This window comes from Panthera leo, chromosome A3 (genome assembly GCF_018350215.1).
Source record: "Panthera leo isolate Ple1 chromosome A3, P.leo_Ple1_pat1.1, whole genome shotgun sequence".
Classification (NCBI taxonomy): Eukaryota; Metazoa; Chordata; class Mammalia; order Carnivora; family Felidae; genus Panthera; species Panthera leo.
Window position 1 is genome coordinate 14,708,066 of NC_056681.1, and position 141,075 is coordinate 14,849,140.

The 141,075-nt window shown below is 54.8% G+C and overlaps 2 protein-coding genes across 3 annotated transcripts in view; one reads left to right on the plus strand and one right to left on the minus strand.

Annotated features, from left to right (window-relative positions):
* Positions 1-23,641: 23,641 nt before the first annotated feature.
* Positions 23,642-90,793, plus strand: CDH22 (cadherin 22). The gene is made up of 11 exons (XM_042930791.1): positions 23,642-23,896; positions 32,458-32,752; positions 44,957-45,076; positions 53,354-53,521; positions 57,190-57,383; positions 60,377-60,630; positions 69,290-69,426; positions 80,111-80,232; positions 80,350-80,467; positions 86,899-87,150; positions 89,954-90,793. Exons 1-11 carry the CDS (start codon positions 23,642-23,644, stop codon positions 90,523-90,525), a joined length of 2,487 nt encoding a protein of 828 aa, XP_042786725.1. The 3' UTR covers positions 90,526-90,793.
* A 40,223-nt stretch (positions 90,794-131,016) lies between these two features.
* Positions 131,017-141,075, minus strand: part of CD40 (CD40 molecule) — a 12,004-nt gene continuing 1,945 nt past the window's right edge. The window contains exons 2-10 of one of the 2 annotated variants that reach the window (XM_042930799.1): positions 138,844-138,922; positions 138,385-138,510; positions 137,984-138,130; positions 137,537-137,630; positions 134,891-134,952; positions 133,164-133,250; positions 133,011-133,039; positions 132,225-132,393; positions 131,017-132,000 (exon numbers count right to left, since the gene is read on the minus strand). In XM_042930799.1, the coding sequence (XP_042786733.1) occupies positions 132,229-132,393; positions 133,011-133,039; positions 133,164-133,250; positions 134,891-134,952; positions 137,537-137,630; positions 137,984-138,130; positions 138,385-138,510; positions 138,844-138,922 (789 nt within the window). In that variant the 3' untranslated portion in view covers positions 131,017-132,000; positions 132,225-132,228. Of the gene's footprint in view, positions 132,394-133,010; positions 133,040-133,163; positions 133,251-134,890; positions 134,953-137,536; positions 137,631-137,983; positions 138,131-138,384; positions 138,511-138,843; positions 138,923-141,075 lie in introns of both variants that reach the window. The other variant, XM_042930797.1, reaches the window with a different exon arrangement.

Genomic DNA, 141,075 nt, shown 5'->3' on the forward strand with positions numbered 1-141,075 from the left:
CCCTTGAGATCTTGGGGCTGACCTGGGCCGTTTCTCACTTCTCGGCCTGGTCTCTAGCCATCTCAGCCGCCATCGGGCGGTGTCTTTGTGGGCATAACACCCAAATCACTTGCTGCTACCTCTCGCTTCTTCTCTGGATCCCAGACCCACGTTTTCAGCTGTCTGGTTGGCACCTCCACTTGGGTGGTCCCCAGAACCTCACACCTTTTTTGTGGGTGTAGCATCTTCCCTCACAAACTGGCTCCTCTCTTTCTTCCCCCGGCCCCCCCACCCATCTCCCCCAATGCCTCTGCCTCGCACCCAAGCCAGCAACCTCAGGGGTCACCCCTGAAGGCCTAACGTCATCTGGAGAGTGTATCCAAATCCTGGATGCACCATGTGGGTCATCGAGGCTCCCTGTGGCTCAGAGTCCTCGTGTGTTGTGTGATTGAAGAGATAGTACCAGTCAGGCGCTCGGAGCCTCCCCTGGCACACGATATCTGCTCCGCAGATGCTGGCTGTGGCAATCATTATTATCCATGATCCTTCCCTTTCCCAACCACCTATCGTTCAATCAATCGCCCTCAACCGGCCATTCTCCCAGCAGGACTGGCATAAAGCCTCCCCCCGGGCCTCCCCGAATCAATGCCTGTTCCTCCCGTCTGTTCTGCCCTGGGTAGCTGGAGTACCCTTCCCCAAACTGTCGCTCCCCCCTGTTTAAACCCTCCAGCGACCACCAGCACGTCTGAACTCCAGGCTCTTGTGGGGTAATGCGAAACAGAGATTCAGCTCGCATGTCCCCACCGGTTATGGCCAGTGTCTTTCCTGATTGGTCGGTGCCCTGCGGAATTGACTGTTAAACGACACCAGCCCCAACTCTCCATGTTAAGGATTATGTTTCAACTGGAGCAAACTTCACACATATCTCCAAACAGGACACCCTTTCTCTCTGGCGTCCAGGCTTTCACACATGCTGTTCCCTGGGCCGGAAATCCTCTCTTCTCCTCCACCCCAACTGGCCAATTCCCTACTTATCCATCAGGTCACTGGCCCAGAAGACTCTCCCTCATCCTGCCCCCATAACAACAGCCTTTTGTAAAAGTTTATCAAGTTCATGATTTCTTGGTGATGGAGTTTAGGGGTTTCCCTCCACAACAGGTTTAAAATGTTTTCTTGCTTCTGGTCTTTGTGCCACTAAAATGCAAGCCACCTAAGGGAGAGAGATTTGTTCCTCCCGTTCACTGCTGTGTGCTCGGCTCCTGGCACAGAGAGGGCATTCAGAAATCACGTATTGATTCATCCACTTGATGAGTATTTATTGAGCACCATTCTGTTGTGGGATTTTTCTATGCCCTAGGATTAGTTACATCAGTGACTCAAACCAACAAAAATTCCTATCCCAGGGAAGCATATATGCTAGAGAAGAGAGAGAGAGACAGAGAGACAGAGAGAGAAGGAAGCAATAAGCATAATAAATCAATCAATCGCAGGTTAGAAGGTGACAAAGCTATCAAAAAAATGAGGAGAGAAAGGAGGCTTGGCAGAACCTTAGAGAGGGGCTACAGTTTTAGATGGAGTGGTCATGTTTCCACTGAAAAGATCATATTTGAGCAAAGATATTAAAGTGGCAAGGGAGGGAGCCCTGCAACTGTCTAGGGAGGGGAACATTCCAGCCAGAGGTAAGAGCCATTGCAAAGGCAGTCAGGTAGGAGCACATCCACTATGTTCAAGGACAACCCAGAAGGCCAGCAGCCTGTGGGAGCCAAGTTGTGGGGGGGGGGGGAGGGGGAAGGGAGGAGGGAGCTAGGTCAAAGAGGCCGCGGGTACAGATCACGTAAGGCCTTGTAGAAACTATGACTTTTATTCCGAGAGAAACGGGAGCCATTTTTGTTCGACAGCTTTATTGAGGTGTAATTTACATACTGTAACATTCGCTCGTTGTGAGCGTTCAATTCAATGATTTTTAGTAGATTATAGCAACCACTGCTGCTATCCAGTTTTACATTTCTTTTACCCCAAAAAGATCTTTCCGTGCCCATCTGCAGTCAATCCCCTTTCCCACCGCCAGCCCCAGGCAACCACTAATCTGTTTTCTGTCTCTATAGATTCGCCTCTTCTGGACATTTCATGTAAATGAAGCCGCACCATACGTGGGGTTTCTTTTTGCTTCTGGCTTCTTCCGCTGAGCATAATGTTTTTAAGATGCGTCCCTATGATAGAATATATCAGCAGTTTGTTCCTTTTTATTGCTTAATAGTATTCCTCTGTGTGGATATACCACACTTTGTTCATCCATTCATCAGTTGATAGATTTTTAAGTGTTTCCGCTTTCTGGCTATTTTGAATCATGCAGCTGTGAACATTTGCTTACCAGTCTTTGCGGGGACATATGTTTTCATTTCTCTTAGGTAGATACCTAGGAGTGAAATTGCTGGATCGTATGGTGATTTATGTTTAACTTTTTAAGAAACTCCCAAATTGTTCTCCAAATGGGCTGCTGGGTAGAGACGAGCCCCGAGTAAAAGCAAAGATGGAAGGCCAAGAGACCAGTTGTTTAATTGCCATAATTAATTAAATAAACCCACTGGGTTTCGAGGAGAAAGGATTTAGGACTGTCACCGACTTGGCACCAAAGACCCTCGTGTAGGACCCAGGCCAGGAAACCCCTGGCTGCAAACCCGGCCTGCCTGGCCGCAGAAAGTCACGAGGAGGCCTGTTCCCCCCCCCACCCCCACCCCTCCCTCCATGCTGCCCAATCCCCAGACAGCTTCCACGCAGCCAAAGCGTGGAAATCTCCAGTTTGGAGAAAGAATCGGCGTCAGGCATGACTGTTGGAAGCTACAGAGCCCTCTCCCCCCAGGGAGATGACAAATTTTCTTTGCAATTAAAATTCCTTTGAAACTGGGACCAAGGAAAATTCAGAGGAGAGAGCTTTTTTAAACTGGGGGAGATACTCTTCTCCGCAATTATCGTGTGTGCATTTTCACAAAGCTGTTTCTCCTCCCTCCTTCTGCCAGGGCTCTGCTTCTGCTTTCACAGCGGGCCCAGGGCCCCCACCCCCTTGGCCTTCCAACTTTTCCCTGGCTGGCCGTGCTTCTCTGCCCACTTTTGGTTGCTGGATCCCTTACACAGGCCTTTACTTAAAGTGCCACTTCCTGTGGGTTCTCCTTTCCTAAACCAATGGCTAATTTGCCGTCAAGTTCCATCTTTGTGCTCATCCTGATCCTATCCTCTACCCCTTGCCATTGTCCCTCCCCATCCCACAGAGATTTCCCACTCCCCGCTCCGCACTCACAGCCCTGCCTCTTTGCACAGCTCATTGAGCTCTGACCACAGTGCTCTGTCAGTATCTTGGCCTGGGAGTGTGATGGCTAGTGCATTAGCAGAAGCAGGGGTGTTGGAGACCTGGGTCCACTTCATGCATTCCATCAATACATATTCACTAAGCCATGACAATGTGCCATGCACAGTGCCAAGCCCTAGAGATGAGCAAGTTCTGTGTTTAGAAACAGGAGGCTAGGTTTTTTGGACCAACCCTTCAGCTGAAAAGAGCTAAGAATGCTGGATAAAATAGAAAAAGCATCTTATTAAAGCATCAAAGCGCTGACAAGTAAGCTCTTTGTAAGGAATTACCAGGCATTATTGGGTCAAAACTGAAGGGAAAACAGAAACCCAGAGAAGTTTGAGAGCATAGAATCTGCTTTTGTCCTGAGGGCATTTGCTGATCTCGGAAATTTTGAATTTATTTTTTGATGATCTCACAGCATAAAGGGAATTGAAATCCAAGTCCCTGGCCTGCATAAGGTGGGCAATCAAGAAGGAGATCCTTACGGAAACAAGTTGGGACTCCAGAGGGCTTCACCCTTGGGGCAAGGGTGAACTAAATGTAGTCCAGCCTTGAATCACGGATTGGCAGCCTCACCCACACTACTTGGGTATTCCAGGGAACCTCAGCCTTGGATTTTTGTTTAAAGCAATATCAGAATGGTAGCACCACAGCCAAATGCAAATCCTTTTTGGAAAAAAACACCTTCATGCTGAATTTGAAATTCTTCCTCCAAAAAAAAAAAAAAAATCCAATTACAATGGCCAACACACAGTCAAAGATAAACAGACATGCCAGAAAGCAATGCTAATGAGCTAAGCACTAGCGGTATGACATGAGCAAACAAATGATATTCCCTGCCTCGTGGGGCTTACAGTCCAGCAGAATAGACAGACATCAACACCTTATCAAGGCCACTAACACCCTCTGCATTGCCTAGTGGAGTCACTTCTCTGTCCTCAGTCTACCTTGCCTCTCAGCAGCTTTCAACGTGCTGATTTCTCATTCCACTCTGGGTTTCCATGACACCACGGTCTCTTGGATGGCCTCCAACCTCACTGGCAGGTCTTCTCAGTCTCTGTGCCTCCTTTCCCCTCTATCTCATTTCTGATATTGGAGTGCCCCAGGGCTCGCTTCTGGGCCTGCTTTCTGTCTCTCCCCAAGTGATCTCATTCATCTCCTCAGCATTAAATATCACTATAAACTGATGATCTCAGATTTATGTCCCCTCTCCTTGGAGTCCCAGACTGTTGCATGCAACTGCCTGCTACACATCTCCACTTGAATGTCTCGTGAAAGTCTCAAGCATGCCTAAAAAGGAATTCTTATTTCCTTCCTCAACCTTCCCTCCCCTCATTCACTCCATCAGGGTCAAGTGTTAAACCATCTGGTGCCGAGGCAAAAACCTAAGAGTCATCCTGAACCCGTCGTTTGAATTAGTGTTGGAGATGATGCAGGGTGGTCAACTTCAGGAGTTATTTCAGTTGTACCAGTGAACCAGACTTAACGATAGATTGCGCACTGGGGGCACAGGGGTGACAGTTGTCAAGCATGACTTCCAGCCTTCTGGCCTCGACCACCGGACAGAGATAGGTACCATTCATGAGGTGGAGCACCCAGGCAAAGGGCCAGTATTGAGGAATAGCATATATTTGGCTTTTGATATGTTGGGTCTGAGGTGTCTCCGAGGCATCTTGGACAAGTGGACGTGTTGAGAAGGCAACTGTATTTTTATCTACAGGCTTTCAGAAGGGAGGTTGAGCCTACGTTGGGAGTCACCATGGTATTGATGGTAATTGGAGGCACTGGCATGGCTGACATTGTGTAAGCAAAGAGTGAGGAGCCTGCAGGTGGAGTGCAGGGATGTGAGCTTGCAAGGCGTGGGAGGAGCGCAGGTGTAATTCGAGGGCTGGGAAGAAACCCAATTGTCAAATACTGCTGACAGGTCCAGTACCATGAAGGGTGGAGAACATCCATTGGATTTAGCAAGACAGAAGCCATTGGCGACCCCCGTGAGCCATCCTAACGCAGCACTGGGGATGACAGCTAGGTGGACAGTGGGCTGAGAAGTGAGGAGGGGGTGCGTGAAGGAGACAGTGAGTACGGCCAGCCTTCAGAGAAGTTTGGTTGGTACGGGAAGGGGCTGGGAGGTATTGGGAGGTGTGTGCTTCTTTGTGGTTGCTGCTGTTTTTAAGATGGAATGTACTTGAGCAGGTGTCATGCCAGGAGCCCATCAGAGAGGGGGAAGATAAGGCAGGAGAAGAGAGAATCCACAGTGTGAGGTTTCTCAGATGCAGGGGAGGTATGATTGGGCTCTAGAACCCGGATCAGGGGACCGTGCTCTGCCAGGAGAGAGATTTCCTCTGTTGCCAAAGGCAGTCATGATGGAGATAGCTATGTCCCCTCATCTCGAAGATGGGGATAATAACAGTGACGGTCTCAGGGAGTTGGGGTGGGGACTCTGAATGGATGTTTACAACAGGCCCAACCTGGGGAAGCAAAGGCAGGTGGTAAACGCTCTACAAACAGCCGCTATTATTATTATCTTTTTAAAAAAATTTTTGTTTTAATGTTTATTTTTGAGAGGAAGAGACAGAGACACAGACCACAAGCAGGGGAGGGCAGCGAGGGAGAAAGACACGGAATCCGAAGGAGGCTCTGAGCTGTTAGCACAGAGCCCGACGTGGGGCTCAAACTCACAAACCGTGAGATCATGACCTGAGCCGAAGTCAGACGCTCAACCAACTAAGCCACCCAGGCGCCCCGATTATGATGATCTTTTGCGACTCCGAGAGATTTATTATTACTCTTGCAAGTAGATGATAGTAATCAAGCCTCACCTGCACTTGACTCTTCCCAGAGGATTACTTTTATATCCAGCACCCATTCGAGCCTCCCAACAAACCTGGATAGATTTATGTTACCCATTTTACAGAGGAGAACACTGAGGCTCCGAGAGGCGAAGGGACTTGCCTGAGGTCACACGGCTGGTAGCAGCAGAGTCTGGAGTCCAGTCCAGATCCGACTCCTGTGTTCTCTGTAAAGGGGATGCAGATTCTGGGACCTCGCCGTCCCCTTTGCGGCCACTGCAGTGTAGCCTTCCGTGTAGGCTCCGTTTTCTTCTGTACTTGCCGTGTTCCCTGGAGGCGGGGCATCCGTGACTAGAACCTGTAGCTTTAAACTCAGGAAGGAGAGGATTAAGGTCTGAACAAGGTTCCAGGCCCCACTTGCTCTCTCCCCAGCCGGAGACGGGAGATTAGGGAAGAAGATGCTGTTTCTGCCGCCTCCATCGCTCTTCAGGAGAGAAAATGAAGTAAGATGCCCCTCAGCCCCGGCATCCGTGCTGCCCATCTGTCACCCCAGACGAGGTCCTGTGCCTAGTGTGGGGGGTGGTTTGGCAGCCCAGGCAGCCCCGGCCTGTGAATGTAGGACCCGTGAGGAATGTTCTGTCCCTATGACCTTTCCCCATCTGTCCCAGGCACAAGTCGTAATGGATGCTCCCACCCAAGTTGAGACCCGGCCCTTTACCAAGGTGCTCAGCCTGGCCGCCCCTTACTTTTCTATCCTCGTCCTCCTTCCTCCCAGCCCCCACTCCCACACTCTGAATGTTCCTTCCTCCAAGACTTTGCTCAAGCCCTCCGCCTCACACGTGGGAGTCCGCTTTCCCCCCTGTTCTATACGGCGACCCCCTACCTACCCCTCCAGGAGCAGTTCAAATGTCACCTGTTGCAGGAAGCCCTCCTTGCGTCTGTTAGATAAGAGCAAGCCTTTATTGAGCACCTACAATATGCCGGTCCCCGAGTTAGGCTCTGGGAGATAGAGATGCATCAGATCCTGGCCTGGACTCCGGGAGGAAGAAGTGACGATGCTGAAGGTCCCTGGGGACGTGGATGGGAAGCTGCAGAAGTGGAAAGTGACAAGCCCTAACGGGCGTTGGGGCAGGGGGAGTGTTGGCTTTAGGCCTCAGGCCCAAGAACACAAGTGACAGGCAGTGTCCCCTGGCTAATCATCCATCCTTACTTCTTGCTGGCATGTTGGCTCTTCTGGGCACCCGTGTCTGCTCTTGCCCTCACCAACAAGCCACGTGGTGCGGGGAGGGGCAGCCCGGAGCACAGGAAGCACGTGGTTAGGGGCGTAGCTCTGACGTCAGACAGGCTTTGTGACGTTAGGAAAGTCACTTGACTTCTCCATACTTCATCCCTCTGCAAAATGGCACTAGAATAGTATCTGCCTCATAGCGTTGTTAAGAATTAAGTGGATTATACACGTGAGATGCTCAGAACGGGGGGATCAAGCACGCAGTGGATGTTAGCTATTTCATTACGGGTTGTTATTTTCATGGGCAGAAGATCTGGGCCCACCGGCTCCCCCTGCACACTAGGAAAATTCATCCCCTCTCTGAGCCTGTCTCCATCGGGAAAATGAGGCAGCAGTGATTTCTAGCTCCGATATTCTGGGATAAGGATGAAGGGAGGTAGCGATTGTAAGGAGGAGGCGGGGGGGAGGGGAGTATAAGAAAAGACCCAGGAGCAGAGCTGAGCGCTGAGCAGGTAGGGGAGATCCCGAGGCAGCCTGCAGTGTTGGTGACCCACAAAAGAGAAGTTAGCAGGAGGGAGTTAGCAGCCGGATCACGAAGGACCTTAAATGCCAAAACAATGCTTCTGAGAGGTGACAGGGCTTGATCAATTATTTGGAGACAGTGTCTAGTCATTAGGGAGATAATGGGCCCTCCGGAGAGGCAGTGATCTCCCCATCCCTGGGGGCGGATATGGGCAGGGGCGGAGATCTAAGAGAGAATCAGACATCAGATGAGGGAGCCAAGGTCTTAGAGGGCCTGAAACCCCCTGAGAGACTCTATGTCCCTCCAAGAACAGCAGTTGGGGGAAAGGCAGTGGCCACAGCGCTTAAGTGCCCCAGCCCTGGCACTGCCTTGGCATGCTTCTTTGGAATGTGACCTTGGCATTTGACCTCACGCTCGTTGGCCCCAGTTTGCCCATCTATAAAATGGGGGTGATGACAGGGTCTGCATCACAGGCAGTGTGAGAGCAGTCGATGCGACAGCATCGATGTTGCTGTTATTGCTGGGGTTACTGTGATCTCTCTGCCTCGGCTTCCAGAAGCCCCTTCCGCCGTCTTGGCCTCTCTCTCCTCTCCCCTCCATCCTAGGAGGAAGCGGCCGCACTGGAGTCTGGGGCTGACGAGGCTCCAGCCTGAAGCCTCCCTAAGGAGCCTGCCATGGTTACCAGCTGCCTGCAAGGAGAGGCCATAAATCCTGCGCCCGGGGTGGCGGGAGGGAGGGACCTACGTGTGGGGCAGGAAGGGGGGCAGCTAAGTGGAATTGAATCTTGTTTAAGGAGGAGGCCCACGCCTCCCCGGGCCTGTAATTTACTGCGAGGTTGACAAGATGAAAGCGGAATTTTCAGTGGCATAATCGCTGGGACCTCGGGGAAGCACGGGAGATGAGCCGCAAGGCAGGTGGCAGCGGCCTGGCTTTAAGCGAGATCTAGGGCGCTGATCCCGCTGTGAACACAGCAGGCGGTGGAGCCGGGGCACCGGGGCTCAGAGCCGGGCCAGGGCCCGGCCGGCTAAGCCAAGGGCTCAGGCCACATCGTGTCTGCTGTCATCTCCAGAGCTGAGGCCCGGCCCCGGGTTTTTCAGCAGATTTTATGTAGCAGAACGGACCGCCCAGGACGGCTGTGACAGCAGCTACTGACTGCCCAAGCCAAAGGGAGCTGTCTCGCTCAAGGTCACGCCCTCTGGAGGGGTGGGCAACCTACTTCCGATGTCTGGCAGATGCACGGATTGGGAGGCTGGCCTCTTTCCTCAACTGGGAGCACTGCAGCTCCAGAGGGCCCGCGGATCGGCTGAGACCCCTTCTGGGACAGCATCCGGGTTCACCTTCTCCTCACCCCTTCCGCGGTGTTCCTCACCACTCTCCCCCCAGGAAACCTCTCCCCTGGAGCCTGTTTCCAGGGAGGCAGACCTGAGGCTTTCCATCACCGGGAGGCTTGTTTTAAAGCCGCGACTGTGTGTAGTGTTGGGATAGGGTCACAGAGACTTCGTTTCCAGATGGGGAGACCCAGAGAAGGAAGAAACCTACCTAAGAGCTATGGCGTTAGGGGCAGAAGCTGGGATGCCAGACTCCCAGCCCATGAGTCCAACACCTCCATTTTACAGCTGGGAAGACTGAGGCCCAGAAAGTTGGCTGGGGGGGGTGGGGGTGTGACTCAGCATCTGTTAGGTGCAGGGGAGAGGGGGTAACGGAAGCAGTGTCCTAGGGTAAAAGCCCACGAGACCCTTAGCCACGTGGTCTAGAGCACGCGACCTCTTCTAGGTGCCTCTGTTTTTGCATCAGTAACTGGAGAGGCGAAAGCCCATCTCGGGAGGCTGGTGTGGGGGTGGCCTAAGGTATTAACCATAAGAGCTCATGCTGGTTGGGGGTGTGGGCGGGGGCGGGGGCCTTCACACACATCTCGATGACTCACCGCCAAGATGTGTTGTTCACAGTAGGTGCACGGGGCTTGATCTCCGTTTCGCCGCTTCTGACCACCTGGTCCGGGGCTCCCGGGTCAGCCTCAGAGTCTGCTGGGGAGCTAGTCCAGACCGAGGACGGGCTCAGACTTTCCTCGTCCAGGCCCCGGCTTCCCCACACTTCCTGGCTGTAGCCCCAGAGCAAGTTCCTTCTCCTCTCTGCACCCAGCTTCTTCATCTGTAAAACAAGGTAACTCACGTAAAGTACTTAGCACACTGGCCAACAAGCGTGGCTTCTTTATTTTTAGCTCATCAAATATACAAGTCCTGGCACACAGAAAGCACCCTATAAATGTTGCCTCTTGGTATTATGATCATCGTTACTGAATCAGACGCTCTGGGGGCCCAAGGATGTGCATCTTGAACAAGTCCCCCTTGTAACCCTGCCAGCACGGCCCTGGCCCTCTGAGGGCTCCTGGAAATCACAGTTTGACCTTTCATTGTAAAGAAGCCCAGAGAGGGTGAGGACTTGCCCGAGGTCACCCAGCGTGGGGGGATCAAAGCCAAGCTCCAACCTAGTCCACTTGCCTTCCAGTCTAGAGAGCTTTCCCCCGTACTGCAAAGGGACAGATTCCTTAATGTCATCTGTTCGGGTTGCAATAAAAATTAACTACCCTGAATATGTCATCATCAGAGCAGCTTCAAGACAGAGAAGGGACTAAGGGAGACAAATGAAATGTGTCAGATACGCTCTTGGGGTGTGGAAGCGGGCTTTGTGGTGACTTTTTGGAAGGCTCCCCCACAGTCGGCTGGTCTCCTCTGCTGGTGGGGAGGTGAGATTCACCGCTAGACACGGGATGGGTGCTGCCTGAGACTTGCAGTGAGCAGAGCTGAGGGTGGGGCTTGGCCCTTGTCCGGCCCGGGTTCTTCCCCACCGCCACCCACCCCCCATCCTTTGTGCCTCCTACTGATGGCGGTGGGGCCCCTTGGGACTATCTCAGTTCTTTTTTTTTTTAATGTTTATTTATTTTTTAGAAAGGGACAGAGTATGAGCAGGGGAGGGGCAGAGAGAGAGGGAGACACAATCTGAAGCAGGCTCCGGGCTCTGAGCTGTCAGCACAGAGCCCGACGTGGGGCTCGAACTCATGACCCATGAGATTACGACCTGAGCTGAAGTTGGCCGCCTAACCGTCTGAGCCACCCAGGCGCCCGGGGACCACCTCAATTCTCAGCCTGGACAGAGCATCGTGTTTTACCATCTGGGTGGGAGCAAGATGGGAGTCCTCCTCTCCCAAGGTTGCCAGTATAGCAGCTGGAAACACAAGGGCAGGGGCCCTGCTGTGGACCCCAGTCACTGCCCCCGGCGATCCCCTGCAACCAATAAGCTGTCATAGGCTCAGGTCTGGGGGACCCTCCCTCTGGCTGGAGCCCATAGTCCTGGAACTGGGTGGGGGCATGGAGACACCCAGAGGGGGCACCGGGTGGGATGCCATCCCCTGCTGGGATGAGGTGTGTGTGATGTGAGCAGGTACGGCAGACAGACCATCAAGGAGGTGGAACAGGGGAGAAGGGGGTGGAAGGGGAGGAAGCTACTGACTGGAAGAAGAGCAGGAGAAAAGGGGAAAGAAGGGAAAGGGGAGCATGGCCAGAGCGGAGACGGAAATCGTGGTACATCCACGCGGGGGAGTACTACACGGCAGTGAAAAGGCACGCGCACAAGCACAAAGACAAATCTCAAAAACGAAGCGCTGAGAGAAAGGAGCAAAATGCAAAAAAAAAAAAAAAAAGGAGTATGATTCCATCCACATGAAGCTCAGACACAGGCAGAACTAAAATGAGATTTTGAGAGTGCGTAATCGGGTGATGGGCTATAAAGGGAGGCAAGGAGCTGGTTGTCGTAAAAGCCAGGATGGAGGGAAGCCGTGGGCTCCTGTCACAGCAGGGGGCTTCTAAGGAGGGGGCCACTTTCAGTGTTTGGATCGACGGGTGGATCCACGACGGGCGGTTCATTTTCCACGACTGACCACCGTGCTGAGCACTTCAACATGCGTCACTTTGTGTAATTACTCGTTCAACTCCGCATCTACGGCTTGAGCACTTTTTGGGTAGCAATGTTGAGTTTCACGATTCTGACGGCGCACGAAAAGCTGAGAAAGAGGAGGAGGGAGAGGGGAGGAGAGGATGGACGAGGCGGCTCCAGCGTGAGAGGGAGAAGGGGTTCCTGGGGCCATGCTTGGCTGGTACCACAGCGTGCCCTGTCCCCCATCCGGCCGCGTTTGTAAAATGGAATAAATATTGACACGGCCAGGATGCTATTCAATTTGTCCTGATCACTGGGCTGCGGTGAGTTCTGACAGGGCGCGGTGTAAACCAGCAGCTCGGGATGTAATTTCTACTGTCAACATGATGTACAGCGGACTTTGCCTGCGGCACCAGCAGGCGGGCAGGGTGGGGGCGGGGCAGACAGGCAGGTGCAGGCCGGGGGCATCTGGGGCGGAAGGTTCTGAGCAGCCACCCCCGCCCCGGGCAGGCGAGCAGGGGCAGCCAAGGGCTATGCGTGTGCGGGTGCATGCGTACACGTGCGTGTTCATAAGTTGCATGGGAGGCCAGGCCTTGAGAAGAGGCCCAGGCGTGGGGTGAGCAGGGTCAGGAGGAACTGGGGGGAAGGGACATGGTTCATGCTCAGAGCCAATCGCAGGCCTGTCCTTCCCGGCAGTCGCCGAACGCCCCCTGTGCCCATCCTCCTCTCCCTCCCCTACCACAGCCCGTTTGAATTCCAGATCCACCTTCCACAAGCTGTGTGACCTCGGACAAGTCCCTCAACCTCTCTGAGCCGCTGTCCCTTCCTCTGTAATGGAAATTTTAAAGGCAGCTGCTGCGACAATGCAATCAGACCACTGACATAAAGTGCTCTGCAGAGAACTGTTACCCCTCATTATTAGCTAATTGGATGGCCCCGTGCCTGGCACACAGCAAAAGCTCTATGAATGTTGTCTGTCATTATCCTCACTGACTCAGAATCAGCTCAGTATGTGCAACCCGCCTGCCCGTCTCCCTTCTCCATCCCTTAGATCCACCAAGGCTGTCCCCCAAAGGAGCCGGGTTTGGGACAAAGCCCAGGGGGTCCCACTGCCCCGGCATTCTTTCCAGAGAGAAGTGAGATTGCGAAGGGGTGATGATAACTCACCTGGGTTTCTTGGGAACCGTAAGTAAGGTGAGGCACAAAGTGCTAGAACAGTGCCTGGCTCTTAGGAGGTGATCAACAGCCATCCGCTGAAACACAACCAAATCATGGGTCGCTCTTGATCTAGCCCCCCTCCCCTGCCCCACCCCGTTGGCCTCGTCTGATCCGTCACCAAGTCTGGCCCATTTGCTTCCTAAATATTTCATATCTGTCACCTTATCTCCACCCCAGGATGGCCTCCCTGGTCTGAGGGAGGTCTCTGGCCACACTGCCACCCCCGTCTCACTGGTCCCCTGCTTCCTGTCCTGTGCTCAATGCCTTCTCGTTGCTCTGGAGCCAGAAACTGAACTCCTTAAATTCCATGGGCAGCTGCCTCGCCGTCCACACTGCACTCTGGCCCCTGAGCTCCCAGGCCCTCAAATGTGGCTTTGCTCGTTCTGTTACCTGCAGTGAGGTCATCTGTGCTTTCTTTACGTATCAGGTCAAAACCCCTGTCTCAGCGGACTGCCCCTCCCCGGCCCCACCCGGTCCTAATGAGATCGTATACCCTGTGAAATACGGTGGGGGGAGGGAGGGCTGTACTTTCTGGTTGTGGAGAATTGTGCGCTTACCTGAGAATATTGGCTTAATAAATATGTCCCCTTACACACACACACACACATGTGCGCACACACACACACTCCCCGGAAGGGCATGGCTATGAGACCCTGATTCACCCAATGCTACATCCTTAGCCTCCAACACCGTGCCCGGTATATAGTAGGTGCTCAACAAATATCTGATGACTCAGAAAACGGAATAAGCAGAGGGAGGTGTGCCACAGAAGGGCAGTCTGGTGGCGTGGCAGTAAACAGGCACCCCCGTCACCTGCCCTTCTGTCCAGCCAGCCATCCACACGCTCTTGTGCCCACTCCCTCACACATTCAGTAGTGGCCACTCTGAGCGGGGCACAGACGTATGAATCGGAGGGCGCAGAGCGGCAACGGGGGCGCCTGCAGTCAGCAGGCCAGGTGCTGAGGCCAGTCAAGGGCGAATTTGGCTCTGAGCCATGGCTCAGATAAGTGAGCTCACAGGGGGCTTGGGGGAGGAGACAGAGAGACTGTGCAGAGGGGAGGAACCGGGTCAGGGTCGGACGTGGGGCAACAAGGGAGAGAGGGCGTCCTGGCAGAGGGAACAGCAGAAGCAAAGGCCCTGAGGCACGACAGTAGGAAAGGGCGGGCAGTGCCCTCCGCACCTGCACGTGTCAGATACAGCGACGATAATGCAGAGGGGGCAGGTCCAGATCTCACAGGGCCTTGAGCCGCCGCGTGTGTGGTGGCTAACAGACAGGCCCTGAACCTAACAGCCTAGGGTCCAAACCCCAGCCCCACATCGTGCCACACGACCTCATCACGCCTCGGTTTCCTCATCTGGAAAATGAGCGCAAATAGGAGTGCTCACCTCCAAGGATCGTGTGCAGAGCCCCTGAGCGTGAAAGTCCCTTTGTTACTCTGAATGGTAACTAACTAGCTTTACCTTGAAGGTGAAAGAGAGCCAGGGAAGGTTTGGCCCGGGAGAAACTTTCAGACCGAGCTGGGCTTCGTGAGGGCAAATCTACGCTCAGCGTGGCCGGGGGGACAAGACTGGGGGCCCCTGGAGCAGCCTTTGCAGATGGGGTGACCGCGTGAATGGGGTGCGTATGGCCCCCGCTCCACTCGTCCCCTCTCCCCTGGCCCCCTACCTTTGCCTCCCTAGCTAATGGTCCGGCTACCAAGCCCAGAAGCTCTGGCACACCCTGACTCGACCCCCAAACACACTCAGAGATGTGGACCCCCACCCTACCCCAGCAGGACACTGCTGAGCTTGGCATCACACCCACGGCCCCAGAAATAGCCCGTGGGCTCAGCCCACAGGAGCAGACACCCATGTGGCCCCTCGCGCCACACTTGCTGAGCGCCCACACGTGCCGGGAGTCGCCCCTGGGGCCGGGTGCTGAGCACACATGGGCGCCCGGCACACAGGTGCCCCGAGGCACGCAAGGCAATAACTAGTCTGTTCTGTTGGCGACTTCGCGGGGCCCTCCGCCCGGGAGCCGCGGGAAGCAAGAGCGGCGAGCAGAGACGGGGTGGCCCCTCCAACAGCTCCTGCCTTACGCTAGGATCCCTTCTGGCCGGAAGGGAGAGCACTGAGCTGGTAGAAATAATTTTCCTTCTCCCCAGGGAGAAGACAGCAGCCAAGCACAGAGAGTGCAGACAGGAGCCAGGCTGCCAGGCACAGCTCCCGCTGGCAAACCTGGGAGCCAGGTGGGCAGGGAGAGAGGACGCATCCATGCCAAGCCAGGGGGCGGGGCGGGGGGAGTAAACGAATGCGCGAACAAATGAATGAGCTGCCTCTCCCTGCGTGGCCCTCGTCTCGGGCACCAGCCTGGCGCCCGTGCAGGAGGAACCCCCTTACCCTGCACACGCCTTCCCTCTTCCTGCAGCGAGGTGTGCCCGTGGGCCCCAGAGCAGTTGTTAAATAAACGCATGAGTGACTAAACGAATGAACAGAAAAATACCCCTGAGCCCCTTTCACCTGGTCAGGATACTATGTACAAATTAGGGGTCCAGGAGTAGTCAAGTTAGCAGGAATGGTGACCATAGTCCCTATTATCTCATCAGCTAACATTGACTGCCAAAGGCTGTAGACGCCCTCATGGGGTCATCCCACCGGCCCGAGGAGATGAGCACTATTAGCCCCTTTTTTCAGATGAGAAAACCGAGGCTCAGAGAAACGGGGCAAACTGCCAAGGTGAGCATACAGTAATGGAGCTAGGACTCAAACCCTGGTCTGACTTTGGACCCCATCCTCTTAGGCCCCCTGAGCGCTAAATTCTGCCCCAGAGAGAGGGGCTAAGAAGATGATCAGGAACCGTGGGGAGGAGGCAGAGGTCAGGAGGTCCGGGCTGCACCGTGACGTCTCCCCTGCTTTGTCCCGCCTGGGGGGTCACGGTGCCCAGCCCCTCTTCCTGGTCTTGGCACAGAGACAGGCTGGGAAACAAACGCAGGATGGGTAGGATGAGAAGCCCTTCCTCTGTCCCCAGGGAGACAGCCAGATGACAAAGGAGGGCCTGGAGCCACGGAGCTGGCAGTCGGACAGCCTTGGCAACAATGACACCAAGGCACGGAGAAATCAAGAGAGGACACGCTGGCCACCCAGCCTAGACTCTGGAAGGACACAGTGTGGGCAGTGGCAGTGATGCCTGGAGCATAGACAAGGCCACAGCAAATCAGCAAGACTGCCAGCCCCTCAGTGAGAGGGAAAGAATGTTGCCCAAGCAGCTCCCACAATCTGTCCGAGGCGACATTCTCGGGAGTCCTTCCCAGCACCCAGCTCTGTGCTTGGCTCTGGCAGGCGTGTGTGGGAAGGGGCAGGGAGGGACAGAAGAAGGAGTGGCCGTGCCTTCTGTCCTCCAGAAGCTTGCCATCACAGCTGACACCGAACCCCAGAGAAGATTCGGGCAGACAGGTCTGAGGGAGTTTGGAGGAGAGAGAATGAGAGTCTGGAGGAAGTAGGGGCTGGAAGTAGGGCACTGGATCCTCAAGGCCCACAGTGGGAAAAGTCAGTGGCTCAACAACATTATCAAAGCCACGGACTGTACCCTCTTTCTTACTTAGCCCCTTTAGCCTCTTGCGGAGGGGGGTGCAGGGTGGGGGGTGGGGGTCTTCCCTCATTGTCCCAAAATGGCTGCTGTAGCTCCAGCCATCACCTCTTCACACACGCAGAAAATGAAAAGTTTCTCCTCAAGGCATCTCTTTTTAAAGAGCAGCAAACAATTCCCAGAAGCTCTCTAGCAGTTATCCCTTCAGATCTCATTGGCCAGAATTGTGTCACATGATACTTTCTAAACCAATCACTGGTGGGGAGAGGAGAAAGGTTCTCGCTCCTTTAGATGAATCACTATTCATAGGGGAGGGGGTGAGCATATGGCCAAGCTCAATATTCTGTGAATATTGAGACAGAATCGCAGCAAGACAGGACTGGAAAAGGGACTGGCTATTAGCAGCTGGCCAAGGCTGTATTTCCCATCTGTCTCTTTAAAACATTTTGTTTTAATGTTTATTTTTGAGACAGACAGAGAACGTGAGCGGGGAAGGTCAGAGAGAGAGGGAGACACAGAATGTGAAGCAGGTTCCAGGCTCCGAGCCGTCAGCCCAGAGCCCGACGCGGGGCTCGAACTCACAGACCGTGAGATCATGACCTGAGCCGAAGTCGGAGGCTCAACCGACTGAGCCACCCAGGCGTCCCCACCATCTGTCTCTTTTACATACCGTAAAACCCAGCAGGCTGCTGAGGTAGGGGTGGGAGCTGGGGGAGCAGGCGAAAGTGACCTTAAAAAATCCCTAGAGGGGCTGTCACCCACCCCCACCTATGTCTCTGCCTCCCCGCCTCCCAGTCTCTCTTGAACCCACTCCATTCAAGCCTGCACACCCACCGCACCGCCAAACTCGCTTTCATCGAGGCCACCGCTGACCTCCGTGTGGCCAAGACCGACGGTCAACTCAATGAAGTCCACAGCGGACTTGGCCTGGCGGTAGGATGACCATATAGTTCATCATCTAAACTGGGAGTAAAAGGGGGCGGGACACTATAACAGGTTTGCCGGGACACCGGATGTAAAGCAGGACTGTCACGGGCAAAGCTGGACAGACGGTCGCTCGCCTGAGAGAGCCGTCCGCACGGTTGATGACCCCTTCCTCCTTACAGCACTGTCCCCAGTGGGCTTCCAGGACCCCCCCCTCCCCTGGGCTCCCCTCCCCTGCCCTCCTCTCTCCTCCTGTTCAGTCTCCTTCGTTCCGCCCTCTCCGTCTCCCAGATCTCCGTGGTTGAGGTGCTGGACCTCTTCTCCACCTGTGCTCAGTCCTTCGTGGCCTCACCCAGTCTCGGCTCTAAATACCGTCCAAGTTCCCAAATGCCCGCCTGCAGCCAGGACCCCGCTCCTGAGCTCCTGGCAGAAGGTGCCCTGGGCTGTTTGGTGTCACTATTGACGCCTAAGAGACATTTGAATGTAACACGTCAAGACGGAGTTCCTGATCCCCCCACCTCTGCTCTGCCCGCAGCTGTCCTCAGCTCAGGGAGCCGGAACCCCCCACTCTCGCCACTGAGGCTGCAGGGTGGTCGTGCTTGGTTCCTCTTCCCCTGGCGCCCCATTTCCGACCCACAGCATAGCCTGCCACACAGCTTCCCTTCTCGGCAGCCCCCCGCTGTCCCCGCCTTGGTCCCAGCCACCCTCACTTCCCCTCTGCATCATTGAAACGGCACCCCCAGCCCCTTCCAGCCCCGGCTTCCCTCTGTTTTGCACGCGATAGCTAGTCAGCATGATCTTTTACATTTGTTTTAATGTATTTATTTTTGAGAGAGAGAGAGACAGCATGCGTGCACGTGCAAGCGGGGGAAGGGCAGAGAGAGAGGGGGACAGAGGATCCAAAGCAGGCTCCGTGCTGACGGCAGGGAGCCCGATGTGGGGCCTGAACCCACGAACCGCGAGATCCGAGCGGGAGTCGGACGCTCGACCGACAGAGCCACCCAGGCCCCCCGCCAGTATGATCTTTTAAAACAGAAATTAGTGGGCGCCTGGGTGGCTCAGTCGGTTAAGCGTCCGACTTCGGCTCAGGTCACGATCTCGCGGTCCGTGAGTTCGAGCCCCGCGTCGGGCTCTGGGCTGATGGCCCAGAGCCTGGAGCTTGCTTCCGATTCTGTGTCTCCCTCTCTCTCTGCCCCTCCCCCGTTCATGCTGTGTCTCTCTCTGTCTCAAAAATAAACGTTAAAAAAAAAAAAAATTTTAAAAAAAAAAAAAAAAAAAAGAAATTAGATCACATCATTCTGTTCAAGCCCTCCCAGGGTAGGGGTCCCATCGGACAGTAAAAACCCAAAGAAGACGCAGCAGGCTCTGATGCCCACCTCCGTATTTTCTCTGAGCTCATCTGCTGCTCACACCCCGTCACTCCACTTCAGCAACAAGGGGTTCCTTGCTGTTCCTCCCGCACACCAAACACACACTGACCTCAGGGCCTTTGCACTTGCCGTTCCTGCCACCTGCAATGCTTTTCTCCCAGCTATGTGCCCAGCTCCCTCCCTCCCTCCCTCCCTTTGGAGGTCTGTTCAAATGTCACCTTAGCAGTGAGGCCTTCCGTGGCCACCTTGTATGAATTCTCATTTATACAGACGCTTGAGAGACAGAAAGAGCAAATCCCCCCACTCTGGCACCTACCCTGCTTTGTTTCCCTCGATAGCATTTACCATGATCTATCATGTTATTTATTGGTTTCTTTATTTATTTGTTTACCATCTGTCCCCCATGAGACTTGCAAGGGCGAGGACTCTACCCATTTCTTGTTGTGCCTAGAGCAGCACAGAGTGGAAATTCACGAATATTTCTGGAATGAGTGAATGTGCACCACATACACGCACACACGCTGACGTCCATGATTGCAGGCACAGGCCCACACACACAGGAACCACACACGCGCACACGGGCCCCAGAGCACATGGGTTATAGGAGCAGAGGCTGAAGAGTGGAGAGAGCACAGCCGACGTTTACTGAGCCAGCCTGGGGCTTGGCTTTTAATCCCACTTGGGATTAAACAACTGCGCGGCAGGTTGAGACCTGCAGCCTAGAGAAAGCCACCAGCATGCCTAAGATCTCCTGGGAAACGCTGGCAGATGGGAATGCAGGCCCGAGGCTCCACAGTGGCCCCCAGTGAAGGACCGAATGCCAGGACAGGGTCCTGTGGTCACACCCACTCAGGAAACGCAGCTGGAGCAGGAAAGGGAGGAAGGGAGGGAGAGAAGAGGCCGAAGTGGCTGCAGGAGTCCTGGCAGGTGGCTGGGGACCCTGGCCAGGCCAGCGCCTGAGAGAGGCCCAAGTGGACGGGATGAAGGCCCGGGGAGGAGACACAGGTGGGGGGCTCGGAGGGCCCCCCTCCAACCATAGTGCTGGGTGTGCCCTGCCCAAGGGGGCCCAGCCAGGGCGGCAGGTTGGGGCCGAGATGCGGCCACCCTTGTCCTGCCCAGCATGTCCCCCCACCGCCCGGCACGGGGCTGTTATCACTGAGAGGGGTGACTTTTCCTAGTCCTTCAAAGGTGCCCCACGCCAAGGGGAATCCAAGCCTGGGTTCGAGACCGCACTCCTCCACTCTTGAATTCTGCTTTCTCTAAAGTGAAATTTGACCTCTGGCCTTTGCCCCCACCATAGACCTTCCACAGAGCACTCCTTCTTCCCCAAGAGCCCGAATTCCATGGGTCCAAATCCTTCTTGCACTTGAACTTCAGGTGACACCTCCTCTACCCCACAGCCCACTGTGTTGTGCTTGGCCCTTCTGTGCTGAGGGCCTTCCATCATGAAACCCCCTTATGGCCATAGACCGTTTCGGTCTCCTGTGGTTTTTATTGTATAAAACTCCCCCAAGCCCTTCTCTGCACACACAGAATAAAACGGCTAACTCATCTGCAGCCACCCTCTTGCTCTGCACCAGCCACAGTGGCCTCCTTCCTGTTCCTCAGCTTATTCCAGCCTCTGGACCTTTGCACGTGCTGTTCCCTCTGCGTGGAACCATTTTGTGCCAGGCTTCTTCTCATCCTTCCAGATCAGCCAAATTATCACCTCCTCTGAGAGGCCCTCCCTGATATCACATCTAGAGTAAGACACCCACTCCAGCCCTTCCATCATTCTCTTCCTCCCCTTTTCCTGTTTTGTATTCCTTCGTAACGCTTCTCACCCCCAGAAATTATATGGTAGATTTCTTTCCTTTATTACTAGAAGGTCAGCTCCAGGAGGACCAGGACTATTTCGTTTATTGCTTTGTCTCCAGGGCCCAGCACAGGGGCCGGCATCAGGGAGGTGTGGTAAATAGTTGTTGAAAGAGTAAATGAATAACCAGAAGAAATGCATCTCTCTCCTGATATACAGCTGAGCAACTGATTGTATCTTGCGGTCTTCACAGAGAAACGATTTTGAAAGTATGTTGAATGAATGAATGAATGAATGCATGCATTTCTGTCTCCCCACTTGTAGTAGATGCTAGTGTTTGATGAACGAATGAATGATAGAATGTTTGAAAAGGTGGTGTAAAGAAAGGAAAGGAAGGAGGGAGAGCGGCGATGGGGTGCCTGCAAACACGGCGGCGGGGGGGGGGGGGGGAATCTCCCATTGTTCCCACCTCCTGCGCCTCCGCAGCTGTCCCCAGGGGTGGCCCCAGCGCCCCCCCCAACCCGCCCTCCAGCTGGCCCCTCCCCTCTGCGTCCCTGCAGGGCCCTGATGGGTCCTGGAACTGCCTGATGGAGTCAGGGGAACAGTTCCTGCCGAGCCCGCAGGGAAGTCATAAGCTCCAGGAAATGAAGGCTGCGGAGCGATGCCTCCTCTCCTCACCCATAACTCCAACCTCATTACGACCGGCCCAGGCTGTAACGTGGGGAATCAGAGCTGGCTCCCCAGAGGCCGGAGCACATCTCCGGGATCACAGAGCAGGGCCCCAAGGGGAGGGGGGTGTCTTCAGGCCTCAGCTCTGCCTTCACGCCCAGGCCCTACAGAGCCGGTGAGGAGGGGGTGGGACGGGGTGGGCCCTCCTGACCTCCCTTAGTTCAGGGTGGGGCCTGCAGGGAAAGAGGGACCAGCATGTCCGGGACTCCTCCCTCCTCTCCTCCCCAGGGGCCGTGAGGCTCTCAAATGCAGCGTCAACCTCCTGAGTCCCCCCTTCCAACAGACTCCCTACCCGGAACCCCTTTGGTAAGGAAATTCTGGTGCCCATGCCTGGCAAGAGCACTGGGGAATCAAGCATCTGCAAAACGGGTATAAGACACCAACCTTCACAGCTGCCGTGACTCACTCAAGTCAGTTAAAGGGATGAGAACTGGCCTCTTTGGTGCCGGCTCATAGGGGGTGGTCTACATTTCTTCTGCCCCCCGAGATTCCAGCCACCTGGGTCACCCGCAGGTGGACCTCTGCCCAGCCACACCCCTCATGCTTCCAACCTAACTCCCCCCACCAGCAGGACGCCTCCTAGACTGCCTGCCTCTGCTCCTCTGCCCTTTCTCCCTACCGGCTCAGATGCCCCCTTTTCCGAGAAACGGCCCTAATTCCCTCCCACCCACCTTCCCCTTGCAGACCCAGGTGCCCACTCCCTTCCCGGAGCCCCTCTTACAGCCCTGCTCACATTCCACCTGGCATTTAGGTTGTTATCGGGAGGTCTCGTCCCCACGCCTCTAAACTGTGAACTTATTTTTGTCCAGCCCAAACCTGGCCAAGCCGATGCCCCGTGGATTTGAGTTGTTGAACTGAGCTGAACTGGGCTTGGGGAGAGGGGTGGAGATTGAGCCCCTCACCTCCACTCACTCTTGTCGGTGCCTAAAATACCTCCATTAAAGCGGCATTGCTGTCCCCTGTAAACACCCACATTAAGCCATTATTCATCATTATGGCTTGAGTAGGAGTTAGTCCCTCAGATCCTTTTTTGCTGAAAGCAGGATCTGATGGAGGGGTGAGGGAGGGAGAGATGGATTGATCTGGGGACCGCGGTGCTGGTCCAGGGTGGGGGTGGGGGGGAGAAGTGTGTCTCAGACCCTGCAAAAGGAATGTTTTCTGGGGGAATGTGGAGACACCATGGTAAGCTCAGAGGGCTTGTGGCCCTGCCCAAAGTCACTCGACACCTCCAAGCAAGGCCGTTGGGGACTCATGTGCCCCATCTCTGAAAGGGGCTGTGCAGGGACGAGCAGGAGATCCGAGGGTCTTCCTTGGGCTCCTGGTTTGGATGAAGTGACCTCTCACCTGCTGTGAGAAGGCAGGAGTGTGGGTGGCAGGCTGGGTGCTGGATTCTGTGCACCCAGGAGGCCTGGGTCCTGGCAGCCCTTGAAGACCCCTTCTAGAAGGACCTGCTCCCTCTCTGGGGCGGGGGATTTCCAGGGGCTGGGCTGGGCTAGATAGATTGTGAGCCAGCGTCAGGGGGCACAGCTGGTAAGGGCCCTGCTCCGGTGGGCATGGGGGCTCCTGGAGGGAGGACCACGGGGAAGGAGCCGGACCGGGGCCGTGAGAAAGTGGGCGGAGGCTGAGAGAGGACAGGTGTGTGATGGGAGTTGAAAGGAAGGATCCAGGGCTGGGGACTGGGGGTGGGGGTGGGGAAAAGGGGCAGACCAGACCCTGGCCCAAGAAGGCCGGGATCACGATGGGTCACAGCAGGTGTCTAATTAGTACCTAAAAGAAGAGCCGTCGACTCAACCTGCCCTGCCACCACAAGGCGCCCCCTCTGACGTTTCTTTTGTTTCTCTCGCAGGCTCGGTCCGGTCGGGACGGCCCCTAGTCCTCCAGGGACCCGCCCGGCCGCAACCAGCACCCCTCCGCGCGGGGACCATGGCGCACGGCTGTCTCGGGAGCCGCGGGGGCGCCGCCTGGTGATCCGGCCGCGGCGGCGCGAGGGGGGCGCGGGCGGGGACCCCGGGGGCCAGTCCATGCCCCGGGAGCGGCCGCGCCCCCTCCCCCTGCAGCCGGGCGCCCCCGCCGCTGGGCGGCGCGCAGGGCCGCGGGCCTGTCCGGGTGCCCCGTCGGGGGCGGCGCCCCGGCGGCCGCGCTGAAGCCACCATGTGACGCGGCGCCGCTCCGTGCTGCCACCGAGCGGCGACGCCCCGGTGCCTCCCGTCCATGCTCCTGGGCCCCGGCCCGGCGCACGCCAAGCATGAGGCCGCGGCCCGACGGTCGGGGGCTCCGGGCGGGAGCCGCGCTGTCGCCCGCGCTGCTGCTGCTGCTGCTGCTGCCGCCGCCGCCGCCGCTGCCGGGACGCCTGTGGGCGGCGGGCACACCCGCGCCGGCGACGCCCGGGGCTCGGCAAGACGGCGCGCCCGGCGCGGGCCGCGTCAAGCGCGGCTGGGTGTGGAACCAGTTCTTCGTGGTGGAGGAGTACACGGGCACCGAGCCCCTGTACGTGGGCAAGGTAAAGTGGGCCCCCGCACCCGCTGCCCCGCGCCCTGGACCCCGGAGACACCCACTGGGAGGCGCGAGGGACCCCAGCTCCCCTAACCCCCGTCCCAGTCCCTGGTGCCTCCGCCCAGCCGCGCCCCGCCTGGGGCAGACGACGGGGTCTTGCCCGCCGCTTCCCTCCCCTGCCCCACGCACGCCCTCCTCCGGTCCCTCTCCCCGGTGCGTCTCGGAAGAGTGCTAGTAGGTAAACCCAGGCCCCCCGTCTTGTAGCCCCGTGCATCTAGAATGTAGGAGCAAGTTTGCGGATCTGCTCGTGTCACACACATATTCTCTCCACTCTGCTTAAAATTCTTCAATAGCTTCCCACGCGCTTGGGGTCAAGTCCAAATTTCGTCCCGTTGCCCACAGAGATCTGGCTCCCCCTGCAGCCCCATCTGCCACACTCCTCTGAGTTTCAGTCCCAGGGCTCTCCCGCTGGCCCTTACAGTGCCCCGCCCAGTCCTGCCCCCGCCTCTTTGCCTGGGTTATTTCCTCCCCGGTAACAGGTCGTCCTGCTCTTTCTGCTGATTACACTATATTGATACTCAGGTCTCCACTCAAATGCCACGTCCCCAAAGAAGCCATCCTGACCACACCAGGCGTGGACAGATCCCCTGTGTGTGGCCATCCCTCCCTGTCATGTGCCCTCCAAGGTCTCCATAGCTTTCCTTCATAGCACTTAATTAGGCATGTGTTTGTTTGATTGTGCAGTTCATGTTTATTTTTCCAATTAGACCCTGTTTGTTTTGCTTACTGTTAAGTCCAGCACAGACATTGCTCTCAAACTGTTCATTGAATGAATGAATGAATGAAGAATGAATGAAAGTGACTTTCTCAAACTCCCTGCCTAAATGCTCATGAATGTGGCTAAAGATCTGTGCCTTCAGAGTGTATGAAGCTGGGAAGGACTTTTTTTTTTTTTTTTTTTTTTTTTTTTTTTTTTTCAACGTTTTTTTTTTTATTTATTTTTGGGACAGAGAGAGACAGAGCATGAACGGGGGAGGGGCAGAGAGAGAGGGAGACACAGAATCAGAAGCAGGCTCCAGGCTCTGAGCCATCAGCCCAGAGCCCGACGCGGGGCTCGAACTCACGGACCGCGAGATCGTGACCTGGCTGAAGTCGGACGCTTAACCGACTGCGCCACCCAGGCGCCCCAGGGGAAGGACTTTTGTTCAGGCCTTCCAATCCCTAGCCCCTCATGGGTGTGATGCTGGAGAGGCAGAGGCTAGTAAGATCCAGCCTCTGCCATTTGGAGGCTCCCCAGAGTAGCAGAAATGCTCTGGTTACAGGGTAGCACCTTGCACTGAGCAGACGGTCAACAAACGGTATCTGTTGGCTGGCTTCATGGAGGAGAAAAACACCTGAGCTGGGTTTTGGTGTATGAGTAGGAGTTCATCAGGCTGATGAAGAAGAGGGCATAGCCTCTGCAAAGACTTGGAGGCCTGAAGGAGGCTGGCTTATTCAGAGGCTTGTCAGCAGTTGAGATATGGAGGCAGAAGCTGCTTCTAGGGTACAGTTCTCTGGTTTCTGCTGAGGCCGGTCAGCCTTCCAGGAAGTTTTGGTCAGCAGACACGGGGAAGAGACCAACTCTGGAGTTGCCTGTGTGCTTAACGAGTCTGAGAATTGGGAGACTGACCAACGTGCTCATTTTGGAGGCTCAGGGATCAGGGAGCGGAGGAAAGCCTTGATGTAAATCTCTAGGTTTGTCTTGCAAGAAACCTAGATTTTCTTTGGGTCTAGACACAGTAATCCCTGGTCCTTGGCTACTTTCCCTCCAGACGTGGCCTCAAGGTCACCCAGCCAACTAGTGGCAGAGCCGAGGACTCCTGACTCCCAGCCAGGGCAGTGAGATGGCGGGGCTGGCAGAATGGAGTCAGGGGGGTGGGGAAGAAGGAACCAGTACCGTCTGGGCCGTAGCTGATGGTGAGGAAAGCTAAGAAGGCAGGCTCGGGGGCCAGACGCACCTGAGTTTCGGGCCTGGTTTTGCCAACCCGTGAACCATATTACTTTGACCGAGTTGCCTCACCCCTCTGAACCTGTGTCTTCGTCTGTAAGAGGGCGGCTACAAGAGCCCGCGTCCTAGCGTTGTTGAAAGGATTAAGGAAGAAAACAGCCTATTCGGTGTTCAGCCTGCCACATGTTCGTTGTTGTCTCCTCCTCATTCTCCTCTGAAACACTCTCCCAGACATTCTCCAAACCTCTCCCAGACATCCAGGCCTGGGAGACGGACTTGGGTCCAGGAAAACCCCAGAGAGACAGAGAAGGGCTCGGACACATCCGCCTAAACGTCAGCTTGATGATCTCGGGTACCTGGGCTCTGTTGTCTGCCTGGCCACTGGGGCTCTGAGGCCTCCCCAGCCACCCAGGTCCTGCAAGGATGAAGGAAACCCGCCCCTGATTCAGCACTTTGCACTGCATCCGGCCAGGCGAGCCATTAGCACGCGTGGAACCCTACCTCTGTCTCCAGAAAACACAGTCTGTCGCCTTACTAAGTCCCTTCATTATAAGGCTGGGAAACTGAGGCCTGAGGCAGAGAACATCACACCAAGGTCACCTAGCAACGTGGTGACCAAACCAACCCAAGGGACCCGATATCCCGACACCAGCTGCGGGCCCAGTGCAGTGTAACTGCCCTTGGCTGTGAGCCAAGCACCGTGCCCCGCCCCGGTGTCCTTCTTCTCCTTGAGGCAGCCTCTCCCAACATCCCCACTGCTGTCACGACGACGGTGTTATCCTCCCCTCTGGCATGTTCACCCCGAGCCCCCCTCTCTTATTCCCAGAACCCACCTCTGTGCGGGGAGGAGAGAGAAGTTTCCACCCCTTTGCAAACATTTGCCCAGAGCACGCTTTCTTCGGAAAAGCAGCATACAGCGTGTGGCTCAAGGGGGCCGCCTGGAGCCAGGCAGCCGGGCTCGGATCTCAGCTCTGCCCCTTACTGTCTCTCTGATCTTGGGCACGTTATTTAACCTCTCTGAACCCTGGGTTCCTTATCTGCTGAGACAGGCTGTCACTATCCCCTCCTCAAAGGGTTGCGGTGAGGGTTCCCCGAGTCATATGTCAAGGACCTAGTATAGCTCGTACCTGCACCTGGCATGTGCTCCGTATTAGCTTTTATTATTAGAGGTCTCGCCTGGTATTCCCACCACCTCGAGCCTCCCAGCTACACAGACGCTACAAACCTCTGCCCCAAACCCCGAAAGCCTTCTTGGCAACCCGATGTCCTGCTTTCTCACCACGAAGCGGTGCGGGAGGGGTGAGGGGGGTGGGCAGGGGGCAGATGGTCTCTGAATATTCCGTATTCGATAGGAATATGAAGAACATGAGCTTGGACTTTTAAAAACCACCTGTCTCCTTTCCAGCCGAGCCCCACCTTCGTGTGGGCGGTCGTATGTGCACACACGCATACACACACACACACACACACACACACACACACACACTCATACCACACTCTCTGGCTCTTTGGGAAGCAAGGACTTCTCGTTTCCGTGAATTCACTGCTTCCCGGTCCCCCGCCCCAGGGAGCCGCTGGGAGCATCCGTCCTTGTCGAATTCCAAAGGTAGCTTAGCAACAGCACCATCCGCCGAGTAACCCCGGGCGCCCAACGGTAACCTATTTTACAAGCGCCTTCTTCATCACTCACCGCCAGACTCCTGTCGGCACCCGGCACCCGCAGGAACCGCCGGGGCCCCCGTAGCGGGTAGTGGTCGCCACCCAGGCCCCGGCCCCGCACCGGTGACTCCCTCCGTGGTCCTGCCCCCTCAGCAGCCCGGCCCACCTCTTCCAGGAACCTTCCCGCAGCACCCACCCTCAAATCAACCTCCCAGATTTCCATACAATCTGGGTACTTTGACTAATCCCTTTTCGGAACTGTAATTTCCCCCGGGGCTTCTGTCAGCTGGATGTGGATTTTGTAGGATTTTTTAATTTTTTTTTTAAAAAAAGATAGAATTATGGGGTCAGCACTTATGACCAACTCCTGTGGGCGGTGAGATCTATTTTAGATATACAGCAGGATTAAAGTGGGGAGGAGAGCAGATTTAATTAAGTTGCTAATATTTAAAGAAAATTGATGAACTCCTGGTTTACGAGAAGCACAGGCGTGAACAGACCCCCTCATTCTGGGGGGGGGGAGGCTTTTTATTTGATTTGCTTTCCGTTTAAATCCTGGACTCGTTTTATTTGCGTAGCTGCGCTGTCCGTTTAATTGTCTTTAATAAGGAAAACGTACCTCTGCTCGCATTTAATTTTGATTTAATTAGGAGGAAGTAATTAATGGCCTCATAAATCCCATTTTTCAGTTCCCCCCGGGATGAGAAGCCATCACTCTTGTGTTTTCCACATTGTTTATGATCAAGGGCTGGGGCTTGAGGAGGGGGAATTTCCTCTGGGCCAGTCCACACTCGAGGAGGAGGCCGTGGAGGAAAGAACCCAGGATGCAGAGTGAGGCCTCAGGGTTGCCTCTTGTTAGCTGTGTGACTTTAGGTAGAATATAGGCCCTCTCTGAGCCTCGGCTTGCCAATCTGTGCAGTAGGGAGAGAAAAACCTCTGATTCACAAGATCATAATGAGACATCAGTGAGGATACGGTAAAGGGTCTAGACGTGTGTCTGGTGGCTCTTCTCCACCTGGGCTTTAACAGTGATCGGATCCTCCAGAAATCCCAGAAGGCAGCTGGGGAGTCTTACTGGCAGCTGTATGTTTCGTGTTCATTTATTCAATACGTTTTGGTGCCAAGCTGTGTGCTGGGTCCTGGGTAGATGGAAACGAACAGCCACATGCTTGGTCCTCAAGGCGCTCACGTCTCACACTCACACGTGCATATACTCTTACACACATGCACACGCACACACTCGTTATCTCACTTCCCCCGTACTTTCTCTGCAGGCCCAGGCATGGGGAGTTCAGCGGCCATGAATCAAAGTTAGTCCACACCCCTGAGGCTCAGGACAGCTGGGGAGACAGATGTGCGACACTGAGGTGTTTGGCGGAGTGTGGAGGGGGGGGGGAGCGTGCGCAGGACGAAGTGGGGGTGGGGGGCACCTCAGAGGGTTGCCTGAAGGAGAAAACAAGCTAGGTTTAAAAGACAAGAAGGTAGGGGCGCCTGGGTGGCTCTGTCGGTTGAGCATCTGACTTCGGCTCAGGTCATGATCTCGCGGCTCGAGAGTTCAAGTGCCGCGTTGGGCTCGCTGTCGTCAGCACAGAGCCCGCTTCGGATCCTCTGTCCCCTCTCTCTCTGCCCCCTCCCCCACTCATGCTCTCTCTGTCTCTCTCAAAAACGAACATTGAAAGCAGACGACGGTACTAGAAGGTACTAGATGATGCCCCTGTCTCTCCGTCAGGTCAGGATTTCAGCCTGTGGTCTTGTGTCAGGAGACAGGGACGAAGGGTGACCCTTACTCCCTCCTGAGACCGGGGTGGGAAAAGGAGACTAATTTGCATCAAACACCTACCATGTGCCAGAAGCTTCCACACATTGTCTCATGGATCTTTGGAGCACAGGGGAGCAACAGCGTGTCCTTTACAGATGAGAAAACTGAGGCTAGGAGAAGGGCAGCTTCTGGCTCAGGGCCACGCAGCAGGGCAGTGGAGAGGCTACTCCGGTGGCTGGTCCTGAAGCCAAAGCCCGTCACCTCTCCTGATCTGTGACGTGCAGTCCTCTCCCAAATGATGGAAGAGAGGCTCAGGTAGAAGAGGCCGCCTGTGACTGGGGCCGGGACGAGGCAAAAGGTGTGTGTGTCCAAGCCCCCTCCTCCAGCCAGACTGACAGATTCGCAGGGGCCACAGACGGACAAACTGCACTTTGGAGTCAAACAGATGTAGGCCCAGCTCAGTCTCCTCACCTGGGAAAAGGGGATACATTGATGTCCATCTAATTCCATCGTGGAATTAGATTTCTACAGAGGCCCCACAGCACATCTGGCACATAGTAGGCGCTCTGTACATAAGAGCACTGTCCCCCAGCCTCCACTCACAACCGAGAGTCTTGAGAAGTGTCCTTCTGGGATAGAGACCCAGGTGCACTTTCTGACTCCGGAGCTGGGACCCAGGCAGGCTGGGCAGGCAGCCCCAGCCAGGCCCAAACCCGCAGCTCTGAGCTCTTGGTTCTGGCCCACGTCGCTCAGCCCGGTCTGACTCTGCAGTCCCCGGAGGGTAGCCACTGGGCCACCGCGTAAGCCCCAGGTCGTTCTTCACAGAAGAACATCGGTGACATCACCACTGGGTTCCGCTCCCTCCTCCCCACCCGTCACTTGTGAGTGATCCCTGCCCGGAGTCTGAGTTCACATGTAAGCAAGTAAGGTCTGCAGGGACAGGATAGAGAGCCAGGGGACAGAAAGGGAAGGCGGCGATGATCTACAGAGGGTTCGGGTCATTATGAAGTGCTCTCCTTTAAACCTCACTGCACCTGTGCCAGAAGGGTTTGATCTAGTTTTTCAGGTGGGCGAATGGACTCAGAGAGGAAAAATGAACAAGCCCACGATCCCAGCGTGGGTGAGTGATGGGATCAGGAGATCGGCTTCCCGAACTTAGCTGTGTGACACAGTGAATGACTTCCCCTCTCTGCGCTTTAGTGTTCTCATCTGAGAAATGGGGAGAATAATATATTTCCGAGGGCAGAGCTGAAAACTACTTAGATTATAAGCTGTTAAGAATCACCCCCCAGGCTGTCTGTTCCACCACACGGCTCAGAAACGTTCACTGACACAACAAGCAGACGACACGTCTGATTGGAAAGTGCGTGGAGGCACTCGCAGACGGAACGAGCTGACCCTCTCCTCTCCCCATCTCCCCTGGGCAAAGGTGGAGGGAAGACATAAACAGCAAACAGGAGAGACGGGTCTCCTCATCCCCGGCACTGCCGATGATTCAGGGCTGACGTCCTGAGATAATTTTATTGGGGGCATTAAACTGAGTTATGAGGTTTTTACAATCCAGCCACTTATGAGAAATCTATTAACAGTAACTGGACAGGAAGAAGGCTTCTCAGTGGAGCCCAGAACGGGCATTAATTGGGGCAATCTATAACAGGATGGGGACCCGGAAAGGTTCCACCAGACGCCTCCATTTACTCCCCGCAATTTCTGCTGAGAATCAGCAGACTCGCCAAAAAGAGAGAGATGCCCATTAATCGGCTAATGAAATATGAAAATGTTTATGGGCCATTCAATCTTCCAAATGGCACTTCTATAATCCACCTTTCAGACACAGAGTTCCACCAGCAGAATTTATACCCGGGTTCCTCCCGCGTGGCAAGGGGTGGGCTTTCGTCCCTCTCCGTGACGACTTCATTGGCACCTGTTATCCTGCTGAGTGGGCTGGGGTACATGGCATCCTGGCCCGAAAGGGGCCTTAAGGATTCTGTCATTCGCATTCAATCTCTGTGGAAGCTTAGAGCGGGGCAGGGACCCCCCCAAGGTCACCAGCTTCATTGGATGATTTTCCCTGTGCTTAGAGCTGCCTCAGAAATTAGGGCATTGGAGGATCAGGACCTAGGTGTTTCCGTTTCGGAGAATAGCCTTCCTCCTGGTCCCTTGCCTAAGAAATCTGAGTTCAGTGAAAACAGCCTGGGCTTTGGAGCCTCACAGTGCCTGGATTAAATCCCAGTTATATATAGCTAACATTTAGTAAATAATATAATAATAACGATAGCTACCGTTTATTGGACACTTATTATGTCTCTGGCAGGGCTGATTTTCAGCTGGTACACACCAGTACAGTTGAGCCGGTCGTTAAGATAGTGGAAAGGTAAATAATCTCTCTCCTCTCCCTTGGCCCCAGTTGCCTCAGCATCTTGGACCTCTCCCTGATCCCGTAGCCACAGGGTCCTGCCTGGCCCAGCAAGGGCCCTGCTGCGATGCCAGGGCAGTGCCCCCGCCATGTTGGCTGGTAAATATCACGTGCCCCGTGGTGCCAGGCAAGTCCCCCAGCACCTCGAGGAGGGAGGTGTCCGTGTGATCCACGTGTTACAGAGGAGGTGACCGGGGAGGCCCAGAGAGGTGCAGTGACTTGTGCGGGGACACCCAGGGGGATGATGCTCTAGCCAGGGCCACGTCGCACTGCCTCCTCCTCCCCGAGGGCTGCTCCCAGAAGGCTCGACGACGGAGTGAGAAAGCCCAAGCCGGAGGCCAGATCAGTTCCTCTAGCTGTCTGACCTTGAGCAGACCATCCCACTACTCTAGTCCTGAGGAGGAAAAGGAAAAAGAAAACCAGCTGTAAAATAAGGATAGAAAACCTACTCTAGCAGGTCGTTTTTTGGTTTTTTTTTTTTTAAAGAAGTACGTGAATTGCTTAGCACAGCTCCTGGCACGGAGGAGGTGCCCCTTCAGTGTGCATTCCCTTTCCTCCCCCCTCCCTTTCTCTGCTCCCTGTCCCCACCACATGCCAGGCTCAGAGTCTGGCGGGGGTTGGACCTAGAACTCGGGATGAGGTCAGAGACAGCCATTTGGAAGCTTGTTCGAAACGCGAGCGCCGAGGCCCCCCCTCCCAGACCCACTGACCTGCCGCCCCCCCCCCCGCCCCCCGCTGCCTCCCCAGATCCACTCGGACTCGGACGAGGGTGACGGGGCCATCAAGTATACCATCTCAGGCGAGGGCGCTGGGACCATCTTCCTGATTGATGAGCTGACGGGAGACATCCATGCCATGGAGCGCCTGGACCGGGAGCAGAAAACGTTCTACACGCTGCGGGCTCAGGCCCGGGATCGCGCCACCGACCGCCTGCTGGAGCCTGAGTCGGAGTTCATCATCAAGGTCCAGGACATCAACGACAGCGAGCCCCGCTTCCTGCACGGCCCCTACATTGGCAGCGTGGCTGAGCTCTCACCCACAGGTGGGCGGCGGGCTCCAGAGGCGCGGGGCTGAGCCAGGGCGTGGGGGGAAAGGGAGCTACGGGGCTCTGAGTGGGAGCCTGCTGTGGGGACTGGCTGACACCCTAGAGGGGCAGGAGAGACAGGAACCGCTGCTCCAGGCAGGCAGGGGGTACGGGCATGAGCCCAGGTGCCCGCAGGGGCTCAGGCATAGTTATGACCCGGTCACAGCTGCGCCCCTGAACAAAGGCACACACATGACCTCGGGCACATAATCACGGACACAGACCCCACACGGACACAGCCCTACGTATGGACGCAGCGACACCCTGGGACACGGACACGCCCCACGTGCAGTCACGCACACGGGCCCAACCCCACTTACAAGTTCGGCTGACCTGCACACGGCCCTTCCCCGGAGCTCAGCCCCACGCAGACCTCGAACGGCCCTTGGCCACAGCCCCTACACAGGCGCGGGTGCACCTGCCCGCAGGCACACCTGTACCTGGAAACCGCCAGAGCCGAACACAGCTGAAACGAGGCCCAGCCACACAACCAGACATGACCTCACCCCCAGCACAGCCACATACGACCCCACTCAGGAAACAGCCCCTCACACACATGGAGCTGATGCACAGACACAGCCACCCCTACAGAGACACGGGCAAGAGCCACAGACAGACGTTACCCTCCACGGGCCAGGCTCCACCAGAGTGTAGCTCCAGGAGGCCATGAATGTGGGTGCAGGCTGCTGTAAATACACACACACACACACACACACACGCAGGTCTGCACGTATGCCTGGTGTGCATGTGCATTCACACGTGAGTGTGCAGTGACCAGATGTGGCTGGTCAAACGGCACTTTAAGGCCTGTGCGTGCACAGGACGTGCTATATGTGTCTGTTTGAGTGCATTCATTCATTCATTCACTTAACAAGCATGTACAAGGACCTACTATGTGCCAGGCACTGAGAACATGGCATTGAAAAGACAGACAAGTCTCCCCATCATGGAGGATACTTTCTGGCTGAGGAAGACAGGCGGGAAGCAAGTGAACACACACGTCATTGGTCTGGGAAGGCTTATCTGAGGAGATGACATTAAATGGAGGCCTGAAGGTTGTGAAGGATGGGCCCTGGGGGAAGAGCATTCCAGGCAGAGGGAACCGTAGCTGCAAAGGCCCGGAGGAGAAGTGGAGAGGCGATCGGGTCGTGCAGCCCTGTGGACCATAGTCAGGGCTTTGCCTTTTATGCTGAGCGAGCCGGGAAGTCAGTGGAGAGGCTTGTTCAGAGGACGGATACAATCTGACTTAGTTTTAACAGGATCCCGTGCTGTTCTGTGAAAAATCGATGGTGGTGGGGCTGGCAGTGGGGCAGGGACAGAAGCAGATCGCCCGTTGAGAAGGATATTGCAATTACCTGGGCAGGAAATGATGGTGGCTTGGAACGAGGTGGGACCAGTAAGGGTATAGAGAAGAGGTCGACTGTGAGGTGTATTTTGAAAGTAGAGCTGAAAGCATTTGCTAATGGATGGGATGCGGGGTGCGAGAGAGAGACAATTCGGGGATGATTCCCGAGATTCTGACCTGGGCGATTAAACTGATGGGATTTCCATTTACTGAGACGGGAGGAGCAGCTGGAGGAATAGGTCTGGAGGACGGAGGGACATCAGGAGTTGGTTTCCATCGTGCTGAGTTGGAAGTCCTGATGAGACAGCCAAGCAGAGACCTTGCGAAAGGCACTTCAATATATAGGCTTGGTGGAGAGATAAATCGGAAGTTGTCAGAAGCAAAGACCCGTGGACTTGCAGAGCCCAGTGATTACCTAGAAATCAATTTTGAAAATGGGGGAAACTGAGGCTCAGAGGGGCAGTGATGTGTCCGTGGTCACACGGCAAGTCAGGGGCAGCTCAAGCCCCTGACTTCCTTGGTCCTGCAGCCCCTACTCACCGACTCAGACTCTGGCCCTGTCTCGCTTCATCCCAAACGGACCAGAAAGACCAGAAAAGACCAGAAAGGTGGTAAGAGATGAGGCTGGAGAAGGAAGCAAGAACCATACCCGAAGGACTTGAGGGAGGCACCGAACCTGGGAAAGACTTAAGCAAGGGAGCGATGGGCATTTAGAAAGCTCCCTCTACTACAGTTCGGAGAACGGGTGGGGACAGGGGACTCAGAGGGAGGCGTCCACCAGGCATCCACCACTTCACTCCCACTTCAACTCTGAGAGATGGCAGGACTGATGGTAGCATCCCCATTGGACAGATGGGAACGCTGAGGCTCAGAGAGGAGAAAATGTGCCCACCGTCACACAGCAAGTCGGTGACTGAGGAAGTCAGGGCTTGGGTCCCAGACTGTTGGAGTGGCAGTGTCTCTGTGTCAGACTTGGGGGAACCAAGGCCGAGAGAAGGGCAAGGGCACCTTCAAGGTCACCCAGATTGTTGGAGGCAGAACCACCCCCCCGCACCCACCACTACCGGGTTCATGAGTATCAGCCTCAGGCGCCCCTGTGCTGCCTCACCTCCCTCTCCCAGCCTACTGACTCTGACATTCAGCTCAGGGAAGAGTCAGGCATTGGGACTCAACTCGGACAAGCCAAGGAACCCAGGAGGGGGAGGGAGGAAGCAGAAATTAAATTAGTTTATTTCATTTGAGCAACTTTTTGAAGGGGAAGCAAATCTGACACCGGGGTGCTTGCGGAGACTGCAGGCAGCTTTGAAAATCAGTCACAATTACTGAGCCTCCTGATCTGGGCTGAGGAGGGCGGGCCCGACAGGCGGCACCAGGATCTGGGCAGCTTCAGAGATCAGAGGGAGCAGGGACGCAGCTTGGGACATGAAAGGCGGCGGCACTCGCAAATTAAACCGCTCACAGCTTAAAAAGGAAGGGAAGTGTGCCGGGGGCCTCCGATGAGCCACGCTTCTGAGGAGGGGCAGCCAGGCAGGCTGAGCCTAATGCGGTGAAGCAGGTCCTGCAGCCGACAGTCAGGAGGCCTGGCTCCCTACGTGACCTTGGGCAAGTCCCTGCCTCTCTCTGGACACAAAGTGTTCTTCTAAGCACCGAAGGGGTTCGTTCACGCAACAGACATTTACTGAGTGCCTACTCTGTGCCAGGCGTTGGGGATGCTTAGGAAACCTACATACATATACAGCAAGGAGACAGACAAGAAAGAAATAAACAAGCCACTATAGCATCAGCCCTGTGGTCCAAGTGCTGTGAAGCTAAGGGAACTGGGCATTATATTGGGGGAGTGCTATTCTAGAAAGAGGAGTCAGGGTGGCCTTTTTTTTTTTTTTAATAAAAGAGGAGATTTGAAGGAACCAAGGAGCTATGTGAAACAGTGGCTTAATCCTTTGTTGTGCACCCACATTTCAGTGTATTGTTAAAATACAGACTGATGCCCCTATTCCCCCCAGGGTTTTTGATTCAGCAGGTCTGGGCTTTTAGAAATGTTTGCATTTTTAATAAATTCTGAGGCGATGCTGCTATTGCTGGCTCAGGAACCACACTTGGAGAATCACTAAGCTGGAGGGAGACTGTTCAGGCAGCGAAAACAGCAAGTGCAAAGGCCCTGAGGCATAGTGTGTTTGTCACGTTTGAGGAGTAGCAAGGGGTCACTGTGGGTGAAGAGAGGAGTAAGAGAGGAGGGGAGGCTGTCCAATGAGATCAGAAGAGGTTCCGGAAGCCGGATCATGTAGGACGTTGTAGCCATTGAAAGGATTTTGGTTGTGCCGTGATCGAACTTATACTTTTAAAGGCCGACTTGTTGGCCACCATGTTGAGAATAGACTTTCGGGGACACGCTTGGAAGTAGGGAGATCAGTGCGGAGGCAGCTGCGATCGTGCGGACGAGAGGTGAAGCTGATTCGTAGGCGAGTGTAGGGTTTAAGAAGGAATGGGATTCCGGACGCCTGTTGAAGGTAGAATCAATGGGGTTTGGGAGGGATTGGATATTGGGGGGTGAAAGAGAGACAAGGCAAGGATGATGCTGAGATGGGGAATGCTCCAGAAAGAGCAAGATTACAGCACAAAATTAAGACTCCACTCTCAGACATGTTAACATTAAGACGTCTACCAGAAATGCCAGTAGAGTCGTCAAGGGGACAGTTGGATCTCTGAGTCTGGAGGTCAGGAGCTCGATCAGGGTCAGAGATTCAACTGTGGAAGTCATCAGCAGAGAGGAGGAACTTAAAGGTCGAGGCTGGATGAAACCAACAAGAGAGTGAGTTTCGAGAGAAAAGACTTGCACTGGACAATCGCTTCATGTTGGGGGCACCAGACCCCTACCCACGAGTGTCACAACCTGGCCAGGGGACAGCAAGTCTCCGCAGGGCTTTCATGCACGATCCAACTGCACCTACTTATTAATGCCAACTACGTATAAGACAGTATGCTTGGCACTGTTGAGGATGCAGAAATGAGAAGTTCAAGCCAACACACATCTATTAGCCACTGCTTTATTCTGGGCACTGCAGGGGATGTAAAGATAAGTAATTGAATTAAATCCACAAATGTTTATTAGCACCCATTATGTACAAGGCCTCCAGTATACTTGGCTCTGTCGGGGTTGCAGAGATGAGTCACCTAACTTAGCAAACATTTATTAGCACCTACTTTATATATATAGCCCCAAGGGGGTAGAAAAATAAGCAATTGCTTTCAATTCAATAAACACGTGTTAGTGCCTACTGGGTACATGGCAACTTTGCTAGGTATGTGGGGATGGAGAGATGAGCAAGACACTCCCCCTGACCTCAAAGTGGTGTCAGATCAGTTTCGTCTCTGGGGCCAACTCCGGTCGATTGGCAGTGACTGTAGGGTTGTGTTGAGAAGGAGTCTGAGGCCTCGTTCAAACTCTGGAGAAAACGCCGCAATCGATTAGTGATGTCTGCTGCGAGCAAAGGCAAGAGAACGGGGTGGCTCATTTGAAATTTTTTTTTTTAACGTTTATTTATTTTTGAGACAGGGAGAGACAGAGCACGAACAGGGGAGGGGCAGAGAGAGAGGGAGACACAGAATCCGAAGCGGGCTCCAGGCTCGGAGCTGTCAGCACAGAGCCCGACACGGGGCTCGAACTCACGGACCGCAAGATCGTGACCTGAGCCAAAGTCGGACGCTTAACCGACTGAGCCACCCAGGCGCCCCCGGGGTGGCTCATTTGGCAGAGGATTGGCATTGTTGGGCCCTGGGACTGGGGCTCAGTGGGCTGTGGAAATGGGCAGGGGCTCTGCCATGGCTGGTTTTTCCACGTATCCCAATTCCTCTGTGAGCAGCATCTTTAATAGATGGAAAAGAGGCCGTTTTGCAGTACAGTCCACGCTTCTTGGGACATTTACTAAATAACAGCTGTCAGCCAACACTGCTTTCGCAGAGCTATTTCCCTTTATCCTCACAATCCTGGGGAATAAGCAGGGCAGGTATTACTGTCCTCATTTAACCAATGAGGAAATAAATGCCGAGAGCGATAAAGTAACTTGCCTGAGTTTCCAGAGTAAGAGCTGGGGCCAGAACCGGACCCAGAACCCGGAAACGGAACCCAAGCCACTGGCCTCAGCCTGTGTGGGAAACAGCCAGGCACAGGGCCTTGACGGCTTGCAAAAAGCGCTTTCACGTCCCTGATCTCCTTTCACTCCCCCGGGCGCTCTCGGGTCAAGTGCTGACATGCCCATTTCAAAGCTGAAGAAACTGAGGCTCATGAGGGGAAGGAGATAAAAATTGGAAGAACGTACTCTCTGACTGCTGAATCCTGTGCTAGGGGGAGGGGGACGGTGGCAGGGAGGAAAGGAGGAGGGCAGGAGGCAGTGTATTCCCCAAGGGTCTCATTTGGGGAGGGCAGCAGCAAGCTGGGAGCCTCCGATTGTCCTGTCTGCAGCCAGAGAGAGTGTGGCTCAGCAGCCCTCGGGCCCAAGCCAGGAATCAATCGCTGGCCTCTGCAGAGACAACTTCTAAAGATGTTTTTAATTAAAGTCCAGGAAGATCTATATGTGCAATATCTCCTTGCCTAGCAACGGCACTGGCTCTCACCACCCAGGATCGGCGGGGGCGGGGGTGGGGGGCAGAGGACAGGAGAGTTTTTGGTGGGGAGAGGTGGCAGAGAGGAGCAGAGGCCCTGGCCCTCAGGAGTCGTCCCCATGGCCCAGGGAACCCGGACAGTGAAGACGGCATCCCTGCCTTTCTTTGTCGTTTCCATCAACAAATTATTCAACAAACACGAGCACCGTCTCTAGGCCAGGCCCCGTGCAAAAGGGTATGGCACACAGTGGGTGCTCTGTAGATGTCGGATGACTGAATGGAACTGAACTGTAAGAAAAAAAAAAAATGTTTGCTTTCTGCAACAGGCAGAGGGATCCTATCGCAGACACTTGCAATGTTTCTGTCCCAAACAAACAAGGTGACCAGACTACTTACTAGAGGGTCCCCTTTAAACGTGGAAAGGACAGAGAGCACAAGGGTCTCACACTGGAATGGAGGAGAGTCCTTTCTCTCAGGGGGACAGATTAGGCTTCCACAAATATTCAAGGGTTGCCTGCACGGGTGAGTCCGTGGCTGGGACCTATGAGGAGAAAGGGAGGGGACAGTGTCACAGAGGTCACTGGAGCCCCTGGAGAAGTGTGTTGGCAACATAGGGCAGCCTCGTCCAACGGAGCCAGAATTGTTTCTTCTTTTTGTCCCCCCTCCCACTCTCTCCCACTCTCCTCTTGCTTAATATGTATCTCTGCCTGTCTCTGTTTCTATATAAGTCTACTTTCTGACTTTATCTCTGCATTTCTACTTCTTTCTGTCACATTCCGTGTTCCACTTTCTCCCTGTCTCTATGTATCTCTGCCTCTCTGCTGCTCATCTCTCTGTCTCTGTCCTAATTTCTCCCCATATGTCGGAGTATCTGTTTTCCCACTTTTCTTGCTGCCCGTCTCTCTGAATCTCTGCCCCTGTAATCCCTTGTCTCTCTGTCTCTGACCCATTTTCGAGCCCCTTCTCTCAGTGCCACCCTCTCTGTCACTTGTCTCTGGGCCTGCATCCTCCCCCTCTATCCCTCTATCCCCCTCCCCTGCAGCCACACTCCTGCATTCTCCAGCAAGTCATTAGGCTGCCCTGGCTGGGCGGGCGAAAGCTGTGGAGGCCAGCCCAGTGAGCCGGCGTTATAAGTGATGATCAAAGAGGGAGCTGGGAGGGAGAGTTTGAGAAGGGGTTTGTTTCCCGTGTAATCTGAACGTTCCCAGGGACTCGACAAGTGGTTTTTAATTTTTAATAGAAAGCATTCCGCGCCGTTCTGGCAGCAGCAGGGGGTGGGACTCATTTTTTATAAATGTTTGAGAAGCTAAATGTGAGCTGAGGGTTTCCCCAGGCCCAGCAGGGCAGCAAAGGGAGGTAGGGAAGAGGCAGGATGGTAATAATTACAAACATCTTCGTAATAATGACACTTGGTCACCTCGTTTGAGGACTCTGTTCTTTTCCAAAGTGCTTCTTCTCTTTCATCTCATTAAAGGGCCTCCCTCACCCAGGGAGGCAGGAAGGAGGAGGTGTTATCTCCATTTCACAGAAGGGAAACTGAGGCCCAGTCAGGTTACTTTTCCCACAGCCACGCAGCTGAGGAGTCGGCGGGGATGACTTCCTTAAAGTCCCCTCCATACAGCGCCACCTCCTTCCTGAGCTAACTGGGACTCCTCCTGGGAGTCCCAGAGCACAGATAGTCAAGTTGAGGGGACAAGAAAAGAAAGAATTCTGGCCTGGGAACCAGGCCCTGGGTTCCAATTCTGACTCCATGACAAACCATGTCAGAGCCACCCAGATAAACCAGAGATGAGGGGTGACCATGTCCCCCCCCCCAATAATGGTGCCCAGACATCTCCTACTCCAGGCCGAGGACGCAGCCCCAGAGATCTTCTGACCATGCAGAGAGAGGAGAGAGGAATAAACGACTGAGCGCTGCTACATGGTCAGCTTTAGCAGCCGGGTAAACCCATTATCTCTAGTCCTCGGAGCATCCCTGAGAGGCAGAGGGGCGTCCTCTAGATTAAAGGTGAGGAAAGAGGTCAAACAGGGAGAAAGATCTGACCAAGGGCACAGAGTGAGGAAGTGGTGGGATTTGAACCCAAGACTCACTGGTGCCAAAGCCCACCCAGGGTCATCTCCTCGCAGGAGGGTCTGCTGTCTCATGCTGGTTTTGCCTGGGAGGAGCACTGCTGACTTGGTGGCGTGTGTCACCCTTACTTCTTCCTTCCAGGTTCCGGTCTCAGTACAGGTGCAGTGAGTCCAGGAGGGTGACCTGGTGGCTCCAACAGACCTGGGTTTGAGTCCTTCCCTACCACTTACTAATGGTAGAACCTTGGGAGGGTCATGGAGCAAAGGCTCGATGACTCAGTTTCCTCATCAGTTCAATCAGGGGTTTGGTTTAGGACGTCTGTTCTTAGCCTGGGATGCACTTTAGAATCACTGCGGGAGCTTTTAAAAATACCCTTGCCTGTGTTCCACCCCAGGAGAGCGCTGTTGAATTGGTCTGAGGTGGGGCTCAGCATCAGTTTTATTTTAAAGCTCCTAAGAGATTCTAATGTGCAGCCACGTTGAGAAACACTGGTTTCTGTGCTCCCCAAGGACCAGCCTTTCCATAGCTAACATTCCACATGGAACCCTGGGCCCTGAGATCCTGTTTTACCCAAGAATCACTTGGGCAACCCTTCCTATGCCAGCCTATAGGCCCTTGACCCCATGTAGCTCAACAGCTGGCTGGCATAAGCACCACGACGGTGACCAGCTCATCCTAGCCAATCCCAGTCCTGCCTCTGGAAGTCTGAGCTTGAACCAGCTGTTGGGCAGGAAGAATCCTGAATGCAGCTCCTTGCCATTCCCCTCCTCTACCCTCCCTCTCCTTTCTCTGACTCTTCCCTCTCTCACTTGCCTGTCCACTTCGACTCTTATTGACCTCCTACTTTATAAGGCCAGACACATGTGAGTTTTGATATCAGATCGGCCTGGGTTTGAATCCTGCCTCTTGCCAGGTGAACTTGGCCAGGCGCTGTCCTCAGTTCTGAACATGGGAAATCTATTTGTGTTCTCACAATGATCCTGAGAGTTTGGGAGTAATACTACCCTAATTTCACAAATGAGGAAATTGAGGCACAAACGGCTTCATTACCTCACTCAGCCTCATTTCTCTGTCTGTAAAGGGGAAATCTTAATAGAGCTTACTTCAAGCTTATTTTGCAAATTCCATGAGATAATATACGTAAATGGCTTATTGTAGTATCTAGCACAACGTAGTTATTCAATAAATGTAATCTATCATTATCGTCGGATAATGATATATAATAGTGGGTTTTGTTATCACTTATTATTAATTCACATTTTCACCCTTCCCTGTGCATAGCAGTTTCCTCATCTGTAAAATGGGACTGATGTAGGATTGTACTATGCTTGTTCCTATCAGCTCACAAGAGAGAAATATTGATTTTCTGTTTTGTGAGCCAGTTGATCCACATTGGTAGCTTGAAATTGGCCCTGGTGAGAGTATTTGGAAATCAACATGGAAATCAACAAACACTACAAAGCAGGGCCTTCCTCCCCACCCATCTACGCCTTGGAGACGATGGTTAAACATTTACCAGCACAACAGTGCATCCACATCATACAGTTGACCTGAGGACTAAAGGAGGGATTGGACATGATGGTCATTATAAAATACAAACTGCTGAATGTAGGGGGTATGACCCCGAGGTGGCCTCATAGCAGCCATAGGCCTGGCACCCTTTTCTCTGCTCATTCTGGGCTACGGCTGACTTGTGAAGAAAGTAGGAGGGGGTCTGGAGCTAGGGGAGCCAGTGGTGAATCACTGACCCTTCACCATCCCCACGTGTCGGCATTAACTGTAATGGCTGCAATAAAGAATCCTGGATTGGGGAAATGATTCCATCATCCCCGCAGGAGTCCCTGGGATGCAGCCAGGGAGACAGAGAGAGAGAGGGAGAGAGGAAGAGAGAGAGAGAGAGAGAGAGAGATCAACCATGTCCCTGGGGAGTCACTCAGCCTGACATTGTGCCTTGTCCAAGGGTGGGGGGAACAGGCAGAGGGGAATGACAGGGAGACCCTCTCTCATAACAGTTACAACAGCTACTGTTTATTGAGCACCCACCATGAGCCTGATGCTTTATGTATCTTCTCCCTTTGCAGCATGTCTGTGAGGGAGGCATGATTGTACTATTGTATACTGGCGTGCCTCTGCCTCCGAGACAACAACAACCTGCATTTACGGAGTTCTTAGCAAGGGCCAGGCACTGTCCTCGGTGCTGAACATGGAAATCTATTTGAATTCTCAAAACCAATCCCAGCAGTTCGGTAGTGCTATCATCCTCAGTTCACAAAGGAGGAATTTGAGGCACAAAGGGATTTGTGACGTGTTCAAGGTCAAACTGCTAATAAGTGGTGGAGTCATCACTGATCATGATTAAGTACCCTGGGCCACCGTCCCCGGAGCCACTCTGCCTGTGCTGACTCTGCCACCCAGGAGGGCTTTGGTCTCAGAGAGTCCTGGGCTCAAATCCCACCACTTCCTCTCTGTGTGCTCTTGGTCGAGTCTTTTTACCTGTTTGGCCTGTTTCTTCACCTGTACCCTGAAGGGGCCCACTCTGCCTCTCAAAAATACTATGAGGATTAGAGATGATGGATTTAAGTGGCGGGTGAAGCTGGACATTCGCTTCTCTGGGCAGCCCTGACGTGGTTGACATGGAACCACAGCCGCCAAAGAGAGGCGCATTGCAGGGCCGGTTTAAGAGGCTCAGGCTGGGAGGGGGGACACGGAGAGGGAAATGAGAAATGCAAAAGAGTGAAAAATAAATACATGTGTCTGTCTGGAATGATCGAGGGCCCCAGGCTGGAGGCGGGAGAGGCGGGCGGCAGGCTGGGCTTAGCAGAATTGCTGCAGTAGCATTTCCAAAGCCTCACTCATTAGCCAAGCAGTGAATGGGCCTCCCCTCCCAGCGTGCCACCCTGCTGGCCCAGAGAGTCCAACTTCAGCCACAGGAGGGCCCCACCCAGAACCTCATTGGGTCTGGGCGCCATCCCCTCCCTAGCAGGGCACTCAGAAGGCAGCATCTGCTGGAAGGGAGGTCTGAGTCTCATCCCCTTGGGTGAAACTTGAGGTCTCAAGTCTCATCCCCTTGAGGTCCTGAGCCCCCCCCCCCCCGAGATTCCTCTTGGGTCTTCTACCTCACCCCCTGCTTTCTGGAAAGGTTCAGATGGCCCAGAAGGCTTTGCCTGTGTCTCCATCCAGCCCCTCCCCCACCCCTCCCCTCACCCCCATCCTGTCCAACCTCACGTCCCAAGCCCTGATTTCGTCAAATTGAACATGATGTCAAATTAGAGCCATCTCTGGGACAGGCCGAGAGAAGCTCCCAGTTTAATGAGGCAGCGTCGAAAATCAATAACTTAATTGCCGCTGTTTGATGGACTTTTATCCAATTTATACTCTCCCCAGCAGCCTACGTGCAGAGCGTGCGGAGCATGTGGAGAAGTGTGTGTGTGTGTGTGTGTTTCTGGGGGCAGGGACAGTCTGGGCTCCTAGGGGGAGGGGCGAGGAGGGCAGGAGGGCCCATAGCCAACTACTTTCCAAAGGGAAAGCTGGGCCCTGCCATCCTCCTGCCCCAGATCCAAATGACACTGGCCTCTGAGCCCCAGGGAACTTGGTTATCCTCTGGGCTGCCCCAACTCTCATCGGGTTGGAGGGGGAGGAAGGGAGGAGAAAGAGAATTCCCTTGAGAAATCAGGAGGGGCTGGGGTGGGTAGGGAGACCCCTGCTTTGTGAGTCAGGTGCCTGGTTTCCAGTCCTGGCTCTAACCCTGGACCTAATGGCCTTAACTGATGAAGATGACCATTGCCACCACCCACTGAGAGACGGGGCCTAGTCTGCCCTGAGAGTTTAAAATGCATTCCCTCGACGTTAAGAGCCAAGGACTACCCCCATTTGCTGACGAGGAAACAGATTCAGAGAGGCTGCCTTCCTACAGCTGGGAGCCACCAAAGGGAGATTTGAATCCTGCTCTGATTCCATGGTCATGCTTGAGCCACAGGAAGGCCCCAGATCAGGAAGCGGGTTGGGAGTCGGTGTGGGGATGGGGACTGTGAGGGGACTGGCCATGACCTCCAGCCCGCATCTCCTCCCCCAGCTTCCCTGGGGTGGGGAGGACAGGCACAGCGGCCCCCGGGTGACCCCCCCGTCTCTCTTGGTCCCCCGGGCCCAGGCACATCGGTGATGCAGGTGATGGCCTCGGATGCGGATGACCCCACGTACGGCAGCAGCGCTCGGCTGGTGTACAGCGTGCTGGACGGCGAGCACCACTTCACCGTGGACCCCAAGACCGGTGAGGGGCGGGGCCAGGCCAGAGGGGCGGGGCCTGGGCGCACTCGGAGGAGGGGCGTGAGAGGGCGGGGCCAGAGGGCGGGCCAAGGTCTGCGATGGCCGGAGCGGGAGGCGTGTTGCCTGTTCCAGGGTTGCAGAGAGGGAAGGGCGGCCAGACAGAAAGAGCGAAGGGCTGAGGGACAGAAGAGAATAGGCCTGGGGGCGCCGGCAAGACTGGCAGAGAAACAAAGAAGCAGGATGCGGCCACATGGGGCGCCCTGAAAGGACTTCGGAGGTCCGAACTGAGCGGCCCTCGTGTCCTTGGTGCCAAACTGAGGCTAGTGTGGTCTGCAGCCCTTAGGGGGCCGGTCGTACGTGTATTCGGGGGAGTCAGCTGGTGGAGGGCATCTTTGCAGCAGTTGTGAGCGCTCTGTTCAAAGGGCAGTTGTTACGGATCTGTTGGGAGGACCCCGTTGGAGAAGAATGACTTCCTGGCTTTTTCTCCCTCCCCCAGCACCACCAAACACAACCCCCCCTTACTTGGTCTGAGGTTAGAACCCGATGACGTCTCTGAGGTGCCTTGCCAGAGTGGCAGGGAGGGCAGAGGAGGAGAGGCCCAGACCAGAGAAGCCCTGCGCCGAGGTCACACAGCGGGGCGGGGCTGCGGGCGCCCAGCAGGGTGTTCTCCCTGCGCCCGCGGGGGGAGGGGCAGCGCAGGGGCGACGGCGGGAGACGAGACGCGGCAGCCCCGAATGTTTACCTGGTGCCGTCTTGGGACTCACAGTCCGGCGGGGGCTGGGGCACACGCACGAGCAGTTGGGATGCAAAGTTGTGGAAGGTGGTGGCAGCTGATCCCCCAAAGGCTCAGAAAGTGCGGTCCTGACCGCGATTCAGAGAGGGGCATTCTAGGCAGCGGGCATGGTGCGGGCAAAAAACTAGGAAGGGAAAGAACAGCCTGAGGCATGAGGGGAATTGTAAGCAACTCAGGACTGGGGAAGCAGGCAGGCTGAGATGTGACGTGGGCTGGCTGGCAGGGGCCCGACTGGGCCCAGTCAGTATAAGCCAGGCTCAAGACCTTGGATTTTATTCTAAGGGTAGTGGGGGAGGGTGTATGTGCGTGATGGATCTGGGTTTTGGGTTTTTGTTTGTGTGTTTGTTTTCTTGGGGTCGGGGGTTAAGGATTCCAGGCTATGAGCACAGTTATAATTGTATTATCTCACACATAGTATCTTTGTCATTTTTTTTCTCCTTGCAAAAGTAATACATTTTAGGAAACATTCCTACATTTAAAAATGTTAAAAAAAAAGAAAGAAAGAAGAAAAGGAAAAAGAAAACAAAATTCCTACCCTTGTCTCCAGTAATTGCGGCCCAAAGGTAGCCACTTGGTGTATATATCCTAGGAGATTTTGGACTCACTCACTTGAAAAATATTAAGTTTTTTAAATAGGTAACACATTTCAAGGTTCAAAACTCAAAAAGTAGTCCAAACAGATATTTAGTGGAAATTCCTCACCCCTTCCAGTCCCCCAGCCGCCCAGTCTGTGTCCCCAAGGCAACCAATGTAATTTTCTTGGATATCTTTCCAGAGCTATTCTATGCATGTACAAGAAAATAGGTACATGTATTTGTTTTATTTTTCTATACAAACGGTAGCTATAAACACACACTATACACACTGCTTGCCTTTTTCACTTAACAATACATCTTGAAGATTATTCTATATCAGTACATAAAGAGCTTCCTCATTCTTTTATTTAACAGCTGTTGTGGATACACTAAAATTTATTTCACCAGTCCCCTATTGATGGACACTTACGCTGTTTCCAATCTTTTGCTACAACAAACAATGCTACAGTGAATAACCTCATACATATATCATTTTGTGCTTGTGTGAGTATATCTGCAGGATAATTTCGGGGAAGTGGAGAAGCTGGGTCAAAGAGCACATGCATTTGGAGTCTGGATAGATAATGCCGAAATGTACCAGATTACACTCCCGAGAGCCACGTAGGAAGGCACCTGTTTCCCCTCCTCCTCCCCAACACTCTGGGTTCATTGATGACTTTTAGGCAGGGAAGTGACATGCTCAGGTTTTCATTTTAACAAGATCCCTCGGGCTGCTCTCGGTAGCATGGCTCAGAGGCAGGAATTGAATTCAGGGAGACTCAGTAGCCTGGGGTGCCCAGCAGAGAGCCCCAAAGGACAAACACCAAGGTCTGTGCCTTTTCTCAGCCCCTACCCAGGCTCCTTAACCTGCTCCATCCAGTTAGGGAGCCAGAGATGACACAGGATTGGTGGTGAGGTTTAGTTGAGATGCGGAGGAGGGAGAATGAGGGATGACAGTGAGATCCTGCCCAGGGCAAACCTTGGAGACCTGGATGAATGTAGGGGACTAGATTGAGGGGTTCCCACCTTTGGGTCTTGGGATGGGAAGGGGCCCCATCTACAGCAACAGAAGGAGGAATGTGGATTAAGAAAACTAGGAGCAGAAGAATGAGTGAATGTGCCCTGGGATCTGGTGCAGAGCTAATTAATTCCATTTTAACCATAGTGGCTTTAAGATGAGCGAAGGGAGGAAAGAAACATTTAGAACATCTAGGAGGCCGTCCGAAATATGGGCCCAGAGCTCTCTGAATAGCCGGGGCTCTTTAAGCTTTGGTCTCCCATGCACACAAGAGGAATAATAAATTCTCATCTCACATGATTACTGTGAGGGTCCAACGGGAGAGTTCCTTCACTCACTCAACAGCTCTTTGTTGAGTGCCTACTAAGTGCCTGGCTCTAAGCATATGGCAGGAGGCAAATCTAAGACCCTACCCTCCAGGAGCTTTCATCCAAGGAGGGAATACAGACAGTAAGCATATCAATGTGTAACAGAACGTCAGGTAGCAACAAGACACAGAAAGCAGGGTAAGGGGATTGACTTAGCTGAAGAAATCAGGACAGGCCTTTCTGGGGAGGTGACCTCGGGCAGAGACGCGAGTGAAGTGAGGGTATGAGTGTCTAGGAGGGAGCGTGCAGGCCAAGGGAGCAGCAAGCATACGAGGTGCTCGGCGCAGTATCTGCTACCTGCCCATACACCGAGGGGCTGCTGCCGCTGCTGAAGCCTTCATTCATTCAGCCCGACGAGGGGGCCTTAGAGTTGATCCCCTTTCAGAAAGAGAGGAAGAGACGGGAGATGGAAAGAAGGGAGGGGCCGGGATTGAGTCTGGGAGGTGGCAGGGGTGAGCAGTTGGAAGACCAGACTCCAAGACGGTGAGGACGGCCAGGTTGTAAGCCAGAGCATGGAGGAGGGTGGCAAGTGGGAGGCGGTGGGGCCCAGGGGGCGGGGCAGGAAGGGCTCCCAAGAGGCCAGCAAGCGGGCACCAGGCTGGGAAGGTGAGGCAGCGCACACGAGCTCCCCTCCTAGGGTCCTCAACTTGCTCAGTCGGAGAAGGTCTTTGCTGACATTTCCCAGGAAGGACCAGACTCCCCTCCCCCGCCCCCCACCTACCCTTGCCTTCAGCCCCACTGCAGGAGCCGCCCTGGTGCCATTCCCAGCCCGAGCTCCATTTCCCCAGCCAGGAATATTCCGCTGATGCGGGTCTATATTTAGCAGCTGCTGCGAGGTACAGTCTGTTCTCGCTGTGCAGATAGCAGGGAGCAGAGCCGGAACGGGCCCTGAGAGGAAGGTGTGAGGGAAAGGAGGAGGCGGGGTGCCATGAGGCCGAGTGCCAGAGGAGGAATTAACTTGTGTGTTTTAAAGGCCAGGCCTGCCAGCAAGCCCCCCACAGGGGCTACGGGGATGGCATTTGTGGGCTAATGAGGCATCGCTTGGGCTCCAGGGCCCCTTCTGCAGAATTTGGAGGGGACAGCAGGGGTGGCGAGGACGACAGCTGGAACTGGGGGCGATGGGTGAGGACAAGGCTGCAGGGAGCCGTGGCCAGGTTCTAATTCCCAGCCCCCTCCACTACCACCGCCCCCGCAGGAATAGCAAGGCTCTCTCAGAGACTTCAAGATACCTGCTGAAAAGTCTCAGCTGGGGCCAGACATGTCTGTTTTCCTGGGATGAATGAAACAAACCTTTGCTGAGCACCTTCTAAGTGCCAGATCCTTGGGTCAGGATGATAAACTAAATCTGGTTTCTGCCCCCACGGGGCTTTTGTTCCAACAGAGAAGCCAGAGACCAACAGACAATGCCACCCAGACAGTGAGAGGGGGGACAGAGGGTCCGTGGCCGTAGGTCAGGCAGTCCAGATGTTTACTGAACACCTACTATGTGCCAGACCCGATAGGTAAGATGATGAACAAGGCCAGTATGAACCTCTGCCCTCATGGAACTTATTGATCGGGTACCCAAATCCAGGACTTGAGGAGTGGGGGGATCATCAAGGCATCCCTGGAATGTGAGACCTGTCACTGGCAACTTTGTCTCATTGAACTGTAGCCCCATTTTATAGAATAGGAAGCTGAGGCTCAGGGGGACTCAAGAACTTGCTCAAGGTCAGATAGCATGTAAATGGTGGAAAGAAGACTCAAACCAGTCTGTCTGACTCCAAAGTCCCTCCTTTTTGTACTGCCTCATATGTGACTGTGTGGCCCTTATGCATAGTAGGTCCTCAATAAGTAGTAAGTAGCATAGTAGGTCCTCAGTAAGTAGATCTAATGAATGAGTGAACGAAGGGACTTACCGAGCCAGAAGGTCTCAAGAACGACTGTAGGGGCGCCTGGGTGGCTCAGTCAGTTAAGCGTCCGACTCTGGGTTTCAGCTCAGGTCATGATCTCACAGCTTTGTGGGTTCGAGCCCCACATCAGGCTCAGTGCCGGCAGTACAGAGCCTGCTTGGGATTCTCTCTCTCCCTCTCTAGCTGCCCTTCCCCCACTGGTGCTGTCTCTGTCTCTCTCAAAATAAATAAATAAAAATAAAAATAAAAGAACGACTGCATGGGCTGATTTGGGACTTTTCCCCCAGAGCCGGGGGAAAAGGCACCAGCCTCCAGGGTGCTCCTCCCAGCATCAGAAGGTGGAAAGTGGGGAGCGGAACATAGCAGGTAACAAAATATGCCGTCAATTCCTCCCACCCCTCTAGATAAAGTGACTTTGCCACTGCTCCTATCGAGAGGGGAAGTCTTGAGGGGTGCCTGGCTGGCTGAGTCTGTACAGCTTGAGACTCTTGATCTCAGAGTCATGAGTTTGAGCCCCTCGTTGGGCTTACTTAAAAAAAAAAAAACAAAAGAAAAAAAGAGGTAGAGTCTTGAATCTGGGAGCAGAGACTGTGTTCTGCCAAGTTCCAGATTAGACCTTAGGAGACCTTGTGGCCTTCACTCTTCCTCTTCGAAGACCACCATCTAAGGAAGCTAGCCGGGCTGCTAGAGACAGGGGAAGCCCCAGCTGACAGCCAGGACCAGCTGCCACATGTATGAGCCATGAGGCCACATTAGGCCTTTCAGGCAGCTGATGAGCCAGTGAAACGCGGCTGCACGAGTGAGCCCAGGAGAGGAACAGGCCCGGGAACATGATTTCTCCATCAGCTCTCTACGGCTGTATGACAAACTGCCCCCAAACATAGTGACTTCAAGCAGCAACAGTTTATTATTGGTCATAATTCTGTGCGTTGGCTGGGCAGTTCTTTTGCTGGGGTCACTCGTGTGGCAACAGTCAGCGGGCCAGTCAGCTGGGACAGCTGGCGTGGCTGGGCCCCTCCCTCCGTGTGGCCTTTCCTCCTGGGCTTTTTTCCAGCACAGTGGTCTGGGGGTTCCAAGAGGACAGGCCCCCAGCACACAAGGGCTGGTCGAGCCTCCGCTTTTGTCACACTCGCTGATGTCGCGTTGGCCAAAGCAGGCTGCGTGGCCAAGAGTCCGTGTGCGAGGCGGTGACCCAAGGGTGTGCGTGGCAGCTGGTGTGCTTTAGGGGGAGCACTGCAACCTACCGCTGGTGTGATCCCAGGGCTGGGTCTAGAGGCAGCAGAGCCGCTGGGTACCCACCTCCTAGTCTCCCAGAGATGACAGCTGATCATCTACGTGCCTTCGTGACCAGTTTCCAAGTGAAAAGAGTTTAGTGTCCCCACGTCCTCTGGAGCTAGAAGTGGCAGGGGCAGCAAGGAGTCCACCCACGGGGGTGGACCTCGGCCAGAGCCTAGCCCTCAGCCCCACTCACGAGCTTTTGGAGCACGAGCTCACAGATGCTCGGCGGCCCCGAACCCGTTCAACACCCCTCTACATTCAGTGAGGTCCTGGATGCAAAGCGAATGCACACAGCTTAGCAGGCGGTAAGGGCTCCACTGCTCAGCTCCCCTCCGGGCCCCTCTGACTGGTGCACTCAGGGAGCGCCTGTCTCTGGTCCGGTGGCCATGCCACCATCGGTCTATCTGTTGTCCCCTTTCCTCCCTCCCACCACCTTTCTTCACCCCTTCCCAGCGCTGTGACTCCGTTGCCTGTCTCGGTTGTTCTCTGCCTTTCTTTCCCCGTTCCGTTCTTTCTCTCCCTGCTCCTCTCTCTCCAGGCCTTTGGCTTCCCGTTCTCTCTCCATGTGTCCTCCTGAGTGTGCATTTCTCTCTGCTTGACCACTCCCCTCTTTTCCTCTCTCTTTCTGGGCTCCTTAGGTCTCCCTGTCTGTTCCCTGGTCACAAAGGCACTGTCCCCAGTGCCTGTCTCTCTCGTCTCTTCCCTCCTGCCTCTCACTAGGTTCCTCTCCATCTCTCTTCCCCAGGCCCCCGTGTCTTTTCTGTCTCTTCTCTCTCGTCTTCTGCTCTTTCCCTCCTTCCAGCCCCCCGGGGCAGACAGCACTGGTGGGCCCACCTTCCCCGTTCAGTCCCTGCCATCTGGGGCTGCAGAGCCTCAGCGGACAGACCAGGAGAGGCCCCGGGCCCTCCCCTCATCACCAGAAGGGTGCCCTGTTCCCAGTCCCAGTGTCCGGGCGCAGCACCTGGGGCGGGTCAAGGAGGGCCTGCTCTGACCAGAATTGGGGCTGGTGGGGCGGGTGCTGCTACTGACATCTAGTGGGTAGCGTTATGCCACCCAAAGCGGCCATCGCGCCAAGTTGAGAATGCCCGTTCTTCGGGGAGGTATTGTATCTGTCCCATTTTACAGATAAGGAGGTTCAGAGGAAGGGATTTGCCCAAGATCACATGGCCAACAAAGGGCAGATCTGGGATTTATCCCAAGTTCAGCTGCTTCTAAGACCCCTCTGACCTGGGGAAGAACCATTCTCAGAGGGGTCATCAGCAGGGAGCCTATTGAGGGGACTGGGAGGCCGCCGATGGAGGGTCTGCACGGCTCTTGATCAGACAGACGACACATTTTCCGTATCTCCGTGCGATCCCATAAACGCAGGGCCACCTCCTAGATGCCCTCCCCCTGCCTCCCCCAGCCATACGTACAAATGCACACATACGCTGCAACCTCTCCCCTCGTTCCGTTGCCTGTATTGGAGTCTGGGGGCTGTCTGGGGACATCAGGAGCCGGAGATTGGGTTTTATGGGGCGCATCGCGGGGCCGCTGGTGCATGACTCCACCTGGCGCTCAGGCCCCGGGCACCACCTGTCACCACCTGGTCCTCGGCAGGTTGGAGTGAGTGGCGGGGGAGGCTCTGAATGCCTCATCGACTCTCCCCTCCACCTTGGGCTCCCACTGGCAGGGAGACAAGAAGCCCGGCCTTCCGCTCGGCAGAATTAATCCTGCGGTCACCCCCATTCCTGCGGCCCCTGCCCCTCTTGCCCTGACAGCTTGAAGGATCACCTGATCAGTGATCAGCTAGTGCCTGGACAGAGCATCTAGGGCCGGGCCAGGGCACAGGGACCCCAGGGCTGACTCCGGGGTGGAGAGGGGTGTGTGAAAATAAGAGTGCGCACTTGTAGCTGTGAGGGTGCACGTGCGTGGGCGTGTATGCGATCTCACGTAGGTTCTTGCGTGCACTCTTATGTAAGTGTCTGGGACGTACCCGGTGTGTGAATCTGGGTGAGTCGGTTCCCTGTAACACTCCGCGAGCCGCTGCTCCTTGCCTGGCTCTGGTGAGCGCCACCGACAGATGAAGAGCACATCTGTTTGAGCAGGTGTGAGTGCGAGTTATCTGTACGAGCACATCTGCGCGAGCGCGTGGGGGAGCGTGTGCCCTCGTGCGCGCCGGCCGCTGGGCCTGCTTCTGGACATTGCCACCTCCGTGTCTGCCGCGCTCCCCTCCTGAACTTGCCCGAGCCCGGCCGCTGCCCGTGGCGGGGTCTCCGTGTCAGCCGCCAGCTCGTGGGGCGGGGGGGGGGGGGGGGGGGGGGGGGGGGGGGGGGGGGGGGGTGCGCATCTGTGACCTCACTCTCACTCACCCACAGGCGTGATCCGGACGGCCGTGCCCGACCTCGACCGCGAGAGGCAGGAGCGCTACGAGGTGGTGATCCAGGCCACAGACATGGCGGGCCAGCTGGGCGGCCTCTCGGGCTCCACCACCGTCACCATTGTGGTCACCGACGTCAACGACAACCCACCCCGCTTCCCACAGAGTGAGTGAGGCCTTCCCAGGGGGACACGGTCACATCTGCATCTGCCCGGTAGACGCCCAGCACCTCTCCCGTCCGGCTGCCGTGGCGGGGGTCCTGGGGGTCTCCGTTCTTCCTTCCAGGCCACCAAGCGACCACATGACCTCATGCTTCCCCTTCGGCTTCGGCCAAAGGAAGGACTGGAATCTGTCTGTCCACCCAAGTCACCCACTTACCCCCAGGCCCCCGCCCATCGTGCTTCTTGCAGAGGAAGCCCTCAGAGTTGTCTGATTTCCCACGCGGCCACATAACGTGGTTACCCTCCCACCCCTCACCTTGCTTCCTGCCGAGGCTGAGCCCCATCCGTCCACCTGCTCCAGCCCCTCGCTGGCCCGACCGCACACCCCACTCTGCTTATTCCATGTGATGTGCCGCAGACCCAAGTTTGCAAAGGGTAGGACTGGTGGGGGGCACGGGGGTACAGACAGCAACTGCAGCCAGACCCAGGCCGAGGTCCACCCACACTGCATGGAGAAGCTGAGGTCCGGGGTGACAGGCCCGTCCCCACAGTGAGCCCAGAGGACAGGACCCTGTTCTGAATTCTTTCCGCTCTCCGCCTCTCCTGGCACAACCGGGGATGGGAGGGTGGCTCTCTGGCCGAGTCCCTCACCCCCCCCCCCCCCCCCCATCAGCCCAGCCAGCCCCTCTGTCCAGGCCTCGGCTGGGAGCCGCACTGGGGAAGCTGCCGAAGCTGGCAGAGACTAAATGCCGCGGGGAGCCGGGCTGATCCCTATCGGAGAGTCATTACTTGAGGTCTGCTGCTCTCACATTAGGCCCGCCACAGGGGACTGACCCCCGCGAGATAAGGGAATCCAATCCCTTAGCTGAGAGCGCACCATCATCAGGGCCTAGCGCCTCGGCCCAGACTCAGAGTGGGGTGGGCAGAGCCGGGAGCCAGCTCTGTGTCGCCCGGGGGGCCAGGGAGCCCCGTGCGGAAACTGGCCCGCCCACTCCCCCGGCCCAGCCGCACTGCTGATGGGGGCGCTTGGAGGCAGCGTGGGGACGGGTGGGGACCTCCCAGTCTCATGCCCAGTTGTGCGGGGCTCTGTGCCAGCTCTGAGCTGCAAGCAGTGGGGCAGAGCAGAGGAGAGGGACCCCAGACCCCCGGAAGACTCTTGTCTACTCATTCGCTTATTCATTCTTTCTCTCTTTTGAACATTTCTCTATTGTGAGCCATGCACCCAAACGGGAGGGTGTAAAATATAAATGGCCCGTTTGGCAAATAATTCTAAAGCGGACACTTCCCGCAACCACCCTTGAAGACCACCCCCCCCCTCCGAAGCCTCCATGTGCCTTTCCTGATCATAACTCACCCCCACAACCCCTCCTCCAGAGTTAACCACCATCTGCTTTTGTGATTTGCCACCTCTTTGCTTTGGAGTCACTTGACCTATACACGCATCACCTGACATCCCTCCTTAAGTTCACCTGTTTTTTTTAACCTTATATAAACAGAATCCTACCATATAACCTAGTTGTGTCTTGCTTCCCCACCCCCCCCCCCCCCTCTTAAAATTCGTTTGTCATGCTTGTGGCTATAATGTATTCATTTTCATTGCTGGATCGTGTTCCACCATGTACCCATTCTATGTCGAAGGACATTTGGTTTGTTTCCAGTTTGAGGCCATTATGAAGGATACTGCTGCATACATTGCTGTACCTCGCTGAACATCTCCACGTCGCGTGTTGCGCGCATTTCCCCAGTGTATGTACAGAGGAAGAGGGGAATAGCTGCCTCGTGGGATGTACTCATCTTCAGCTTTACTAAATGAAGCCAGACTGTTCCCCCCCACGAAAAAATGCACGCATCCGCTGTAGGACATCCTCACCACCACTTGCTATTGTCAGACTCTTGAATCCGGGTTAACCCGGCGAGCATAGACGAGTAACTCCTGCTCCTTTCCGTTCATTCACTCCCTAGTCACTCACACATTTCATTTATGTGACAGTTTGGTGTTCTGCCAGGCTTCGAGGACGCCTGATGAATAAGAGATACGGTTCCTGCCTCCCAGGAGCTCACACCCCAGACAGAGGAGAGAGGAGAGGGTGGGGAGAGAACAGGCAGAAAGGGAGAGGGAAATGAGGGAAGCCTTACACGAAGTGGGATGAGCTTGGTGGCCCTGGGGCACAGGAGCAGAGCCTGGAGGTTAGTCTGAGAAGGCTCCCTGGAGGAGGGAACGTTCAGGAAGACTGAAGGAAGGGTAGGAATTGGGGAGGGCGCAAGAGAAGGGAAAAGAGAGGGAGATAAGGCATTACAAGTACCTCCGGGAGGTCTGGGCTCGGGGAGAGGGAGGCTGAGGCTGCAGACTTGGGCAGGGGCCAGGCAGCAAGCGTCCTGTGGGGCAGGCCGAAGGTCTCGGACAGCCTCACCTCAGGGCAGCGGGAGCTATGGAAGGGATTCAAGCAGGGGAGTGGCACCATCAGCCTGTTTTAGACAGAGCCCCGCGCCGGCTGTTGTGTGAGAATGAATCAGAGGCCGCCGTTTCACACAAGTCATCCAGGCTTGGGGACTCCAAGAGGCACATCCCCAGCTGCACGGCCCCTGCGTCACCTGCACTGGCCCATCATTTAGCAAATGACCCTCATCTCGGCCTCAACTCTGGGACGAGAGCAGGGTACTGCTTGTGTCCCATCTGACCTCATTTCTTCTTGTTTCTGCTCTGCTTCTCCCCTCCAGCCACAACGGCCATCTTGCCATTCTTCAAACACGCCAGGCATTTACACCCACCTCAGGGCCTTTGCACCTGCCATTCCCTCTGTCTGGAATGCTCTTTCCCAAATATCTGCTTGGCTTACTCCCTCACCTCCCTCAGACTTTTGCAAAAATGTCATCTTCCCCGGGAGCCTTTCTTGATTCCCTTATTTAAAACTCCACACACACCCTCATCGGTATTCTCCGTTCCCCTTCCCCTACTTTATTTTTCTCCAAAGCACCTATCACCATTTGATATACTGCCTGTTTTACTGATGTGATTGTTTGTGTCTTTCTCTTCCTGTTTAAGAGGAAGGCACTGAGAGCTGGGATTTGGGTCTGTTTTGCTTGTTGCCATAAGCCCGGTGCCTAGAACTGCATCTGAGATGTCACAGGTGCTTAACAAATCTGTGGAAATGAAGGAATCAATGTCATGAACACCAACGGCAACAGAAAAATCAGCATGAAGCCCCACTACTGTAATATAGTTTGTTCCCGTTATCGAGCAGCCACCATGGGCCAGGCTCTGTACTAAGCACTTTTCATGCCCCATCATCTCAGTTAATCGGGATAATGGCAGTGCTGTTAGGAAGACACTATTATTATTTCCATTCTACAGATGAGGACACCAAGGCTGAGGATTACACAGCCAGGGCTGACTCCAGAGCCTGGGCCTTGACCGCTGTGCTCCTCTGTGCCCCTCGTGGGCAGATGGGGAAACCGAAGCCCTCCAATCTGCAGGCACTTTCCCTAACCAAACAGCAAATAAACCCAGGGTCAGAATGAGGACCCTCCTCTTTGCACTGCCCGCTTGGGAGCCCCTTGCAGACACTGTCTTCCCTGGAGCCCATCTGGATCCCCCCTCTCCTGTCCCCTAAAGCTGGTGGAAGTCAGGGTAGGGGCTGCTCCCCATCCCTGTTCACAGCTGTGTCCCCTACAGAGATGTACCAGTTCAGCATTCAGGAGTCGGCCCCCATCGGCACGGCTGTGGGACGAGTGAAGGCCGAGGACTCAGACGTGGGCGAGAACACAGACATGACTTACCACCTCAAGGAGGAGAGCGGCAGCGGCGGCCACGTGTTCAAGGTCACCACGGACAGCGACACTCAGGAGGCCATCATTGTAGTGCAGAAGGTGTGCCCCCCCCACCCCCCCCCACCCCCCCCCACCCCCCCCCCCCCGCCGCCTGCCGCCTCGAGGGACAGGGGAGGCAGACCCAGGGTGGCCAGGTCTGGGAGGCCTCCGAGCAGCCAGACAGCCCCACCCCACTCGGCTCCAGAGATGAGGTCGCTCCAGAGACCGAGGACCAGCCTGGGGAAACAGTGATGGTACCGGTCCCATTTTACAAATGAGAAAACGAGGCCCAGAGAGGATACGCGGCCTGTGCAGGTTGCACAGCTAGTTACGCGAGCCAGGATTCAAACCAGATTTGGCTGTGTGCTCATGTAATCACTGCCACGGGCTCCTTTGAGTCCACACCCTTCACTCTCATCATTTCCTTTAATTCTCGTGTTTCCCTCTGAAGAGACTTCAGTCCTTCGGCCCATTTTTGCCAGTGAGAAAACAGAGGCTCAGAGAGGTAAAAGGGCTGGCCCAGGGTCACACCAGGAGGGGGCAGAGTCCGGATTTGAACCCCCGGTTGGTCTGGTCACTCCAGGATGGGATGCTCACTCCCTGCCCTTGTCCAGAAGCTAGCTCTCCCCCCCCCCCCCCAGCCAGATTGTGTCGCCCTAAATCTGCTGCTGTCAGCCTGGGTCCTGCCTTCTGGGACCCACAGCAACACCTGCCCCGAGGGCCCTTCTTTCACTCAATGAGCATCTAATGACCTGCTCCCTACCTGGCCTCCAGGGTGTGAAAAGAGAAGACCCCCAGTTTCTCCAGCTATTTCCCATAAGATTAAAATATAATAGCTATTACTACTAATAATAAAGTGTAGACTGTGTGCTAGGCACTTTTCAACTGCTTTTCATGTATTAACTTATTCGATCCCTAGGGTACTATTATTGCCCGTTTTATAGATGAGAAACTGAGGCCATGAAAATTCAATAATCTGCATCCAAGGTCACGTACCTTGCAGAGCAGAGTAGGGCTATGAGCCCAGGCAGTCTGGCTCCAGAATCCGCCCTTTTTTTTAAAATAATTTTTAAAGATGTTTTTATCTATTTGGGGCGGGGGGAGGGACAGAGAGGGAGACAGAGAATCCAAAATAGGACCCACGCTGTCAGCGTGAAGTCCGACATGGGGCTGGAGTCCACAAGCCATAAGATCATGACTGAGCCATCCAGGCACCCCACACTTTTTTTTAATGTTTATTTATGTATTTGGGGGGCAGGTGCAGAGAGAGAGGGGAGGGGAGAGAGAGAACCCAAGTAGGCTCTGTGCTGCCAGCACAGAGCCCGATGTGGGGCTCAGTCTCACGAACCCGGTAAGATCAAGACCTGAGCCGCAATCAGGAGTGGGATGCTTAGCCAACTGAGCCACCCAGGCGCCCCCAGAATCTACCCTTTTTTTTTTTTTTAACTTTTTTTTAACTTTTTATTTTATTTTTGAGACAGAGAGAGACAGCATGAACGGGGGAGGGCCAGAGAGAGAGGGAGACACAGAATCCGAAACAGGCTCCAGGCTCTGAACGGTCAGCACAGAGCCTGACGCGGGGCTCGAACTCACGGACTGTGAGATCATGACCTGAGCCGAAGTCGGACGCTTAACCGACTGAGCCACCCAGGCGCCCCCAGAATCTACCCTTTTAAGCTTACATGGCTTTCAGTCTTCTGAGCTCCATTTGTCCTCACTGGAAGATGAGCCCATTTCACAGATGGGGACCAGCATCACAGAGCAGCAGAGTCAGGTCCCAAGTCCCGCCTCTGCATTTGCTCTCATCCCCAGGCTGCTCCTAATCCCCTCCCCCCATCCCGGGCCCCTCCCACCTGCTCCAGCCCTGGCGCCTGAGGCGTCTCTGTGGAGTCACGCCGGCTCGGGGAGCGGAGCCCATGCCTGATTGATGGCCTGGCTCCAAAGCCCATCGCTCACTCACAGGCTCGGCTACCGCCAGCCTCCCTGCGTCCTGATTTCCCAGGCAACAGGACAGAGGACGGAGGTGGTCCTTTTGCTGCTGGAAAAGGTGCGGGGGCGGGGGGGGGGGGGGGGGATGTTCTGAGAGAAACGGAGGGTCTCTACGCCCGGGGCAGGTCCCCAGGAAGGTTACCCTTGCCACTCAGATAGCTCCCCCCACACTACTGAGGTGGCTCAGCTGCACCACTGTGATTTCTCTTTGCTGTAAGGCGTTGTCTTTAGAAGGCCGGAGCGGACACACAGCCCTGGAGCTCATTCATCAGAAGGTCACCCATTAGTACTCCCTGATGAGAAGCAAGGCTCAGCATGGGTTTAGCCAGATTTCCAAGGAAAGCTCTAAGGCAGCCTGGCTTATCAGGCTCAACTCACATTAGTTGCTGCCGCCTACACAGCACACCGGGGGAATGTCTCTTTAACTCTCACAACTGAGGCCCAGAGAGGCTAAACAGATTGCCCACAGACACACAGCTAGTCAGCCGCAGAACCAGTGCGCTGTCCTCTCCCGTGAGGAGGGGCCAGGACTGGAGAGCTGCGCTGGCCCCGGGTTTGAGTCCTGCCTCTGCCGGTGACTAAGTGACCTTGGGCGAAGTTACAGAGCCTTCTGGGCCTCCACGTGCTCCTGTGTAAAATGAGAGAATCACAACCCAAGCCTCTTAGGGATGCTGTAAAATTAGATGAGTTAATGTGTTTAAAGCGCCTGGTGCCTAGTAAGTGCTTCGTGAATTAATAAAATGAATCAAATGCCCCAACATTCTGTGCTGGGAGGCGGGAAGTGGCGGGGTGGGGGGGGGGGGCAGTTGCCTTTAGCCCTGATGGGCTGTGTGTCCCTAGGCAAGACTGTCCCCTGCCGTCTCACTTTGCCCACCTGCGACCAGGGAAGGTTGGTCTGGGTCTCCAACCGCCGGTTCCTTGGTGCAGTCCATCACTCGGGCTCCCCGGCAGGGTCGACATGACCTTGGGCCAGCCCCGCCCCCTCTGGGCCCGCCCCCCTCACCTCCTCTCCAGACGCGGACCCCACCCGGCCCCCTCACCCGCCCTCTGCTCCCTCCCCGCAGCGCCTGGACTTCGAGTCCCAGCCCGTGCACACCGTGGTCCTGGAGGCCCTCAACAAGTTCGTGGATCCCCGCTTCGCTGACTTGGGCACGTTCCGCGACCAGGCGATCGTGCGCGTGGCCGTGACCGACGTGGACGAGCCCCCCGAGTTCCGGCCGCCCTCCGGCCTCCTGGAGGTGCAGGAGGACGCGCAGGTGGGCTCCCTGGTCGGCGTGGTGACGGCGCGGGACCCCGACGCCGCCAACCGGCCCGTCCGGTGAGACCCCCGCCCGGGGCCACGCCTGCTGCCTGCTATCGCGCCACCGCCCCTCGGACGGACTGCGGGCACAGGGGGAGGGGCGGGGGGGGCGGGGAGAGAAGGAGGGTGGACACAGAGACCAAGGAAACGGGTGTGAGAACGGTCACCGAGAGGCAAGGGACTCAGGACAAGGAGGGAGACCCAGGAGCGACAGACGCCGCAGAGTGAACCGGGCTCAGCCCCTCTCCTCTGTCTATACTGGCTCCCTCGGTGCCCTCAGCCTATCCGTCCACATGCCTATGACCCCCGATTCCACACTCTTGCTCACCTGGCCATCTGGCTCCCCAGGTCTCTCCACCCAAAGAAAACAAAAACATAAACACCCTAACGGTTGTTCACATCAAAAATGTTGGAGACCCCCTGACTCCCGCCTCTCTCTCACACCTCCCTCCGAACCACCGGCACGTCCCCGCCATCCCCACTTTAGCAGACTATCCAGAATCTGACCGCCTCTCTCCACGTCTGCTGCTACCCCCATTCCTGCACTTCCCCCTACCCCGCGCAGGTCTCCCTGCTCCTGCCCCGCCCCCTCTTTAATCCGGAACTGGCCCGGGAGGCTCACGATCCTGCCCAAACAGAAATCAGAGCATCGCCCTCCTCTGCTCAGAGCGTCCCCACCCCCCAACCACCACCCAGAGGCGCCCATCTGGCTCAGAATAAAAGACCAAGCTCTCACAATGACCCCCAGAGCCATGAGCTCTGTACCCTCTCTGACCCTTGCTCCCATGGCCCTGCTTCCTAGTTCTCTGCTCAGCCACACTGGCCCCCTCACAGCCCCACAGATGTACCAAGCTCACTCTCGGCCTCCGGGCCCTTTGTGACTGTTGATTCCTCTGCCTAGAACGTTCCCCTCCTTAGTACCCCCGCAATCTGTCGTCTTACTTCCCCCGGGTCTTTGCTCGACCCCCACCCCAACCCCCAGCCCCACCGCATCACGATCTAACATGCCACCTATTTTCCTGACTACTTTGCGTGTCTCCCTTCCACTATAAGATAAGCTCCGTGAGGGTAGGGGATTCTGTTTACCCTCAGGGCCTAGCCTGACGCCCAGCACTCAGTGGACACTCACTGCCTGCATGGTGAGTGACTGGAATAGAAAAGCAGAGAAAGACTGAGAAAAGAGACAGAGAGAGACTCAAGGGGATGGGGAGAGACCCCCAATGGGAGGAGGAGGCCAGAGAGAGGGGGGAGCCAGTGGAAAGAGGAGGAGTACCTAAAAGAGGCAGAGGGCCTACCTGACAATGTAGAATCAGCGGAGATTTGCTGAGAAAGCCAGAAAGGGGAAGAGAGAGAAACAGACACAGGGAGAGAGAGGGGCGAGCAGGGAGGGAGGCAGGAGGGTGGAGGGGAGGGGATGCTGCAGCTCTGTCGGTGTCCCTGGGAGGGTTGGGGAGTCCCTGACTGTGACCCAAGCTGGAAGAAGGTCGGACAGAAGAGAAGGGAAGAAAGGCTGCAGCAGAAACTGATCCAGAGGACGTCAGGGGGTAGGGGCAATGGCCATTGTTGGACAGACAGGAAGGAGATTCCTGAGCTCCCTGCTTCCTCCCCGAAACCCCTGTACATAATCAGTAAGTAGTCCCTGAACCAACTATATGGCTGAGCAGTGAAGAGAGGGAGAAAGGAGGTTAGTTTGAGGATCTCTGCATTACACAATTCCGGATGGGTAACATTCCCATCACCATCCATGGGAATGGTTCCCTGAGTTGTACAGTGCACAGCCTGTGCAATCTTACATGGCGGCCCTGGGTGAGGACGCAGAGAGGCCATCCTGCCACTGTCTGTGGGCTCCCAGACTGGGAAATGCCCTCAGGGGTCTTAAAAGACCTCCTTGGAGGAGGCAGGAAACTAACCGAGCTGGTCCCTGTGTATGGTCAGGTGTAAATACGAGGTGAAGGGCATTCCAGGCAGAGGAACAGCATGTGCAGACAGATGGAGGCAGAGGAGTGGTAGATGTGCCTGGAGAAGAGCAGCTGTGATGGCTACAGTGGACTGAGGGAGACGAGGCAGCAAAAGCCAAGTGTGACAGGCCTCGAGGGCCTCTGTCCAGAGGGCCTGGGCCGCCCCTGCCCTCCTCACTGCCAGAGCCGTCCTGCCGCCTCTGATGCCCTTCCGCCCAGGCATCTGGCGGCATCTCCCTAGCCTCTGGCTGGACCGCAGACCTCTCCCAGGAGGGAATCGACACCCACTTTTGGGAGGAAACTGAGGGCCAGGCCGGGGAGGAGGTGCCCCCGGAACCTTCCCAGGGAGTTGAGAGCCAGCAGTAGGAGCTGAGTCCTTGCCTCCCAGGTTAGTGCTCCTGTCTGCCTGCTCCCCTCCCCTGCAGTGTGGCTCTCACACCCCCTCTTAGTCTCCCCCCTCCTCCCTCCCTTGGCTTCCCTTTCCTCCGGCTTTTATCTGCTCGGAAAGGGCCAACTTTGAAACCAGCTTCTCACCTTCTTTCATCTCTCTTTGCTGGCCCCTTCCCTGGGGCTCCTCAGCGAGGAGCTCGAGACAGGTCCAATTTAACACCACAAACATTTACCCAGCTCCTCCTCATGCCTGCCCGGCCCTGAGCCAGGCCCGGGGAAGCTGACTCAGCCAAGGGCAGAGCTGGGGAGGAGCACCCCCGTCTACAGAGGACAGACATGGAAACAAGAGGCCGGTGAGGTGCCACTGAGAGACAGAAGGGCTCCTCATGGGACCCAGGTACTGCCCAGAGCCCAGCTTGTATCCCAGCTCCTGATCTCTAAGGGTCAGGGACTCAAGTCACCACCTACAAAGGTAAAAAAAACCTCTTCCCCGGACGTGTAGAGTCTGCCTTCTCCCGGGGCGGGGACACAGTCAACAAGTAGTAAAGCATTCGTTGACACAGTCTTGAAATAATTGCAGAGAAGAGCTATGAAGGGAGTAAACGGGGTAATGGGATAAGGAGGGTTGGGGCAGCAGGGGCTACTATGGAATGAGTAGCTGAGGAGTTGACAGATGAGCTGAGATCAGATAAAGAGAGAGGCCGACCTGTGAAGCTGTGAGGAAGAGCGGTCAGGTTCAGGTGGAGGGAACAGCGAGTGCAAAGGTCCTGAGGCAGGGGCGGCTTGGTATGTTCCTAGAGATGAAGACATTAAGTGGTGTCCTGGGAGATTTTGCTTACCACATTAGACACCTGGGGGATGCAGAGGTGCAGATACACAGAGTGATGTCTTTCTGAGTTCTGCACTGGGAAGAGGGGACGGTGCCTCGCATTGTGGCATTTCCCCCTCAGGAGGAATCATACTCGTTTTACAGAGGGAGCTGAAGCACAGAGAGGAGAAGTGACTCTCCCAGTGTCATTCCGCTTGAAAGAGGAAGGAATGGTTTCACCCATTATTGTCAGCTTCTTGAGTCCAGCCTCCGGTTCGTTTCCACCCCGGCTTCTAACTCTCTGTGTGGTTAGGTGTCCTCCCCGGTGCGGAAGACACAGAGGTGAATCAGACACGGGCCGACAGGAGGGCTAGGCCCCCACGTGAAGGCATCTAGTGACAGATCTAAGTCCCGGTGGTCTTGGCCTGAGGCAGGGGCTGGGGGAGTACAGAACTCCACGGAAGGGCAAGTAATCGGTGCGCGCCACGGAGGGGAGTGAGCCCAGGCTTCCCCAGACGGCCCCAGAGCAAGGCTGAAGAGGCGAGGTTAGACCAGGGAGAGGGCGCTCCAGGTTGGGGTGACGGGGAGCGCCGGGCGATAGGAACAGAGCCATGGAGCCAGGAGGTTAAGTCCAGCCGCAGGATGATTAGCTGGACGAGCTCGTGTCAGGGTGTGCGGGCGATGAGGACAGAGGGGCACTTGGGACAGGCTGGGAAGGACCCTGAACGTCAGGCGAAGCAGTGGGACTCTGCTTAGGCGATGGGAAGCCTTGGAAGCTTTGGAGGGAGGAAGGACGGTGCTCGGATGGGCTCCTCTCTGAGGGGCAGAGAGGCCCTTGATCAGCCCAGCATAGCCCTACAGCCCGCCAGGTCTCCCTTGAACACTGAAAACAGCCAAGCCCACACCGGACCAGAGGGAGCAAATATCTCATTTCCTCCCAGCTCTCCACAGTGGGGTGCGGCAGAAAGTACGTAGGCTCTGGAATCAAAGAGGGCCTGGCTCGGAATCCCAGCTCAGTTATAGAACCGTGGGAAAATCATGGACCCACAGCGAACCCCAGTTTTCCCATCTCTAAAATGGGCATCACGATAGTACCTGCCTCATGCTTTTACTCAAAAAAAAAAAAAAAAAAAAATAGGTATTAAATGTCTCCTGTGTCCTACTAGGTTCTGTGCTTGGCACTCCCAGGGTTGGAGGGAGGCTTGTTTGGCACATAGTAGGCCCTCAGGAAATGGACATTACTATTTTTCTTCGTGGCCTGGCCACCCGTTTCTACCCTTCATTCCGCAGCCAGTAGTAACCACATTCGAATTCCCAGGCATCATGTTTGGGCTTTAAGTGGGTGTCTTAAGCCGGGGCTGGGGGTGGCGGGGTGTGGGCGGGTAGGAGAGAAAGAGTCACAGACAGGGTGGAGGGGGCAGAGGGGACTCCCTGCTGGCGGGTGGGGGAGCCCCTTTTTGCATCTGAAGAGATTCTCCCTCCAGTAGCCTCCTACCGAGCCCACAGGGGAGCGCTGGGCAGGCCATACACGCGGGAGCCTCAGCCTGTTTATCGTGCCTGTGTGCGCTGTCTATGCAGACAGTTACGTGGAGAAAAGCCACACGCACACCCGGGGCCAGGAAGCAGTACCCTCCCCACTCCTCCCACCCTTAACCTTGACGACAGTGGCATTTGGGGCTGTTAGAGTGTGTGGGAGTGCCCGCAGGTGTACCCGGCTGGCCCTGAGGGGCGTGTTCTTAAGACCTGAGGCCCTGGACCCGTGTGGGCTGGGAACCTGGCTCTGCCACTAAGCAGCCCTTTCGACCCCAGGGTAAGGCATCCGGCTTCTGAGAGCCCAGTTTCCTCATCTGCGACATGGGGGTGATAAGAGTACCCGGGAAGATCTGAGGAGCTCACGCGTGTAAAGCCCGCCCGCAGGCCTGGCAAAAAGCATCAGAGCTGACCCACCGGGCACGCGGCAGGTGCCCAGTGCTCTCACGAGTGTTGCGCCGCTAGTCGCTTGTCTAATCCTCGCCGCCACCGCGGGGTCAGCAGTAAGGCAGGTATTGACAGTATCTCCATTCTTAAGAGGAGGAAACTGAAGAACAGAGAGATTAAGTGATTTACCCAAGGCCACACAGCTAGATTTCAAACGTAGGCCGCTGGGCTCCAGATCGGCACTCCAGACCTCCATCCCGGAGCCTCCCCTGCACGCGTGCACAAGCATGCACACGCACGCACACACACACTAGCTGACACCTACCCACACTCTCGCTGCACTTCTCCACCCACACCTGTGCTGCTTCCCCTTCCTGCCCTCCAGGCCCTGGCGGACTGAACCAGGAGCAGGACCTTCCAGACTCACAGCTGCCTCCTGCCCTTCTCAGCCCGCTGGCAATACTCTGGGCCGTCCATACAGGGTGCCTCCCACAACCCCCCCCCCCCCCCACAACCCAGAGCACACGGACCACATTCTGGGTGGGAGGGGCTCCTGCGTACCCCTTACCAGACGGTTCTGAATAATAATTAGAATAACAATAGTTCCCTCTCACCGAGTAATTTTCCTAGAGCTCAGCTAGGCACCTTATCCCCCAGCTAGGCATTTAATCCTCCCAGCAACTCGCAAGGTAGGATTATCATTTCCATTTTGCTCAAAATTAAGGTTCAAAGATGGAAGTGACTTGTCAGGGGCATCGTAGAGTTGGACCCACACCCAGGGCTAAGCGGCTGCCTCTCTCGAGCGTTTCCTTTTCCAACAGCACAGCAGTATCTCTCTATCTCTCTCTCTCTCTCTCTCTCTCTCTCTCACACACACACACACACACACACGGTTTCCACCCACAACACAGACCAGCCGCACAACTCATGCACCTACACGTGAGGTCCACAAGCCTCCCCTCTCCCGCCCCCCCCCCCCCATGTTTGCCAGGTCGTGCTCCCTGCCTCCTGCCGCGCCCCTCCACCCCTCCCTCCCACTCACTGGCTGGCTTCTTGAGCTGGAACAAAACCACCTGGGCTCAGCCAGCCACGCTGACCTGCAGACCCAAGTCTTTTGCTGGTTAATGGCAGGTCCCTGCGGCCCGCCCCACGGCCTTGGGAACAGCTGCCTCCACTTAGATTCCAGCCGCCCCCTTCCCCTCCAGGAGGGAACAAAAGAGAGAAGCTGGAGGAGAGAGAACAGGAGGGAGGTCTGAGCAGGAAGGGGAGAAGCAAGAAGGTGGTAGGCATCCTTCCACAAGCTCTCACACCCGGCTCCCCCCCAGTGATCAGGAGCCCCAGGCTGTGCAGGCCTTGGCCTTCTCCTGGACTCTGTTCTCCCACCGGTAAAACCAAGAGGAGGTTCCTTCCAGCCGAGCTGACACTCAGAGGTTGGTTCTTCCTCCTCTGGACCCCAACATCTGTCAGGGCCAGGCTGGGGGCAGAGGGGATCTGAGGCACCGTGCTTTGTAGTTTCGGGTGGTTCAACGAGCTAAAAAGAACTCTGGGTATAGAGTCCCCAGTTTGGGTACAAATTCCAATTCTGTGACAGTCCCTGTGCAATTTTAGGCAGGGTCATCACTAGCCCACATGGCATCTTTGCATAAATAAGGAAAAAAATCCCTCTCCGAGAAGATACTCCCTCAGCTAGGACACGTGGCTTGGCAAGCTGAACACTGACTGGTTAGACTTTCACTCCGCTTCACCCCTTCAGCCTGGTACCTTTGTGCAGGACACAGCCTGCACAACCGTACGTGGCAGTCCTAAGCTTGGCAAGTTTCCTCTCTGAGCCCCAGTGTCTTCCTCTGTAAGACGGGGGAGATCCCAGCAGCATCACAGGATGCTAGGTGGTCACCTCATCTATCTCGTTTTGCCCTTTTATCCCCGGGACGTAGCACAGAGGAGGCACTCAATGTCTGGGCGTAAAGGAACGCACAGAGAGCTGGCTGCAGGAAAAGCAGGCTACAAACTATTAAGTGCTGTCTAGTGGAAGGAAGTGTCATCTTAGGTCACTTTCACCTGGGTCAGGAGGGCCCAGGTTGGTCAGGGGCAAGGAGGATGTGGGTTTAGCAGCTGAGGGACAGGAGAGTTAGTGGGGGCTGGGGAGCCTGGCTGTAGTGCCCACTATCCCCACAGGCATAGCCTTTTATACTTGGTCACACAGTTTGCCTTCGCTGCCTTTGCCCCCATCCTAGTAACTATGCAAAGAATAAGGGCTGTCACCTATGCCCAGTCCCATGAATTAGCTCCTCTAACCCACACCGGTGTGAGGTGAGTATAAATCACCCGCTTTTCCAGATAAACAGAGGCCAAGGAGGTCAGTGGCTTGTCCAAGGTCACACCGGTAGAGGAAGTAGGCCAGGATTCAAACCCAGCTCTGTCTCAGACCCGTCAGTTCCACTGGGTGTCATCATTCCCATTTAACAGATGCAGAAACGGAGGCCCCCGAAAGTGTGGTAATGCAGCTAAGCCCCACTGAAGGCTCACCTCGGGACTTTGTGCCTCCAGCAGGGGGCGTTTCTCGTGTCCTCACCTTCCTGGGCCTCAGTTTCCCTTCTGGGAGACGGGGAAAGGGCCCCTCTCCGCCCTGTGGGAGGGGCCTGGCGGCTCAGGCTGAGCCCCGCCCTGCTGAGCTTCTTTGTCCTCGTCGCACAATGCGCCCTTGCTTGGCATTCGAGGCCTTTGTGGGCCGCACGGCCCTGCGGCGCCCCCCGCCCGCGTTATCAGCGCCGGGAAGCGGCGGCCGGAGCTGGCGGGGCCTCTCTGGGCCGCCGCCCGAGACATGTGTTGGACACGGGCCTTTCAGGCCTGGAGCCGCCGCACAAAGGCCCGGGAAGAAGGCGGAACAAAGGGCTTTTTCACGCGGCAACTGAAAAGCCGCAGATTAGCTCGCGCGTGCTGCGCAGGCGGGGAGGGGCCACCCCACCCCCACCCCCACCCCCACCCTCACCGCCGCCCAGACCCCTCGCCACCGCACTCGCTCAGCCCGGGTCCCTGGGCTGGGGCCTCCACGCCGACCCCCTCTTTCCAGCTCCGAATTCCCCTCCCCCCCGGGACACGTCCAAGCCCTGAATTCTGCGCCCGGGGTGGGGGGGGGCCGGGGCCACGCTCTGCCTGCTTCCCCGTTCTGCGCGTTTGGCACCGTTTGCCACTCTCTGAACAATCCCTGCCCGCCATTCTCGGAAGGATTCTTTGCACCTCTGTTCCCTCCCCGCCCGGACTGCCTGCCCCGCCCCCGCGCAGCGGGTGCTATAGCGCTGTGCCAGGGGCTTTGCCCGCTTCCAGCCCTCACAGCTGTGGGGTGCAAATTATTAGCCCCATTACCCAGCTGAGGAAACTGAGGCTCAGAAAGGTTGAGGGTGCCCGCGGTCACACAGCAGGTACCGGTGCAGCAGAGATCCAAACCCAGATCCCTTTCCACCGCTCCTCTGTTGGAAAGAGTGTCTCTGCTCCCGGGGTCTCCCTGGCAGGTGGTCCCTCTTTTAGGGTGGGTTGGAGGGGACATGGGCATGGGCTCCACCTGATGCCAGGACACCTCCAATCAGCCCCTCCCTGCCTCCCTCAGGTACGCCATTGACCGTGACTCGGATTTGGATCAGATCTTTGATATCGATGCGGACACGGGCGCCATCGTGACGGGCAAGGGGCTGGACCGCGAGACCGCGGGCTGGCACAACATCACGGTGCTGGCCATGGAGGCTGGTGAGCCGGGAGGGGCGGGGCGGATATGGGGTGGGGGAGGGACGAGGGCAGAGTGAGGGGCGGGGCTGAGGCGGGGCAAAGAGAAAGAAACCCAGCGCTGATGGCTGAGTTGCAGGAGGCAAAAGCTGATGGGCAGGAGCAAAGACCTGGGAAGGATCCCAAGCTGAAAGGCGAAGAGCCGGTCTTGAAGCTGGCTTCCTTCTTTGAGCATTTATTGAGCACCCATTACATACGAAGTCCTGTTTTAGAGGCTGGGGATACAGCCCTGAACAAGACAGAAAAGCTCCTGTCTTTGTGGGGGAGCGCTAGACTGTCAGCAAACTGATGGGAAGGGTGTGCATATGTCAGATGTGTGAAGGGCTAGTAAGAAACCGGGAAGGAAGGCCAGGGAAAGGGACTGGGAAGAAGAGGGTGTTGGTGCTCTTAGAAGAAGGCCTCTCTGAGAAGGAGACATCTCAACAGAGACCTCACTGAAGTGAAGGAGTCAGTCCCATGTCTAAGGGAAGAGTGTTCTAAGGACAGAGAACAGCCAGTGCAAAGGCCCTGAGGTAGTAGTTGGCCCAGCACGTTGGAGGAACAGCAAGGAAACCAGCATGGTTGGTGAGGGGCAGAGTGATCAGCCATTGTAAGGTCTTTGGACTCGACTCTAAATGAGGTGGGAATCACGGGATGGTGTCGCCATTTGAGCCAAGGAGGGGTCATTGCCTGACGGGATACCTCTGGTGGCTGCTCGAGAATAGACTGAGGGCTGAGGGGGAAAGCAGGGGCTCAACTGGAAGTTAAATGTGATAGTGGCCTGGGCCAGGGCGATCAGCCACGGAGGGTGCGAGCTGTGATCAGCTTTGGGAGACAGGCTGAAAATGGCACCACAGAATGACCGACGTGGAGGTAAGAGATGGAGAGGGGTCCAGGACTACTCTGAGGTGCTTGGCCTGGGTTTCTGGAAGAGGGCGTGTGTGCGTGGGCAACCGGGGAGGAGTGTGGGCTGGGAGGGAAAAGGGGGGGTGTCTGTGCATGGGGTCCAGATAAGTAAGGCCATGGAAGTGAGGAGCTAAGAGCGCAGGGGTTGACAGAGCCCCAGGAGAGGGGAGAGTGCCGGGCCCTGGTCCCCAAGCCCCAAGCCTCCCCCCTCCCCGCCCCCCATCAGCTCTCAGGCTACAGGAGCCAGCAGAGCTGTCTGTCAGCAGCCCTGACACAGCAGAGAGACTCTGAGCCTCTGAGCCTCGGGTGGGTGGGCGACATTCAGGCTTGCCTCTGCACACTTCGGCCCCAAGCCCCTCCGGGCCGTGTGAGCCCCCCTGCCAGCCTTCCTCCTCCTCCGCCTGCTGGCCCCCTCCCACTTTGCGGGCCCCACTGGCCCGTGGGCCAAGGAAGTCCCTCGGCTGAAGTTCCCTTGGTCTCTTTCAACTTCAGTTTAAAAGAAAATACAAAGCTGGCTCAAACCTCCGTGCCTGCTGCTCCGGAGCCTTTGAATCCACTCCTCCGCCGCATGAAAGGGAGATAAGAAAGGTGGCTGGAGAGGAAGTGGCGGCTGGACTAGGGGGGAGGAGAGCTCCCCCCCCTTACCTCCCTGAACCTGCTCCCTGGGCGGCTGGGGGGACTGGCCTGGCTGCTGGGCCGAGATGCCTCCTCTCCCTGCCCACAAACACGTGTCCCCCGCTAGCCTGTCACACTGCCTGATACCCCACTCTTGGGTGAAGCCAGTGGGTCTCTTTTCAGAAAGCAGCTAGAGTGGCACACAAAGTCGGTAACGCTGCCATCGCACAGGAGAGTGTGGAGGGGCCCCTCCCACAAACATTTTACAACGTTAACCTAATACACGTTCTGGGCTAGATGCTTTCTAGGGGGGACTTTTATTGAATCAGGATCCGTAACCTATCAGCACCCATTTTACCGACGGGAAGATGGAGGCCCAGAGAGGAAACTGGCCCAAGGAAGGGCAGCAAGCCTGCCTGGTTCCCTCTACGCCATTGCCACGTGGGCTCCCTTTTCCTGGTACTCTCTGCAGCCAGCCCCACCCCTCTCCCCCACCCACCCGTCCCTAGCAGCTGAGCATGGGGTAGATGAGGCTCGGAAGGGAGAAGACTGATTACTGGGCTAGACATCCTCCCCCTCTGAGCTGCAATCAACAACCCCTGCCCAACCTTCACCAGGTATTAATCAATGGGAAAATGAATGGCTCCCACTTCACAGAGCTGGGGGGAAGATTCGGTAGGATCACGCATGGAAAGAACTTAGCCTAGTACTTAATAAGTGCTCGATTAGTGGTATGTATTGATCCTGACTCTGTGCACTTGACTTAAGCACCAACCCGGCGCAAGGCATTTTACAGTGTTGCCTTCGCTGAATGTTCCCACCTGAGAGGTGTCGGCTCTGCCCTTATCCCCAACGTGTGGATGGGAGGTGAGGTCGTTCGTCCACATTCCCAGCCCCAGCCTGTCTGACCCCAAAGCCCGGCTCGCCCCCAGATGCCCCTCGAGTCGCGTTTCTTTGGTGCCAGGCACACATCCGAGAGTGTCACAAATAACCCACCCACTCCAGCTTCTCACCATGGGTGTGAGACAAGGGCAAAATGATTATCCCCACTTTACAGATGAGGAAATAAAGGCTCAGGGAGGAACAGCGATGGCACCATGGTCACAGAGCAAATCCGTGCGGCGCCAGGGCTCCACCCCAGCCCTCCTGCCTCCCAGCAGCCAGCCAAGTGCAATGCCAGTGGGTCTGCCCGCCCATGCCCCCCTGCGGAAGCATCCATTCGACTTGCTCAGAAACCGAGGATGCTGGCAGGGTCACAGTGGCCCCACTTGCTCGGGCGTGACAAACACGAGGCGACAAGAATCGGAGGGGAAATATTTATACACAGTGGCGGAGCTTGGTGAGCCCCCTTGGAGAACGTTGCACTCGGTCAGGAGCCACTGCCACTGTCATACTGGATTACCTCAAAGACTCCCAAGCCACTTAGTATGCCGGCTCCCCTCTCCCCGAACTTCTGAGTCATCCATTCTGCCCATGCAGACGCTGCTTCCACTGACATTATCTTTAACGTTTTGTAATCATGAAATATTAATGACCAATATTGAATTTAAAGTACAATTTGTGTCTGAATCCTTCGGTGGAAAGGGCAGTTGTAAAGGGACAGTCTTCAAAGAGACGGGGGTGTGGACTTGGAAAGCCAGTGCCAGGGATGGGGGTGCCAGGGGCTGCATCCGGCCCCCTCCCCCAGCATCGTCTGGCCCTACGCTGGTCTGGAGGGGGTGGTCACTAGCTGCCAGGAACAGCAAAGAGTTAACCAGATTAGCAAGAAGCTTCCCCATCTGGGTCACCCCAGGCCGAGTACGTCTTACAGCACCCTGGTTTTTCCGTCACACCACGGAGCTCGCGTTATGATTTACATCTGCATTTACGTGTGCAGCTAATCTCTTTTCCCCAGGAAGCGGTACCCTCCATGAGGGCAGGGTCTCATCTGCATCTGCCCCGTTCATGCAGGGCTGGCACTTAGTAGGCGTGTGTAAATATTTACCAAATGGACGGATGAATGGGCTGACCCGCCCAGTTAGGAAAGCAGGGGGCGTGGCAGGCAAGAACTCTGTGCCAGTTGCTGGGTGAGTTTGGACAGGTCAGTCCCCCCCGCTCATTGCCTTAGTTTTCTCATCTGTAAAGTGGCACTGTTGTTAGATGGCTGCAAACATAACTTTACGATGGCTTTACGATAATAGCCGCTTCCACTTATTTGACGCTTAACGGTATGCCAGACATCATGTCGAACATGTCGTGTACATTTTAATCTGTGCATGCAAAGTGCCTAGCATGGTTCCCAACGCACAGTACGTGCTATTTGTAGCCAGAGAAAGAATCGGAGGGCAGAAGGAATGTCAGAGATGATGGACTGCAGTCGCCACCCGCCCCCGCTTCATAGCTGGGGAGACTGAACCCAAGGAAGGGAAGCAACTTATTCAAGTCCACCAGTAAGGCCTTATGACTCCCAGTCCAGTGCTCCTTAGGAGGACAACAGAAGGGGGATCTGAGGAGGCTGGAGGAAGGAGCAGGGATGGGGGTGAGGGCTTGCAGAGGAGTGAGACGGTGCCACAAGGACACGCCCCTCCCCCACGTCTACCCTGGGCCAGTGTTTTCTGAGGGCCTCTGGCCACCACCCATCCTGGGCTGGGTGCTGGGACCTGGTGGTAAACAAGGCTTGGCCACTGCCTTCCGAGCTCACGGAGGGGGGGTGGGGCAGGGGCTAGACATGCCAACAGTCAGCTAGAACACAAAGTGGAAGTAAGGGGACAGTGGACACTCAGGAGGAACATGAAGGGACTTGCCCACCCGGAGGGGAAGAAGGCAAAAAGCCTTTCCTAGAAGAGGGCACATGTGAGTTGGGTCTAAAGGGCTGAGGAAAGAGGGTTTGGAGGCTCCAGGCAGAAAGACCTAGAAGCTGGGCAGTCCACTGGCCATTCTGAGAACAGGGAGACGGAGCGTGGCCAGGGGCCGGGGCTGGGGGCCGGCTGCAGCAGGCCGATGAGGCGAGCATGCAGAAACTCACTGGTCCTCTACAGGAAGGGCCTTGGATGTCCTGTGCGGAGCCAGACATCTCCTGGAGACAATGGGGAACCAATGCAGGTCTTTGAGCAGAAGACTGATATGGTCAGATGAGCGGTCCCAACGTTCGCTTGGGCTCATGGCTGAACAGGAGGGGGCTGGCCTGGAGCAGGAAAACAGAGGGGAGGCCGTTGTGAAGACTCAGGCTTAGACACGAACCGGGGGTGTGAGGGCAGGGCTAGGACGGTCAGGAAGAGGCGCCAGGGGAGCAGAGTCTGGGCGAGAGGCTTGGCACAACCCTGCATGGAAGGGGCTGCTTTGAAAGGCACTGAACTCCCCGTCACCAGAGGTATGTAAACCAGGCCTGGGTTCCTCGCGCCATGGGTGCCTCCCAGAATCCTGTGCCATCTGAGTACCTAACAGATGACGCCTGGAATAAAGGGTTCGTGATGTCCGTGGAGTCTCCAGGACCCGTTCAGCCCTAGGAAGGAAAACTCTCTCCCACCCAGCCCATTCCAGGGTTCCTGTTTCACCCCGAAGTCCCCCCTCACCCTTTGAAGGACTACACATCCCTCCCCCCAACAAAGTCAAAGCCTCCAGAGGAGGAAGCCAAAGAGATCTCAAAGTCCCGAGAGAGACGAGAGAGACGGGGAAGGGTGCCTAAACCTGGTGGTCCCACTACAGGGGAGTTGGGACAGGGCAGGGGTGTAAGGACTCCGCTTTCGACAGCCCTGACTCCCCTCCCCTGGAGCGCCCCCACTTGCTCACCCAGCCCCCTCACCGGTCTGCACGCTTGTCTTGGCCAGCGGGTAATTGGGATGATAAATCTTCCTGCCCAGCTGGCCAGCTCTAATCAGAGCCTGGTGTTTGGATGCAATTTAATTCTCTCGGGAGAGGGAGGGGCTGGGGGGGGGACTGGAGAAAAGGGTCCGGCTCTGCTGCCCACCCCCCACCGCAAGTGAGTGGGAAGGAGGTGCCTTTGAGCTGCCCCCCAACGTCTCTCCCTCCCCTCCCCCGCCCCTCCCCCCACCCTCTCCCCGCCAGTCCCTCCCTCCTCGCCCTGACTTCTCACTCTCTCTGTGGCAGCCAAGAACTTCAGAGTGCAGCTCCTATTTGTTTTACTGATGAGAAAACCTTAGTCCAAAGAGAGAGGCAGGAACAGGGTCACACGGGCTGACTGGTTCCCAGACGGAGAGACCTTGGAGGGGGTGCAGCCCCCACAGGGTCAGTCCATCCGAAGAGGGCTTGGTCTCTCCCTGTGGCCTCCCCAGCATCCCAGCATAGTCAGGGATGCCATAGACAGTGAAATCCATTCCTTCGACAATCTTTACTAAGCACCTACTATGTGCCATGCACATCACGGTAAACAAAACAGAAATTCTGCTTACTTTCCGGTGCGGGAGATCGGTGATGAGCAAGTTCGAGTAAGGCAAAACAGAGGGGGTGTTGGGTAAGCGTTATGGAGAGAAAGCAGGGAAGGGAGTGTCTGGTGGGGTGGCAAGGGGCGTATTTAAATACGGTCATCGGGAGAGGTCTCTCTGAAAAGGCATCTGGGCAAAGAACTGAGGGATCGAAGTTGGGGCAGAGCCAAAGAGGGGTGGGTGAGGGACAAAGCCAGGGAGATGATGGCGGCAAGATTGCGTGCGGCCTGCGAGCATGTAGGACTTGGGTGTATATTCTGATGGCCCAGGACTGAGGCAGTCAGGGAGAGCTTCCAGGAGGAGGCAGAGACATTCGTTCAGGACTTTGAGGCGAGTAGGACTCTGACAGCTAAAGATGGCAAGAAAGGCAGTACCGCCTGGTGACTGGAGGCTCCCCCTTTGGAGCCAGACCCAGGTTCGATCCCAGATTGATCGGTTTTTCCCTAGGAGACCTCTCTGAATGGGTTCCTCATCAGTAAAACGCCAATAATGCTAGTCTCTACCTCCCACAACGGTTGACAGGATGAAATGGGGCAGCACAGACCCTGGCCCACAGCGCATGCTCCGTAGGTGTTTGCTGATGTCTTTCCGGGCAAGCTCACGTTCCTAGGGGTGCCCCTAACAGTTACCAGGCCAGCTCCCAGCTCCTCTTCCCTTCCCAGTGGCCCCCAGCCCTCCAAGCCCAGTTTGGTTCAGATACCAGGTAAGTACCTGCCAGGGGCTGGGGTCTTCCTTGGAGGGGATCCAGGACCTCGTTATCTGCAGCCCGCCCTTCCCCTCGGGGAGATGCCGTTCCCTTTCCCTCCCATCCCCCTCACCTGATTACTTCCTCGCTGGATCTCAGCCCAAAGGTCACTTACTTCAGGGAAAACGTCCCTGCACCCACCCCGCTCCCGAACCTTTCTCTCTTAGCTCTTATCGGAGTCTGGAGTGATGTCTATCCCCGCCACCAGACTGACAGACCGTGTTGGTCTCGTTCACCGTTAAGTCCTTGGCGCAAAGGAGGCACTCAATTCATAATTGTCAGCAAAACCCAGAAGTCTCAGCTCCAAACCGCTCAGTCCAATCCCCTGTCCATTATACGTCAGGGGCTCTGAGGCCCAGAGAAGGAAGGAGACCTGCCCACGTGGTACAGCAGTTCTCCTGCCCCGAGTCCAGTCTCTTCCTGAGGCACCCACTGAACTGTCCAGCCTCCTCGGCCGCGCAGGCCCCCAGGGCTTCACCTGCCACCTTCTCGGATTCTTAGTGAGCTAGCTCGGAGAGGAAGCACCAGGCCGAAGCACGTTTAATTTTCATTTAGGAATCTGTTAAGGCTGCAGGCCTGCTCAGCTCCGGGCTGTCAATCAGCCTTCCTCAAGGCTGCATCAATTAGTTTAAAAATATTGAATGCAATTTTGCCTGACACAACATATTGCAGCTACTGCAAAATATAATTTATTTTAGAAGAAGAAATAATTAAACTAATTTGCATGTCAGTCAGCTGAACATAGATGCCAAGAGGGGGGTTGAGGCCCATGGGGCACCCAGGGCACCTGCTGCTGGGTGTTGGGGAAGGTCGGCTTGGGCCTGGGTCCGAGCAGTAGCTGTCGCCGGAGGGCCACACATCCAGGCTGCAGGAGAGTCTGCCGGCCTTGTGTCTAGACCAAGCACTGGCCTGAGAGGCAGGAGACCCAGGTCCCAACCCAGCTCTGCACGGACTCGCCTGGGGCTCTGGGCAAAGTCCTGGCCCTCAGTTTTCTCCTCTACAAAATGGGTTTAGCCAGACCTCTTTTACAGGTTGTTTTGAGGTCAAATGAGGTCACAGATACGAAAGTTTGTTATAAACTGGAACGTCCCGCACAGCGGTGAAGGTCCATTAACTGATGGAGTCTTTGTTTTTTTCCCAGAAACATTTACATGGGTAACATTACGAATTCATTATTAGCAATTATCACAAACGATGTTGATCAGGAGGGGTTTGGAGGAAGCCCACCAGAAGTAAGACGTCAGGTGGGACTCCCCCCACCCGCCAGTCACCCGGGGCCGTGGCTGGCAACCCTTGGCACACATTAGACTCCTGGAGCTGTTAAAAAACCTTAAGCCTTGGGCATAAGTGCTTTCTCAAGGCTTTCCCAGGCGATTCTAAATGTGCAGCCAGGCTGGAGGCCGCCGTGATGTCATGGGCACCGGAGACCGACGGAGGGCTGGCCCACAAGCTCTGGGGGTGCCAGGCCAGCCCCAAACTCAGGGGGCCCCGGGATAAGCTCTGCAGGTGGCAAATTTGGCAACCTAGAGGCACCCCCTTCCCCGCTCACTCAGCTGCCCCGCCTCTGAGATCCCGGACCCTCAGCTATGCCAAAGGGTTCAGGCCTTCCCCAAGTGGTGACCTGTGACATTTTAAGGTAGGACAACAACAAAAAGGTAATTATGTGAGGTGAGGGATGGGTTAACTAACCTGGTTATGGGACACGTTTCACGAGATACACGTGTCTCAAATCGTCACATCTTAAACTTACACAAGGCCATATGTCAATTCTGTCTCAATAAAGCTAGAGATGGGGGAAAAAAAGGGGGGGGGAGAGCCAGAAGAGGCCCAGCAGATCCCAAAGGAATGGTGCAACAATGCGGGTCTCGCCAGCAGTGGACCCAGCCCCCCCCACCCCACCCCCACACTCCACAGCGGGTCTGCCGCGGAGAAGCTCGCCCCGCTCTGGGGTCCCCCTTCTGCATGGCGCATAGGCTCCATCACCCCTTCCCTCTGCCTCAGCGGGGAGAGAGGTGCCTGGTCCTGGCAGCGGGCCTCACCCTCCCCACCTCCTCTCCTCCCAAATGCACCCACCTTCTGTCTGTTTAAGTTCTCCGGCAGCACGCTCTTAAAAATAACGGCTTGCCGGGCATTCCCAGTCACGACTCCAATCTCCCGCCCCCAGAAAAGCCCCCTCTAATCACTGAAGCAGCAGGTCTGGGTGAGCTGAGAAGATAAGGTGCCCCTGGCTACGGGGAGCTCCAGAGAGGGGTCGGGGTCTGAGTTAATTAAGGCCTCGCCCCCCTCCTTTCCCTGACCCCCGGGAGATGGCTGCAACTGCCTCCCAATCCCATTTCTCTTTGTGTGCGGTGGCCCCTGAGTTCAGTGAAAAGAGGCAGCTGATCAGCCTCACTCCCCGCCAGAACTCATGGGGTTCCTGGCTGCCTGGCAGCTTCCAGGCTCCCCCCCAAAATAGCTCCCGGCCAGAGACCCAGCCATCAGGTCACTGCTTGAAAGGGGTGGCTTCCTCTCCTAGTCCTCGAGGTCGCTGGCTGGTAAAGCTTGTCAGTAACGAACTCATGACTAAGAGAGCTGAGAGCAGGGCTCCAACGAGCACCCAAGAGGTTTGAGGGGCAAGGGGCAGAAAAAGCCAACACGCAGGGTGCTGCTCAGAGAGGACAGGCTGGGACGAGGTATCCTTGAATCACTTGATGTCGTTGCTGAAAGGACCCTTGAAGGATGTCTGTTTATTTAACAAACCCTCATATAGCACTTGCTATGTGTTACATACGCACTTTTAAGTGCTTTGCAGATACTAACTCAATCTGTCCTCTTAACCAACCCATTACTAGGAGCCCCTTTTTGCTGGTGAGAAAGTGGAGGCACAGAGAGGTCGAGCGACCTGCCACAAATCACACAGCTACTAAGTGGCAGAGTTGAGATCGGAACACCTTGTCTCGGAGACCTTGCTCTGAATCACTATGCTCTCCGTTCATTGTCCACGTGTGGAAAGTGATGTCGGGGAGGGAAAGGTCTTACCCAAGATCAGACACTGGGTCAAAGACAGAGCCACGCCAGGAATTCAAGCCTCTTTCCGTGAAAGTCCTCCCAGACTTCATTCATTCGTCCAACAGATATATTGGAACCTACTCCGGGCCGTATCCCACAATGCCGGGGGCCCAGGGATTAATACAACAGGGACCTTGACCTCAAAGACATCACAGGTAGAAGCGTGGGGAGGTCATGGTTTTGCTGAGGGCCCCGGCCAAGACTCACACCCAGTGGCCTTGTCTTGCCCTTTCAGGATCAGCTCTCGAAAGGGCAGAGGTTTGGGAGTCCAGGTGCCAGAGGCCCATTTCTTTCATGTTTCTCGTGCTTTAGTTTCTCTTCTGCCAAGCGGGGATCGACATTGAACCAAAGCCCAGGATTTCCGCCAGGGTACCTGAAATAATGGATGTGGATACTCCAGGCGCATTCTGTGCGCTCGATGGTGATGGGATGTTGAACGTAGGATGTTGGCTGATGGCAACGGCGGTGACAGTTTTGCCGGGGGTGGGAGTAGGGGTGGTGATATGACGGTGATATGGGTCTTTACGGTGGGAGTAATGGCAGTAACAATGGCGCTGGTAATGGGTGACAGCGATGGTGTTGACGACGGTGATGGGGCGGCACTGGGGGTTATGGTGGCGGAGGTTGCCATGATACATGATATGATACCAGGGGTGCCAATGCCAAAGGCAATGGTGGTGACGGTGACAGTGACAGTGACTGTGACAGTGATGATTACACCGATGACCTAGTGGGTGGTGATGGATGGTGACGGCAACAGTGCTGGTGACACACTCATGCCAGACGTCCTCAGTCCTGATCCTCCTGCCTGCTTGATCAACCCACAGATCTCTCAGCATGACCCCACTGCCTAGTCTGGTCCTAGCAGCAGATGGGGGCTTGTCTAGATCTCGCACTGGATGCCTCTCACCCTGCTCCTGTGATCTCGCTGCAGACAATCATGCCCAGCTCTCCCGGGCATCCCTAAGGATCCGAATCCTGGATGTGAACGACAATCCCCCGGAGCTGGCCACCCCCTACGAGGCAGCGGTGTGCGAGGATGCCAAGCCAGGACAGGTACACTGAGGGGCTGGGGCCGGGGGCCTGTTGCCAGGACTGGCCGGGACACCCTCTATCCAGGTCCAGAGTGGGCTCAGCCTCGCCTCAGCTCCCTGCCCTGTCCTCACCCTTCAGCTTATCCAGACCATCAGCGTGGTGGACAGAGACGAGCCTCAGGGCGGGCATCGCTTCTATTTCCGCCTGGTGCCTGAAGCACCCAGCAACCCTCACTTCTCCCTGCTTGACATCCAAGGTGAGTCACCTCTGAACCACCAAATCCTAGGAGGCGTGGAGGGAGGGGCCTAGCCTCCCCTTCCCATATTACAGGGGGAGAGGCTGGGGCACGCACAGGACCAGCGTCGGGTCCAACATCACCCAGAAAATCTGGGCCAGGCCGGAGCTGTTAGCCAACCCACTGGCCAAACCCTGGAGCACAAGCTGGGGGTGAGTTGGCAGAGTGGAGAGGGGGCACCCCAAGAGAAGAGAATGGAAAGATACAGAAAAGGAACAGATGAGGAGTGGGTTGGCCAGAGTCCTGGATGGAAAGAGCCCCGGGTCTGAGTGAGGATTGAAATAGCCCACGTGCACACACTCCCACCCTTCAGTTTAAAAAGCTCTGTGTCCCACTCATGTTTCTCTTTGCCTCCTCACGGCCGTCCTGGGAAGTGGGAGGTGGTTTTCTTACCCCTCCTCCTATTTTGCCCCCTGTGATAAAACGGAGACTCCAAGAGGAAAGGGGCCGGGGTGGCTCAGTCGGTTAAGCATCCGGCTTGGGCTCCGGTCGTGACCTAGTCGTTCGTGAGTTCTAGCCCCACGATGGGCTCTGCTGTCACCATGGAGCCCGCTTCAGATCTGCTCCCTCTCTCTCGGCCCTTCCCCCGCTTACGCATCCGTCCGTGCTCTCTCTCTCTCTGTCTCTAATAAACATTTAACAGAAGGGGACCCACCCAAGGCCATGCAGGGAGTCAGTCAGTGGTGGGCTGGGATTCCAAGCCACCCCTGTCTCAGTTCCAACGCGCTTCCTGCTTTAGCTCACTCACCACCTTGCAAGTGATGGCCCAGCCTGAGCTGATCGCGCTGTGAGACATCCCTCAAGAAGCCTCAGTCTGAAACTTTGGGGAATGAGCTACGGGAGGGGGACTGTCAGTGCGCTGGGAGTGAGGTCCCTGGCCCAGGCTCAGCCAGGGGCTCTCGGTGCAACCCCAGCAAGGTCTGCACCTCCCTAAGTCTCTGTTGTGTCATCTGCAAAATGGGGCTGAAAATGCCTGTCCTCGCCCTTTAGCTCGGCTGAAGGTGGCTAGGTGGTCCCAACGAGATGAGGGCTACCAAGGTATATTGTCAGTACCCAGAACGTGTCATTTCCTGCTTTCAGCAATTATTTACTGAGTGCTTATTGAAACACGGTGCCTATATATCAGGCACTATTCTAGGGCCTGAGAATACAGTGGCAAACAAGACGAAACCCCTGCCCTCATGGAGTTGACCTTCTGGTGAGGGGAGGTAGAAAGTAAACAAATAAATAATATGTCGGGCATGCTAAGTGGCTGGAACGTGGATCATGCAATCTCCCCAAGAGTCTGGACCTTGTTTTGTTCAGTGCTGGGCCCCGAGTGCCTAGAGCAGTGCCTGGCACATAGTGGGTGTTCACTCAAACGTATTAAACAAAACGGGGGAAAGTAAAGCCTAGTAAGAGTAGCAGATATCTTACTTTTTTCTTTTTTTAACGTTTATTTATTTTTGAGACAGAGAGAGACAGAGCATGAACAGGGGAGGGTCAGAGAGAGGGAGACACAGAATCCGAAACAGGCTCCAGGCTCTGAGCTGTCAGCACAGAGCCCGACGCGGGGCTCGAACTCACGGACCGTGAGATCATGACCTGAGCCGAAGTCGGCTGCTTAACCGACTGAGCCACCCAGGCACCCCAAGTAGGGGCTATCTTAAATAAAGGGGTCTAGGAAGCCCTCTCTGAGGGAATCAAGAGTGGTGGAGATCTAAAGGAAATTAGGGAGTAAGTCATGCTGATAACTGGACAAAGAATGATCCAGGTAGACAGAACAGTAAGTGCAAAGGCCCTGAGGAGGCAGCAGGCCTGGGATGTTCAAGGGACAGGAGGCCTTCGTGGTTGGAATGAGGGGGTTCCAGGACTAGGAGACCAGGCCATGTTGATTCTTTCTGACCCTGGAACATCTCTGGGATCACCCCTGAGACCTTTACAATGCTTCCCTCCAAAAGAAGGGACCTCAGTGGTCTCAGAAGCCAGACCTTCTGTATTTCCGAGAGTCATATTAAAAATATCTCACAACCAATCAAAAGGGACACTGACCATAAATAACCTGGCACGGGACCCTAGAACCCCTGCTGGGCCCGGCTTCACCCCCTCAATGGCTTGACTGTGCCAAAGTTGGGGGTGAGCATGGGGAAAAGGCTAAGGCAGCAGGGAGGGACGTGGGACACTCAGAGTCATAGCTATTTAAACCTTTCTAGAAGTATTTCAATATTTTAACAACTGGTACTGCCTTGCCTGCTCATTATTCCAGTGGTATCCTGAGTTGGCCCCGGGAGACACAAATAGGCCTGGCTTAACCTCATCAAGTTCACAAGTCTTTCCAACCCAAGGGGCCTAAAGTTCTGTCCCAACTGCCTCTCTTTGATGGGGAGCCGCCAGGAGCTCCCATCCGGCGCAACCACCTGGTGTGAGCTCCAGGAGAAGGGTGGCGGGCCATGTGTTGAGCTCAGCACAGCCGCTGAAGGGCTCCTCCGCCAGCCCCCTAGCCCCTTCCCACGGCCTGCCAAGCCCCCTCCTCCTCACCGTATAAATATCCTGGGTGACAAACAGCTACCCCAACCCATCTGTTTCTTTGTACACATTTGTAGCCAGTTTGGAAACGTGATTTATAAATATTGCTTTCCCAGCCAGGGATTGACACTGATGTATGTCAGGCCAGATGGATGGATACGGTGCTGGGCGCAGATCCTGCCTGGAAGGGTGGGGTAAGGGTCTGGGGTGGCCAGCGACTTCCCCAGGTGAAATCAGCCACTGCCCAGGAGGGCAGCTCAGGAGGTTCAGGGATGATGCCCAGGGATTCCCCTTTGTCGAGGAGTGGCAGGGACCAGAGCTCTCAGACCATATGGCTTCGTGGCCAAAGACAGCAACCCTGAGAAACAAACATCTCTCCCCTCCTCTGTTCTTGCTTGGGAATTTGAGGCTGAGCCAGAGCCAGGCACTCATTTTTCAAATCTGTCTACTTCTCTGTCCCTCTACAACCACTATCCTCTCACACCTAAAACACACAGTGTCTTCCTGACTGATCTTCCACATCCACTCTTGTTTTAGATTAGAAACTCCCTTGCCCCACACATAGGCTCAGCAAGGGCAGGGACCATGTCTATCTTGTTCAATGCTGTATCCTCAAGGGCTAGACTAATCCTGGCATACAGAGGGTGCTCAATTAGTATTTGCTGTGGGATTAGTCTCTTCTTTGCTTAAAACCCACCAATCAGTGACCTCCTGCTGCTTTTAAGAAAATAACCCCAATTCCTTACAACTGGCCTCTAAGACTTCCCATGAGGAGCCCTGCCCACCCCGACTCCCAGACTCACTTTGATTCACTCTAGCCACTCCTTCATCCCTCCAGTCACAAAGCACTGCTTTAGTTCCTTGAACATCTTGTGTTTCTTCCGACCTCAGGGCCTTTGCATGGGCTGTTCCCTCTCCTTGAACTCATCATTCAGGGCTCAACAATAATATCACTTCTTCCAAGAAGATCTCTCTGACCTCTGAGACCAAGTCAGGTCCTCCGTTAGGTGCTCTTCCTGTACTTTTTCCTTCTTAGCACTCACCATGGTTTGTAATTGTAGACTAAATTGTGAGTTTATTTAATTAACATCTGTTTCTCACAGTAGGGTCTGAGCTCAGATCCAGGACTATGACTCGTTCAGCTCTCCATTGTTTTCTTCCAGCGACTAGTAGGGTACTAGGACATAGTACTTACTCAGTAAAGATTTATTGGATGGATGGGTGGATGCAGGATGGATGGGTGGAGAGATGGAGGATGGAAGATGGATGGATGGAGGATGGATGGATGGATGGGTGGGTGGATGGAGGATGGATGGATGGATGGATGGGTGGATGGAGGATGGATGGATGGGTGGATGGAAGATGGATGGATGGATGGAGGATAGATCGATGGATGGATGAAGATGGATGGATGGATAGATGGATGGATGGAGGAAGGATGGATGGAGGAAGGATGGATGGATGGGTGGGTGTATGGAGGATGGAGGATAGAAGATGGATGGATGGAAGATAGATGGATGGATGGGTGGATGGAGGATGGATGGATAGATGGATGGATGGGTGGGTATATGGAGGATGGATGGATGGATGAATGGAGGATGGATGGATGGATGAATGGAAGATGGACGGATGGATGGATGAAGGATGGATGGATGGAAGATAGATGGGTGGGTGGATGGAGGATGGATGGATGGATGGAGGATGGATGGATGGATAGATGGATGGATGATTTAATGGAAAATATAGCTATGCCACCAATTCACGGACTAAATTCAGACAAGTCACTTCTCTCTGAGCCTCAACTCCCACGTGTATAAAATGGGAATAATGTCACAACACTTGGTGGCTGTGATGATTAAACATCACTATATATTTCATGCATCTACACAATCCTTGATGCATAAAAAGCATGCAGTCAGCACAAAGGAGTCCCACATCATTTTCTCTTCCTCGTCTTGCTCTCGAGCCTCCTTTCCTCCCCTGGGGAAGGCAGATATTTTCACAGCCGGGGGTGATTCTCCCTCTGACGAGGAGGCTGGAGTCGCGGCAGAGCTTGAGGAGCTGACCCGGGACCACCAGTGACCTTAAACGTGCAGGTCATGCAAGTGTCATTCTTCGAGTCTGGCTCGGTGCCAGGGGAGAGTCAGGCACACGCGAACCTAACGCCACGTGACAAGTCCTGTAACAGAAGTGTGCGTGGCACCTGCATAGTCAGAGCAAGGAGGGACAAGCCATAAATCCTTCCTTTCCAGGGAGGCAGAGAAAGGAGGCCACGGAAAGGAGGTGACATTTAGCTGGAGCATGACAGATGAGGAATTTGCACAGGCAAGAAGGTGGAATGGGCCCACCCAGAGAGTGGGCACGTGGGCCGCGTAGGGAACAGGGGGTGGGGCACCAACGACTTAGCGGCCGGCAGCTACTGAGAATTTCTCTGTGCCGGGACCCATTCTAAGGGTTATTCGTGAATGTCACCATTTACCCTTCACACCTCTGTGTTACCATTTTCCTCGGTTACAGATGAGGAACCCGAGGCCCAGGGTAGCTTAGTGAGCTCCTGAGCTGGCAAACGATCGACTTGGCATTATTTTTTAACATTTTAGTGGAAACTTGAAAATATGTATAAAAGTAGATAGAATCTCCTGAAATCTCCTGATACTCATCCCATGAAATCTCCTCATCCCATGAAATCTCCTCATCCCATGAGCTTCGACCCATGATCCATCTTGTGAGAGCTGAATCTGTAGTTCATAGGTGTGCTCAAGGTCACAAGCCAGCTCTTTTCTCCTGTATCGTGCCCACGATCAGGGGAGGCCAGGACTAGGGGACTGAATTGGGCTAACTGGGGCCACCAAGCCAGGGAAGGCACCCAGACTGCTGAAGTCTGAGGTCAGAGGGGTTAGCGGGAAGACTGTGGGGGCAGGGAGAAGGACGCAGGAGTGAAGCCTGGGCCCTGGGCGGGAAGGCAGGGCCCCCTTGTGTGGGGCTGGCTGCAAAGGGCGGGGGCAGCAGCCAGCCCGGCTCTGAGTGCTTCTGTGTCACTGCACTGACGGCCATCAAGGTGATGGAGGCTCAGGGATGGCCTGGCCCGTACAGGAGAGGGACGGAGGAGGCAGGAAGGGCAGGAGAAGTGGGCGCCACCTACCGCGTGAGCCTGCGCTCGGAGGCTCGAGCGCCACCGCCGTCCTGCCTGGCATCCCCGGGAACCGGCTGGCGTGGTGCAATGACCACAGCTGGTGTTAGTTCACTGTCCTCTGTGGTAGAAAGGAGACCTTGGTGCACTAGGGTCCCCTCATCAGGCCCCAGGGGCCAGGTGCCAGCCTCCAGGCTCAGCCACTTAGACTCCAGCCAGAAAGAGCCCTCAGCCAAAGCCCGTGCTGGAGAAGACTAGTCTTCTCTGTGACCCGGGACTTGTCAGGGCCCAGCAAGCCACAACCCAAGGACCGCGGGGCCCCAGGGTCAGGGTGCCTGGGTGTCCGGGGTGGAACAAAAACAGGCTGTTGAGATGAATGAGGGGGAAAAAAAAATGACATAGCCAGGGACAGGACCTTGGCCCAGCTGGGGACAGAATCTTGGAAAAGCTGGGGACAGGACCTTGGCACAGCTGGGGACAAAACCTTGGAATAGCTGAAAACAGAATCTTCAGACAGCTGGGAATAGAATCTCGTGACAGCCAAGGACAGAAGTGGGGGCTATGTGGCTGGGAACAGGATCTTCGGGCGGAATTGGGGGAGCTGGAGTGGGGGGAAGGATCCGCGGGCCACCTGGGAGGCAGGAGCTTGGGGACACAGGGAGGCAAATCCCGCGGTGGCATCAGGAGGTGGCCGGGACGGGGGGGGGGGGCTGACCCCGGACCCCGAGTCGCACGCCCCTCCCTTCTTCCGGAGCAGACAACACAGCAGCGGTGCACACACAGCACATGGGCTTCAACCGGCAGGAGCAGGATGTGTTCTTCCTGCCCATCCTGGTGGTGGACAGCGGGCCGCCCACCCTGAGCAGCACGGGCACGCTCACCATCCGCATCTGTGGCTGCGACAGCTCTGGCACCATCCAGTCCTGCAACACCACAGCCTTCGTCATGGCCGCCTCCCTCAGCCCAGGCGCCCTCATTGCCCTCTTGGTCTGTGTCCTCATCCTGGTCGGTGAGTCCACCCACAGCCCCCCCCCCCGCCCCCTCCCCCCGCCCCACTGGCCTTCACCCTGAGGCCCTGGGTTTCCTTCCTAGTCGCCCCCACGGGGCCTCAGCTGCCCCTCCCACAAGGAAGGGTGGCCCGAATGACAGGCTCCCATGACAAGTCTTCTAAGTACGCGGCAGGCCCCCCACCAGCTCCAGAAAATGTCGACCCCCACCCGTGACCACTTTCATGTTGGCCGCCCTCTACACAGCCCAAATTCTCCCTAAAATGTTTAAAAAACCAAGCATCTTATAAAAATATGTCCATTGCCCTAGGACTTTAGAAAAAAGGGCTCTTGTGAAACTCACAACCACTTAGCCGGCTATCGTCCCCGTTTTTCAGATGAGGAAACTGAGGCCCCTAGAGGTTAAGTGGCTTACATAAGGGTACGTGGTCTTCTGACTTGAAATCAGGCCTGCTCACCTCGTGTGCCTTGCTCCTTTAACGACACCACCTGCTACGAATCGCAGTTGGGACAAACTCTTGGGGCAGCTGGGGCAAAATCCGAAAGACATTTAGTGGAAGCAAACTCTCCTCCTGTAGCAATCCTATGGGCAGCCAGGGGAACCCACCTGGTGTCACCAGTGAAGAGGCCAAGTTCCGGGAGCTAAGGGGGATCCCAGTGGCCATAATGCCACCGCTTTACTGTCGCAGCACAAAGGCCTCCCCTCAGCTCTGGCCGCTGGACTTCGCCGACCAGCCAGAGCTCCAGGAACTCGAGCGCGGTCCAGATCGCAGACACCAGCTTGGCCCAGTTCCCCGGGAGATGTCAGCTACCCACCCACTGCCACTGGCGTGGCCCTGCCCACCCCCTGAGAACCTGCCTGCGGCCACGCTGCTCCTCCCCAGCCCCCACCCCTCCCTGCAGAGGCCACCCCTCCTAGCTGGGAGGCCGCCCCCCCCTTGTCTCCCCTCCCCAGCCCATGGCTCAGAAACCCTTTTTCCAGAGGGTGCACTTTACAGCGGTTTCATTTTCCGAGGCAGTGCAAACAAATTTCTGCCTAATTGCCCACAAACGAAGAAAGTGCACATCAGTGCTCTAAAGGTGACGGGCGGAATCGCTGATCAGGCCTGGCACATCTGTTGCCCGCTGCCCGCGCTCCCCACCATCTGCTCTCTCGGGCATCCCCCTCCGCCGCTCCCAGCCTCCGCTCCGAAAGCCGTCCATCCATCTTTCCCACTTCTCTCCTGACACCTTCCCTCCCTCCGGAGCTGTTCCCAGGCCCTACCCCCTTCCCTGTCGCGCGCCACCTTGTTAGGTCGTGTGCGGGAACCCGGCCCCATGGCCCTAGCAGCTGGCCCGGCGGGAGATGTTACGCACAGCAAGAAGAATCCGGAGCCTGGCGTGGTACCCAGCGTGGGTGTCTCCATCCACCTCCTCACCTACCCATTTAATTCTCTCATTGGTTCATCGGCTCCTTATTTATCCATCCAGTGAGTCCCCCCGTGTGCTAAACTATTGTGGGCACTGGAATCCATCCGTGAACAAAAGAAACAAAAAGCCTGAAGTAACTGCAAAGTTACAGTAGCCATCAAGGAGATGGGGGGAGACTGAAGAAGGGGAAAGATTATTTCAAGTTTGGACGTGTTAAGTTTGAAATTCTCCGGGTCGACCCAGAGGACTTGCTCAGTAGGAAATTGGGCATACAATCTAGATTTCGGGGGAGAAGTAAGTCCGAGCCCGGGGCCTGAGATGGGGGGCAGTTATCAGCCTCCACGTGGAATGCAAAGCCAGCAGATCGTACAAAAGCACCCAGACAGGGGTGTGGATAACGGGTCAAGGACTGAATCCTGGGACATACGATGTTAAGGGGTCAGACAGGCGAGGAGAAACCTGCTTAGAAGACCCAGAATGAGTGCTGGGTGAGGTGATGGGGGCGGGGGAGAGAATGTGGAATCCTGGAAGTCAAGGGCACAAAGCAGAGTCATTGTCTCAGCCTTATTACACGCACCACGTCTCCATCCGCCTCTTTGTTCAGTCATTCAGCCAACAAGCACACTTCAAGGGGCTGACCGCCTGCCTGGAACCAGGCTAGGGGAACGCTCCCCAGGTCCCGGAGGGGAGTTTAGAGTGTGTATGTTGAGGTGGCTCTAACTGCCAGTAGATCTAGGACAGGACCCGACAAGCCACATTTCCAGCAAGGTCGAAGGAGCTACTGATGCTGCTGGACCAGCAAGTGGGCTTTGAGAACCCCTGCGACAGAGGGAGGAACGGCTCACCAGGGGAGCTTGGGGGTGAAAGCTCTCAACCTGGCTGGCCTGGAGCTCTTGGGGAAGGGCTCCTGCTGGAGACCATCTTGACCTGAGACCCAAAGGGCTAAGCAGGTGCTCCCCCTTCTGGAGGGCCAGGGTGAAAAAGAGCTCAGGTTCAACACATCTTTCATTCCCCCAGTCCCATCTGCCCCGTCAGCTGCCCCCTTTGTACACCCCACCCCCAGAGCCTAGAGACGTCTCAGGTTGTATCTCCCTAGAGTTGAGGATGGAGACTTCAGAGGTTGGGTCCAGCCCCCAACACCCATGAAATCCCTTAACACCGCGGCACGGTGGTCTCGCCTCTATTTGCACGCCTCTCAAGATGGGTAGCTCGCTACCTGTCCACCTAGCCAGCACAGTTCTGACCGTAAGAAACGTCTTTGTGCACAGAAATCTAGGAAATGTGCACCAGTGTCTAGGCTGGGCCAGCTCCACTGGGATGTGAGGGGTGGGGGGTCTCCCGGAATGCCCCGGGCGGGCCTCGGCCCTCACTCGCCCCCTTCTGTCTCCCTCGCAGTGCTGGTGCTGCTGATCCTCACCCTCAGGCGCCACCACAAGAGCCACCTGAGCTCGGACGAGGACGAGGACATGCGGGACAACGTCATCAAATACAACGACGAGGGCGGCGGCGAGCAGGACACCGAGGCCTACGACATGTCGGCGCTGCGGAGCCTCTACGACTTCGGCGGCGAGCTCAAGGGCGGCGACGGGGTCGGGGGCCCGGCGGGCGGGGGCCCGGGCGGCGGCGGGGGCGCGGGCAGCCCCCCGCAGGCCCGCCTGCCCTCGGAGCACCACTCGCTCCCGCAGGGGCCGCCGAGCCCCGAGCCGGACTTCTCGGTGTTCAGGGACTTCATCAGCCGCAAGGTGGCGCTGGCGGACGGGGACCTGTCGGTGCCGCCCTACGACGCCTTCCAGACCTACGCCTTCGAGGGCGCGGACTCGCCGGCCGCCTCGCTCAGCTCGCTGCACAGCGGCTCGTCGGGCTCCGAGCAGGACTTCGCCTATCTCAGCAGCTGGGGCCCGCGCTTCCGGCCCCTGGCCGCGCTCTACGCCGGCCACCGCGCGGACGACGAGGCCCAGGCCTCCTAGCGCCCCCGTCCTGCCGTCGGGGCGCGCCTCCAGGCCCACTGAGGGCCCGACGGGGCCCCGGGACCCAGCATTTCCCCTGCTCACCCCCTTCCCCAGCTCTCCCAGCCTCCCAGGGCGGCCGGACGGGAGGGAGGACTCGTTGGGGGCGGACACCCCGACGCCCCCGCTGGCCCCCCACCTCCCCTCCCAGGGGGTGGGGTGGGGCAGCTTTTGCCCAGACATACGGGAATTACCACCAACGTCATTAAAACTGCAGCGAGACCCGGCACTGCGTGGCTCTGGGGTGAGAAGGGGGGATAGGGCCGCGTTGCTGGGTGGAGAAGGGGGTGGGGGCTACTCACTCCTGGCAGGTGAGGGAGGAGGGAGGATGCTGCCGAGGTGTCCCCCCTCCCGGGTCTCCCCCATCGGAGTTAAGAGAGAAGGAAGGCTGTTCATTTACTAAGCGCCTACTGTGTGCTGGGACACTGCAGAGACCATCTGTTTTCACAGAAACCATGAGGTGGGGCCCTGCAGGTAACAGAGGGAGAAGGCCACCCAGAGAAGTGGCTGTGACCTGTCCAAGGACACCTAGCCAAAACGGTGGAGCCTCTGGCACTTAACTTACCAAGCTGCCTGGCCTTGGGCAAGTGACCTCACTTCTCTGGGCCTCAGGTTCCTCCTGTGTCACATGAGGCTAATAACAGAACCTACCTCGAAGAGTCCTGAGGATTAAAAAAAGGGTTCGTATGTGTCACGTGGTTAGGACAGTGCCTGGCACATAGTAGGTGTTCAATAAATGTTAGCCTTTGACGCTACTGTTATCTTTGTCGTTATTAGAAGCCCACCGCGTCTGCCTCCCCTTATGGCTCTCTCTGTGACCAGTCACCCTCCCCCTTTCCCCAACATCTCCAAGGGAGAAGAAAATGGTCCCAGCTGTTGGCTCTGCCCCTGCCCTGAGTAGGGAATAGGGACATTCTCAGGGACAGTGGAGCCTTCCAGAGTCTCAGGTGGGACTGGGAGAGAGAGGACCCCTGGTAGGGGTGCCGAGAGGAGAAGCTGGGCAGCTCTAGGACTTGGGTGAGGTGAGAGGGCTGGCAGGGGGTGGAGGGGCCAGAAGCCACTGGGTGTAATGGGGACCTTATTTGTTCGGTCCAGGAGCCCATTAGTCTCCCCATTCATGGACCCCAAGTTAAGAACTTCAGGGCTAAGTCGTCTTTAAGAGCCTCCAGCTCTAAAACCATTTGATTGGTTAATTGTCCTCCTGCCCCACCCCCAAGTGATTCATTCATCCCGCATTGATCAGTTGTAAATTCCAGCCCTGCTAGCTGGGCAGCCTTCATCAAGGTCCTCAACTGCTGAAGCCTCAGTTTACTCATATGTAAAATGGGGCTAATGATAGCTCCTCCCTTAAAGGGTTGTTAAGAGGCTTAAAGGAGCTAATGAATGTTAAGCTCTGATCCCAGTGCCTTCCTGACGCCTTGCAAGTGCTCAATAAATGTTCATTAGCGTTTTTTTTTTTTTTTTAACTCTCCCGGGGAACATTCATTGATTCCCTCCACATTTGCCAAGGTCCACTGTGACCGATCCAGAGATGGCCATTCTGTCCTGAGTGCCTTATCATTTCATCTAAGTTAGATACTGGCGGCCCCACATCACAGGTGAGGAAACTGAGGCACAGAATGTCGTAGTGCACCCAAGTTTACACAGGTCATAAGTACTTCCTGCCTTCCAGCCAGCCAAGGCCCCACTGGGCCGGGTGTGGTGGGCAGATGCAGCCAATCATAATGCACTTGATAAGAGTTATAGCAGAACTAACAGAACAAGGTCCTGCCAGCACTGAAAAAAGATTGAATCATTTGTGGAGGGCTTCCCGGAGGAGGTGACTCCAGCTGGATCGTAAAGAATGAGATGTACGAGATGACCAAGCAAGCAAGAGCATTCCAAGCAGAGGGAAGAGCATATTCCAAGGCGGTGGTGGGGCGGAGGCCGGAAGCCTGTGGTGGTTCCGGGGACAGTGTATGGTCCCAGGGGCTGGATCAGCGGGTGGAGAAACGGTGAGATGTGAGGCAGGGAAGGCTGGTTGGAGGCAGGAGGGGAAAGAACATAAAGTCCAGGCCAACAAACCTTCCTCAACTCGAGCATGTCTGCTGATGTCCCTTGAGGGTGGCTCATGGCAGATATAAGGCTGAGTGAGGCAGTCCCAAATGGGGTGGTATTGGGACCCTCCTCCCATGCAGGACACTTGGCCCATGGTTCCCATAGCTCTTCTACAAGTGGGCACGGTAACAGGGCCCCGTGGGGAGACACGCCATCCCCTCCCTCACCCGCGTGTACTCCACTGTCACAGAATCCCGGTGACATTTCTCAGATTGATTATTGCTGTCTCCATTGTAGTGGGGGAAACTGAGACCCAGAGGAGGGAAGCGACTGGTCACTTGGCCCGGCTGGTACAGGACAGAGCTGGGACAACAGAGGACCCCTCATTCCAAGTCTCTGTTCTTTGCACATGTGCTGGTTGCCTTGACAGAGTCTGACCCTGCCAAGAAAGAGGTTACATGCCCGGAGGGACGTACAAACGGGCCTCCTTGAATATCTTGTCCAAACTCCACACATGGGGGATGACCTTCCCAAGGTCACACAGAGTTTTAAAGATCTTGCCAGAAATCAAGAACATTATTCATTCAGATTCACCTTCTGAGCCTCGGGCTCTACCATTTACCAGCTGTGTGGCTTTGGACATACCATTTGCCCTCTCTGTGCTTCCGTTTCCTTATCCGTAAAGTGCCCACGCTGAGCACACCTGCTCCATAGGGTCGTGGCGAGGATGAAATGCTGTCATGACTGGAGATACTGAGCCTTTCTCACGTGCCAGGCACTGCCCAAAGCATGTCACGGTGAACTAACCCATCTAACCCCACAACCACCCGGTAAGCAGCCCTCATTTTATGGGTGAGGAACGGAGGCACAAAAAAGGTTGAATACCTTGCCCAAGATCAAACAGCTGATAGAGATGCCAAGACTTCAGCCACGTGCTCTGGCCCTCGGCACCCGCACCCTCAGCCGCACGCCCAGTGGCCGGCCCATAGGAAATCGTGAACGAGTGGCCTGGACACATCGGGATGTCGCTGCCTGTGCCCCGGGAGAGCTTGCTCTCCGCTCCCTGCTGCGGTCTCTGGCCCGTGGGAGGCCTCAAGCCTCCCGATGATTTCTTCCAATTCCGGGGTGGGGTGTGGAGGCGATGCCTCCCCCGTCTCCTCTGCTTCCGGCTCCTGTGGCCACACTCACCATCCCCACTGGACTCTGAGCCAGTCCAAGAGGGAAGCCCAGTGGGTCCAGCTCCCGCGCTGGGCTCCGCGAGGCGTCCACCGATGCCGAGCATTTCGCGAGCGACTGTTCTGATGAGCTGGGGGGCGCGGAGAAGGGTCCTGTTGTGGAGCACACGGCCTCTCTCGCCATCTGTCTCCCGGGTTCCCACCAAATTCCCCCGGGGGACCTCCAAATCCTCTCCCTGTGCCAGGCAGAGAGCGCGGCCACCCCCCCGGCTCTAGGCTCTCCCTGGCCACACCCAGCTCCATCAGGGAGCTCAGAACACAATGAGCGTTCCATTTACCACGTCTGCCCTCTCTGCCAGGCGTCTGGGGAAATGAAAAGAATCCCCCTTTATTGTCATCATCTCCATCCCCGTCCTCGTCACAGGACAGAAGGGGATTCGGGGTCACGAGCAAGAATTGGCATGTAATTGGCCAAGGATTTTAGAACCCGGGACGTTAATGACCGCGACGGTGATGGTAATGACGGTGACGGTGACAGCCCACTTGCCTGGCGGTTGCTGCGTGCCCTAAGCCCTGTTCTGAGCCCTGAACATAATTGTCACCAGCACAGGTAAAAGCCATGGAGGGTGGGCTCTGTGTTTACTGTGTTCAGCTCATTACGTAAGTTGCAGTGTTGAATTGCAAACAAGTCGGTGATTAGCCCTAGTTTACGGATGAGGGATCCAGCGCTCGCAGAGGAGGAGAGGCTTGCCGGAGGCCACAGAGCTTGTAAGGGCGGGACTGTTGCACACACACCGCCCCTCGATTCTGCCCAGGACCCGGACAGCTCAGATTCGGAGTGGAGTTTTGGGGCCGGGGGCGGAGAGAGGAGCAGCTGGTGAGGAGTGGGGGGGCCCTGCAGACAGATGGTCGAGCCGGGAGGCAAGGTGGCAGTGGGGCCGGGGCTGCGGTGCGTGCCCAGCTCTGCATCTCCGGGGCGTCCTGATGTGCGTGTGTCTGCATGTGGCTGTGTGCACGCACCGGGGAAGTGGGAAGCCAGCACTCAAGCACACAGGTCAAGAACTAACCTCCCGCCTCCCGATTCCGGATTCCGGGGGCCGGCGGCCCAGAGAGCCGGCTGCTGTCCTAGGGGGCGGCTAAGCGCCCGCATCCGTCAGCCGGCCGTCATCGCGGCCCACCCCCGGGTCAAGAATCAGCAGCTCCACTTACCTCCTGCCAGCAAGCGCTCTCGGGCCAGCTCTGTCACTGGCCGCTGAGCCTTTGGAAAACGTAACCCTGTCAGCCCTCACTCTGAGGCGAGAGGGTTTACGCTTCAGTGCCTGCACATGAGTGTGGGAACACGGCCGCGTGCCCATGCCGGCTCGTGATGCGTGCACATGTGGACCCCCAGACACGCTCCTACCTGCGTGCACGGTGCAGACATATGCATGCTCACAGCCATGCACACAGAGCGTATCTGCAGCTCTGCAAATGTGGTCACGTGCCCATACACTGCACGTGTACTGGAGGCAAGCTCTCACGTGCACACTCCCATTTGTACACAAACCGTACACACGCCTTCTGTAGCTGTGTTCTCTTACACGCGTGTGCGTGTGTGTCCACTGGTACGCTTCCATCTTCCCCTCCAGGCGTGCACCCATGCACATTCATGACACCCCCACACAGTAACCCCGCACATATATGCGTATCCCCTCAGACGTGCACATGCACACGAACCCATAGCTCCATGCACACGCTCATAGTGCGTATGCACCTTTGCGTGCTTGCATAGGAAAGCGTGTATAGGCTCAGGAACGCTGTTACCAACTCTAAACTCAAGCACATAATGCCTATAGATCCGTTTGCCTGCATGAGCACATAAGGCACCTGAGTCCGTGTGTACGTAACGAACACGATCTCTTAGAAACATCTAAACAAATAGGCATCCTCCAACAAGCGTTCAGAACCGCACACACGTGCAACGGTATATACCCCCAGGCCGCTGCCAGCCTCCACGTGTGTACCTCCGCTTCCAGAATGCAGTCCTCAGGCACCTGACCAGCTCTATCCACGCGTCCCTTCAGGCAGGCCCACCATGGATCACTCACAGCCTCGCCATCTGAACCTAACTCCGCACACAAGCGTGCACACACTCATGTGCCTCTGAAGCCCAGCTCCCCTGTGTGTGTGAGGTCAGAGCCCTGGCACACGGGTGCACACATCCCCCTCCGGGGTGCAGCCTGCCCCAGTCCCAGATTGTCAGGTGTGCTGGGGACAGCAGGAATAGTGCCCACACACAGAAATCGCCACTTGTGCAGAATTGCATCTGCCGCAAACTTCTCATCCGCTGTGCACATGATTAACTGTTATTGTGCAAGAGAAACCGGCAAGGAGGGATTCATTAGCGTTATTGTCAGGAAGGACTCCATGGGCTCCAGCGCCCAATTCCAAGGCTGGCTTAACCCCCTGTGTGCCGGGGACACCATGCTCGCAGAGCACGAAGGCCCAGGAGACGGATGGCAGCACCGGGCCCACGCAAGCCAGCCCGGGTGCCGAGAGCACTGGGGAGGGAGTCATGAGTCCAGGCGGCCTCTCCAAGCTCGCCCCTTGTTTGCTATGCAGGCTTGGACTTGTTTCATTCACCAAACCATCTCTCACCCCATGTCACAGGAACACAGAAACACAAAGGCCACAGTCCCTCAGGGCGTGGGGTTTGGATGGAGAACGGCATTCCGGGCCAACAAAACAACGTAAGCAAGGACTAGAAAGCTTGGAGGCACAATAGCCATGCAGGGCTTGTCCAGGAAACGCTGGGCAGGGCAGGTGGAGGGCAAGTTGTAAAGGGCCCAGAAAACCCTTCCAAAGGGCTGGGGCCTTTTCACCGAGAACAACAGAGAACCATAAAAGGTACTTAGGGTTGACAGATAAAATACAGGGTGCCCAGTTAAATGTGTGTTTCAGATAAATAACAAATAATTATTTTAGCATTAGTATATTCTAAACATTGCACAGGACACAACACTAAAACGCTTAGTCGTTGTTCATCTGAAATTCACATTTAACTAGGCACCCTGTATTTTGTTTGCCAAATCTGCCAATTCTATTTATGGATTAGCATCTCAGACAGATCCCCGTGGCTGCAGCGTCCAAGATAGATTAGAGGGTGAGAGGAGAGAGAGAGAGACCCGTGAAGAAGCGAGGAGGTCACAACCTCACCTTCCTCTTTCATCAAGCAATCCCCAATTTTTAGCTGGGCACATAGCCATCTGTTGCGAGGACCACACTTCCTAGCCTCCATCACAACTGTGCATTGCATGGGTCGAGTTGCAGCCAATACACTCAAAACAGAGTTGTCATGTGGCAGCTTTTGGGACACCTCCTCAAAGACTGTTGACCAGGAGCACCTGGGTGGCTCAGTCGGCTAAGCAGCCGACTTCAGCTCAGGTCATGATCTCACGATTTGTGAATTCAGGCCCACATCGGGCTCTGGTGGTGACAGCTCGGAGCCTGGAGACTGCTTCAGATTCTGTGTCTCCTTCTATCTCTGCCCCTCCCCAGCTCGTACTCTGTCTCTGTCTCTGTCTCTCTCTCAAAAATAAATAATAAAAATTTTAAATAAAAAGACTGTTGACCAATGCCTTTGCCTCTTTTTCCTGCTCTTCCTCCTTTCTTCTGGGTGAACCCAGCTGAGATGGCTGGAGCTCAAGCAGCTACCTTGGACCACAAGGACAAAGGCTGTACCCTATGGATGGCCAAAGAAGTAGAAGGAGACTTAGTTCCTTTCCACTTCATGGAGCCACCATACCAGCCCTGAACTGCCCCCAACCACACCTGGATTAGATGAGAGAGAAATAAACTTCCAACATGTTGAAGTCACTGTTATTTTTCCTGTCCTAAGCAGCCACACTTAATTCTAGCAGATACGAGAAACTGACACGGGAATCTCAGTGAGAGACATTGAAGCTGAATCTGGGCCAGCAATAGTGGATTTGAGAAATATTTCAGAGGAAGATCTGGCAGGAGTAGGTGTGTATATAGGGATGGGGGACAGAAGACGTCCAGAGTCAAAAGGTAAAGAAGGTCAGGCTTGAGTGATACGGACAACGGAGCTGGTAATGAGCCAGGGAACTCAGAGAAGCCTACGGTCTGGGATCACAGGAAGTCAGCTTGGTTTGGGGTTGCTGAGTTTGAAGGGGCCTACAGGCCATGTGCCCTAGGTGTGGAAGTTCAGGGCTGGAGCTCAGGAAAGAGGAGGGGTTCACGACCTCTGCTTGTCACCCCCATCTACAGGACAGCTATAGCCATAAGAGTAAGGGAGTCCTGAGCAGAGTGTGGAGTCATGGGATCAGAGGGTCTAGGTGAATTCTGAGAAAGCCTCACGGATGGATGGAGGGAGAGGAGCCATTTGGACCTCAGTTTCCCCGGCTGTAAAATGGGGGCAGGGGAAAGGGGTAACCTAACTGATCCCTAAAGTTCCCTTCTGATCTAACATTCGAGAATTCTAAGGTGTGATCTCAGACCACTTATTTCCCCTCCCAGTGGTCAGTTTTCCCTTTGGAAAATGGGGCTAAGAATAGTACCTACCTCATGGGGTTGTCTGGAGGACAAAGTGACCCACGCTCTTGCCCAGCTCAGCCCTGGCATAGAGTAAAAGGGGAAAAAACCCAACCAACCAAACAAACAAACAAACAAACAAAACATGGCAGCCGTCAGGACGTGGTCACAGGGCTTCACGTGGGCAAAGGAGCACTGGGGATGAGTCTTCTTCCCGCTCCAAGCCCAGAAAGAGTCTGGAACCCTGGGCTCCTTCGCTGAGACCTCTAGGGGGCCACTGCTATATGCAGAACAGAGAGCCAGGTGGGGAGAGGGACAAAACGGGGAGAAGACACGCTTACCACTGGAAAGGTGACAAAGCCCAGCCTTGCCAGGAGTGATGGGAGAAAGTGAAGATCCGGGGATGGGAGAGGGGTTGGGAGAGGGGCGGAGAGGTAGGGTTAGCTAGCCCAGAGGAGGGGCTGATAAACTGAGGCCTTGCGAGCTGCGTGCTCTGAGCTGGATCCCCCTGGGCAGAGAGAAGAGGTGCCAGCCAGCTGAGGACCACACGGAAACCTTGAAATGGGTCTTCCGGGAGCAGAAGACGCTGGAAGAAATGCTTTTAACCCCACCCATCCCCTGCATCGGTCTGGTAGGGCTGCTGCGACAAAGCACCAGAAGCCCAGTAGTCTGAACAACCGGGATTTTATTATTTCTCAGTCCTGGAGGCTGGAAGGCTGAAATGCAGGTGTCAGCAGACTTGTTTCCTTCCGAGGGCTGCGAGAGTCAGTCCCCTCTCCCCGGCTGCCTTCTCCTGTGTCTTTTCACACTGTCTTCCTGCTCTGTATGTGTCTCTCTGTCTAAATTTCCCCTTCTTAGGACACCAGTGACATTGCGTTAGGGCTCCACCCAACCCCAGTATGACCTTGTCTGAACGAATCACATCTGCAACGACCCTATTTCCAAATAAGATCACAGTCTGGAGTACCGCAGGTAAGGACTTCAGTGTGTGCATTTTAGGAGGACACAATTCAGCCCATAACATCCCCCGTCTCGGGCTCAGCAACCCCTGTCACCCCAGATCCCTTGCCGGGCTCCCTTTACTGAGGCTGTGTGTGACCTCCACCCTTTGGTGGAGGCTGGTGCGGTCTGAGGGAGGAGGTCTTGGGACCTTGACATGAGCTGGGATGGGGTAGGGATGGGACATAGTTTCCTCTTCTCTTCTTCCTTCATACACCTTGGTTCACTCAGAACCTTATATTTAACTGCAGACACACACACACACGCACACACACACACACACACACACGCAGACTCTCCATTCAGAGAACACCTCAGAGACCCACCCATATGCACGAAGGTGCACGCACACACACAGACACACACACACACACACACACACAGACACTCATGCAGAATCCTACACATCGTAATCCTACACGCACCTGCTCACAGCCACGGACACGTGCACCGACACAGACCGCAACTCACACGCCTTCCCCAGACACACGGCCGTGTGTTAGCACATCCACCTGGGCACAATGACCGCCACGTTGAGACGGATGTGCGGGGACACGTCTATGACCTCACCATCGCACACGATGCACCTCTGTTCACGTGCCTTCTCATAGGTCTGTATCCCCACACGCAAAGTCACAAAACACACGGACACGGGCATCCGCGTGCACGCGCACACACAGCCCGTCTGCACACACAGGACCTTTTAATCCCGTTGTGGCTGGCAGCTGCTGGCATATACACGGCATCCCTCTGGCCTCACGGCTCACCATTCACTCCCTGGTAATTGGAGGCGATTTCATCTCCATCCCGCCCAGCCAATCACAGGCTCCACAGAGCAGGCAGCAAAGCAGAATGACCCGCCACGAGGGCAGCGAAGCAGAGAGCCCCCTCCTCACTCCCGTGTCCCCATCTGCCTTTGTAGTCGAGACGGGATTTGCAAACCTAAACATGCGCGCACACACACACACACGCGCGCTGAAATCCTGAGACTGTATACACACAATCACGTATACACAGAAGCGCACACAATTGCACGCACACACGCAACCACGCATGGAAGCACAGAGAGGACACGACACACAAAAGGCCCCATGAGATAGATGGTGTCTGTATCTACCCAGAGACACACAGTTTTGTGTTCTGTTGGTGTGAATATGTATACAGCATTCCAGGAGTGCTGCTTATGTGTGGGAACACACAGACGGACAGACGGTGACACCTTGAGGTGGAGGGGACACGTAAACACAGCCACACACAGACCTCGGGCTGTACTGACTGAACATCCCCCCAGGGTGTCTGAGCATGTGACACTGACACACAATGACAATGAAGAGGCGCACAGGCGCAGAAACATGGGCGCAGGTGCATACACGCACGCACACAAAACACACAACGCGCCTTACTGGCCCTTTGCATGTCCCCACAGACACCCGTGGTCCTGCCTGCTGAACCCACAAATGGCCCAGTTCCTTCTGCCCCCAGGGTGATTTCCCAGGAGACAGGGAGCCAAGGCCCTCCCTGTCAACCTGCTGTTTGTCACTCCGTCACGACCGGGGTGCTGACATTCAGAACCCAGCATTGAGATGATCACGTTTAGCTGTAATGTACCACAGATTGCACTGACATTTGGAAAATATCCCACCTCGGGACCCATTCGACTTCAAACTTCTTTCCCGGAAAAGGAGAGAGATGGCAGAGAGGGGGCAGCGAGGGCCTGCAGTGTTCTGAAAAGGAGCTGCTTCCCAGCCCGGACCCCAGGAGCTGAGACTCTCAGACTCTCCTCCCAGAGACCCAGGGGCACCGGCTGCCCCATCGGCATCTACCTGGGGACAGGGAAGAGGAATAGAGGTCCCCCAGGCGGAGACAAAGTTCCAGACCACACAGCAAGTCTTCACAGACGATCTCCTGGGAGTCACTCCATCACATCTGGGGCCCAGGGAGAGCTGCCTACTGTCAGTAGAGCACCTCCTAAGTACCGGCTTTGTTTTAAGCATGTTGCATACGTGACCATTTGCAATCAGAAAACCTCACGAGATAGGAGCTGTTATTGTCCCATTTGAATGATGAGGGACCTAAAGCTCAGAGAGGTGAAGTGACTTGCCCAAGGTCACACAGCCAGGAAAGCCTGGAGCAGCGATCCGAACTCCAGGCTGTCTGACTCCATACCTGCCCTTTATCCACCTGCACAGGGTGACTCTGGAAGATGTGCAGCGGAGTCAGGCAGTTGTTGACTCCTATGCAGGCCCTCTCCCTGCCTTTTCCCTTCTCTTCCTTCCTGCCTTCTCCCTCGCATCTCTCTGGCTGTCTCACTCTCCTCTCACCTCCCATCCTCTCCACCTCCTAAGCAGGACCGATGTCCCCGGGATGATGGCACAGTCTGGGATGGCTTCCTGGAAAGCAGGAGGAGGGCCTGAGCTGCACCTGGAAACTCAGAGGTGTGGATGCATAGGATTGACATCTGCAGAATCGATGTGCGAGCCTTGCAGAAAAGCCTCTGGAAGCCACTGCCTTTTAGTAAATGAAATGGCTGGACCCTTCCTAGGTGACAGCTGCAGAGAGCCAGGGCTTGGATGAGGGAGACTTGCCCGGGGTAGCCCAGGCCTCTCTGAGGTTGTGCCCAGACTGAGGTCTGGGCAACAAGGCCATCCGGATAAACTAATGGCAGCCAGAGATGTGCCTACCTCTTCCCTAAAAAGGACCACACAGAGGACCCTGCTTGACTGAACAGAAGTAATGGTGAAAATACAGGCAGTGCTGTGGAAAAAAAAAAAGATATTTCAAAGGCCAGATGAAAATGACATGGTCCCAGGTAGTCCAAAAAGAAAAGGAGAGCCAGGAAGATTGTCTGTTTCTCTGATGGGCTGATTAATCTCCTTAAATAACTTACAGTCCAACTTCCCAAAAGGCAAAAGAAAGTTAGGTTAATCTACTCTAAATGATTCCTGAGCTTCTCGGGGGTGGTAATCAATACGCACACTCTCTCTCTCTTCATAGGTAATTCTCAGTAATTGCAAGAAAGAGGGTTTTTCTGTGGAAAATGACAGTCTAGCCACAGAGAAAATCCCCGGCAAGGGGATCAATTGGCCTCCAGTTGGGGAGCCAGCCCCGCCGGTGGGGGAAGGCGGTGGGATGACAACCATCACATCACATTGTGGACCCCGGTGTCATCCCAAGGTCTGTCTGCCTGCAGGAGTTGTAATTGATTGGGGGAAAGGGAGACCAAATGGGGAGAACGAACTGAGATCAGTCAGGAGCAAAGCCTCCCTGTGCCCGTGGGTAACGTTGCGGAGAGCATCGCTAGGGCTCAGCACCGGTGCCCACCATTGATACGAAAGGAGCGCCATCAATGGTCATTAACAATGTCCTTGGGAGCACAACAACACGTAGCACCAATCCCCTGAGGACACTGACAGTGATTTGGGGGCACCATCAAGGTTCATCCTCAGTTCCCTTCCTTACAAGTCCATCATCTACACTCTCAGGAGTACCCATCAGTGTCCATCTCCAAAGCCCTGGGTCGGCATCCTCACTGATGCCCCCAAGCATAGGGACTGTGTCCTTGTTGGTCATCACTGTATCTCCATTAGCCACAGTGTCTGGCACATAATAGGAGCTCAATAAACATCCTTTGGATAGATGAATGAGTGAAGGTTCTTGGGAAGGACAGGAACTTCTTTGCCCTGTTGGCCACCTTCTCCTCAGGACCTTACCCAGTGCCTAGCCAAGGAGAATGCTCCATAACTACCTGTCGGATGGACAAGTGGGTGGGTGGGTGGGTGGGTGGATGGATGCATGGATGGGTGGGTGGGTGGATCAACGGATGGTGGATGGATGGAGGGATGGATGGATCGACAGATGGTGGATGGGTGGATGGAAGGAAGGAAGGAAGGAAGGAAGGAAGGAAGGAAGGAAGAAGGATGACCTTCAAGGCAAAATCAGTGCCATCGGTAATTCCAGGAAATCAGCCCCTGGGGACCAGAGTTTGACACAAAGTAATCCTGAAACAGAAGACAAGCCCGCTTGCCGTCTCACCCCTGGTGGTTCTGGGTGCCCATGTGAGCCTGATGGCTTCACCGGATTCTCTCCTTTGCAGTGGAGATGGCGGTAGGGATGGAGATGGGCAGAGGCAGGGAGGGCCTCTCACCTCCTGGCCCTACTCTCCCTGTTCCCGCTCTCCAATTCAAATACCATTTTCTAGGATGTCCCCCGGGTACTGAAAGGAAAGCTCATCACCTGTCATCTGCCCATAACAATGGCAGTAGCTGCCTGCTGGCTGGGGAGCCAATTGCCATCAACTCTGCCTGGCAGCGGGGTGGGCAGGGAGGCTGAAACAGGGGTACCCAGGCTGTCGTCATCAGCCCCGCCTCTGCAGTTGCCAGCTTTGTATAGATCCAGCCATGACCCCTGGCAGAGCTGACTGCCCAGTACCTCCCAGAGGGCCACTGCAGGATGAGGAATGTTCCATCCACCTGCCATTTATTCCACTCCCACTGTATGCCACCCACTCCCCTGCACCACCTAATCCAGACCCTCACGTTCAGCCCTAGCAGTCAGGTCTGATCACTAAGGAGCCTCATTTCACAGTCGAGGAACCTGGAGCTCAGAGAGGTGAGGGAAGTTACCTAATGTCACATTGCAAGGATGTGACAGAGTCAGCGCTTGAACCCAAACTGATCTGACTCCAGAGCCTGGCTCCTGTGGAGGCAGCTGGCAGCCTCTGAAGCCAGGTCGCCCAATGGCACCAAGGTCATTGCCACATAGCAGCCTGGGACGAGAGCGGCCTCACTGCAGACAGGAGTGGCCACGTGGCAACAGAGAACAGCCTGCATCTCGGCGACATCTAACCTCTGACTTCTGCCAGTCATCTGGCTGTCTCCGAGTTCCCAGCCCCGTGGGACTTGCATCTCAAGTCAGAGGACAGGGGTGATGGAACCTGGCTAGGGAGTCTGCTAGCCCATAGAGCACCTTCATGTGAATTCGAAAAAGCAACCCCTTCCTGCAGGGGAGGGCCTGGCAACCTTGTGCAGTGGACAGCCCGCACCATCATGCACAGCAGCCCTCTCTTTGCTTTGAAATGAGATTCTGCTGTTAAATCACACAACCTTGGAACTTCAGCTCTAGAAATATTATTGAATCGATCAGCATTTTCCCCATTTCAGCTATTCGAATACCGTATTCATGATTTTCTGCCATCTCCAAGTACCATCCGGGCTATTATTTACTGAATCTTTTTCTTCCAACGACCCCCTTTTTACACTTAATTTTATTTGGGAAGCAAAATGTGCATCAATACGTTAAACGGAAAAACAGTAACACAGGACATAGATGGTGACGTAAAAACAAACACACTCAGGTAAAATGATATTATCAACCCCTGCTCTGATAATGCTGTCCTGCTGAAGTCTTAAATCTGAGTCTCACACCCTCTTTATAACAAAAGAAGATTATGGAGAATTAGACAGGTGTTTTAGACACGCTAGCACCAAAACCATCCTTTCTCTGACACAGTCAGAAAGGAAGAAAAGAGAGCCGAGAAGGAGCCCCCTTTCTTGCCAAGTGACAGTTCAGTGTTCTTTTATGCTGTTTACGGGTCTTGAGGTCATGGAAGTCACACTTCTGGAAGCACACTAGGCTTGGTGCTGTCAGGGTTTCTCAGGGCTGACCTGCCCGGCCGCTGCAGTGGCCCCATGCAACAGCTGAGGGTGCCTGCTCGCCTTGAACCTTTTGCCATTTGCTGTGTGTCTTGGGGTGAATCCCTTCCCCTCTCTGTGCCTCCGTTCGACAGAACATCCTCTGTGGATGCTTTCAGCTCTGATAGTCTAAAACTCTGAGATGTAAAGGGGGATGATAATATTGTCTAGGATGAGGGTTGGCAAGCTTTTTCTGCAAAGGGCCAGATCAGATAATACACATTTCCCACTTTGAGAGCCATACGGTACTGGATAACTGCTCATCTGTGCCACTGTAGTGTGAAAGCACCACAGACAGTACGAATGGGCATGGCTATGGTCCAGTAGACCTTTCTGGACAAGGATAGGCAGGGACTCGCCAAAGGTCGTAGTTTGCTAAGCCCTAGTCTAGATCCAGGAGGACCTAGGAGCTCCCAGGGTCAAAGGAAATCCCACAAGGTCTGCAATGGGTCAGGCGTAGGTCCCCTGTGAAGTCCCAGGATGCCCCATCACATGCTTCCTGGGGCCACCATTATCCTGCTCCCTTCTCTCCCCTTTCAAAACTTACTCGTAGGAAAAGCTCCAACTCATTCTTTGAGGTGAAATCATGGGACTCCCTCCGAGCTGACAGGGCATTTCCACCCCGCATAGCCCAGACATGCACAAATTTCTGGACCCTAACGGATTTGAACTTGAAATTCCACTCTCCCTCCTCACTTGTCATGAAGGCAAGCGTCTTCACCCTCTGCACTAGTGTTTTTCAGCTACAGAAAAGGACAGGACTGATACGTACCCATCCTCATAAAGTGAACTACAAGGGAGAAAAAAAAAAGTTAATCTCTACAAAGCACTCAGCAAGTATCTCGTAGGTAATAAGCCCTCAACTCGGTACCTGTTATTATTATGAACAACAATACTGACCACCCAAGGCGGGACACCCCCTGGCTTACCTCCCGCCACGCAGCCCCTCCCGCTGTCCAGCAGGACTTTCCCACCACACATCTGCTGCACAAATCACTGCGATCGATTTCTTGGAAGGCAGCTTTAGGGTATTTGTGATTTTTTTTTTTTTTTGTAGTTTGATTTTAAAGCCTGGTTTATTCTTAGCGCCTTAAAAAAAAATGGAGAGGGGCGCCTGGGTGGCTCAGTCGGTTAGGCGGCCGACTTCAGCTCAGGTCATGATCTCACGGTCCGTGAGGGCTGTGAGTTCGGGCCCCGCGTCGGGCTTTGTGCTGACAGCTCAGAGCCTGGAGCCTGTTTCAGATTCTGTGTCTCCCTCTCTCTGACCCTCCCCTGTTCATGCTCTGTCTCTCTCTGTCTCAAAAATAAATAAATGTTAAAAAAAAAAAAAAAAAATTAAAAAAAAAAAAAATGGAGAGTTGGGGGCAGGCTGGATCCTTCTTGATTCTTGCTTTTCTTGTCTCTTCCCCCAAAGGTCTCTGCCCTGCCCCGGCAAGGGAGGAGGGGATGGAGTCAAAGATAGCGACTTGGAGCCTGGGCACCGTCCCCTGCCCTCCTGGTGACTACCCCCACCCAAGACCTAGTCGGCACCTTCCTGGGCCTCCCCTTTGCCATCCGCCCCCAGCCTCGGACGGGCACAGGCTCAAGAGTCCCCCGAAACTCTGCCACCTCCCAGCCGTGTGGCCTCAGGAACATCATTAAGACTCTCAAGCCTCTGTATCTTCCTCTGCAAAATGGGTACAAAGGTGCCACCTCCCAGCACTGTGGGAGGAGATGATCCGATGGCCAGAGCTTTGAAGTCCTCTGACGTATGAGGGGCTCTCAGCGATCATCGTCTTGGTGAAGCAGGGTCTGGCTGCCTCCCAGGGGCCGCTGGGTTCAGGTGGAATCAGGCAGAGAGGTCTTCCCAGCTGAGTGTTTGAGCTCAGGCTCTGGAAATGTTGCAGCTGCCACTCTGCTATGACCCAGCTGGGACCCACTGACGGTATCTTAATTTCCGCCCAAGCTCTTTTCCAGACGGGTTGCTAATTAGGGCTAATGGCAGCTGTCCCTGCTGGGTCCTGATGCCTCCTCCTCTGTCAAAGCAGGCCACCGAACAGGGTCGTTGGGCTGATGCCCCAGGCCCCATTGGCCAGTCAGTCCTCTGGGTTAGGCATTGCTCTCCGCGTCTCTCGACAAGGCTGAGCTTTCTTGCTGCCTTTTCACCTGACAAATGGGAGGTGGGGGGAGACGCGGTGTCCATCCAGGCAGGCGCCCCCTCAGGGACCATGCACCCACTTCCTGCTTTATGCCAGGCCTGCGGGAGCACCGGGGACACACAGGTAGGCTGTGTGTCCAGAAGCCAGACATTCCTGGATGCAAAACGTAGTTTAATTTCATTCTGGCTGTGTGACCTTGGGCAATTTACTTAACCTCTCTGTACCCAGGTCTCCATGTTTATTATAAAAACATTTTTAAGTTTATTTCTTTATTTTGAGAGGGAGAGACAGAGCACGAGCTGGAGAGCCCTCCACGTGTATTACAAAACAGTCCCCACCTCACAGGCATGTTGTAAGGAGGGTATAAGATGCGACAGGCTGAACAGAATGGCCAGTACCACAGCCGCGAAGCTGGCCAGAAAACAGAGGAATCATAAAGTGACTTGAGCACCATCTTGAGAAGCTGGACCTTCGTGCCCAGAGAGCGATAAACTTAGTGACTATTATTCTTCCTATGCTTGCTTCTGTTCGGTGCTTCCTAAGCATCTCCAAAGCGCTGAGAATATGATCATAGCCAAGATAGCACTTGCCGTGTACCATGCACTGTCGTAAGTACTAACTCATTCGGTCTGCACAACCCTACCAGGTAGGTGCGATTATTATGCCCATTTTACTGATGTAGACACTGAGACACAGGTCAAGTAACGCGCCCGTGATCACCCAGTCAGTATCTAGTCACCTACTGCTGCGTAACAAGTTAGATCAAAACTTAGCAGCGTAAAACAACCAACATTCATTATCGCAGTTTCTGTAGGTCAGGAATCCAGGCACCATTTCCCCGGGTGCCTCAGTGTTCACGGCTCTTGGCTGGAGACATCCGCTCCTGGCACGTGGGCCTCCCCATAGAGCAGTTGACAATATGGCGGCCGGCTTCCCTCGTAGAGAGCCGGCAGGATAGGGTGTCCAAGAGGGAAGCCTCCGCTTTTTATAACCCCACTCTCAGAAGTCATAGCCCATCATTCCTGCTGTATTGTGTGTATCAAACACAAGTCACTAGGTCCAAGCCACACTCAAGAAAAAGGTACCACGCAAAGGCCACCACCCCATTGGGGAGCCATGTTAGTGGGGATGTGGCACAGCCAGTAAATAGTGGAGCCAGGGTATGAATCCAGGGAGACGGCTCTGGAATCCATGAACCCGATTGATGTCCCAGCTCCACGATCGTCTGATGGTTGGAGGATAAGAAATTAGACACCAGCCCCACCCTCCGGAAGCTCTCCGTCTAGAGAGAAGCAGAAAAGTCAGAGAGTGAGACGGAAAGTGCATTCGCGGAGGAAGGCAAAACAGATTAAGCAGGAAGCCTGCCTGGAGGAGGTGATGCCCAATCTGAGATACAAAAGAGAAGGCGGAGTTGGCCAAGCAGAGACAAGTGTGGGAGAAAATGTGGCAGCCAGAACAACTTGTGTCAAGGCTCATGTGGAAGACTGGTGTTTTGTGTGAAGGCCAGCGTGTGGCGGGGAAGAAGGGAGGACGGAGAAGGAGCAGGATAGGCCAGGATGCAAAGGGGCAGGCAGGTAAAGGGATCTGGATACTATTCCAAAGAACTAGGGAGCCATGGAAGGTTGTCCACAGTAAGTTTTGTGTTTTTTTTTTTTATATTTTTTTTTTCAACGTTTTTTTATTTATTTTTGGGACAGAGAGAGACAGAGCATGAACGGGGGAGGGGCAGAGAGAGAGGGAGACACAGAATCGGAAACAGGCTCCAGGCTCCGAGCCATCAGCCCAGAGCCTGACGCGGGGCTCGAACCCACAGACCGCGAGATCGTGACCTGGCTGAAGTCGGACGCTTAACTGACTGCGCCACCCAGGCGCCCCAAGTTTTGTGTTTTTAAAAGACTATCCTAAACCGTGTGGAGAATGGAAGAGGATGGCTGGGGACAAAGAGAGGAGTTAGAGGCTCTTGCTTGCTTCGTTCACTCATTTGGGTAATGGATATTTAGCAAGGGCCGGCGATGTATTGCTCTAGGCACCCAGAGATACAGCAATAAATAACACAAGGCCGTTCTGTCTCGGAAGTTACATTCTAGTGGAAGGAAAAAAATAATAAACTTAGAAAGCTAATAAATAAAAGGGGAAATTACCGAAGTGATAGATGCCATGAGAAAAATGATAAAGCAGAGTAGCATAAAAGCAGAAATGACCACATTAGCCACACTGACTTTAAACCCGAATGACAAGAAAGAACTGGCTGTGGGAACACAGCACTCCAGGCCAAGAAACAGCTAGTGCAAAGGTCCTGGGGTGGAGCGGGTTTGGTTGGAGGCCAGCACGGCTGAGGTATACTAGCCAAGAGGGAGGAGAACAGGAAATGAGGCCGAAGTAGTAGACAGAAGCCAGAACAAGAGAGGATAGTGCCAGATGCTGAGCCCTGGCAGCAAGGACGGGTGGTGGAGCTTGAGGAGCAGAATAGAGAAGGCGAAATCCACTGGCCGTGGGTAAGCGGATCGGAGCAACAGTGTTGGGCCCAGTGGACCAGAGGAGCCCCAGCAAGTGAGGGAAGGAGGAGAGGCTGGCCCGGCCCTGACCCACTTTGCGAACATGCCTGTTCCCCCGCGGGCCGGCCACAGATTAACAGTCATCCCCCCGGCAGACCCGGGCGAAGGCAGCTGGTTAGGCAGCATTTGCATATTTGTTTAATAAAAAGTTATGGATGTACAAAGACGGACAATTAATTACCCGGCATATTTTCCCTCCGCTCCCTCCCCTCCTTCCCACGTTGCCACCATGGCCCCAATTGCCTTCCTCTCCTTCTGGCTGAGTCAGCAGAATGCTCGCCTCTTCTGGGGGGGCGGGGGGGGAACCACAGGCCCAATAAATATGTACTTATTAAGTGTGTACAGCGGCCAGTCAGGCCTGCACAAGCAGCAATCCCGGACCGTTCTGCCTGAAGTATTTATGCCAGTACCTAGGGCCACTTTAGCTATTTATTTTCGCAAAGAAATTAAATTAGATAGTTTGATAGCTTTCAGTGTAATTATGAAAGAAATTTACATGAGATGTTTATGAGGAGGGGATCATTAGGCACCCGAACCCCAAGGATATCCATTTGCTGGGACCACCCCCCTTATTTCCTTCCCAGCTACTACAAGGGTGTGGGGAAGTGTCCTTCCCCGGGGAGAGCCAGAGTCGGGGGCGGGGGCAGGGGGGCAGGGTGGTGTTCACATTGCTGGAACTTGAGCCCCGAGAGGGTGGGAGCTCTCTGTCTGTTTCAGCAGTGGGCTCAGAGCCTGGTCGGGGCTCTGCAAATGCTCTGGGTGAACGGATGCCAGCCCTGCAAAACAAGGGGCTTCTCCTCTTGATGCCTCAGTTTCCTCAACTGTGAGAAGGAAGCTGTTCTGGGAATGAAATGTAACCATAGCTGCCATTTATTGAGCTCTACAGTGTGTCAGGAACTGTTCCAAGGACCATACTGAATGCTCATAACGATCATCTTAAGCAGATAGGAGTCCTTGAAGCTTATCCCCATATCCCCATCTGATGGATGGGAAAAGTGAGAGCTGACCAGCTAAATTGGTTACCCCGGCAGCTCGGGGCAGCGCGGGGTTTCAAACCCAGCAGCGGGCTGAGCCCCTCCATACCTGTGGTCAGGAGCTATGCGGCCACCGTAGCTTTCTCTGAGGTGGGTGGCTAGGCTCTTCCCCTTGCCTTTCAGAGTTAAAGACCTACTGCCTTCACCCACGCCTGCGTGTAGCCAGGGAAACCCAGACCCAGAAAGGAAGAGGGACGTGCCAGCGTCCCACTGAGCAAGCCGCGGGGCTGGAACCCTCCTAGAGTCTCTGCTTGCTCACCTCCCCACGGGCTGAGTAATTAGCCAGGCTGATTAGCGCTGATTGCAGCCCCCCGTGGGGCAGAGAGGCTGGGCCTGCAGGGTGGGGGAGTGCAGGGCACTGGGGGTCCCTCTCATCCACCTGGTCCCTCTCCCACCAGCTCTGGAAGAGTCTGGCTCCTGGAGGGGGTGGGGGGGGGGTGGTGGGGGAGCAGCTATGATCTGAGCCCCAGAGGAATGGGCCAGAAACCCCAGGCCAGGAGACACAAGTCTTAAACCCAAACCTGGGAAACTGAGGCTGGGCTGAGGGGGCTTCACGAGCCAAACCGCCTGCGTTCCAATGCTGGCTCGGCCACCTAAACTAGCTGTGTGGCAATTACTTAACCTCTCTGGGCCTCAGTTTCTTCATCCATAAAATGGGAAGATAATAATAGTCCCTTCCTCTCTGGGTTGTCAGGAGGACACAATCGGCTTCTGCGGGTGACACGCCAGACAGGAAGTGAGCCCTCAAGAAACATCATTTTCATTTTTAATTACTCAAATCCCTGAATGTGAGAAAAGCAGCAAACTGTCCTTTTAACCAGAGGCTGGATGGTAGATGGATGCAGGAGAAAGCTTTCCCTCCAGGGCATAAAGGCACCGTGAGGCAGCCTTTCTCTCACCCTAGGAAGGCCCCCCAGATCTTGGAGGTGGGCTGAAGGAGGAAATACTATGTATTGACTGTATGCACCAGGTAAATCATTCAGGGGGATTCCAGACGAGGACGGGGGCCTAGCCGGCAGGGCGCCTTGCACAGATCACCGGGCAGAGCCACGATTCCAACCCGGGCCACTCTGACCCCAGAGCCTCCTTCGGGCACCAGCCCGAAGCCCCCTTCTCTATGTGGGGAGTCACCCGGGCCCTATGGAGAACAGGAAACAGGCTAAACGGAGTACAGAGGAATTAATGAAGGAAGCTAATCAGGGAATCCTAGAGAGGACGCCAGACAAGATCCAATTAAAATGCCAGCCTCTGTGAGTTCCCCATTTTAATTTTCCACAAATTAGCTTGAAAGGGGGGGATGGAAATGAAGATATTAGTTTTTCTTTCTTTTTTTTTAATTTCTCTCCATCTCTCTCTCTCTCTCTCTCTCTCTCTCCCTCCCTCTCCAAAAGGGAAAAATCCTTTGAGGATAATGTTACTCATTTCCCTCTTAAAAAATAAAATAAAATCACTCTCAGCTGAGGGATTTGGGTTCTGACTCTACCCTCGTTGGAGGCAATTTCCGGGGTCTGCTTATTAGAGTGCGGGCCTGGTAACCCCTTTAGAATACAAAGCCCCATTTTCTGAATGAGCAAGTGCGGTGTACCTTCCGACCCTCACAACCCCGAAGGGCAAAGGCGGCATCATTGCACCTGTTTGCATGTAACCGAGGCTCAGAGAGGTGAAGTGATTGGCCCAGGTCACAGAGTGGGGAAGTGGGAGAGCCTTGTCAGGTGCTCCCCACTGAAACCGGGCTCCTGTTCAGTCCCAGTCGCGGGTCCCACAGGGACCTGCAGGGTTGAGGATGGGGACACATGCGGGCTCCAGCCTGCCTGCTGTAACCCGCAGGGCCTGCCAGAGGTCATTAGTATTCCAGAGGCCCCATGGACTTCCTGGCCTTCATTTCAAGGTGGGGTAGGCCCCCCTCCTGGCTTCTCCAGGGTGGCGATGATTTCTGACACACGTCCACACACATACAGGAACCAGGTCTCGGTCGCCTTTCGGCACCCCACGGCGGGGACCCGGCCTATTCATCACTGTCTCCTGGCAAAGGCCAGATCCTGCCACCCCCCACCACAGTGACTGGCCCAGGCAGCCGGTGCCCTTGATCTCACGACACTTTTTTCTGCTCCCGTGCCACTCCCCACCCCCACCCCATCTTCCTGTCTACTGGAAAGAATTCATTTTGCTAGTATGGAAATATTACAAACTTAGGCTCAGTGACAAAAGCACCCCCCCACCCCTGCCTCCTACGTAGGTGACAGCTCCCTCAAGCCCCAAAGCCTACGGGCTCGTCTGCTCCAAGTCGTGGGGCAGGATCCTGGCAGAGACAAAGCTGTCACTTTCTGGGCTGTGTGCCTTTGGATAAGTGACTTAGCCTCTCTGTGCCTCCATTTCCTCATCTGCAGAACGGTATAATAAAGATCTAGCTTAAAAGAATGTGGCGAAGGCTCCATGAGACCACAGACAGGCAAGGTCCCGGCACATAGGCCGCTCGGTAGACATTACCTTCCTCCCTCTAAAAACTGGGAAGTGAAGGGCCCAGCTGCAATGAGGATCCCAGATGGAAAAAGGGGCAGAAGGCTAAAAGGGTGAGACAAGACTTCCCTTAATGGAATCCCAAGTCCACTGAAAGGGGGGAAAAAATGAGGCATCGGGGGCAGGGTAACAGGTGAAAATATCTCTGGGGCCTCCCTGGCCTGGTGGGAAGGTCCACGGCCGACCTGAAACAGCCCAGGTCATTGCCAGTAAAGCAGCTTCCCTGTACCTGGGGGGCACGAGAGCCAGAGCCAGCAGTGACCCCCAAGGCTCAGTGTGAGCTTGTCTGGGGGGGGCCTGGGGGGATCCCTCAGAGTCTGGTGGTACCCCAAGGCCAGGGAGTGCCCAAACTAGGGTTTGGAGTCCAGTATAGGAGATGTCTGAATCTGGGGTTGTGCCCGATCTGTGTGTGAGCCCAGGTTTGGGGGCTGTCAGTACTGGAGGGTGAGCTCTGAACTTGGGGCTGACCCTGGCTGTGATCCTCTAGCTTTGGGGGGTCTGTGTGTCCACATTTGGTGTCATCAGGCCTGAGCTGAGCCCAGGTCTGTCTGTCATCCCACACCTGGGAGATATCAGGATTCATGAAGCGAGCTCTGAATTGGGGTCTACTGATAATGAACCTCAAAATCTTGGAGTATCTGCGAGCCCACGGATGTGAACCCCACGTCTGAGGGATGGGGTCTGTGAGGTGTGAGGCGTGTTCAGGAAGGGGCCAGGCATCTCAGGGCAGTAAGGTGTGAGCCTTGGGTGGGTCCCAGGCAGCAGGTGAAGACCCGTCTGGTTCCCCCATCCTTCTTCGCTTCCCTCCCCCTCTCCCAATGCACACAATCTCCTACTTTGGGTCTCACCCTCCACCACCCATTGGGTCCCCCTCCCTCATCCCCACCTCTGCCTGGAACTCCAGACTCTCTAGGAGTTCTGAACCTCAAGCCTCAGGAGTCTCCACATTCCTTCCCTGGGCTGAGGAGAATCAAGGGATAGCAGCGGGGAGAGAACCCCCCACCCCCTCCTCCTCCAACAGGACAAATCCTCCCAAAGCACCCTTTGGGGCCCAGGGAAGACAGATCCTGGTCCCGGGGAGCTCAGAGGCCTGCTTCCTTATCTAAGTCTCTGGAACAAGCATTTTGCATTTATTCCCCCAAATGTGTTGCCGAATTGCGTTCCAGCCCATGGCTCCCAGCCATCTGCAGAGAGAAATCCAGTTAGACCTTGTATAATAAGTTCCTGACAATCTTGCCGAGGACGCTGGGTCATAAAAGTCTCCTGGTTTTATCGCCGGTAACAGACACGGAGTGAAATTAAGTTGTCTTATCAAATTTAGATAATATATATCCCTCTAGAGTAGAAGACTCTGCATGGGGCTTTCATGGTATGAGCCCAGGGGGGGAACGGGCATCGGGGAGTGTTCCTAGGGATGTGGCATGGGGTGGGGCCCATCCCGGAGAGCCCGGCAGGACTGACCGACAGCTGGATGGCTACTGACATCCCGGGTTTCCATGGCAGCCAGGCCTGGATTTGAGACCTGCTTCTGTCATTTCCATGATGAATGAACTTGAACAACCTACTTTATTTCGAAGGGCCTCAGCTTCTTCAACTGTAAAGTGGGTGTGACCGTAATAATGCCTGCCTCCCGGGTGGTTGTGATATTTCAATGAGAGGCTACATCCAACAGGCTTAGCTCAGTGCATGGCATGTCGTGAGCGCCCAACATGTGTTTTCTGTGATTTGGGAAGGGGAGAAAAGAAACAAACGGTAGACACTACTATTCTCTGGCTCGTTTTCTTCCCATTTTACCGAGTGGGTTCCCGCGTCACCCCTGTAAGACTAAGTCATCCCAACTGTCTCCCACTCCAACTTGTAGCTCCCAAAGGGGCTGGAGGCTGCCACTTTCCCGCCTCTGCCCTCAGTCCTACCATTCAGTGCCTTGCTACAGGGGACGGGCATGCGTACTAGGAAGCCTGGCTGCCCCTTTGCCAGCAGAATGGACTCCCAGGATATTACCCGGCACTGCAGCTGGCCTTGGGAATCTTGTCCCACTGTCCCGGGAGGGCGCTGTCACACCCCAAGCAGTATCTGCCTGGTGGAATTGACCTGCCTTTCTCCCACAGGGGGGATCCTCTGTGTGGCAACCTCACGCTTCGGCATACCTCCACTTATGGAGAGCTCACCACCTTACCAGGAAATCATTCCATTTCCCTAGCCTGGGCTTCCAACAACCTCATCTCATCTGACTCCTAAGCTAAGGCTCATTCATTCACCACAGCCGTCTTCCAGCACAGCCTGAGTGTATATGAGCCTGTGTGTGTTCATGGATTCCTCTCTGTGTGTTCCCCACACGCAGAAAACTGGACCGGTATAACTCGACACTCCCGAGGAACACACAATAAGACTAAAAATAATAATAATAATAATAACAATAGCTAACCTTTATCAAGGACTTACTACGTGTCAGGCTTGAGTTACATGCATTAAATCATTTAACCACTCTATTAACCCCAAGATGCCATTGCCATTATGATCTCCAATTTACAGAGAGGAAACCTAAGGCACAGAGAGGTTAGGTAACTTGGCCAAGGTCACACAGCCAGGATACGATAGAGCAGTGTGAGTCCAGAACTATTACTCTCCTTTCCCAGGTATTCCTACAGATTGTTTGGAAGGAAGGAAAGAAGGAAGGGAAGGGAAGGGAAGGGAAGGGAAGGGAAGGGAAGGGAAGGGAAGGGAAGGGAAGGGGAAGGATGGGAAGGGAAGGGAAGGGAAAAAGGAAGGGCAGACCCGGGTGTGTGTATCCACCTCTTTCAAGTCATCTGGGCTCCTGGAGGGCAGGAGATGGAGATTATTTATCTCCCTCTCCCCCAGCACCTAACACAGTGCTCAGCAAGCATAAGATTCTCAACAAATATGTGTTAAATGACTATTTACTCATCATAGGCTTATTTTTCCCGGCCATTATCCCAGGAACCCTGGGATCAGGAACCGGATTATATTCATCTCTGCAGAGCTGCCACTAGCCCAGTCTGTGTGGATGAGGAAAAAGTAGGCACCATCCATGAACGTGTGGATATGGCTTGCCAAGCTAATGACCCATTGTGAGAAGAAAAAGGAAAACTCCCTTCCTCTGGCATCGGGAGATCCGGGTTAACAAATGGAGCCCCACTCTCCCGCTCTCCCGCTTTCCCGGGGACGAGGCTCTGTGCAGCACACAATCCGAATGACTGTCCATGGAAATCCTGCTCTGGTCCCCTGGGGCCCAGCCCTGAGCCCGAACACGCAGTGGGCACCGGGTTTGTTGAACAACTATTTGCCAGTATTTGTCTCTCTTCTACCCTCTTTTGCCAGGCGCCCGTCTCAGCCCCAGGAGTAGGATTGGTGGGAGAGCCACCAGCTGGGTGTCATGCGGCCGTGGTGCTGATGGGGGAGTTTGCAGACATAAGGGGGACAGACAGGGTCAAACATAATTGGTAAATATTTGTCTATCTAATCAGAGGGCCTTTTAATTAGCAATTTCATCCTTGCAACTGGTTTATTTTTTTTTTTTCTTTCTGCGGGAAGTCAATTAAATGTAACAGATGGAGGAGAACACGGGGGTTTCCTGGTCTCCTACCATCTGTCCCAGCCCACCGCCGCCCCGCACAGCGGCTCCCACACCTCATTGGTGGCGCTGCCTGCCAGTTTCCAGAGGAGGGCGGGGCTAGGGCACCGATGAGCAGAAGAAGGGTCTCAGACCACCTCTGGCCCCAGGAAGCCCTCCTCCCTGCTCCTGGTCACCCTGGCCACCCTGCACATCTAGGCTGATCCTGTCGGCACACCTGTGACCCTCAGGTCCTGAGACCCTTTGCCAGCCGGGCCTCCCCCTTCCTGCCTGGGCGCCAGGATCATGGATCATGTCCATCCAGAGGAGACTCTAGTTGAGTTCTACAAATTTGACTGAGTGTCTGATGTCTTCCAGGCAACGTATCGGGCACTGGGGATATAAATCGGGCAGTCCCTGCCTTTCAGGAATTTGTAGCCCATGTTGGGAGCGGGGGGAGGCATTCATTCATTCACTGACTTAGTGGTAAGTATGTGTTAATGTATATGCCAAGCTCTGTGTTAGGCCCCCAAGAGCACAGTGATGAATCCATCCCTTCTCTTACTTTTTCTCTTAAGTTTTTTTTTTTTTTTTTTGAGGGGGGGCAGAGGGAGAGGGAGAGAGAGAGAATCTTTTTTTTTTTAATTTTTTTAATGTTTATCTTTGAGAGATAGAGAAACAGAGTACAAGTGGGGGAGAGGTGGGGGGGTGGGGGACACAGAATCCGAAGCAGGCTCCAGGCTCTGAGCTGTCAGCACAGAGCCCGATGCAGGGCTCGAACTCACGAACCGTGAGATCATGACCTGAACTGAATTCAGACGCTTAACCGACTGAGCCACCCAGGCACCCCTCCCCTTACTTTAAATAACTCAGTCAAGCAGAGGAGACAGGCACGTCAATTCATGTATTCAGTGAGTATTTATTGAGTGACTACATGAGCCAGGCACTGTTCCAGCTGTCGGGGACGTGGCAGTGAACAGCACAGAGTCTACGTCCTTTCCAGCAGGGGGAGAGACAATGAACAGATGGACGAGTAATGGCAGGGGTGGTCGGTGATTTGAAAAAACTGCCTATCACCCTGTGTAGTGTGGAATCGGAGCCTTGAAATTAGAAGCCCAGCGTCTCCAGCATGGCCTGCAAGGGCCCAGCTTTCTCTGTAGGATCATTTCTTGCCACCCCCCGCTTCCCAGGCTACGTTCCAGCCACGTCCACCTTCTGCTGATTCCTCCCACCTGCCATGCTCTGGCTTCAGACCTTCCCTCAGATTGTTCCTTCCGCCTGCCACCCTCTTCCCCTTAGTCTTGGCCTGGCTAACTCCTCAGCTGAAATGCCCCTCTTTGTCCCCTCTGGGTCTCTCAGGCCGTCTTACATTTCTTCCACTGCATTCCTGCAGTCGCGGTGCTCCGGGCTTCCCAGATCCTCCTTCTAGCTTGGCCGTTGCCAGATACCCATCAGTCTCCCTCCCTGGTCCTGTGTGGGAACCAGCCCAGGGCCCGCACCGTGTCTGTCCCGCTCCTCTGCAATGTCTCTATCGCCAGCACCAGGCACAATGATCCCCTGATCACCTGTCCCACCAATACTGACTGGACCAAATTAAATCAGGTAGAGAAGAGGAGACATCCCGGCTAGAGGCCAAGATTTGCAAAGACAAGGCAGCTTGAAGGATTCCTAAGCGTTCCAGAAATAGGGAGCAGCCGATGTAGCCGGATTAAGGAAAAGAGCAGCGAACGAAGCTGGAGTTAAGCCTTGAATGTTAAACCGAAATGTCTAGACTTTATCCTTATTAAGCCTCTAAGCCAACTTCAATCACTGTTCCGTGCTTTTGCACGGATCCATGTGGGTCAGGACAGATCCATGTGGGTCTGTCCTACTGTTGGCTTTTTTCTTCGAGTGGTCGCTGTTTTTGTTTGTTTGTTTGTTTTGCTTTATTTTTTAAATAATAGTTTTGGGGCACCCGGGTGGCTCGGTCGGATGAGTGTGTGACTCTTGACTTTGGCTCAGGTCACAATCTCTTGATTTTGCACTGAGTGTGGAGCCTGCTTGAGACTCTTTCTCTCTCTCCCTCTGCCTCTGTTCCCCCTCTTTCACTCTCTCTCCCTCTCTCTCTAAAAAAAAATATTTTAAAGATGTTTCTAATTAAATAATGGTTTTATTGAGCTATCATTCACATGGCATAAAATCCACCCTTTTGAAGCATACAATTCAGTGGTTTTCGGCATATTCACAGGGTTGGGCGTCCGTCACTGCCCTCTGATTTCAGAACCTGTTCAACACCCCCCACAAGAAATCCTGTGCCCATTATCAGTTACTCCCCATCCCGTGCCCCCGCTAATCTGTTTTCTGCTTTTGTTCACCCACTCTGGGTATTTCATATGAATGGAGTCATACAGGATGTGGCCTTTTCTGACTGGCTGTTTTCAAGTAGCAAACTGGTTTCACGATTCATCCACGTTGTAACATGCATCAGGGCTCCATCCCTTTTTATTGCCGACATTCACGAGCAAGTTTTTGTGCCCGTGTCTGCTTTCAGTTCCCCTGGGTATATAGCTAGGGGTGGAATTGCTGGGTCACACGGTAACCCCGTGTTTCACTTTCTGAGGAAGAGGAACTGCCCAATGACCTCCAAACTGGCTGCACCATTTGGCAATTTCACTGGCAACGGGCGAGCACTCCAATTGTTCTGCACCCTTGCCTACACTTGTTACTGTCTGTCGTTTTCATTTCAGCCGTCCTGCAGCTAAATTCTAATGCGTGTCAAGTGGCAGCTCGTTGTGGTTTGATTTGCATTTTCCCTAATGACCGGTGGTGTTGAGCATCTTTTCATGCGCCTGTTGGCCATTGGTATGTCACCTTGGGAGAAGTGTCTATTTAAATCCTTCGCTCGTCTTTAGGGGCGTCTGGGTGGCTCAGTGGGTTAAGCGTCTGACTTCGGCTCAGGTCCTGATCTCACACTCGGTGAGTTCAAGCCCCACGTGGGGCTCTGTGCTGACAGCTCGCAGCCTGGAGCCTGCTTCCGATTCTGTGTCTCCCTCTCTCTTTGGCCCTCCCCAGCTTGTGCTCTGTCTCGCTGTCTCTCAAATAAATAAACATGAAAAAAATATTTTTTTTAATCCTTTGCCCATTTTTAAATTGTGGTATTTGTCCCTGATGGTTAAGTTGTAAGAGTTCTTTATGTATTTTGGATACAAGTCGCTTATGAGTTGTTGTGTTTTTTTTTTTTTTTTTTCACAAAAGGAATGTTTATATCACTGTCAAAAGTGGAAAAAACAGGGGACTCCTGGATGGCTCAGTCAGTCAAGCATACCACTTTTGACTTCAGCTGGGGTCATGATGCCTAGGTTCGTGGGTTTGAGCCCTGCATCGGACTCTCTGCAGTCAACTCCAAGCCTGCTTCGGAACCTCTGACTCCCTCTCTCTCTACACCTTCCCGCCTCTCTCTTTGTCTCTCTCTCTCTCAAAAATAAAATAAACATTAAAAATAATAAAGTAAAATAATAAAAGGCACACGTGGTCCTGTGTGGGGGTGACTGTGCCGTTGGATGGCCAGGGAGGGCCTCTCTGAGGAGGTGGCCCTCAAGCAGATAGCTAGAGGGAGAGGAGGCACCAGGCATGCGAAGATCAAGGGGAAGAGAATTCTGGACGAGAGAACAAGGCGGAACTGAGTCGCATGTGACTGGAACAGAGTGGGCAAGGGGGCAATCAGACGGGATGAAGAGGGAGAGACAGACAAAAAGACCCCAGTCACGTGGGGACTTGTAAACCAGAGCAAAGAGCTTGGATTTGTTGTAAGCACAGAAAATGCCCTTTGAGACTTTTAAGCAGTGGAGTGATGTAATCTAATTAATGGGGTTTCTTTTCCAGTGTTTATTTTTTATTTTGGGGAGAGATAGAGAGGGAGCAGGGGAGGGGCAGAGAGAGAGAAGGGGTCAGAGGAGCCGAGGTGAGCTCCGCACTGACAGCAGAGAGCCTGACGTGGGGCTCGAACTCGTGAACCGTGAGATCGTGAACCTGAGCCGAAGTCGGACGCTTCACCGACTGAGCCACCCAGGTGCCCCCTCTGATTAATGTTTTTGAAAGCTGCTCCGGTGTGGTGGATTGTTGGGGTGCAAGGCGGCAGCAGTGAGACCGGTGTGGAGGTTACGATGTGCAGTAAAGTGTGATAACGGCTCGGACCAGGGCAAGGGGCGATAAAGAGAAGCGGTATTTCAGAATATGTTTCACCAGTGACAATGACAGGTGTGGCCGACGGATTGGATGGGGCAGGCAAGCAAGAGAGGGCAACCAAGGATGACTCCTGGGTGTTCAGCCATCTCCTCATCTCCTGCGACAGCCGGCAGGAGGGGAGGCAGAGCTGGGGGGTACCTCAAGCCTCTATTTTGGACTTCTCAGGAGAGACACCTGTTGGCATCTAAGTGGAGACGTCAAAAGGCAGCTGGAAAATTCTGAGTCTGGAGAGACGCATCGGGGCATCACGGGTGGTGTTTAAGGCCACAGGACTGGATAGAGTCCCAGACAAGAAGAGGCCCCGAGTGGAACCCACTGACACAGCAGCTCTAGAGGGCCAGCTGCGGAGGAGAAAGCGAAACGGGAGACTGGGGAGGAGCGGTCAGTGAGCAGGAGGCAACCGAGAAAGGGTGGAGTGAGAAGCCGAGAGGAGAAGGTGTTTTGAGAAGAAGGAAATGGTTGGAGAAATCTACCTTTCAAACATCGTGTTCCTGAGTTCCAAGCAGATGCAGTTGTTTGCGTGGCTCTGAGTCTGAGCCTGATGTCTCCGTGGCAAGAGGTGTGAAAGACAAACCGCCCCCAAACTGAGATGTCCTCCCTGGCATTGAAAGCGAACTGGGAAGTCCCCAGGGGACACCAGATCATGGTCCACCTGATGTTATCCCTCAACTTCCCGGGGTCTCCTGCTGCACTGGGGGAACCACTTCTATGGGCAAAGGGGAGCCATGGAGGGCTGTGGATGAGGGCAGCGATGGGGTCAGATTAATGAGGGAAGAGGAGAGACTAGGCAGGAAGAGAAGGGAGGAAGGAGGAGCAGTGGCCAGGAGGGACATGGGAGGTCTGGACTAAAGCAGAGGAGACTGAGCCTAGACATCAGAGGGTCACCTGCACCCCCACTCAACCCTTCAAGCCTCAGAGCTGACACCTGCATTTCCACCTTGCTTTCTGCTCACCTCAAGTCCCATGCCTCCCACCAGCAGTCTCTGACCCTCCACACCTACCCATCCCTTCTCACTCTGCCCCAGACGCTATAATGCTAGAGTTTATTGAGTCCTTACTATGTGCCAGGCACTGTCCTAAGCACTTCACATGCACTACCCATTCAACCCTCACACTTCTCCATTTTAAACATGAGAAAACTGAAGCACAGAGGGGACTAGCAGGTTGCCCAAGGTCACACAGTAAGTGAACAGTGGGGCCGGGATTCAAACCCAGGAGCTCTGACTCAAGTCCATATTATAGTGATAGAGAAAATGGAAGCCAGTTTCCTATCGTGCAAGAAGCCCGTTGTCAGTGAGTCACCCCTTGCATACCTCCAGTGATGGGCAGTTCATCACCTCCCAGTCAGTCTGCCTTGCCGATCAGATTCATTCCTAAATCTCCCTTTTTCTATCCCTGCAATCTGTCCCCTGTAACTTCTTCTGCAGGTGATCCAGCAAAAGGCTTGGGGGTGGTACAGCGGCATAAAGGTTAAAAGGAGGGCCCTGGAGCACCTGGGCAGCTCAGTCGGTTAAGCATCTGACTTGGGCTCAGGTCATGATCTCACAATTCATGAACTCAAGCCCTGCTTCAATTAGCCCTGCTCGCTCTCTTGCTCTCTCTCTCTCTCTCTCTCCTCCCCCCCCCTCTCAAAACAAAACAAAACAAAACAAAACAAAAAAAGGAGGGCCCTAAAGTCAAGTTGACCTGGATTAGTAGCTGTGCTGCCTTAAGCAAGTCCCCTCACCTCTCTGGGCACCGTTTCTTCATTTGGGAACCTAGCTAATGACAGGTGCTTAGCCTGCGGCCTGGCCCACTGCGAGCTCTGGGCAGGTGGTAGCTCCTGGGGTGATGGTGGTGTCTGCTCTGCACAGACTGTCTGTCCCCTCCTCCCCTGAGACCACTATCCCCTGTCCTCAAGGTCCTCAGATTCAGGCCCTGCTTAAGTTCGGCCCCTTCCCATCCCCGGGGTTCCCCCTCTGCCCCCAGGCTACCTACCATGACTCAGGTGAGCCTGGCTGCACCTGCTCTCTAACCAGGTCGCCAGGAGCCCCCACCCCCTGCAGGGCCCTGCAAGCCTCCTCTCTAATTCCCCTTCCTCAATCAGCCAGCTCTCTCGCGGCCTCTCCGCTGATGGCCCCTCTGTCCCCTGCCAGGCCCACGCCACCTCTAGGGCCTGGCTCACCCCACACGGCCCCCTGCATGCCCAGCCCACCAGGCTCTGTCCCTTAGTCTGTGTCTGAGCCTGCAGGCTTCTGAAGGGGCTGGAGCATGACTGGGGCGTGTACAAACAAAGCCACCAGGAGCGTGTAGTTGTGCACGTACGTGCACACACACACGCTAAAGAGAAATATCAACACACAGGGCAGGAAGCAAAGCACTTGCACGCATCCTTTTAAAAGACATCCACCCTAATGAGGAAGATACACACGGTTTTGGAGGCAAAAACACACAAATACATACCACCCAGGTGCATGCACACACTCCAGCAGGCACTCTGTCCGTTCCAGCCGATTTCAGCTCCCCCCGCCCCTCCCACCTCTTAACTCTGTGGATGGGTTAGTTAATGCCCAAGGCCCTCGGCCTGAGCCAGCACAGATAACAAGGCAAATCTCATTTCCAGAGCGAGTCTGTTTCGGGCTGCCCCCCCCCCACCTCGCTCCCGTGTACCTCGGGGCGGCACTCACAGCCGGCCCCCCACCAAGCTTGCAACATCAGTAGGTGCTGATGGTCTGGCTGTCTGGCCCTTCTCATCCCCCAAAGTCATCGTGCCCCTTCCTGGGAAGAGGAGGCGAAGGAGGTAAGACCGGGGCAAGCTGGGGGGAGGGCTGTCCTGCCAGGTGACCCCAGCAGGGCCTCAGTCCTCATTGTTTCCCTCTGGCTAGGACTGGCCTTGCTCAGGAAGCGGATGATCGCATCCCAGCCGGCTGGCTGCGTCCACTTCCAGCCCAGTGCTCAGGGTGGATGGGGGTCCCCTGAGAGCTGGGAGCAGGAGGCAGGAAGGCACTCTGGGCTTGGCAAGTCCCTGTGTGCCCTTCAGCACTGGGCCCATCCCCTGATTCACTGGGCCTGAAGCCCAGAGGTCATGCGAGGTGTTGGGGGTGGGGGGGATGGGGCGGGGAACCAGATACTGCTGGCCAAAGGGGAGGGAAATGGGGCACCAGAGCTCTTGGGACCCGCTGCCCCAACCCTTGCCCTGTGCCAAGACTGACTTTCAGGTGAAACACACCAGTCCTGCTGTAGAGGGTGTTAAAGTACTGAACTACTTCCAACACGTTGGCCGAGAGGTGCTGCCTCAAGCTCTCCAAGTGGCCCCACGCGCTGGTCCCTTCCCTGGCTCTCTCCTCCTTCCCAGATATGAAAGGGTCAACACTTGGCTCAGCAGGGAGCCTCCAAGGACCCGGCCCCTCCCAAGACCCTTTGATTGATCATCAGGTGGGTAAGGAAAGGTGTGGAGGTTACCCAGGACCACTGTCCTACACTAATTCTGTTACCCCCACCCCCTCACCCTGGACCCAATCCTTCCCCTCTCCTCCCCTGGTCTAGCTGTCCAGTTCAGTTGATCCTGCCCCTTTCTCTGACTCTGGGAGTCTGGAAGTGTGGGTGACTTGGGACTCAATCACAAATCTGAGGGCCCCGCATCCAGCCCCATATCCTATCATGCAGCGGGGGGGGGGGGGGGGGGGGGTTGAAGAAGAAAAAGTTGGAGGCATAAATGGAACACAGCCCCCTCCCCCAGTCAAAGATTTTAAAGGGAGGAAAGTCAGCAGAGTCCTTTCTCTGGGTCTCAGCCAAGGGGGAGTGGCTGCCAATGGCCCCCCACCGGCGCCCCAGCTTCCTCTGCCACTCACACTCTTTGCCGCCCCCGCCCCCATCAGTACCTCCATCATCTATACAGATTTATTTCACGATAATTTCATTTCGTCCCTGGCTCCAGAAAGATGGATTGCCCGGCGAGGTGATTGGGGAATCTGTGTTGGGCTCATAAATTTGCTGCCCCTCTGTGAAGCTCCCATGAAGTGTCCCGCACTCGGGGAGGGCGGATGGAGAGGGGTTAGTGTGACCACCGTCCATCTCTCTCCCTGCCACCTAGGGGTGAGGGGTGGCAGGAAAGCACGGGAAAGGGGGAATGTCCCCGTCTTAGAACCAGTAGGGCTCTCTCTCCACCTTTGTGACAAACAAGGCTATTTGTCACTTGGCTGGCAAGATGACCGGCCTTTCTCCACCCCTCACCAGGCCCCGCCACCAGGGGAGGCCTTCTCCCACTGAGCACTGGAGCTGACTGAGGGAAGAGGATCCAGAAGCAGGAGCGGCTGCCCCCTCCTCCCTCCTCTCACTGGTCGGCAGGAGGCACTGTGCTAGGACTGAGTGGGAAGCTTATTGACAGCTAGCCCCTTTCAGAAGGGAGAACACACACACACACACACACACACACACACACACACACACACATCTAACAAGCATGCACACACACGCAGAATAGTAGCACGCCCACACCGACACCTGCTAGAAAGAGATTACAAACGCAATAGCAAAAGCGCAGCAGCGTGGAAGAAAGGAGCATGGGATTTGGAATCCAGGAGAGCCAGAAATTGGATACTGGGTGTCCTGTGTTCCCTTGGACCGCTAACTCAACCTTTCTGAGCCTCACCTTGATCCTCTGTAAGGATAAGTAATATTCCCTCAAAGGGTTGTCGTCAGGACCAAATGACATGATATGTGAGAGGTGCCTGGCATATAAATGGTAGGCAGAATCATGATTCCAGTGCCCGCGTGCACACACACGCACACGCACAGGTGCACGCACACTTGCCTCTTTCTGCACCTCTCCATAGCCTGATTCGCCCCCTCTTTCCACTGCTGCACAGTCCCTAACTGATCTCTCCTTTCTGATCTCAAGGAACAGCCAGGAATGGTGCAGCTCAGATTCCCCTGGGGCCACATCCAGTCCTGTTCCTTCTCCTTCCTCTCCAACCCAAGCCACCTTTATCAGCCCAAGCCACACAGTCCTTCCTGCCCCCATCCTTCCTGCTCCTGGGGGTCAGGAAACTGGTGACAGGTATGGCTAGGGCTTGGGGGTCACATGGGACCAGCAGGATGAGAGGACAGACGTGACTAAAGGAAGGGAAGCCACAAAGGGCACAAATTCACAAAAATTCAAAACTGCCGAGCAGAGAGTCTGGTAGTGAACTAAGGTCAGAGCCAGTGGTCTTCAGTTCCCGGTCAAATGTTAGAATCACCAGGAAGCTCTGAAAAAAATACCGATCCCTAAACTACCAGCATCACACCCCCAGCCCACGGACACTTTATGTAATTGGTCAGGGATGAGGCCTGGGTCATTCTAGGGGTCAGGACCTGGGGCTTCGTAGCTGGGTGGGGACAGAGCCGGGGCTCAGAGCCAGGACGAACCCCTCCCCTCTCTGAACCTGTTTTCCTCACTGGAGAGGAGGAGGCTGCTGACCCACCTGCTGCGGTGAGAATGGTGGGTTTCAGGCTCTAGCACAGCATCTGGCCCTGGTGGCGCTGGGGAGGAGAGGGGACCTTCCTGAGACCCAGCCAGTCCCCTCAGTTCTGGGCGGGGACTGAGATGTCTTGCCACCCTACCACCCACCCCAGCCCAGCATGTCCCCCGGAGGCCCCACCTGCTGTGCCCTCCTGCCTCTCTCCTTATAACGAATTAGCTCCCTGCCTGCCTCCCTCCTTATTACGAATTAGCCCCCCTGCCTGCCTCCAGCCCCAACATTTCATCCCCAGCCCGCCTCCTCACATTAACCCTTCCCTGGGGTCCAGGGTGACCAGGCCTGTGGTTATATTCGCACAAGGTTTGCCCTCAGCTTCCCCGGGGGGGGGGGGGGGGGGGGGGGGGGGGGACAGGAGAGGCGCTCTGTTCCTGATTGTATCCTGTCGCTCCTGCCTAATTAGTATTCCACAGAGAGCTGGCTCCACAGGCCTCGGGATTTGTTTGCCGGCCGGCCAGTTCCCTGTCTCCCCAGTTCAGAGTGAGTAATTCTGTCCCTCCCAGGCCCATTTAAGGGAGTGAATAATTAGTTACATTCAATTAGGCCTCTCCGCTGCCACTGTGGCTCCTGCCTGCCTCACTTGGGGGGACAGGCGCACTAATGAGCCAGCGCCTGTCTGCCACGGGGGAGCAGGCATTAAACACCGACGATCCCCTCCACCCCTCCACCCCTCCACCGGGTGAGGGCTTGGAGGGAATGGGGGCAGGAGAGGAGAAAGGAGGGTGGGACCCTGGAGGTGAAGATGGGAGAGGAGGTGGGGGCAGAATGAGGAGAGGCAAAGGGGGGAAGCAGGTAGGGACTCCAGAGGAAAAGGAAAGAGAGAAGCCGCGTAAAAGTCCCTCTATATGGCATCCTTAGGTGAATCGGGCTCAGCCCTACACGGAATCCTATGCAGCACTTAAAAAGCATGTTGCCGATCTATTATTTATCGGCATGGAGAGACGCCCACTGTATACCTCTAGGCAAAAATGGCTGCATACAACATCGTGTATGTGATAATAGCCCAGGTTAAAAAAATAGTTTTGGCACAGAAAACAAGTCTGGAAGGACCTGTAACTTGTGGTTGATGGGGGTGGTGGGAAGGCTTACAGGTGGTCTTATTTTCATGTTTATTGCTTAGATGGGGGCGGCGCATTGCACAGGTATGATTTTCATAATTAGCCAAAATAACACTTGTTCGAAAGAGAACAGGGGGAGATGGAATTGCCAGGGGAAGGAAGGAGGTGGGTGGGTAGGGAGCAGGCAGACCACGGGGAGGGGGGTAGAGGGACAGGCAGGGACTGCAGGTGGGGTGGGCAGAGCCCTGGAGGGAGGCAGAGTCTGGGAACTAACTGGGCGCCTAAGCCCAGTGGGATGTGCCAGTCTGCAGGGAGAGAGGCAGAGAGCCCCAGGGATAGGGGGGTAGGAATGGACGAGCAGTTCCCCTCCTACTGGCCCCATCTGTCTGGGCAGAATCTGCCCAGTGACCCTGCTGAGCCCCTCCCAGAGCCCTTCTCCCTTAACGGTGCTACACCTGCTGTAGGCAGGTGCTGTAGGTTGTAGGCTCGAGGAGCCTCCCCAAGTTGCCCCCAACCCCAGCCCCCAGACTCCAGGACCACAGCACGTGGGGGGGGGGGTCTTTCTTTCTTTCTTTGTTTTTTTACAAATTAAAACTGTATCTCCCCACCCCTGCAGGTGGGTTTGTAATTTTCTGTGTCAGAATCACTCTGGGGGAGAGAAATCCTTCGGGGCAGAGTCTTTAATAACTTCTGCTGCCCAAGGAATCCACCACAGGACCTGAAGGCTGAAGGGGAGGGTATGTGCGTGCCTGCTAGGGAGGGGGGGGCTGGAGTGGGAGCGGGGAGGGGGGTGCTGGCAGGGGACAGGAGGGGGGTGTATCACAGAATTAAAAGGACACATACACCCGGCTCAGCCCCAGTCCCAAGGCAATTGCCTCGGTCCCAGAGCTTCCATCCTTTATTTACCCGGTGGAGCCTGAGCCCCCAGGAGCCTCTCCAGCCTCCCAGCTGGGATGCAGAGGAAGAGACAAGCTGTATATGACACTTGGCCTAACTTGGTTCTGGACCTTCCCAGGGCCTCAGTTTCCACATATATGAAACAAAGGGATTGGACACAATGTCATTCCCAGTCTCTCTTAAATTCTAATCCTCTGTGACATGCTTTCTTGGGTTCTCACTGACTTTTCTAGTTCTTGGAATTGGTAGGATTTCAGCATTGGGAGAATCCACACAGAAATCTGGATTCTCGGTGATAATCTGGCTTCTCAGGAACTCCCAATCCTGCAGCATTGGACAGGACTGATCGACGCTGCCCCCCCCCCCAAAGATAGATAGAGCCTCCCCACTTGGCCATAGTCTCTGCCGTCCTGATCCCGACCTGGCCTGCCTCACTCTGTAGCTCCTGTGCAGGAGCAAAAACCACAGGCTTTGGGTCAGCCTCATTAGGTCCAAATCCCAGCTCTAACCCTCCAGACCTTAGCATATCATTTAGCCTCTGAGCCTCATCTGTAAAATGGGTTATGAGACTGTGCGTTACATAGGGTCGCCCTACACACTAAGACAATGCATCAAAAGTTCTTAGCATTGTGCCTTAGTACGTAGTGAGCACTCGATCCTTGCACGCTCTTAGGGTCACTGCACAACCCTAGCTAGGGATGAGGCCACAGTGAGAATGCAGTCGATGCTTGTCAAATGGGGGAAGCAGTGGAGAGGGAGGCCTCCACTGGGGAACGGATGAAGTTTCAGAATACAGGTTGCAGGAGGCTCAGGCCTTTGGGGCCCCAGAGAGGAAAGGCCTCTTCTCCAAAGGGAGGGTGGGATGCAGCTTGAAAGTCCGCGAAAAGCGGCCGCCGGGGTCTTCGCACGTTACGTTGGCGCCACCTTCTGGCTGATACATGCCTCACACCCACCCTCCTCCAAGCGCAGGCCAGAGCGGCTCCTACAGCGGGTTGACCTTCTTCACGTATTTTTAGATTTGGCGGGGCCCTTAGAACTCCTAGGGCACCAGCCCTTCATCACACATCGGGAGGGAAAATTTCCAGAACCAGAGCGTAACTTTCCCAAGGTCACACAGAAAGTTTCTGGCTGAGCTCCATTGAGAAGCCAGAACTCGCTACAGTTGCCAAGAACCCCTTCCCTTTATACAAAGATACACAAAATTGTGCCTTCCCATGTATGCGTTCTGCTGGTTCTTAGGGGGAACCTCTTCCAGAAACAGACTCTGTGGCAAGGAAGGAATGCAGGTAGTTTATTCGGGGTCGAACTCAAGAAGCACCAGTGGGGGAGTGGGGAAGTGAGACGGGGAGGGGGGGGGAGGAAGCCAATGGCAGAGGGGCACAGGGGCTCGAGGCCTTCAGATTTGTCCCTCCCAAGGGCGAGTAGTAGGCTGGGGCATCTACTCTCCACCTTTCATTCCTATTCAGTGGAGAGTGTTCTGGGTCATCAACTCCCCTGGGTAGATCTGACCACCGCACACCTGCACCCAATACCGGGGGGAGCCCCAAGTCAATCGATCTCCAGTGCTTGTAATAGGAAACTCATGGCTCATCTGGACATAGCAATGTAGGAATGCCGAGGGAGGGGCGGTACTTCTCAAAGTGTGGTCCCTGGACCAGCAGCATTGGCGTCACCTAGGGATCTTGCTAGAAATGCACATTCCCGAGCTCCATCCAGACTTACCCCAACACTGGCCCTGGGGGCCCAGCAATCTTTTAGCAAGTCAGGTTTTGATCAGGTGGTTCTGGCACATGTTCAAGATTGAAAACCTCTGACCCAGGAGAAAACAAAGAAGACTCAATACCATCTGCTATGGGTATTATCCCCATTTGCCAGATAAGGAAACTGAGCTGGTCCGAGATGAAAATGACGTACCCAAGGTCACACAGACAGCAGGTGACAGAGGAGGGTCTCTTGCCTCTTGCCACCATACTGCCACGCACAGAAGTGAGTGACACTAGTCTTCGGACTCTAGGTAGAGAATAAGGGTGAGGTCCCAAAGCTCCCCTCCCCCCCCCCATGACGCCACCACTCTGTTCTGCTTTCTAAACCAACCGTCTCCACCTGGTGCATCCAAATTGTTCTCAAAGCCCTTCTGGGAAGCCTGCCAAGCCAGGTGCCCCTCTCTCGGCTTGCAGCTGCCCTCAGTCTCCATCCAGGATAAGCCCTCTCCACCCCCACCCTCCAGCCAGCAGGACACACGGGAAATCCAAAAGCAGCTATGTACTGGGGAAAAGGTTGAGATCCCTGGGTGAAACCAGCCCGGTCTCATCTTCACTGTGAATCTCTGCGCAGGGGCTTTGCATGGCTCTTCCCTCTCCTCGTCCTACAACCTTCCTCCCCTCCCCTCCCTTCCCCTCTGCTCCCACCCCATCTGCTGCTCCTCCTGGCTAGGCTCCCCCTCAGTTGGCACAGCAGGAAAAGAGAACAGGATGGTTTATTTTTATCCTCAGATACTGCTGGGGGTGGGGGGGGGGGGGGGGGGGGGGAAAGGGGGCACCATCTGACCAAGAAGCTGCAGCTCCTGTAGCAGTCGGGAGGTCAGAAGGAAGTGGGAGGCCCAGGAGCTCCCCAGGAAGGAGCCACAGATGTAGGTTCCAGGGAGCAGGAAGATCTGGAAGCAGCAGCACAGGACGGGGAGTGGGGAGCTCTGAGTGGCGTCTCTAAGAATTGCTGTGTGGCCACAGGCAAGTGGCTTCACCTCTCTGGGCTTCCATTTTCACCTCTGTCCAAGAGGGAGGGATGTAGAACCCTGGCTGCCCTCAAGGCCGTTTTTTGACGAACATAAGTAAAATGAAGAGAGTGCTTTGCAAAACACAACGCCAAATGCGAGCACACATGGAAACCGCCCTGGAAGGACAGCAGCCTGGGGACATTGTTATTATCCTCAGAAAGTGCCCTAATTCTGTGAGCCTGACAGTAAGTTAAACAGCTCATGTCATCGAGCATTTCCACCCCCGTTTTCCTTTATACATGTTTGATGACTTTTTAATTACATAAGCATTGTATGAACTCACTCTCCGTTTGGGGGGGGGGGGTGGGCAGCCAATTCTTCCTCTAACCCTTCGCCAACCCTTCTTCCCCAACCCAGACATTACAACTCCTGGAACCGTGCGTTTTCTGTGTAGCCTCCTGAACACTGGCTATAGCTACACACACACGGGTATGTTCTGTGCATACACATAACCCCGGACGACATATCATGCTGTTGGGGTGTGTGTGTTTTTAAAGAAATGTTTTCATACCCATCATTCTGCCACCTGCTTTTTTGGTTGTTGTTGTTCCACAACAGTGTTCTTGAGATCTTGTTGTATAAAATATATTACACTTTTATTTAGCCAGTCCCCTGCTGCTGGACGATTAAGTGGCTTCCAGTTGTCCACGGTCACAAACAACACCGCGACGGATATTCACGTATACGTCTTCCTGGGCTCGTCGAAACCACCATGATACATCTCTGGCCACTGAACTCTGGACGGGAGGATTTTGGTGGATATTCCTACACGGCCCCCCAAAAGTTTTGCCTCCGCCTTTACAAGCAAGTCGGGGGATCAGTGGGCTCCAGGGCGGGGTGGAAGGTTCTGTTTCTGCACCACAGGGGTGCAGGCCGGGGGCACCCCGCACCCTCCCTCTGCAGCACCAGGCTGTCCGGCCACGTGCCCGTTTCCCATGCCGCCACACTCCTGGGCACACACCGCCTCATACTCTCTCCTGCACCGAGATGCGGCTCTCTTTGCCGTCCTCCTGGGTGACCGGCTGACACCCGTGTAAGGTCTCCTGCACCGGAGCAATGGGGTGGAGGGAGACAGGAAGGACCTCCAAGTCCTCCACAGGGTCCTGCGACACAGCCTTAGGCTGGAGGACCTGGGGAGCCAAGGCGGGAGGTTACCCCCGGCAATCCTGCAGAAGGGGACCCCCCCCCAACACGCGCGCGCGCGCGCACACACACACACACACACACACACACACACGGAAGCCCCTTCCCCTTTCCCAAAAGGAGGGTCGGTGCTGAGTCAGTGGGTGCCTCCTGCCCCCTGCTGGCCACACAGAGCGTGTCAAGAGGCTTCCAGAGCGGGAGGCTTTGGATCCAAGGAGCAGGGGGGCTGGAGAGGGGGCCCCACCTCATGACCGCTGACCAAGGCCACAGAGACGTGGTTCCCCACGTATCAAATGCCGGGAAGGAACAACAAATGTCAGATTTTACCAGCGGTGCCAGGGCTGTTCTGTGGGGAGGTGAGCTCCGGTGGTGCCGGAATTTGGTGGTACAGGGGAGTGAACGGGAAGAGCCCTCCGGCCAGCACTGGGGGCGAGGGCATCGTGGGGGGGAGGGGGTGGGGGTGGGGAGAGGAGCCAGTCCTGCCGCCTCCCCACTGGCCACAGGGGCAGACCCTGAATCAGTGTTACTGCCATAGAGGCAACAATGAATCAGGCTTTCTTTCCAGTTTGCCAAAACCCTCAGCCGGTGCCCAGGGTTGACCTACCTTATTCTCTGGCTTCTTGGTCACCTTTCCTAGAGAGAGAGAGAGAGAGAGAGAGAGAGAGAGAGAGAGAGAAGGAAAAAACCAAATGGGATGGGGAGTTGGCAAAGCCAATCTCTCCCCCTTCCCTCATCACCTCCCCACCTGGGGACTCACTGATATAGGCAGACACCAACAAGACAGCAAGCAGGACCACCATCGTGATGGGGATCACCACCAGGGCTCTTATCCGATCCTGGAAACCTGGAGAAATCAAGACTTCGGGGACGGCCTCCCACCCGCAGCGGCCCCCCTACCCCCGTGCCTCAAGCTGCTCTGTCCCTTGCCGGACTCTCAAATGCTCCAGTGTCTGAGCTCAGCTGTATCACAGGATTCAAACAGGTGGCCCTGACAAAATGTGGCCAGATGTGTTTAGGGTGACCAGCACTGAGTAGCGATACAGCTGTCTCTCCCGGCTCCCCAGACGCCCCTTCCCTCCCTACTCCCTGCCCAATGCTGAGGTCCATCGACATTGATGTCTGCATTGCTGCCTTTGTTATAGAAGGATGGAGGGGAAAGTAAAGGGTTTCCCGTACCGAAGTCTCTATCCTAAATGGGAAAATGAAAAAAAAAAAAAAAAAAGACCAAGATGCATGGCAGCAACTAGGGGAAGGCAAGTGAGACATTCACCTTGCAACAAAATTTAAGGGAACACCAAAACACCTCAGTAATCAAGAAGAGTAATGTTTTGATGTCATGTTTTGAAAAATCATATCAACAAGCTGTGGCCCACAGGCTGGCTGCCTCCTTTTTATTTTATTTTTATTTTATTTTATTTTTTTAATTTATTTTATTTTTTTAACTGAGCAGGCTCCATGCTCGATATGGGGCTTGAGCTCATGACCCTGAGATCAAGAGTCACATGCTTTACCAGCTGAGCCAGCCAGGCGTCAACAGATGTCTGTTTTTTAAATAAAGTTTTGTTGGGGGTGCCTGGGTGGCTCAGTCGGTTGAGCATCTGACTTCAGCTCAGGTCATGATCTCACGGTCCATGAGTTCGAGCCCCGCGTCGGGCTCTGTGCTGACAGCTCGGAGCCTGGAGCCTGCTTTGAATTCTGTGTCTCCCTCTCTCTCTGCCCCTCCCCCGCTCATGCTCTGTCTCCGTCTCAAAAATAAATAAACATTAAATAAAGTTTTATTACAACCAGGGCTGGGATTAGTCTGAGGCAAGTGAGGCAGGGTTGGGTCATGTTTTTATGTAAATTTTGATATTGTATTCTTTCTAGACTTTTTTTTTACATTAGCTTTGTTTTTTTAAAAAAAAATGTATCTAACGTTATTTATCTTGATTACTGCATTTTCTGCCTGCCCACCTGCCTGCCTCGCTCACCTCACTCCAGTCCCAGCCCTGCCAAGAGGAAAGTGGGTCTGAAGAAGAAACAGAGTTTATTTTTCTTACCCCTGACTCTTTTGCTCATTAACATGACCTGCCTAGTCCCTGCAGCTATTTGGGCCTGTGGCCTGTGCTACTGTAGGCCAACCTCCTCGTTATAAAATCAAAACCAAGGCTCTGAGAGGAAACAGTGGCACGCCCACGCTGGTGTTGAAATGCAGGGTGGAGTATCTCCAAAGTGCAGGAACCCATGCCAGGCACTCCCCCCAACCAACGAAGGGAAGTGCTGTCATCAGCCCATTTCACAGATGAAGAAACTGAGGCTCAGAGTGGGGAGGGGACTTGCCCAGGCTCCGCAGGTAAGTGGCAAAGCTAGGACACCTCAATCCCAAACTGCCTCCTCTCACTTCACCTCTCTCTTTCCGCACCAGGTGTCTCTGTGCGACCCTGAGCCCCCTGTCAGCTCGCCACCTTCCCGGCCTGCTGCCAGAGTGCCTTCTCTAAGACTCACCGCAGACAGCATCCGTCTTGTTGGTCCCCGCCTGAAGCTCCACCAGGCCTTTGGTCTCACACCTGTGCACAGACAGGTGCACGCACATGTGCACACATAGACACACAGTGAGAGAAAGAGACATTACATTTCCCCAACCGTAAGATTTCCAACCCCGGAGGGAGACCATCAAAACCAACAAGTTCAGGTTCACTGAGCATGTATTGTGTGCAATCCCCTGTGCTGGTTATTATGGGAATGACACAGACTCTGTTCTTAGGGAAGGCATGAGTGCAGAGAAAACATTATTGCGCATCTTCAAGGAGGAATAATAGGCCAAAGTTTGTCACATAGGTCAAAGTGAACTGGGAATCGTTCAGAGAAGGGGAGACAAAGCCCACAGTGGCTGGAATAGAGGGGTGATGAATTCAGTTTAAGGCAGGGCTTCTCAGCCTCAGCACTACTGACGTGTGGGGCCACATAACTCTCTGTTGTGGGACTGTCCTGTGCACCGTAGGACACTCAGCAACACCCCCGGCCTCCACCCACTAGTTGCCAGTAGCAGCCCCTCCTCAGTTGTGACAACCAAAACGTCTCCAGATATTGCCAGATGTCCCCTGGGGAGAAAAATCGCTCAGTTGAGAATCTCTGGGTTAAAGGCTCGTCCAGAAAGACTTCCCTAGGGAAGGGCGATCTGAGCGGCCCTGAAGGATGTAAACTTAGAGCAGCAGAACACTCTAGCTGAAGCAGGACAATGTGATTTGAGGGATTAGGTGGGGGAGGGGGGCGTGCCAAACGGTATTAGGAAACTATGGAAAATTGGGTCTTTACAACCAGATCACCGGTAATCAGCCATGAAGGTTTCAACTGGATTCAGCTGGGAAGTCACATCAGCACCCAACCAGACGCCCCAACAGTGAGAGGACTCGCTTGGCCCGAGAGCTTGCAGGAGGAGAAATTATGGAAGAGTGGACAGCTGGGAGGCCTGCGCAGGGGTCTCAATATGGGATGATGAAGATGTGGTCGCTGGAGGGGTGGGGAGGAACGGATAGAAAAGGACACCACGAAGAAAAAAAAACATCTAAAGTGGGAAAAGGGTGAGAAGCTTCAAAGAAAGCACATACATAAGAATGCTTAGGTGTCTACAAGGGACCCCCACATGTCTTTTCCTCATGCCTTGTGAGATGAAGGTCATTCCCATTCTCCAAGTGACGGCACTGAGGCTCAGAGGGTCTCACACTTTCTAAGCTGCAGTGAGGCTGGAACTCAGGGCTCTGATTTTATTAACCAAGGTACCCCCAGTTATCATTCAACATTTATCGGTAAAGATTACTTGAGCACTTACTATATGCATGGACACTGTTCTAGGCATAAGGAATGCATCACCGGAAGAAAAAAAAAAAAGGCCAAGTCCCTACATTGAAGGAATCTGCAGTGGAGCAAGGCAGACAGTAAACAAATAACAAAGTATATACGAGATGCTAGTATTTGTGTGGAAAATACGTGTTTGCATGCGTGTGCATTTATTTATTTGTACATAGACTCTCTGGCAGGACACACAGGGGGAAGAGCTGCTTCCAGGGAGGAGAACTGAGTGGCCAAGGAACAGAAACTCATCACCATAGGCTCTCTCGTGCCTTGTGTTTCATGAGCCTCTCTTACCCGTTTTGTTTTTTTTTTTTTTTTTTAATTAAATGTAAAAAGTAACTGGGCAGGTGTTTAAGGGTATTCCAGGCAGGAGAGTTTGATGCAAGAGGACAAACAGCACATTGAGGGCATTGCAAGTAGCATGTGGGGAAAAGTCAGGAAATGGTGCCGCAAGTTAGGGGAGCAGGTGAAGGAGTCTGCGTTTCATCCTAAAGGCATAGGGAGTCACGAAGCCTTTTAAATAGGGAGCACCATGATTTGAAATAAACTAGAAAGCTCGCTTTGGCAAGAGGATAGAGACACAGCTGAAGAGGAGAGACCGGAGGCAGGGAGGCTGGTGAGGAGGTGAAGGCACCATCCAGACCACAGGGATGACCACTGGAGAGAAAGGGAATCCCAAAACATTTGGAAGGCTAGATAGACAGGACCTGGTTCCTGATGTGGGCTTGGAGGTGAGGGAGGGACCACGGGACAAGAGCCCAAACACAAGTGAGTGTCTTCCCAGAGGGTGAGAGGGGCGGGCAAGTGAGTCCATCTGGTGCCTGTGGGTCAACTGCGTGGGGTTGGACCCTTGGTGGTGGCATGTTACTGTCTTGGACCCAGGAGACAGATCCAGACAATAGATGTTGATTGGGAACCACGGATACGGATGAGATGCCCGGGGGAGGCGGGCAAAGTGATTGGGGAGTAGAGCCTAGAACAAAGGTCAAGGAAATCAGTTAGGAGGAGCAGAGGAGAAGTAGAAGGAAAGCAAGAAAGGTGTCCTGGTGCCCCCAAGAAGGGAGTTTCATGAAGATCAAGAGGTCAGCAGTATCTGTTACCACCAAGACAGAGCAGGAAAAAAAAAAAAAAAAATGCTGAAAAGTGGCCTTTTGGTCAACCATGTGGACACTCTAGAAGTTCTCTATATGCACAAGTGCGTGGACATGGGGAGCAGGGGCCGAAGGACAGGTGGCCGGATAGAATAGAAGTAGTCCCACACCCCTCTTAGGGCAGGAAACAAGGGGTGAATCCTTGTACCTCGTCCAAGGGTGACACTTTTCCGAAGCAGATGACACATTGGAGAAGAAGCCGGCTGGGCACGGATGGCAGGTGGTATCAGAAACCCCTGTAGCTGGAAGGGAGGAGATGGCTTTCATCATCACAGGGGACCACCCACCCGACTCTCAAGGAAACAGGTGGACAGGAAGGGCCAGAAGAACTATCTACGTCAAGTGCTGTCCCCCAGCACAGAGCTTCCCCGACTGCTGCAGCCCCTAAGAAGCCTCCTCCCACTGCCCAACCAAGGCAGATACCCAGGGCTGGAGGCAGGACAAGAAAGGTGCCATTTCCTGCTCACCAAGCAGAGATACCAATGCAGGGTGGCCCCTCCACCTCCAAGACCGAGCGCCCACTGCCCAATCCCTCACCGTGAGTGTCAGCTCCTCTCTCTTGCCCGCAGAGCCAATTCCCAGACAGGCCACTTACCAACCTGCTTGACCCCAAGGCCAGGGGGGCACAGGGTGTGCTGGATGCAGCTTTCACAGGCGTCGCTGGTACAGTGTAGACCTTCGTCACATGTGCAAGTGGTGTCAGTTTCTGAGGTGCCTTCCCTCTGGACCTGGAGCCCTTGGTCTGAGCAGAGATGGCAGGAAGGATGGGGACCCCTTACGAGCCATGCTTGGGGGATCTGCCCCTCACACTTCCTGCTTTTATCAGACCCTCTTCCAAGTAGGGATAGGAATCAAATTATTTAACAACCGGTACAACCCAGACTCCAACCAATCAGAACAGACCCTGGCTATTAAAAAGCAACGGCTACATTGTCAGGAATAAGTTAGACTATCAGCCTGACTCCCCGCGCACCCCTTCCCCAGCAGCCCACGCACTGGGGTCGCAGTACTTGTGCTGGTGACAGTGTCTCTCTATGTTCCAAGTGTCTAGGAATTCGCCTTTTTTGCAAGGAACGCATTCCGTGGAGGTGAACTCTGTGCAGTCATTCACCAGTTTCTTTCCTGGAAAACATCAGGAAATGAAGCAGCTTCAGACGGCTCAATGAGTCAAGACATTTATCAAAAACTGATCAGGCTGCGTTTTAGGGCAGGGGATTCAAAGATGACAGTCTCGGACCCTTCTAGACTTCATAGTCTGGTGGGGAACATGGGAGAGATAGGAGCCCCACTCCCGGGTAGGCAGAGAGGGGACCCAGGACATTCTGGCTGCAGGGCGGGGATGGGGAAAATCCCAGGGGTCATTTGAGACTCGAGTTTACAGTTGACACACGGGGCCTGCACCCACCAGGAAGCCAGGAAGGGTCCCGCTGTGGGGCTGGAGGGTCGGCCGCTCACCTGGCTGGCACTTATCACAGCACCAACTGTTTATCAGGTACTGGTTTTCTCTGCACGTCGTGCGTGGTTCTGGGTGGACCTAAAAACAGAATTGGACGATTTGAGGGGATCTTGAAATCTCTACTGCAGCCTCTATGGCAGGAAGGTGGAAGTCAGCCAGCACAGAGGTTAGAACTGAAGTGGAAGTCCAAAGCAGAAAACTGGAGCCTGCATATTACTTGGTGTGTTTGTTTTTAACTAAACTGCCAACTGACGTGATTATAAAAGCACCCAGAGGATCGGTCTGGCATTTTACAAAGCGATTGCACTGGGACATCGCAATATTCTCGGCACTAAACAGATCTTCCTTTTGGCTTGACGCCTGAGTCTTTCCGCTTCCCAAACACCCAGGAGCACACGAGGGCTCCGGTACCTCCCCTGGCGTCCTGAGGCTGGCTAGGCAGCTGGTCCTAGGCCTGGCTGGGGCTATATTTAGCACTTGGCCGCTTCCTTCAATTCTTCTGCTCCCCACCCCTTTCCCCTCTCCAAACCCTCATCATCGATTATCCAACCCCTCTCTCGTGAAATGCCAGGACTGTGAAGCTGGAAGGAAAAAAAAATCCAACTTTTTTGCTTTACAAATGGTAAGACTAAGGACCAGAGAGGTTGGGTCACCTGCCCAGGGTCACACAGTGATAGAATCTGGATAAGAACTCAGCTGTCAATACTCCCCCTCTCGGTCAACTGCACTATTTTTTTACTCCATCCAGGTACCATTAATTTAAGTACATTTGTTTTATTTGTTAACCATTGTGATTTTTATTTATTTTTAAGTTTATTTTATTTATTTATTTTGAAAAAAATTTTTTTTAACGTTTATTTATTTTTGAGACAGAGAGACAGAGCATGAACGGGGGAGGGGCAGAGAGAGAGGGAGACAGAATCGGAAACAGGCTCCAGGCTCTGAGCCATCAGCCCAGAGCCTGACGCGGGGCTCGAACTCACAGACCTCGAGATCGTGACCTGAGCCGAAGTCGGACGCTTAACCGACTGAGCCACCCAGGCGCCCCTATTTATTTATTTTGAGAGAGAGAATGCGCACGTTCGTATAAGCAGGGGAGGGATAGAAGGAGGGGATAGGGGAGAGAGAATCCCAAGCAGGCTCCGCACCATCAGCACAGAGCCCGATGCAGGGCTCGTACTCACAAACCATGAGATCGTGACCTGAGCTGAACTCAAGAGTCAGACGCCCAACTGACTGAGTCACCCAGGCACCCCTTATTTTATTTCTTTTTAATGCTTATTTATTTTTGAGAGAGAGAGAGAGAGAGAGAGAGAGAGAACACGAGCAGGGGAGGGGCAGAGAAGAGGAGGAGACAGAGGATCCGAAGCAGGCTCTACGCCGACAGCAGCGAGCCCAATGCAGGGCTCCAAATCACGAACCATGAGATGGTGACCTGAGTGGAAGTTGGACAGTTAACCAACTGAGCCACCCAGGTGCCCCTGAATACATTTATTTTAAATGTAAACCTTGTAGCGTTGCCATCAGAGAAGAACCAGTATCACTTCTCATAAATAAAAGGCAACCCTAAAAATAAATTCAACAGACGCAAAACAATGTTATTAAAACCCAGCCGGTTGCTTTGCTTGCTGACCTTGGCTTTTGTTTCAAAAAGGGGGCACATGGGTGGCCCAGTCAGTTGAGTGACTGACTCTTGATTTCGGCTCAGATCAGGGTTGTGGGATTGAGCCCCACATGGGGTCAGCACTGAGAGTAGAACCAGTACTGAGCAGTAACCTGCTCAAGATTGTCTTTCCCTCTCCCTCCGCCCCTCTCCCCTGCTCGTGCTCTCGCTCTCTCTCTCTCTCAAATAAAATAAATAAATAATTTTAAAAATAAAGAAATAAAGAAATAATAAAAAAAGGAGGATTAGCAAATGCTGGAGAGGTTTTAACTATAGTCTAGCTCCAAAGACCTTCTCCTTGAAAAAAAGGAGGATTTTAACAGAACTGTAAAGCAAATCTATGTTGTTTAGTCCCGTACCCTTGTGCTCCCTAAAATCATGCCACACTTGGGAAACAGCCAGTGAAAAGAGCACAGGATTGAGAATCCAACAGTGTAAGGCTGCAATCTTGACGTCATAACACTTACTAGTTATGTTGTCTCTTAGCCTCAGTTTCCGCATCTCTAAAATGGGAGTAATGCCTGCCCCACAGATTCGGTTGTGAAAATCAGAATGAATATATGTATAT

Excerpts from the sequence above, each read along its gene's own strand:
- CDH22 (XM_042930791.1), top strand. The coding sequence starts at position 23,642 with ATGAGGCCGCGGCCCGACGGTCGGGGGCTCCGGGCGGGAGCCGCGCTG. Across the intron at positions 69,427-80,110 it reads GGTGCTGGCCATGGAGGCTG|ACAATCATGCCCAGCTCTCC; the intron begins GTGAGCCGGGAG and ends ATCTCGCTGCAG. Across the intron at positions 80,468-86,898 it reads CTCCCTGCTTGACATCCAAG|ACAACACAGCAGCGGTGCAC; the intron begins GTGAGTCACCTC and ends CTTCCGGAGCAG.